At 43.8% G+C, this 137,120-nt stretch overlaps 4 protein-coding genes across 9 annotated transcripts in view; 2 read left to right on the top strand and 2 right to left on the bottom strand.

Annotated features, from left to right (window-relative positions):
* The window catches only part of LOC115134953 (storkhead-box protein 1-like), an 80,371-nt gene extending 50,117 nt beyond the window's left edge, over positions 1-30,254 (top strand). For both annotated transcript variants that reach the window (XM_029669072.2, XM_029669071.2), the window contains exons 2-4: positions 22,726-22,878; positions 23,123-25,976; positions 26,905-30,254. In XM_029669072.2, coding sequence (XP_029524932.1) covers positions 22,746-22,878; positions 23,123-25,976; positions 26,905-27,058 — 3,141 coding nt within the window. In that variant the 5' untranslated portion in view covers positions 22,726-22,745 and the 3' untranslated portion in view covers positions 27,059-30,254. The remainder of the gene's footprint in view (positions 1-22,725; positions 22,879-23,122; positions 25,977-26,904) is intronic.
* LOC115134954 (zinc finger protein 883-like) lies at positions 28,605-34,476 on the bottom strand. Its single transcript, XM_029669074.2, has 2 exons — positions 34,339-34,476; positions 28,605-32,420 (listed from the first exon to the last, which is right to left on the bottom strand). The coding sequence occupies exon 2, from the start codon at positions 32,277-32,279 to the stop codon at positions 30,633-30,635; it is 1,647 nt and encodes a 548-aa protein (XP_029524934.1). The 5' UTR covers positions 32,280-32,420; positions 34,339-34,476; the 3' UTR covers positions 28,605-30,632.
* A 16,055-nt stretch (positions 34,477-50,531) lies between these two features.
* Positions 50,532-97,548, top strand: LOC115134952 (transmembrane protein 150A-like). Of its 4 annotated transcripts, none has more exons than XM_065023072.1 (8): positions 50,532-50,834; positions 51,101-51,368; positions 62,515-62,562; positions 63,534-63,620; positions 72,973-73,040; positions 85,195-85,322; positions 93,164-93,341; positions 93,907-97,548. In XM_065023072.1, the coding sequence occupies exons 2-8, from the start codon at positions 51,304-51,306 to the stop codon at positions 94,149-94,151; spliced, it is 819 nt and encodes a 272-aa protein (XP_064879144.1). In that variant the 5' UTR covers positions 50,532-50,834; positions 51,101-51,303; the 3' UTR covers positions 94,152-97,548. The 4 variants fall into 4 exon arrangements, with proteins under 4 accessions (XP_064879144.1, XP_064879146.1, XP_064879148.1 ...); XM_065023074.1 differs by having other exon boundaries at positions 50,532-50,857; XM_065023075.1 differs by lacking the exons at positions 50,532-50,834; positions 51,101-51,368 and adding an exon at positions 71,016-71,112.
* A 1,318-nt stretch (positions 97,549-98,866) lies between these two features.
* LOC115134949 (S-adenosylmethionine synthase-like) lies at positions 98,867-117,278 on the bottom strand. 2 transcript variants are annotated; one of them, XM_029669069.2, is made up of 9 exons: positions 117,038-117,278; positions 106,617-106,694; positions 105,878-106,000; positions 105,390-105,646; positions 103,688-103,813; positions 103,444-103,536; positions 103,095-103,277; positions 102,736-102,869; positions 98,867-102,394 (listed from the first exon to the last, which is right to left on the bottom strand). In XM_029669069.2, the coding sequence occupies exons 1-9, from the start codon at positions 117,105-117,107 to the stop codon at positions 102,292-102,294; spliced, it is 1,167 nt and encodes a 388-aa protein (XP_029524929.2). In that variant the 5' UTR covers positions 117,108-117,278; the 3' UTR covers positions 98,867-102,291. The 2 variants fall into 2 exon arrangements, with proteins under 2 accessions (XP_029524929.2, XP_064879143.1); XM_065023071.1 differs by lacking the exon at positions 98,867-102,394 and having other exon boundaries at positions 102,732-102,869.
* Between the last annotated feature and the right edge of the window lie 19,842 nt (positions 117,279-137,120).

Genomic DNA, 137,120 nt, shown 5'->3' with positions numbered 1-137,120 from the left:
ACATTCATAACTAAAGTGTCCCTATAGATGGAGCCCCATCTGTGCAAAATCCCACCATTCAATCCCATATGGAATCTGTTTTTCGTCAATATAGCCACGCAGCACAACATGCCGTTTCATGCTCGGGAATCGTGAGACAGAACAATATGTCATCGTGTATAGCATCCCCCGACATGTAAATCAATGCATGGTCATGTTGGCCCTCACAGCTAGCACAGCTAACATCCAGCATAAACTGGGGATTATTATTATTATTACTTTACCCCCTTTTCTCCCCAATTTCGCATGGTATCCGAAAGCCATGCGTCCTCCGAAACACAACCCAACCAAGCCGCACTGCTTCTTAACACAGCGCACATCCAACCCGAAAGCCAGCCGCACCAACGTGTCGGAGGAAACACCGTGCACCTGGCGACCTGGTTAGCGTGCACTGCGCCCGGCCCCCCACATGAGTCGCTTGTGCGCGATGAGACAAGGATATCCCTACCGGCCAAACTCTCCCTAACCCGGACGACGCTGGGCCAATGGTCGCGGCCGGCTGCGACAGATCCTGAGCTCGAACCCAGAGTCTCTGGTGGCACAGCTAGACCACTGCGCCACCCGGGAGGCCCAAGCTGGGGACTTGTTGAGTCGTTCAGTAAGAGCATAAATTCTTTGTTTAACATTGTTATCTGACAAAGGTATTGATGTGAATTTCTGTGCCTCTGCCTCCTCACACATTGTTTTCACCATATCTATTGCAGCTGGTAATGTCAAAGAGTCTGCAATAGTGTGTGGTTTCATAGAGTAGCAGGTTTAGCCATTCACCGTGGGAATGATTCAAGTGCAACGATCAAGTGCAGCCTTTTCCCATGGTCTAAGGGCGCTCTCTTGTTGAATATTAGATTTTAGATTTGAACAATTTTCATTCCATTTTTTTAAGGTTAACCACATTATAAGGATTTTGAGATACAAAGACAATATGTAGTGCCTTCGGAAAGTATTCAGACCCCTTGACTTTTCCACATTTAGTTACGTTACAGCCTTATTATCAAATTTATTAAATTCGTTTTTTCCCTCATCAATCTAGACACAATACCCCATAATGGCAAAGCAAAAACAGGTTTGTAGAAATATTTGCTAAGTAATTAAAAAGAAAAACTGAAATATAACATTTACAGAAGTATTCAGACCCTTTACTCAGTACTTTGTTGAAGGACCTTTGGCAGGGATTACAGCATTGAGTCTTCTTGGGTATGACTCTACAAACTTGGCACACTTGTATTTGGGTAGTTTCTCCAATTCTCCTCTGCAGATCCTCGCATAGCAAATGGTCTGAATACTTATGTAAATAAGGTATTTCTGTTTTTAATTTTTAATAAATGTGCAAAAATGTCTCAAAACCTGTTTTTGCTTTGTCATTGTGGGGTATTGTGTGTAGATCGCTGGGAAAAAATGTTATCAATATTAGAATGAGGCTGTAACGTAACAAAATGTGGAAGAAGTCAAGGGTTTTTTCAGGAATTTTCCCACAACCTCATTTTCATATCAGTCGACCCCACAAGGGGTTGCGACCCCAAGTTTGGGAACTGCTGGTCCATGTAGAGGACGATCAATGCCAAACCAGAGGGAACGGTGTCTGCAGAAGAGTCTCCTGCCTCAGTAGCTGGTGAGAATGTGGAATGAGGACCACATCGTTAGGATCTGGAGATTAGAATTGGGGGGGGGCAGAAAAGGACGACTGTGTGTGTGTGTGTGTGTGTGTGTGTGTGTGTGTGTGTGTGCGTGTGTGTGTGTGTGTGTGTGTGTGCATGCGTGTGCACGACTGCACATGTTTGTGTGTGCATATGTGTCTGTGTGTGTGTAAGAGAGAGTGAAATCAATAGAGCTTATGGAAGATAATGGTTCCAATGGTTTGAGTATGAAGCCCACACAGGCAACAGGGTTAGTCACTTTACCCCTACAGTACCTACATTTACATATTACCTCAATTTCCTCGACTAACCTGTACCCCGGCACATTGACTCGGTACCGGTACCCCTGTATATTATTTTTATTATTTATTTCGTTTTAAAAAATGTATTATTTTTTCTTACTTCATTGTTGGTTAAGGGCTTGTAAGGAAGCATTTCACTGTTGTATTCGGCGTATATGACAAATATAATTTGATTTGATTTGACTCCAGGCATCTTCATTTTGAATAGATGTCTCTAATCCAGTATACATTCCTTAGTGGTGTTGTTGTAGTGTAGTAATTACTACTGACTAGCCCCGTGTTATCTCTGATGTTGTATAGGCAGTCAGAAGGGGCCTGGCTGTAAGATATGTTTTTAGGCCTTTAGGCTGTAATGTAATCACGTCTAGTCTAGTGGGACTCATGTGACTGACCCGACGGACCTAAAGCAGCAGAAGCACAGCCATGTGAATAGAGTACATGTGGCATTTATCAACCTCATTCAGGCAGAAAAGAGATAGGAAATAACAGTGTTTCCCCTATATCCCCTTTGTGATAGCAAATTCATCAGGGACCCCCTCGTTACCAGAACACAACTCGAGTGAGATAGAAATAGCATACAAGGAGTTTTACTATGACTCCGGCAGTGTATGGCCGGACAAACCAAGTGAGATAGAAATAGCATACAAGGAGTTTTACTATGACTCCGGCAGTGTATGGCCGGACAAACCAAGTGAGATAGAAATAGCATACAAGGAGTTTTACTATGACTCCGGCAGTGTATGGCCAGACAAACCAAGTGAGATAGAAATAGCATACAAGGAGTTTTACTATGACTCCGGCAGTGTATGGCCGGACAAACCAAGTCTTGCGCCCTGGGAAGGAACATTTTAAAGGCCCACCTCTTGGCATCTGAGCTAATTTTGCAGCTTTAAAGGTAATATCCTGCAATTCTACACATTTTGCCATGAGACGGAAAGAACAGTTTGCAGTTTTAAAACTTAATGTACAGTGCATTTATAAAAAATGTAAATACAAACTTTTGGGGGAATACAAGGAGTATTACGAGCCTCCCAGGCCCATGTTGCCCAGGGTTAAGAACATACATTGTAGATGAATAATATTAGATTCTATTGTATTACACCCTCTAAATTAGAGATCGGCCGATTATGATTTTTCAACGCCGATACCGATTATTGGAGGACCAAAAAAGCCGTTACCGATTAATCGGCCAATTTTTTTATTTGTAATAATGACAATTACTACAATACTGAATGAACACTTATTTTAACTTAATATAATACATCAATAAAATCAATTTAGCCTCAAGTAAATAATGAAACATGTTCAATTTGGTTTAAATAATGCGAAAACAAAGTGTTGGAGAAGAAAGTAAAAGTGCAATATGTGCTATGTAAGAATGCTAACATTTAAGTTCCGTGCTCAGAACATGAGAACATATGAAAGCTGGTGGTTCCTTTTAACATGAGTCTTTAATATTCCCAGGTAAGAAGTTTTGGGTTGTAGTTATTATAGGAATTATAGGACTATTTCCATCTATACCATTTGTATTTCATTAACCTTTGACTATTGGATGTTCTTATAGGCACTTTAGTATTGCCAGTGTAAGAGTATAGCTTCTGTCCCTCTCCTCGCTCCTCCCTGGGCTCAAACCAGCAACACAACGACAACAGCCACCATCGAAGCAGCGTTACCCATGCAGAGCAAGGGGAACAACTAGTAGAAGGCTCAGAGCGAGTGATGTTTGAAACACTATTAGCCCGCGCTAACTACCTAGCCATTTCACTTTGGTTACACCAGCCTCATCTCGGGAGTTGATAGGCTTGAAGTCATAAACAGCGCAATGCTTGACGCACAAGGAAGAAATGCTGGCAAAACGCACGAAAGTGCTGTTTGAATGAATGTTTACGCGCCTGCTTCTACCTACCACCGCTCAGTAAGATACTTAGATACTTGTATGCTCAGTCAGATTATATGCAATGCAGGACACGCTAGATAGTATCTAGTAATATCATCAACCATGTGTAGATCATGATTGATTGTTTTTTATAAGATTTATAAGTTTAATGCTACATTTACATTTAAGTCATTTAGCAGACGCTCTTATCCTTACGTTGGCTTACTGAATTCTCGTAACAGGCAGTCAGTCTCCTTGTGGAGTGCAACGAGAGAGAGGTCGTTATTGCGTTGGACTAGTTAACTGTAAGGTTGCAAGATTGGATCCCCCAAGCTGACAAGGTGAAAATCTGTCGTTCTGCCCCTGAACGAGGCAGTTAACCCACCGTTTTTGTCATTGAAAATAAGAATGTTTTCTTAACTGACTTGCCTAGTTAAATAAAGGTATAAACATTTTTTTTATTTTAAAATAAATAAATCGGCAAATCGGCGCCCAAAAATACCGATTTCCGATTGTTATGAAAACTTGAACTCGGCCCTAATTAATCGGCCATTCCGATTAATCGGTCGACCTCTACTCTAAACTTATTCCACTGATCCCTTGGTCCAAATTCATTAAATCTGTAGGTTTTTATTTATTTATTTAATAATGATTTATTACAAAAAAACACAAGGAAGGGGTAACATTAAAGTATTAGAACATGAAGGACAAACAATACAGCATCAAGACACTATCAAACATGTATCAGTCTTTCCGCAACAGATCCAGATGTGTGCATGATACTGATAGTGATATAAAATATATGTCATAGTTTCCTTTTTCGTGATCACAAGCTTGTGAAACCCGAACCCTCCAAGATCCCCCCACAGTTAGCCAACAACCATTCGAGACCACTCCCACAGTCCCCCCTGGAAGACAAAAAAAAAAAAAATGCAATTAATTCCGTTCCCCACCCCCAGAACCCCCCAATGCACCAACAACCAAGACAATGAACTAAAGAGAAAAAAGGAAAAGACAGAAGAAAACAGTAAACAACAATGCAAAAAAATAAATAATAATAATAATTGAAATACATTTAAAACAAAGGACATCAAGGACAACTGAAATCATAACAGCAATGCCAACTTTATATGTTTGTGTGCATGTCTGGCACTATTACATGTATGTGTGTGTTCTTGCATGTGTTTATTTGAATGAGAGCATGTGTACAAGCACCTGCTCGGCATCAGCCTCGGGCAGACCGGCATTAGTTGTAAAAACACTGCCACTTAGTGTCACTCAAAAGTACTTTTATTAAATGAAATCTGTTGTTAGTAATATTAATTCAAAGAACATTAAATGTAAAATAAAATAAAACATCAGATCTGACCGTGGACCCCCTGCAGTCCCTCCTCACCAGGGATTCTCAGTACCTCCTCAGTACATCCTCAGACCCCATCAGATCTGACAGTGGACCCCCTGCAGTCCCTCCTCACCAGGGATTCTCAGTCCCTCCTCAGTACATCCTCAGACCCCATCAGATCTGACCGTGGACCCCCTGCAGTCCCTCCTCACCAGGGATTCTCAGTCCCTCCTCAGTACATCCTCAGACCCCATCAGATCTGACCGTGGACCCCCTGCAGTCCCTCCTCACCAGGGATTCTCAGTCCCTCCTCAGTACATCCTCAGACCCCATCAGATCTGACAGTGGACCCCCTGCAGTCCCTCCTCACCAGGGATTCTCAGTCCCTCCTCAGTACATCCTCAGACCCCATCAGATCTGACCGTGGACCCCCTACAGTCCCTCCTCACCAGGGATTCTCAGTCCCTCCTCAGTACATCCTCAGACCCCATCAGATCTGACCGTGGACCCCCTGCAGTCCCTCCTCACCAGGGATTCTCAGTCCCTCCTCAGTACATCCTCAGACCCCATCAGATCTGACCGTGGACCCCCTGCAGTCCCTCCTCACCAGGGATTCTCAGTCCCTCCTCAGTACATCCTCAGACCCCATCAGATCTGACCGTGGACCCCCTGCAGTCCCTCCTCACCAGGGATTCTCAGTCCCTCCTCAGTACATCCTCAGACCCCATCAGATCTGACCGTGGACCCCCTGCAGTCCCTCCTCACCAGGGATTCTCAGTCCCTCCTCAGTACATCCTCAGACCCCATCAGATCTGACCGTGGACCCCCTGCAGTCCCTCCTCACCAGGGATTCTCAGTCCCTCCTCAGTACATCCTCAGACCCCATCATATCTGACCGTGGACCCCCTGCAGTCCCTCCTCACCAGGGATTCTCAGTCCCTCCTCAGTACATCCTCAGACCCCATCAGATCTGACCGTGGACCCCCTGCAGTCCCTCCTCACCAGGGATTCTCAGTACCTCCTCAGTACATCCTCAGACCCCAGTTTAAGAACCCTTTGGCTAGAGTATCTGTCTGTCTGTCAATCTCTTTCAAAATCACAGGAGTACTGTATGATTTAAATAAACCTTATTTATAGCTTGTTATGTGTGAGATTAGATTTCTCTGTCCATGTTTACTCTATGAGAAACTATTTGATGTATGAGAAGAAATATATCCTAGATCAGAAGATTGTAGACATGGCTTGTTTTGATAAGTGATTCCGTACAGTACATTGCTTGTTTTGATAAGTGATTCCGTACAGTACATTGCTTGTTTTGATAAGAGATTTCATACAGTACATTGCTTGTTTTGATAAGTGATTCCGTACAGTACATTGCTTGTTTTGATAAGTGATTCCGTACAGTACATTGCTTGTTTTGTGTGATTTCGTACAGTAATTACATTAATACCATTACAAGTACACCTGACATAGGCCTTGTTCAAAACTAACATCAGTGAACATTCTAAGGTAGTCTAGAATGTTAATATTCCTGTTGCTTCCATCTCGTGTTCTACTCACTAGAATACTGTCTCCCCTCCTTGTGGCACGGGGTGCTGTTGCCATGGTACCCAGAGGGGTATTGATGTGGTGTTTGACAAAGGGTTTAATGTCCGTGTCCCGGTGTAATGTTCCAGGAACATAGAGTCCCTTCCTTTCCCCTGAAGAAAAGAGAGCTAGAGCACTGAGCTCTATTCGAGGGCTGGTCACACTTTCTAATGTTAGACTAAATAATAACAACCAGGTCCATCTGCCACTGTACTGTACAGGCAGCTTGGTGGTTTCACACCTGTTGGTGTTCCACAATACATGTACATGGAGAAATGCTGTGGAGAGAGGGACAAGCCAGAGAGAGAGAGGGACAAGCCAGAGAGAGAGAGGGACAAGCCAGAAGGAGAGAGAGATAATGGAAAAGGCATAGAGAAGAAGAGATAGTATGTTACTGTACTATAGACATGCAGGTCCAGTCTGATACTGTACTATAGACATCCTGGTCCAGTCTGATACTGTACTATAGACATCCTGGTCCAGTCTGATACTGTACGATAGACATCCTGGTCCAGTCTGATACTGTACTATAGACATCCTGGTCCAGTCTGATACTGTACTATAGACATCCTGGTCCAGTCTGATACTGTACTATAGACATCCTGGTCCAGTCTGATACCGTACTATAGACATGCAGGTCCAGTCTGATACTGTACTATAGACATCCTGGTCCAGTCTGATACTGTACTATAGACATGCAGGTCCAGTCTGATACTGTACTATAGACATCCTGGTCCAGTCTGATACTGTACTATAGACATCCTGGTCCAGTCTGATACTGTACGATAGACATCCTGGTCCAGTCTGATACTGTACTATAGACATCCTGGTCCAGTCTGATACTGTACTATAGACATCCTGGTCCAGTCTGATACTGTACTATAGACATCCTGGTCAGTCTGATACCGTACTATAGACATGCAGGTCCAGTCTGATACTGTACTATAGACATCCTGGTCCAGTCTGATACTGTACTATAGACATCCTGGTCCAGTCTGATACTGTACTATAGACATCCTGGTCCAGTCTGATACTGTACTATAGACATCCCGGTCCAGTCTGATACCGTACTATAGACATCCTGGTCCAGTCTGATACTGTACTATAGACATCCTGGTCCAGTCTGATACTGTACTATAGACATCCTGGTCCAGTCTGATACTGTACTATAGACATCCTGGTCCAGTCTGATACTGTACTATAGACATCCTGGTCCAGTCTGATACTGTACTATAGACATCCTGGTCCAGTCTGATACCGTACTATAGACATCCTGGTCCAGTCTGATACCGTACTATAGACATCCTGGTCCAGTCTGATACCGTACTATAGACATCCTGGTCCAGTCTGATACCGTACTATAGACATCCTGGTCCAGTCTGATACCGTACTATAGACATCCTGGTCCAGTCTGATACCGTACTATAGACATCCTGGTCCAGTCTGATACCGTACTATAGACATCCTGGTCCAGTCTGATACCGTACTATAGACATGCAGGTCCAGTCTGATACTGTACTATAGACATCCTGGTCCAGTCTGATACTGTACTATAGACATCCCGGTCCAGTCTGATACTGTACTATAGACATGCAGGTCCAGTCTGATACTGTACTATAGACATCCTGGTCCAGTCTGATACTGTACTATAGACATGCAGGTCCAGTCTGATACTGTACTATAGACATCCTGGTCCAGTCTGATACTGTACTATAGACATCCTGGTCCAGTCTGATACTGTACTATAGACATCCTGGTCCAGTCTGATACTGTACTATAGACATCCTGGTCCAGTCTGATACTGTACGATAGACATCCTGGTCCAGTCTGATACTGTACTATAGACATCCTGGTCCAGTCTGATACTGTACTATAGACATCCTGGTCCAGTCTGATACTGTACTATAGACATCCTGGTCCAGTCTGATACCGTACTATAGACATGCAGGTCCAGTCTGATACTGTACTATAGACATCCTGGTCCAGTCTGATACTGTACTATAGACATGCAGGTCCAGTCTGATACTGTACTATAGACATCCTGGTCCAGTCTGATACTGTACTATAGACATCCTGGTCCAGTCTGATACTGTACGATAGACATCCTGGTCCAGTCTGATACTGTACTATAGGCATCCTGGTCCAGTCTGATACTGTACTATAGACATCCTGGTCCAGTCTGATACTGTACTATAGACATCCTGGTCCAGTCTGATACCGTACTATAGACATGCAGGTCCAGTCTGATACTGTACTATAGACATGCAGGTCCAGTCTGATACTGTACTATAGACATGCAGGTCCAGTCTGATACTGTACTATAGACATCCTGGTCCAGTCTGATACTGTACTATAGACATCCTGGTCCAGTCTGATACTGTACTATAGACATCCTGGTCCAGTCTGATACTGTACTATAGACATCCTGGTCCAGTCTGATACTGTACTATAGACATCCTGGTCCAGTCTGATACCGTACTATAGACATCCTGGTCCAGTCTGATACCGTACTATAGACATCCTGGTCCAGTCTGATACCGTACTATAGACATCCTGGTCCAGTCTGATACCGTACTATAGACATCCTGGTCCAGTCTGATACCGTACTATAGACATCCTGGTCCAGTCTGATACCGTACTATAGACATCCTGGTCCAGTCTGATACCGTACTATAGACATGCAGGTCCAGTCTGATACTGTACTATAGACATCCTGGTCCAGTCTGATACTGTACTATAGACATCCTGGTCCAGTCTGATACTGTACTATAGACATCCCGGTCCAGTCTGATACTGTACTATAGACATGCAGGTCCAGTCTGATACTGTACTATAGACATCCTGGTCCAGTCTGATACTGTACTATAGACATGCAGGTCCAGTCTGATACTGTACTATAGACATCCTGGTCCAGTCTGATACTGTACTATAGACATCCTGGTCCAGTCTGATACTGTACTATAGACATCCTGGTCCAGTCTGATACTGTACGATAGACATCCTGGTCCAGTCTGATACTGTACTATAGACATCCTGGTCCAGTCTGATACTGTACTATAGACATCCTGGTCCAGTCTGATACTGTACTATAGACATCCTGGTCCAGTCTGATACCGTACTATAGACATGCAGGTCCAGTCTGATACTGTACTATAGACATCCTGGTCCAGTCTGATACTGTACTATAGACATCCTGGTCCAGTCTGATACTGTACTATAGACATCCTGGTCCAGTCTGATACTGTACTATAGACATCCCGGTCCAGTCTGATACCGTACTATAGACATCCCGGTCCAGTCTGATACCGTACTATAGACATCCTGGTCCAGTCTGATACCGTACTATAGACATCCTGATCCAGTCTGATACCGTACTATAGACATCCTGGTCCAGTCTGATACCGTACTATAGACATCCTGGTCCAGTCTGATACCGTACTATAGACATGCAGGTCCAGTCTGATACTGTACTATAGACATCCTGGTCCAGTCTGATACTGTACTATAGACATCCTGGTCCAGTCTGATACTGTACTATAGACATGCAGGTCCAGTCTGATACTGTACTATAGACATCCTGGTCCAGTCTGATACTGTACTATAGACATGCAGGTCCAGTCTGATACTGTACTATATACATCCTGGTCCAGTCTGATACTGTACTATAGACATCCTGGTCCAGTCTGATACTGTACTATAGACATGCAGGTCCAGTCTGATACTGTACTATAGACATCCTGGTCCAGTCTGATACTGTACTATAGACATCCTTTATTTTTCCAACGTGTTGATGTTCAACTCAGTAATATACTTTTTAGGTAGGGTGTGATCTTCTAGACAATAGTGTTTATAGGCCTCAAGACTGAGATGAGAAAGGAAATGGAGAGTGGGAGAAATGAATAGAAAGTGAGGGAGATAAAGGAGGAAGATATCCCTGAAGCATAAGGACACTCTTCTATTCATCCTTTGTCCTCTGCCTTAACCCCTGTTTACTCTCTCTGTCTCTCTTTGTCTCTATCTGTCTCTCGCTCTCTCTTTCTCTGTTTATCTCTCTCTCGCTGTCTCTCTCTTCTCTCTCCCTCTCCCCAGGGAAGGGATTGCGTTGCTAGGGGACCTCATTTCTGCAGCCTATGGCAATCCTTCCTTTTCTCTGTTGAAGTCTCTATAGAAGACCGACCATGAGACCGTCTCAGACAGGATATCCTAATCTATCAGGAACAGTGAGGCTAATGGAGGTTGACTTTCTAAGTAGGCTACATTACAACACCTGCCAGGAGGTCTGGACCTTTGTGGGGCAGAAGATAGTGCACCCAGCCCTGCTGAAGATGCCACCCTAACACCTTCCTCCTCATGAATGTTTCCTCCATCTCCCCCCACAAGACTGTGTCAGTCCCAGCCATTAGCTGATGCTATGCAGCCAGCCTGGCAGCCATTGCCGTAGGAAGTGAACACAATAGAGAGCTAAGACCTAAGGGAAGGAACACTCAGTGAAACATCAGCTCTGAGGATTAGACTGAGTTTTAGCAGTCTGTGGTCTGTGGTGATGGTGTAGGGGGGTTGGGATTAGACTGAGTTTTAGAAGTCTGTTGTCTGTGGTGATGGTGTAGGGGGGTTGGGATTAGACTGAGTTTTAGAAGTCTGTGGTCTGTGGTGATGGTGTAGGGGGGTTGGGATTAGACTGAGTTTTAGAAGTCTGTGGTCTGTGGTGATGGTGTAGGGGTTGGGATTAGACTGAGTTTTAGAAGTCTGTTGTCTGTGGTGATGGTGTAGGGGGTTGGGATTAGACTGAGTTTTAGAAGTCTGTGGTCTGTGGTGATGGTGTAGGGGTTGGGATTAGACTGAGTTTTAGAAGTCTGTTGTCTGTGGTGATGGTGTAGGGGTTGGGATTAGACTGAGTTTTAGAAGTCTGTTGTCTGTGGTGATGGTGTAGGGGGTTGGGATTAGACTGAGTTTTAGAAGTCTGTTGTCTGTGGTGATGGTGTAGGGGGTTGGGATTAGACTGAGTTTTAGAAGTCTGTGGTCTGTGGTGATGGTGTAGGGGTTGGGATTAGACTGAGTTTTAACGGTCTGTTGTCTGTGGTGATGGTGTAGGGGGTTGGGGTTAGACTGAGTTTTAGAAGTCTGTGGTCTGTGGTGATGGTGTAGGGGGGTTGGGATTAGACTGAGTTTTAACGGTCTGTTGTCTGTGGTGATGGTGTAGGGGTTGGGATTAGACTGAGTTTTAACGGTCTGTTGTCTGTGGTGATGGTGTAGGGGGTTGGGATTAGACTGAGTTTTAACGGTCTGTTGTCTGTGGTGATGGTGTAGGGGGTTGGGATTAGACTGAGTTTTAACGGTCTGTTGTCTGTGGTGATGGTGTAGGGGGTTGGGATTAGACTGAGTTTTAACGGTCTGTTGTCTGTGGTGATGGTGTAGGGGGTTGGGATTAGACTGAGTTTTAACGGTCTGTTGTCTGTGGTGATGGTGTAGGGGGGTTGGGGTTAGACTGAGTTTTAGAAGTCTGTGGTCTGTGGTGATGGTGTAGGGGGGTTGGGATTAGACTGAGTTTTAACGGTCTGTTGTCTGTGGTGATGGTGTAGGGGGGTTGGGGTTAGACTGAGTTTTAACGGTCTGTTGTCTGTGGTGATGGTGTAGGGGGGTTGGGATTAGACTGAGTTTTAACGGTCTGTTGTCTGTAGTGAGGCCAAAATAGCCTTGTTGTTGTCATTTAATAAATCTAGATAGCTTCTCAGACTGAGATTTTCTTGATATTTAAATCTTGGCTAAATTAATGGCATTTTTGCATGTGATGTCAGTGTGAAGAAGTCATTGTTTTCACATTTCACGTTGTGTTTCTTACAGGATGTATAGAATGCATTGTGTTTCTTACAGGATGTATAGAATGCATTGTGTTTCTTACAGGATGTATAGAATGCATTGTGTTTCTTACAGGATGTATAGAATGCATTGTGTTTCTTACAGGATGTATAGAATGCATTGTGTTTCTTACAGGATGTATAGAATGCATTGTGTTTCTTACAGGATGTGTAGAATGCATTGAGTTTCTTACAGGATGTATAGAATGCATTGTGTTTCTTACAGGATGTATAGAATGCATTGTGTTTCTTACAGGATGTATAGAATGCATTGTGTTTCTTACAGGATGTATAGAATGCATTGAGTTTCTTACAGGATGTATAGAATGCATTGTGTTTCTTACAGGATGTATATAATGCATTGAGTTTCTTACAGGATGTATAGAATGCATTGTGTTTCTTACAGGATGTATAGAATGCATTGTGTTTCTTACAGGATGTACATAATGCATTGAGTTTCTTACAGGATGTATAGAATGCATTGTGTTTCTTACAGGATGTATAGAATGCATTGTGTTTCTTACAGGATGTATAGAATGCATTGTGTTTCTTACAGGATGTATAGAATGCATTGTGTTTCTTACAGGATGTATAGAATGCATTGTGTTTCTTACAGGATGTACATAATGCATTGTGTTTCTTACAGGATGTATAGAATGCATTGTGTTTCTTACAGGATGTATAGAATGCATTGTGTTTCTTACAGGATGTATAGAATGCATTGTGTTTCTTACAGGATGTATAGAATGCATTGAGTGCACTTTATTTGCGGTTTAGCTCCTCTGCAGACTGCCTCGGGTGTGTGTGTCTCATCCAGCCATCTGATTAGTGGTTTATTTCGCCTGACATGAGTGGTTTCAGTGTGTGAGGGAGGTGAATGTTTACTCTGCAGTGAGAGATGTGTTTGCCAGACACTGTTTTCTGGCCTAAGGAGAGATGGGAGACTCACACAAACACACATGAAACAGCATGGTCTTATTGAGGTCACGGTCATGTCTGGTAGTGACTGGTTTTATGTCTGGGGTTGGATAGTAAAGAGAGTAGACTAGGCCTACCAGGCTTGTGGTTAGGCTAATCATTTAACAGCTTAGGGTGGGAGAGCACTAAAGTGGCCATCCAAGATTGTGAGTACTTAACCTATTATAATGTAACCTAGAGTTAAATATTAAGAACTGTGGTAGTTTCCACCAGGCAGTGTAGTGGGTACATAAAACCATTCAAGAGCAACAGAAAAAATAACTATTAACTGTGGACTTGAATCAAGGTGTACCTAAATCACCTCAAAGTCCAGTGATTATAAGCCCTGTTAAAGGAGGACCAGGTGGTTGTTAGGGTATGGTTACCCCCCCCCTCCTCCTCTCTCTAGCCTCTCTCTAGCCTCTCTCTTAGCTGAAGACACAGTAGAGATGATATGTGATAGCCTGACAGGCAGAACCTGTGGTCGCTTCTGTGGGACTAATGACATTCCGTGGTCACTCCCAGTATTAATGGAATGCTGTAGTCCATCCCAGACGACACCATTCTGTATACTTCTGGCCCTTCTTTGGACACTGTGTTAACAACCCTCCAGACGAGCTTCAATGCCATACAACTCTCCTTCTGTGGCCTCCAATTGCTCTTAAATACAAGTAATACTAAATGCATGCTCTTCAACCGATCGCTGCCTGCACCTGCCCGCCTGTCCAACATACTACTCTGGACGGTTCTGACTTAGAATATGTGGACAACTACAAATACCTAGGTGTCTGGTTACACTGTAAACTCTCCTTCCAGACTCACATCAAACATCTCCAATCCAAAGTTAAATCTAGAATTGGCTTCCTATTTTGCAACAAAGCATCCTTCACTCATGCTGCCAAACATACCCTTGTAAACCTGACCATCCTACCAATCCTTGACTTCGGCGATGTCATTTACAAAATAGCCTCCAATACCCTACTCCATAAATTGGATGCAGTCTATCACACTGCCATCCGTTTTGTCACCAAAGCCCCATATACTACCCACCACTGCGACCTGTACGCTCTCGTTGGCTGGCCCTCGCTTCATACTCGTCGCCAAACCCACTGGCTCCAGGTCATCTACAAGACCCTGCTAGGTAAAGTCCCCCCTCATCGAAAATCTATCGCCAGTTTTGTACGGCGCAGCGCGGCTCGGAACGGAACATACCGGACCGATTTTTCTCTCCATGTCCCTGGATTTCAACTGCTCTCTGGACATTCACTCCCGGATCTCACAGCTAGCTGGCTGCTATCCGTGTGTCTATCTGCTTTCGTCGATTCCGGAGCAAACATCAATTACTCCGGAGCTAGCCAGCTCCGTCAATCACTCCTGAGCTCCGTCAATCACTCCTGGGCTGCAGTCACCTATCCGGACCCGTTTTACTGCCTACGCGGAGCCCCACCGGGCCTTCACAACTGGACTGCCGACGTTATCTACCCGAAGGAGATCCGGCTGGCTCCTCCGTCGCGACGTTACCTGAATGCCCATCTGCGGCCTGCTAACCGTTAGCTGTCATACCGGCTGCTCTCAGAATAGACAATCGGACAATTTATTTATTTTTATTATTATTATGTTTCTTCTTGGGCCTCTATAACTATATCTATTGTTTTTATTTTTTTGTTGTTGTGTGATTTGGACTAATCCCCTCTACAACACGGAACTCCACTAATCTACTGACGGAATGCAAGAGGTGGCTAACAACAGACCTCCATCCTATGCTAGCTTGCTACCGATGTCCTGGCTAGCTGTCTAAATCACCGTGACCCCCAAACCAACCTCTCCACTCCCTGGACCCTTTTGATCACTCGACTAAGGATGCCTCTCCTTAATGTCAATATGTCTTGTACATTGCTGTTCTGGTTAGTGTTTATTGGCTTATTTCACTGTAGAGCCTCTAGTCCTGCTCACTATACCTTATCCAACTTATTAGTTCCACCACCCACACATGCAATGACATCTCCTGGTTTCAAGGATGTTTCTAGAGACAATATATCTCTCTTCATCACTCAATACCTAGGTTTACCTCCACTGTATTCACATCCTACCATACCTTTGTCTGTACATTATACCTTGATGCTATTTTATCGCCCCCAGAAACCTCCTTTTACTCTCTGTTCCAGACGTTCTAGACGACCAATTCTTATTGCTTTTAGCCGTACCCTTATTCTTCACCTCCTATGTTCCTCTGGCGATGTAGAGGTGAATCCAGGCCCTGCAGTGCCTAGCTCCACTCCTATTCCCCAGGCGCTCTCTTTTGATGACTTCTGTAACCGTAATAGCCTTGGTTTCATGCATGTTAACATTAGAAGCCTCCTCCCTAAGTTTGTTCTTTTCACTGCTTTAGCACACTCTGCCAACCCGGATGTTCTAGCTGTGTCTGAATCCTGGCTTAGGAAGACCACCAAAAATTCAGAAATTTTAATTCCAAACTACAACATTTTCAGACAAGATAGAACTGCCAAAGGGGGCGGTGTTGCAATCTACTGCAAAGATAGCCTGCAGAGTTCTGTCCTACTATCCAGGTCTGTACCCAAACAATTTGAACTTCTACTTTTAAAAATCCACCTCTCTAAAAACAAGTCTCTCACCGTTGCCGCCTGCTATAGACCACCCTCTGCCCCCAGCTGTGCTCTGGACACCATATGTGAACTGATTGCCCCCATCTATCTTCAGAGCTCGTGCTGCTAGGCGACCTAAACTGGAACATGCTTAACACCCCAGCCATCCTACAATCTAAACTTGATGCCCTCAATCTCACACAAATTATCAATGAACCTACCAGGTACCCCCAAAGCCTTAAACACGGGCACCCTCATAGATATCATCCTAACCAACTTCCCCTCTAAATACACCTCTGCTGTCTTCAACCAAGATCTCAGCGATCACTGCCTCATTGCCTGCATCCGTAATGGGTCAGCGGTCAAACGACCTCCACTCATCACTGTAAAACGCTCCCTGAAACACTTCAGCGAGCAGGCCTTTCTAATCGACCTGGCCGGGGTGTCCTGGAAGGATATTGATCTCATCCCGTCAGTAGAGGATGCCTGGATATTTTTTTAAATGCCTTCCTAACAATCTTAAATAAACATGCCCCATTCAAGAAAATTAGAACCAGGAACAGATATAGCCCTTGGTTCTCCCCAGACCTGACTGCCCTTAACCAACACAAAAACATCCTATGGCGTTCTGCATTAGCATCGAACAGCCCCGTGATATGCAGCTGTTCAGGGAAGCTAGAAACCGTTATACACAGGCAGTTAGAAAAGCCAAGGCTAGCTTTTTCAAGCAGAAATTTGCTTCCTGCAACACTAACTCAAAAAAGTTCTGGGACACTGTAAAGTCCATGGAGAATAAGAACACCTCCTCCCAGCTGCCCACTGCACTGAAGATAGGAAAAACTGTCACCACTGATAAATCCACCATAATTGAGAATTTCAATAAGCATTTTTCTACGGCTGGCCATGCTTTCCACCTGGCAACTCCTACCCCGGTCAACAGCACTGCACCCCCAACAGCAACTCGCCCAAGCCTTCCACATTTCTCCTTCTCCCAAATCCATTCAGCTGAAGTTCTGAAAGAGCTGAAAAATCTGGACCCCTACAAATCAGCCGGGCTAGACAATCTGGACGCTTTCTTTCTAAAATTATCTGCCGAAATTGTTGCCACCCCTATTACTAGCCTGTTCAACCTCTCTTTCGTGTCATCTGAGATTCCCAAAGATTGGAAAGCAGCTGCGGTCATCCCCCTCTTCAAAGGGGGGGACACTCTTGACCCAAACTGTTACAGACCTATATCTATCCTACCATGCCTTTCTAAGGTCTTGAAAGCCAAGTCAACAAACAGATTACCGACCATTTCGAATCTCACCATACCTTCTCTGCTATGCAATCTGGTTTCAGAGCTGGTCATGGGTGCACCTCAGCCACGCTCAAGGTCCTAAACGATATCTTAACCGCCATCGATAAGAAACATTACTGTGCAGCCGTATTCATTGATCTGGCCAAGGCTTTCGACTCTGTCAACCACCGCATCCTCATCGGCAGACTCGACAGCCTTGGTTTCTCAAATGATTGCCTCGCCTGGTTCACCAACTACTTCTCTGATAGAGTTCAGTGTGTCAAATCGGAGGGTCTGCTGTCCGGACCTCTGGCAGTCTCTATGGGGGTGCCACAGGGTTCAATTCTTGGACCGACTCTCTTCTCTGTATACATCAATGAGGTCGCTCTTGCTGCTGGTGAGTCTCTGATCCACCTCTCGCAGACGACACCATTCTGTATACTTCCGGCCCTTCTTTGGACACTGTGTTAACAACCCTCCAGGCAAGCTTCAATGCCATACAACTCTCCTTCCGTGGCCTCCAATTGCTCTTAAATACAAGTAAAACTAAATGCATGCTCTTCAACCGATCGCTACCTGCACCTACCCGCCTGTCCAACATCACTACTCTGGACGGCTCTGACTTAGAATACGTGGACAACTACAAATACTTAGGTGTCTGGTTAGACTGTAAACTCTCCTTCCAGACCCATATCAAACATCTCCAATCCAAAGTTAAATCTAGAATTGGCTTCCTATTTCGCAACAAAGCATCCTTCACTCATGCTGCCAAACATACCCTTGTAAAATTGACCATCCTACCAATCCTCGACTTTGGCGATGTCATTTACAAAATAGCCTCCAATACCCTACTCAACAAATTGGATGCAGTCTATCACAGTGCAATCCGTTTTGTCACCAAATCCCCATATACTACCCACCATTGCGACCTGTACGCTCTCGTTGGCTGGCCCTCGCTTCATACTCGTCGCCAAACCCACTGGCTCCATGTCATCTACAAGACCCTGCTAGGTAAAGTCCCCCTTATCTCAGCTCGCTGGTCACCATAGCATCTCCCACCTGTAGCACACGCTCCAGCAGGTATATCTCTCTAGTCACCCCCAAAACCAATTCTTTCTTTGGCCGCCTCTCCTTCCAGTTCTCTGCTGCCAATGACTGGAACGAACTACAAAAATCTCTTAAATTGGAAACACTTATCTCCCTCACTAGCTTTAAGCACCAACTGTCAGAGCATCTTACAGATTACTGCACCTGTACATAGCCCACCTATAATTTAGCCCAAACAACTACCTCTTTCCCAACTGTATTTAATTAATTTATTTATTTTGCTCCTTTGCACCCCATTATTTTTATTTCTACTTTGCACATTCTTCCATTGCAAAACTACCATTCCAGTGTTTTACTTGCTATATTGTATTTACTTTGCCACCATGGCCTTTTTTGCCTTTACCTCCCTTCTCACCTAATTTGCTCACATTGTATATAGACTTGTTTTTTTTTACTGTATTATTGACTGTATGTTTGTTTTACTCCATGTGTAACTCTGTGTCGTTGTATGTGTCGAACTGCTTTGCTTTATCTTGGCCAGGTCGCAATTGTAAATGAGAACTTGTTCTCAACTTGCTTACCTGGTTAAATAAAGGTGAAATGAAAATGAAAAAAAAATCTCAGCTTGCTGGTCACCATAGCAGCACCCACCTGGTCACCCCCAAAACGAATTCTTCCTTTGGCCGCCTCTCCTTCCAGTTCTCTGCTGCCAATGACTGAAAAGAACTACAAAAATCTCTGAAACTGGAAACACTTATCTCCCTCACTAGCTTTAAGCACCAGCTGTCAGAGCAGCTCACAGATTACTGCGCCTGTACATAGCCCATCTATAATTTCTCCCAAACAACTACCTCTCCCCTCCCCCTACTGTATTTATTTATTTAGCTCCTTTGCACCCCATTATTTCTATCTCTACCTTGCACATTCTTCCACTGCAAATCTACCATTCCAGTGTTTTACTTGCTATATTGTATTTACTTTGCCACCATGGCCTTTTTTTGCCTTTACCTCCCTTCTCACCTAATTTGCTCACATCGTATATAGACTTGTTTTTTTTTACTGTATTATTGACTGTATGTTTGTTTTACTCCATGTGTAACTCTGTGTTGTTGTATGTGTCGAACTGCTTTGCTTTATTTTGGCCAGGTCGCATTTGTAAATGAAAACTTGTTCTCAACTTGCCTACCTGGTTAAATAAAGGTGAAATAATAAAATAAAATAAATTAATGGAATGCTGTAGTCCATCCCAGTATTTTATTTTTTTAAATATATTTTTACTTATCCGTTATTTTACCAGGTAAGTTGACTGGGAACACGTTCTCATTTACAGCAACGACCTGGGGAATAGTTACAGGGGAGAGGAGGGGGATGAATGAGCCAATTGTAAACTATTAATGGAATACTGTAGACCATCCCAGTATTAATGGAATGCTGTAGTCCATCCCAGTATTAATGGAATACTGTAGTCAATCCCAGTTTTAATGGAATACTGTAGTACATCCCAGTATTAATGGAATGCTGTAGTCCATCCCAGAATTAATGGAATGCTGTAGTCCATCCCAGTATTAATGGAATGTTGTAGTCCATCCCAGTATTAATGGAATACTGTAGTCCATCCCAGTATTAATGGAATGCTGTAGTCCATCCCAGTATTAATGGAATGCTGTAGTCCATCCCAGTATTAATGGAATGCTGTAGTCCATCCCAGTATTAATGGAATGCTGTAGTCCATCCCAGTTTTAATGGAATGCTGTAGTCCATCCCAGTATTAATGGAATACTGTATTCCATCCCAGTATTAATGGAATGCTGTAGTCCATCCCAGTATTAATGGAATGCTGTAGTCCATCCCAGTATTAATGGAATGCTGTAGTCCATCCCAGTTTTAATGGAATGCTGTAGTCCATCCCAGTATTAATGGGATACTGTAGTCCATCCCACTATTAATGGAATGCTGTAGTCCATCCCAGTTTTAATGGAATGCTGTAGTCCATCCCAGTATTAATGGGATACTGTAGTCCATCCCATTATTAATGGAATGCTGTAGTCCATCCCAGTATTAATGGAATACTGTAGTCCATCCCAGTTTTAATGGAATGCTGTAGTCCATCCCAGCAGTAATGGAATGCTGTAGTCCATCCCAGTATTAATTGAATGCTGTAGTCCATCCCAGTTTTAATTGAATGCTGTAGTCCATCCCAGTATTAATGGGATACTGTAGTCCATCCCAGTATTAATGGAATGCTGTAGTCCATCCCAGTATTAATGGAATGCTGTAGTCCATCCCAGTATTAATGGAATGCTGTAGTCCATCCCAGTATTAATGGAATGCTGTAGTCCATCCCAGTATTAATGGAATGCTGTAGTCCATCCCAGCATTAATGGAATGCTGTAGTCCACCCCAGTATTAATGGAATGCTGTAGTCCATCCCAGTTTTAATGGAATGCTGTAGTCCATCCCAGTATTAATGGGATACTGTAGTCCATCCCATTATTAATGGAATGCTGTAGTCCATCCCAGCATTAATGGAATGCTGTAGTCCATCCCAGTTTTAATGGAATGCTGTAGTCCATCCCAGTATTAATGGAATACTGTAGTCCATCCCAGCATTAATGGAATGCTGTAGTCCACCCCAGTATTAATGGAATGCTGTAGTCCATCCCAGTTTTAATGGAATGCTGTAGTCCATCCCAGTATTAATGGGATACTGTAGTCCATCCCATTATTAATGGAATGCTGTAGTCCATCCCAGTTTTAATGGAATGCTGTAGTCCATCCCAGTATTAATGGAATACTGTAGTCCATCCCAGTATTAATGGAATGCTGTAGTCCATCCCAGCATTAATGGAATGCTGTAGTCCACCCCAGTATTAATGGAATGCTGTAGTCCATCCCAGTTTTAATGGAATGCTGTAGTCCATCCCAGTATTAATGGGATACTGTAGTCCATCCCATTATTAATGGAATGCTGTAGTCCATCCCAGTTTTAATGGAATACTGTAGTCCATCCCAGTATTAATGGAATGCTGTAGTCCATCCCAGTATTAATGGAATGCTGTAGTACATCCCAGTATTAATGGAATGCTGTAGTCCATCCCAGTATTAATGGAATACTGTAGTCCATCCCAGTATTAATGGAATACTGTAGTCCATCCCAGTATTAATGGAATACTGTAGTCCATCCCAGTATTAATGGAATACTGTAGTCCATCCCAGTATTAATGGAATGCTGTAGTCCATCCCAGTATTAATGGAATGCTGTAGTACATCCCAGTATTAATGGAATGCTGTAGTACATCCCAGTATTAATGGAATGCTGTAGTCCATCCCAGTATTAATGGAATACTGTAGTCCATCCCAGTATTAATGGAATACTGTAGTCCATCCCAGTATTAATGGAATGCTGTAGTCCATCCCAGTATTAATGGAATGCTGTAGTCCATCCCAGTATTAATGGAATACTGTAGTCCATCCCAGTATTAATGGAATGCTGTAGTCCATCCCAGTATTAATGGAATACTGTAGTCCATCCCAGTATTAATGGAATGCTGTAGTCCATCCCAGTTTTAATGGAATGGAATACTGTAGTCCATCCCAGTATTAATGGAATGCTGTAGTCCATCCCAGTATTAATGGAATGCTGTAGTCCATCCCAGTATTAATGGAATACTGTAGTCCATCCCAGTATTAATGGAATGCTGTAGTCCATCCCAGTATTAATGGAATGCTGTAGTCCATCCCAGTATTAATGGAATGCTGTAGTCCATCCCAGTATTAATGGAATACTTTAGTCCATCCCAGTATTAATGGAAAACTGTAGTCCATCCCAGTATTAATGGAATGCTGTAGTCCATCCCAGTATTAATGGAATGCTGTAGTCCATCCCAGTATTAATGGAATGCTGTAGTCCATCCCAGTATTAATGGAATTCAAATGGAAGTCAGGTCTACAATATTCACTGGAACACTCGCATTATCAACTAATTCATCTTGGTCCTGACATTGATATTTTTACTGGAAAAAGGATATAGACCACAAAGTAACAGATGTTGGTGTAACCAAGTGTGTGTTACAACAGTCTATCCAAGGTGTATGTTGCTGGTGATCTGCCTAATTAAGGTGTGTGTTTTACACCAGTCTAACAATGTATATGTGTGTGCGTGTGCGTGCGTGTGCGCGTGTGCGTGCGTGTGCGCGTGTGCCAGGTGACCTGTCCCCAGTGCAGATGTCTCCAGTGGCCCAGTCTCAGTTCCTCCCTCTAGCCGAGGTCCTCTGCTGTGTCATCTCTGACATGAACTCCTCCAATATCACCGTCAACCAGGAAGCCCTCATCAGTCACATGACCAAGGCTCACCCAGGTAATGTATAGGGCGAGCTTCATATCCCTACATACATTCAACCACAGGTGCTCCTGCAATAGAGTAATTGTAGGTGTCAAAAAGGGGAGAATTATATCTAGTGTACTAATGCTTAACGTGCAGTTTTAAGTCTGACTGTAAACTAGTCGAGTCCATCTGCCGATATGCAGTAACTTCTATGAGATTTATAGGAGATAAACTGTATTAACTAATGAGGCTGATCTTCTCTCTCTCTTCCTGCCAGGTATGACCATCCCTACTCAGGACATCCTGTACAACGCTCTGGGCTCGTTGATCAAAGAGAGGAAGATCTACCACACAGGAGAGGGCTATTTCATTGTCACTCCTCAGACCTACTTTATCACCAACAGCCTGGTGAGAGAGAAGAGCTGGTGGACCTCAGGGTCTGGAGACAATGAGCTGCCATCCCCTCCCCCCATCACCTACCTGCTCAGTAATGACACCCTGGAGAGCCACTCACAGCCCCCTCTGGTGGCCCACTGCAAGTCCTGCAGCTGCTTTGCCCCTGCCCAGAACGTGACCAATCCTGCTACTACGGCCACTACAGCCACCACGGTTCCTCCATCCCTCCCAGACCAGCACTCGGTTTCTGTTTCTATTAGCGAGTGCACAGGGAAGAGTCTAAAGTGGTCCCGGGACCACAAGCCTCAAGTCCAGCACCAGTCGACCTCGACGGCCGCAGACTACCAGGCTAGCGAGGTCAGCAAGACCACTACGGCTACCGCCGCCAGCAGCAAGGGCAAATCGGGGAGGAGGTTTGGCCTCAGCCTCTTCAGGAGGAACGGAGGGAAGAAGGAGAAAGTGAAGAAAGAATATGCCTCGTTCTCGGGTCAGTTCCCTCCGGAGGAGTGGCCGGTGAGGGACGAGGAGGATCTGAACAATCTGCCCAGAGACTTGGAGCACGCCATCATCAGACGCATCAACCCTGAGCTCACTGTGGACAACCTGACACGCCACACTGTACTAATGAAGAAACTGGGGGAGAGAGGAGGGGAGAAAGGGACGGAAACAGAAAGACGAGGGGAAAGAGGGGTGGAAAGGGATAAAGGTTTGGACAAGGGGGACAGGGTAGACAGAGGGGACAAGGTGGTGGACAAGGGCATGTCCACTGAGATCCTGACCAGCTCCAAGCCCAGACAACAACACTCCTCCCGGCCCGTACTCGGAGCAGGGGCTGGGGGCAGGAGATCTACTTCCAAGACCTCTCGCAGCAAGAGAACGCATTCCTCCGGGGAGAAACAGAAAGACAGGTTGAAGACTAAGGCCCCAGTGTGTGTGGATGTGGACCCAGACAGGGAGGAGCTGGTCCCCTCTCGCCTCAGACCTGAGGTCCCTGTCCATGAACCAGACCATAGAGAGGAGCCAGGAGCGGTGGAGGGGAAAAGCCTCTATAAGAAACGCATTGACAACCCCTTTGAGGGTCAACCACCTGGGAAAGATACAGCCACAACCCAGACTGTGGCCCCTAGCATGACCCACAAAGAACAGAGGAGGAGAGAGGGAAAGGAAGCGAAGGAGGGGAAAGAGAGGAAGACATCAGGAGGAGGCAGGAGAGAACGAGTGGGACACCGCTCCAAATCCTGGGACCCGCACAAAGCCAAAGTGACTGCTGATGACACAGAGCATGCTGGAAAGTCTCGTACAACCGAGGACAGGTCATGTGACCGTCTCCACGAGAGGGGGTTTACCACCGACCCCCTCCTCCTGCACCCCTCTGATACCAAACCCCCCAGAGAATTACCGTCAGACTACAGCTCGGCATACCCCCAGAGCAGCACCCTAAGGATAGACGACAAGGTTAGATATCAGAGGGAGAGAAAGAACAGAGGGAGGGACAGCAGGCAGGGAGGGAAGGAGAAGGAGGGAAAGCATAGAACGACACAGCAAGCAGAATATGGCAGTACAACGGACCATAGACACCCAGCAGTAACAAGCCAAACCCTAGACTCTGATGCCAACCTCCCTAGTACCCACCTCTATGACCCAGTCCCTGCCCATCCGTGCGACCCGGCCGTGCCCTGGCCAAAGCCTGCTGTGCATCGCAGGCACTCCTTCAAACACACAGACACACAGGGAGACCTAACCCACAGGCCTGACCTGCTCTCCTCTCACCAACAGGCTTTCAGTACCACCCCCAACCAGCATGGTCTGGTACACAGCAGTGGTGGCAGTAGAAAGCACAGGAGTCCAGGTCATGAGCATGGGGACATTGATGGGTTAATGGTGGAGAGTAATGGCTTTATGATAGAGAGTGATGAGTTTATAGAAGATGACCACAGGCTTTACCAGAGAGCAGAGGAAGAAGATGAGGATGCCTGTAGTTCTCTTTATCTGAGTGAGGAGGGAGTCATTGACAACAGAGAGATCTATCAAACACAAATGTCTCACTATCATGACTCTCAGTCCCTCTACCATGATCCTCAGACCATATACCAAGACACTCACTTCGACCACCAAGACCCTACTCACTACCACGACCAACCTCACTCCTCTTACCATGAGCCCCAACCCCACTTCCCCGACCCCCAATCTCTCCAAGGAGACTGGGATAGCACTTATGCGGAGGAGCACTCTTCTACCATCAACCAATACCCCTCTCTGTCCCCTCACAGCCCCCACGGACAGGGGAAGGAGAGGTGCGTCAGAGTGAGCCGCTCTACCCTTAGCCACCTCAGCCAGACGTCACCAGGGACTCACAGTGATCCCAGCCCCAGGCGAGGAGCCCCGATCCTTGGGGAGCGACGGCAGGACGCCAGCCTCTCCCTGGAGGGTTTGGAGCATGCTGGGGTGGCAGAGAGCAGCATATTTGACTACTGCCAGACCAGCGAGGTGGAGTCTGACGCTGAGACCCTCCATAAGTCAGCAGACGAGGGGGACGGGGAGTCTGCTCACTGGGGTTGCAGAGTAGAGGAAGACGGGGACGAAAAGGGGGGCTGTGAGACCCTGAGGGAGAGAGGAGGCCTTCAGAGCTCAAGTATCAGTCTGGGCATGTCCAGTGGACCCAGAGGGGGAAAGATGATGGGGGAGGCAGGGGAGAGTCAGAGCAACACGGGAGACAGCGGGATAGACTCGCCCTGGTGAGTTTCTTTCTATTAATCATCATCGAACATTGATGGATTACAGTTATAACACTTTTAACAAAAGGTATCATTATATTTTGTGAAGTGATTGTGACAATTTGCACTAGCTAGGTATTGTTAAATTACCATGCTATTCACCAGCATTAGTATTTTTTACGAAAGACAAAATACTCTTATATCTTCTCTTCTCCCTTAATGTATATGCCCCAGGAATGGGACTGTTCCAGGCAGCAGGACCTCTTCCTATACTCTCCTCTCCTGTCCTAAGGTCCCAGTCTGCCAGAAACACATAGAGGCATTTGGCCCTTAAATCCCCTGTTTATTTGTCTTCTCACCTGTGACCTAGACCCCTTTCTCCAGCTGTAAACCTAGCCTCTCTCTGGCCGAGGTAGAGGCAACAGGGCCTACAGAGCCAGCTGCCTATAGCGCTGGCCCAGGGAGGGTGGAAGAATGTGGAGCTGCAGTGAAAATCAGCTGAGGCTGGAGGTAGTTAGATGACACATGGCCCTGGTCGGCGGTGTGCCTTCCCTTTCTTCCCTTTTCATGTAAATGGATATAAAGCTGAACAAACACCCCGTAGCCAATTAGACCAGGCAGTATTTATACAGAGGGGGATGATTACTGTGAATAATGGATGGATAAACCCTCACATTTAACATTGAAGAGGGGAAAAGTTTTGCATGAACTTTATAAGAACTTGGCATTTTCCCTTTTGTGGTGAAGAGTAGTTTTTTTTCACCCTGAATTTCACAGTATAGTTAGTACCTGACTAGGTATTCCCTTCCCCTTTCCCTGAATGTAAGTGTGTGTCTATCAGTGTATTCCATATTGTATTTCTGTCCTACTGATATGGTTCATCTCCCACAGGAGCTTTTTGTGTGCATTTTATCATTTATACCCGGTTCTTCTATGTTTCTCCCTACAGCACCCATGTGACTCTGGCAACCAACAACACAGTGATTCTGGAGGGTCTAAAGAGGAGAGGTTTCCTACAGAACCTGGAGAAACTGCACTCCAAGAGCTCCGCCATGAGACCACAGAGCTCTTTGCTACAGCTCACACCAGTCATGAACGTATAGAAACCATAGGCCCCCAGATGCATCTCAGAGGGAGGGACAATGAGCTCCCTGACGCAGCTCCGTGTGAGGGCCCATGAGCTTCCTGACGCAGCTCTGTGTGAGATTCCCATGAGTCCCCTGATGCAGCTCCGTCATCAGAAAGCGTTGGAAGTAAGAATGTGCAATCAGATATGGACTTCCAGCATGTTTGTTTCACTGCTGTAATAAACTTACTGTGAACACCTAGCTTTTCCTCATTGTCTATGCTGGTTAGCTATCCACTCCTCCCGGGATAGTGTATAAGAGCAACTTATGGATGCTCAACCCAGACCTACCCCAGTGGATGTCCTTGTATATTTTATTCTTCCCCTTTCTGTATATAACATTTAACAGGAATATCCTGAGACATATTTGGCTAGTGAATCTGCTGCAATGAATGCATGATCAATCAATAGGTGGTGTGGATGTAGGAGGTAGTACTGTGAGTTTGCATGGTCCTTCCACTAGGCCTGAAATTGAATTTTCATACCTTTCCTTGTAGCCATGTGTAACACAAATAAATATTTATGTACCACACAAGCCACCACCTCACTGAAAGTTGTTGACACTTAATAAGTAGTACCTTTCGCTTCTCCATGGAACCAGTCACTCTTCCACCACCAGCACCCAGGACTTAGCTTTTCAGCTCCATCTGCCAGGCTCCTTTGTATTGAATAGTAGTGCCTATCTACCCTTTACCCTGCAATGACTTTGCCTTTCATAGGATTTCCACTTGTAAGTAAACAAGTTCATTGAAGTCGCTCAGTAACAGCCGATACAAACCAGAACCTGGCAGACAGAGGTGATAAGCTAAGTCCTGGGTGTACATGGAGAGAAATCCCAGCCACATCAACAATGGCTCTGGGAGAGCTCGGGTTAGGAATTGAGGTGGTTTAGTGTTGGGTGATAGCGAGATGACGTGTGTTTAACTTGTATTTATTTTTATAAAAAATTAGGTAATTACTAAACAGTGGGACTTTTACAATGAGGTAAGCAAACCTTAGACAAGGCTGCCCCCAATTGGACACAGTAACAAAAGAAACGGAAGCATGTTTGAAAACTCAAATGAGCCAATGGGCTGATGGTTACAGTAGTCTGTGGGGGAGGCAAACGCATCGTCACCGACATAAATTTGAGAATTTCCAAGTTAGGTGGAAAGAAGTTCTCAAGTAACATGGATGAATGAATATTTAACTGATCTGAAAGTCCTAGGAACTTGTCAAGCAACCCAACTTCAACAGCTCGTCTGTAAAGGGTTATTATAAGTTCAGGCTAGAACTTTTATTTCTCTCCTTTTGAAAAGGATATTTTGGTTGTGTCATCGTCCATCTGTATCGACTGCTCCACACAGAGACAAATTAAACTCTGCCCCTGACCACTACACTGTTTTTGAATGAATATTGAACTTCTACATTGGCCCTGCCCACTGTTGTATTTTTAGGGGAACTGAGTTAACATGTAACAAGAAGCATGTGGGTGTCATTACCAGACTTCAAAATAACAAATCAGACAAAAGAAACCATTGATGCAATGTTGACAGTCAACTTTTATTTATCCATATATGTAGCAGTCAGAAATGTGGGGAGAGGTGGAGCTGGGTGGGACCTCTACGGTTATCAGAGCCATATAGGGATCAAAAACATTCTCACTTCCGTAATTCAACCTTGAAGAAAATCTACATTGAATGCCAAAGACAGGAGAGAAAATTAAATGACAATGAAGATGTAACAGTGTGCAAACACAACGTACATAGAAGCCCAAAAATAATAAAGTAATGACATCAACTTAAAATGCTGGGTTTAAGTTAAGAATAAAGGAGTTGCCAAACCATACGTTTTTTTGTTTGTTTTATGACAGCTCAGCATACATTTCTACAGCATGCAGTAAGGCACCTATCTAACACAAGGAATAAGCCTATGCTACCGTTTGAAGCACAACTGTTATTCAAAAAGGGGTAAAAAAAGAATAAAGGCTGCTCAAAATAAAAATTCCGTCCCATATTTTTTAATTTATTTTTTAAACAGTATAATAGCTATTCTTCCCTTTCAAAATGACCCAAACAGTATTTAAAATAAAGAAAAGAAAAAGTTGTTTTATTTATACACAGAACAGTAAATAAAAAGCGTAATCCCATGGAATTTGGAAAACCTGGAAGTTCAAAGTCAAGTGGTGTCACTAAAAGCAACCTATAGTCGTCTAGATAGGTAGTAAACACAACCTATTAATACACTGTCCAATTTGGGCACTTCTACTCCCAAAACCATTCAGTGAAATCAACTATAATTCTATACACTGCTAATTGAATGAGTAAAGAAATAACTATTCAACATCAGAGTCCATCGTCTATCTAATAATGATGTTACATTTGGTGCTGAAAGAACTGGATCAGGAATCAATTAAAAACAGACGCAAGTCAACTTCAGATAATGCTACCAGATAGTTTATTTTTTTTGCTGTGATTTTGTCCATTTCTCCTTTTCATGACTGTTAATTGCATCCCAAAAATACAGAGGCTTGAGGCAGTATTGCTCTCCACACTTTAGCTGTACAGTACAGACCACATCACTGGGTACATACCCATCCACATGGATCTGCATCTCACTGGATGGAAACCCTAGATGGCAACCCAGATATGACAGTATGTACATACGAGAGCAGCAGCAACATTTCCTGGTAGCTCTGTAACAAAAACAATGAATGAAAAGGAATCTGGAGAAGGGAGGTGAGAGTATGTGGATGTTACTATAAAAAAAAACACATCTAATTTCTGGAACAAAACTGCACAGTAGTCACCTATACAGATATATAAAAAAGGATAAATCAACAATTATTTACATAGGATCTGTCTCCCCCCATGAGTTTACAGGTGGTGAGATGGGTTAAAAAAAAATGCACATTTGAAAAATTGCTAATTTATGCTATCAAGACAGTATGACTTGATCGCAAGTTGCATCAGTAGCCAAGAGTGGGAGATTGACCTCAACGGGGTTAGATCGGAAAAGCACTCCATATAGTAGGGGGAGAATTATGCACGAGTGAAATAACTACAAGTGTTTCTCTCCGTTAGTCAGGTAACATTTATCATCTAGATTATCAAATCATTTTTCTTTTCTTTAAAAGCAATCAAAAAGAGGGGGTTCTGGAGAGAAGAATCACAATCACAAAGGAGAAACACAGGCTCATTCAAAATGTCTATCACACAATTTATTCAAAACTAACTGATCTGAAAGTCCTAGGAACTTGTCAAGCAACCCAACTTCAACAGCTCGTCTGTAAAGGGTTATTATAAGTTCAGGCTAGAACTTTTATTTCTCTCCTTTTGAAAAGGATATTTTGGTTGTGTCATCGTCCATCTGTATCGACTGCTCCACACAGAGACAAATTAAACTCTGCCCCTGACCGCTACACTGTTACTGGGAGAGCTGGCCGGGTTTTATTGGCTGTAGTCCTTGTCGTCTGGAGCTCGGGACCGATTGGTAGAACAGAAACATCACAGGGGTGGGTGTCGGTCAGGGCTGTGTGTGAGTGAGAGACAGAGTAGGTGTGTGTAGGGATCTCACTGGTCGATGTGGATTCTATGATGCCTGGAGAGAGAAGATGAATGGTTGAAGCCTTTTCCACACTGGGAGCACCTGTATGGCTTCTCGCTGGCCAGGATACGCTGTTTGAGGATGGTGGTGTGGGGGAATCCCTTCGTCGAGGGAACGGCGCTGTACTGTTGCTGCACCACTACCTGTTGCTGCTGCTGTTGCTGCTTCTGCTCCTGGTGAACACGCTGGTGCCTGGACAGGGAAGAGGAGTGGTTGAACCTCTTCCCACAGTGGCCGCAGGTGTAGCTCTTCCCCTCCGAGTGGACTCTTTGGTGGCGGGACAGGGAGGAGGAATGATTGAAGCTCTTGTCGCAGTGGTTGCAGGTGTACGGTTTGTCTCCCGCGCCTCCCCCCTGGTGCATCCTTGACTGCTGCTTCATAGTGGACCCGTAGGAGAAGGCCTTGCCCTGGGGAGGAGAGGAGTAGATGCGTGCTTCCAGGTGGACCTTGTGGTGCCGGGAGAGCGAGGAGGAGTGGTTGAAGCTCTTGTCGCACTGGGCGCAGGAGTAGGGTTTCCCACCCGAGTGGACCAGTTGGTGCTTCTTAAGGTGGCGCTTGCGGACAAAGCTCTTCCTGCACTGGTTGCACTTGTAGGGCTTCTCCCCAGAGTGGATGCGCTGGTGCTCCCGCAGGGTTGCGGCTGCGGCAAAGCACTTCCCACACTGTGTGCAGCGGTGAGGCTTGTCCCCTGCGTGGGTTTTCTGGTGCTGCTTCAGGCTAGAGGCTGTGGTGAAGCCCTTTCCACACTGGGAACAGGTGAAGGGCTTCTCCCTGGCGTGGAGCTCCTGGTGCTTCTTGAGGTGGCGCCGGCGGATGAAGCTCTTCCTGCACTGGGTACACTTGTACGGCTTATCCTCCGAGTGCATCTTCATGTGCTCCCGCAGGGTGATGGCCGCCGCGAAGCTCTTGCCGCATTCCGAGCAACGGTGGGGCTTCTCCGGGCTGTGGATCATCTGGTGAGACTTTAGGTTGAAAGCATCGATCACCCCCTTTCCCACCATCTCCACACCTGTGGTGGCATACGCTTTCTCTTTCATGTGGATCTTCATGTGCTGCTTGAGGCTCGACTCCACAGCGAAGCTATCGCCACAGTGCACGCAGATGTAAGGGTTGGTGGCCTTGTGGATCTCAAAGTGCTGGTGCAGGTCGGCCATGCTGCCGAAGATCTCTCCGCACTCGTTGCACTGCAGGCCGTGGGCCTCGTGGATAACCACACCATTCTCGGACTCCACCGTCAGCTCGCCGCCCACGTGGTCCGACTCCACTTTAACCACATGTTCAGTCTCTGTTTTTAGCAGCACCTCTCCCAGCAGCGCCTCCCCTTTGCCCTCGCCCCCCATGGTGAAGCACTGGATCTCCCCGTGGTGGTCCGGCTTGGTCACGTAGTCGTGGTCAGTCTCTGTGACGATGGCGTCCACACAGGCCACGGCAGTGAGCCCTTGGATCTTGGCCAGGTCTGACCCGTGGATCTCCAGCTCCAGGCCACGTTTCTCCTCTGTCATGATCTCAGTCTCGGCCGCATAATGCAGGTCAACCTGGCTGTGGGCAATGACACACTCCGACCCCAGCGTGTCAAGGCCGGGTGTGTCACACTCAGTCTCTGAATCAGCCATGAGAACACACTCCAGCCCGACGACCTCCGTTTTAGAGCCGGACGGGAAGCTTAGAGGGACTTGGGGTAGGAAGAGATCCACTTAGTATGGCTAGCACAACAGGGTTGGTAGTAGTGCTTAGATTCTCAGTCAGTCAGAGACCTGTCAGGTGGAAGCAATATAAGATACAGATTAAGTGATGTGACATTGAGCTCAACTAAGTGTTTCAATGCCAATGAAGTGAACAGTAGTACTGTAGAACAGTTTCAATGCTGATACTAAAGCACAGAGCTGCTAGTGTGGTGTAATAGATTATAGGTATTTATCCTGGCAGAAAAAGGGGTGAAAAAAGTAGGTAGAACGCTGTTCAGTTTGTGCATTACAAATTAAAGAAACCACCTGAAACTTTATACGGAGCCATAGCTTCTGCACTGACACACTTGTTATTAGCCAGATAACTAGCCAGCCAAGACCCCCAGCTAGCAATAATTTAAGGCTAACTAGCTAAGTAAAAGGAGTACCAGTGTCAACAATACACAGTACAAAATACTTGTATTAATTCTGCAGAGACAAATGGTGTTTCCCGTAATCTAACAAAGGGCAAACATCGCACGAATTTAGAAATGATTTGAAACAGTTGAAATACATATTAATACTTCGTTAGCGGGCTATAAATTGCTATCTAGCGGGCTAAATGTTATTTAGCACCAAAGTTATGCGCAAGAGCTGAGGCTACCTGGCTATCTAGGCAGATGCATAATGGGTAACATGCAATTACTGACTAACCGATATAAAAGATGGACGAGGGTTTCACAGAAGCCTTAAGTTGACTAAACATTTGAAATGGCATGAAAATAGTCTAAACACACTATTTAACCAGGTAGACCAACATAACATTAACCACCGCGGCCAACATAACATTAACCACCTTGGCTACATAGCCAACATTAGCCCGCTAGTTAGCTGGCTAGGGGAGGTGAAAATAACTTGACGATACAGCATTGTTAGCGGCTAATGTTTGTCGAGTTAGCGCGCTAACTAGCTTTGTAGCTGATAACTAGCTGGCTAGTTAGTTAGCCGCATGGCTGATCAACAAATCAAGCGTTTCCCCCTCATATGTGCAACAAACCTTACATTCACCAAAGTATTTTTTCCGTGGTTACGTTGTACAATAACGAATGCGGAAACTCTGACACAACTTGTGCGCAGTTTTAACAGGCCATCTTGTCTATGCCACACCACCACTTTCCAGCTAGCCAGGAAACATAAGATGGCTGCCGCTACGCTAGCTTCCGCCCTTCAAAGCGCATTTCAGAACTACGAGGGGGTTTCCAAAAGTATTACAAAATCTATTTTTAAGTAACGGTAGGAAGAGCCACAAAAAAAGTCTGAAAATACATTTGTATGCAACCCAAATATATAACACCGAGGTGCAGATTGGGTCATTTTTCGCCATAATCCGATAAATCGGCCTGAAACAAAGATGGCTAACATTATCCGGGCGAGGAGTATTCGCCTCGCTAAAAAGCCCGGGAAAGGCGACCCCATCTTATATAACAAATGCATAACAAAGCACGGCTCAAATGCCTTCGAAATCATAAAATACACACGAGACGAATGCTTTATAATCTCAGTTAATTCAATTTACCAATGTATTGCAAGGTTGAGAACGTTCGAGCACCAAGCTACCCAAATATCCTCGACATGCGACAGCATTCCACTCAATATGGCCTAGCCTCGCGAGCTACTGCGCTAGCGTACTTTGCTAGCAGGCTACCTAGCCTAGATATCAAGCTAACTAGCTGGCTATATTCCTAGCCAGCAAGCACATACGGGGCCCGAGGTCCATTTTCTTGGGACCGTCACTGGGTGAAAATGAGTCACAGAAGTAAAATAACATTTGACAGTGGAATATTTTCAATTTGTGCAGAATTTAGGAATATATAACTAGATATCGGAATAAAAAATAAACGTGTACACAATTATCAACTGATCCTACAGCCTGTTTATTGGCAACCTAAACAGTCAAAATAGACAGCTGTTTGGGATATTAATTAGTATAGGTCCGCAGGGTACCCACCTCTTTGTCTTCGGGGTATGATGAAACAAAAAGTTTAAGGGCTCTGCACAACCGATTTCTCCTGGATGCTTGCTTGCGACTGTCTGCAATGTCTTCCTCTCTCGCTTTCTGTAGAGCTTTGCGCCACTGATCTTCTGGCGCCAACAACGCATTGTAGCTTGTCACTGGCACATGCAATCAAGACTGCCCTCTATAGCCCCGGAGTAATACATCGATTCAGGCCACCGAGGTTTAGGCCGACTGTTCAAAGTCGCCACTACCCTCCTCTCTTCTATCCCCCCTATTATCTCTCTCTCTCTCTATCTCTGTCAAAGCAAGTGAAAGTCTCTCTCTGAATGTTTACATTGCCAAAGCAAGTGAAATACATAATAAACAAAAGTTAAATAAACAATCAGTGAACATTACACTCACAAAAGTTTCAAAAGAATATAGAAATTTCACATGTCATATTATGGCTATGTACATTTACATTTACATTTAAGTCATTTACAGTGTTGTAGTGATGTGCAAATATACTGAACAAAAATATAAATGCAACATGCAAACATTTGAAAGGGTTTACTGAGTTACAGTTCATATAAGGAAATCAGTCAATTGAAATACATTCATTTTGCCCTAATCTATGGATTTCACATGACTGGGTGGCGCTACAAAGTATTAACTTAAGGGGGCTGAATAATTTTGCACGCCCAATTTTTCAGTTTTTGATTTGTTAAAAAAGTTTGAAATATCCAATAAATGTCGTTCCACTTCATGATTGTGTCCCACTTGTTGTTGATTCTTCACAAAAAAAATACAGTTTTATATCTTCATGTTTGAAGCCTGAAATGTGGCAAAAGGTCGCAAAGTTCAAGAGGGCCGAATACTTTCGCAAGGCACTGTATACCTGCTGGAGCGCGTGCTACGGGTGGGTGCTGCTATGTTGACCAGTGAGCTGAGATAAGGTGGGGCTTTACCTAGCAGAGACCTGTAGATGACCTGGAGCCAGTGGGTTTGGCGACGAGTATGAAGCGAGGGCCAGCCAACGAGAGCATACAGGTCGCAGTGGTGGGTAGTATATGAGGCTTTGGTGACAAAACGGATGGCAGTGTGATAGACTGCATCCAATTTGTTTAGTAGAGTGGTGGAGGCTATTTTGTAAATGACATCGCCAAGGTCAAGGATCGGTAGGATGGTCAGTTTTTCGAGGGTATGTTTGGCAGCATGAGTGAAGGAGGCTTTGTTGCGAAATAGGAAGACAATTCTAGATTTAATTTTGGATTGGAGATGCTTAGTGTGAGTCTGGAAGGAGAGTTTACAGTCTAACCAGACACCTAGGTATTTGTAGTTGTCCACATAATCTAAGTCAGAACCATCCAGAGTAGTGATGTTGGACTGGCGGGCAGGTGCGGGCAGCGATCGGTTGAAGAGCATGCATTTACTTTTACTTGCATTTAAGAAAACTTGGAGGCCACAGAAGGTGAGTTGTATGGCATTGAATCTCATCTGGAGGTTAGTTAACACAGTGTCCAATGAAGGGCCAGAGGTATACAGAATGGTGTCGTCTGCATAGAGGTGGATCAAAGAATCACCAGCAAGCGAGAGCAGCATCATTAATGTATACAGAGAAGAGAGTTGGCCCGAGAATTGAACCTTGTGGCACCCCGATAGAGACTTCAAGAGGTGTGGATAACAGGCCCTTCTGATTTGACATACTGAACTCTATCTGAGAAGTAGTTGGTGAACCAGGCTTTGCAGTCATTTGAGAAACCATGGATATTGAGTCTGCTGATAAGAATGTTGTGATTGACAGAGTTGAAACCCTTAGGCAGGTTGATGAATACGGCTGCACAGTAATGTCTCTTATCGATGGCGGTTATGATATCGTTTAGGACCTTGAGCGTGGCTGAGGTGCACCCATGACCAGCTCTGAAACCAGATTGCATAGCAGAGAAGGTACGGTGAGATTCGAAATGGTCGGTAATCTGTTTGTTACCTTGGCTTTCAAAGACCTTAGAAAGGCAGGGTAGAATAGATATAGGTCTGTAGCAGTTTGGGTCTAGAGTGTCTCCCCCTTTGAAGAGGGGGATGACTGCAGCAGCTTTCCAATCCATGGGAATCTCAGATGATACGAAAGAGAGGTTGAACAGGCTAGTAATAGGGATTGCAACAATTTTGGCAGATCATTTTAGAAAGAGAGGGTCCAGATTGTCTAGCCCGGCTGATTTGTAGGGGTCCAGATTTTGCAGCTCCTTCAGAACATCAGCTATCTGGATTTGGGTGAAGGAGAAGTGGGGGAGGTTTGGGCGAGTTGCTGTGGGGGCGCAGGGCTGTTGACCGGGGTAGGGGTAGCCAGGTGGAAAGCATGGCCAGCTGTAGAAAAATTATTATTGAAATTCTCAATTATTGTGGATTTATCAGTAGTGACAGTGTTTCCTATCCTCAATGCAGTTGGCAGCTGGGAGGAGGTGCTCTTATTCTCCATAGACTTTACAGTGTCACAGAACTTTGAGTTTGTACCACAGGATGCAGATTTCCGTTTGAAAAAGCTAGCCTTAGCTTTCCTAACTGACTGTGTATATTGGTCCCTAACTTCCCTGTAAAGTTGTATATCACAGGGGCTATTCGATGCTAATGCAGAACACCACAGGATGTTTTTGTGCTGGTCAAGGGCAGACAGGTCTGGAGTGAACCAAGGGCTATATCTATTCCTCATTCAAAAAAATTTAAATGGAGCATGCTTATTTAAGGTGGTGAGGAAGGCACTTTTACAGAATAACCAGGCATCCTCTACTGACGGGGTGAGGTCAATGTCATTTCAGGATACCCCGGCCAGGTTGATTAGAAAGGCCTGTTCGCTGAAGTGTTTTAGGGAGTGTTTGACTGTGATGAGGGGTGGTCGTTTGACCATAGACCCGTTACGGATGCAGGCAATGAGGCAGTGATCACTGAGATCTTGGTTGAAAACAGCAGAGGTGTATTTGGAGGGCGAGTTAGTTAGGATGATAGGGCGCCCGTGTTTACGGATTTGGGGTTGAACCTGGTTCATAAATCATTTGTGTGAGATTGAGGGCATCAAGCTTAGATTGTAGGAAGGCCGGGGTGTTAAGCATGTCCCAGTTTAGGTCACCTAGCAGCATGAGCTCTGAAGATAGATGGGGGGCAATCAATTCACATATGGTGTCCAGGGCACAGCTGGGGGCAGAGGGTTGTCTATAGCAAGCCGCAATGGTGAGAGACTTGTTTCTGGAAAGGTGAATTTTTAGAAGTAGAAGCTCGAATTGTTTTGGTACAGACCTGTATAGTAAGATAGAACTCTGCAGGCTATCTCTGCAGTAGATTGCAACACCGCCCCCTTTGGCAGTTCTATCTTGGCGGAAAATGTTATAGTTAGGGATGGAAATTTCAGGGTTTTTGGTGGTTTTCCTAAGCCAGGATTCAGACACGGCTAAGACATCCGGGTTGGCAGAATGTGCTAAAGCAGTGAATAAAGCAAACTTAGGTAGTAGGCTTCTAATGTTAACATGCATGAACCCAAGGCTTCTACGGTTACAGAAGTCAACAAATGAGAGCACATGGGGAGTAGGAGTGGAGCTAGGCACTGCAGGTCCTGGATTAACCTCTACATCACCAAAGGAACAGAGGAAAAGTAGGATAAGGGTATGGCTAAAGGCTATAAGAACTGGCTATAAGAACTGGCCGTCTAGCACGTTCGGAACAGAGAGTAAAGGGAGCAGGTTTCTGGGCATATATAGCATAGATTCAAGCCATAATGTACAGACAAAGGTATGGTAGGAAGAGAGTACATTGGAGGTAAACCTAGGTATTTGGAGGTAAACCTAGATATTGAGTAATGAGGAGAGAAATATAGTCTCTAGAGACGTTTAAACCAGGTGATGTCATCGCATATGTGGGAGGTGGAACAACATGGTTGGTTAAGGCATATTGAGCAGGGATGGAGCTCTACAGTGAAATAAGAAAGTAATCACTAGCCAGGACAGTAATGGACAAGGCCTATTGATATTAGGGAGAGGCATGCGTAGCCAAGTGATCGTTTGGGTCAAGTGAGTGGTTGGGAAGGCTGGGGACACGGCGATTCAGACAGTTAGCAGGCCGGGGCTAGCAAGATAGCAGTTAGCAGACCGGGGCTAGCAAGCTAGCATAAGGGCTTTAGAGGGACGTCGCGGTGGGGGAAAGTCTGTTTTTGCCTCCTCGTGCGGTGACGTTGATAGACCAGTCATGGAATTAGTAGGGTTCCAAGTAGCAAAATGGGTATAGTGGTCCAAGAAACTGGCTGATGGATCAGTTAACAGTCCAATATGCTCTAGATAGCTAGCAGCCCGCGGTTAGCAGAATGGGCCTTCAGGGGATGACGCACCTGAGGGTCCTGTTGGGATCCTCGGGCAGATTATGTCGGTATTCCAGTCGTGAAGGATCGGCGGGTTTCCGTGCCCCGTACCGGCAGTAGAAGGGGTCCGGATATTGTAGCCAAGGAGTGGGCTTCAGGAGTAGCCAAGGAGCCCTAGCCAGGAGATGGGTCTAACATGGGCTAGCTCCAGGCTAGTTGGTGCTAGCTCCGGGACGGAAACGTTAGCCAGGAGTAGTCAACCAGGGTTAGCTAGCTGCGATGATCCAGATGAAAAGGTTCAGAGTTTGCGGTATGAATCCGTGGATATGGAGAGAAAAATAGGTCCGGTATGCTCTGGTTGAAACACATTGTACGAACTGGCGAGAGCTTTCCAAGCTAAAGGTTAGCTGATGACCGCTAGCAGTTGTTAGCTGACTGATAGCTGGTAGCTAGTAAGCTAGCTAGTTTCAGTTGAGGTATTCCAGTTCGGAGGTATAGAAATACTTTTGGAAAAAAAACAGATCCACACCACATTGGGTGAGGCGGGTTGCAGGAGAGTATTTTGAAGTTGAGGTTTAGGAAAAATATTAAAAAGAAAGTGAAGAATAATATATTAAAAGATATATACATGGGACGAGACAAGACAAAGACATCTGACTGCTACGCCATCTTGGCATTGTGTTGTGGAACTTTTGTTGTCCCCATGCCACACCTGTCAGCAATGTTCCCTCAAATTTTGTGGGGCACTGAGCAAATTTCAGGTCTGCTGAGCGCAAACTTGAACATAGTTCAAATTCTGTGCGACTTCCAGCACGTGTTTACTGTGAACACCGACGCTGTAACCGCTGTAAGTTACAGGTTTAACAGTGGCCATGTAGGCTACTGTGGCTATTTGATTGTAATATAGGCCTACCAGAGTGGCCTACCATCAAAGACAAGAAAATGCATCCCATTATATTTTAACATGGAAGTAGCTGTTCTATCTTTCAGCATACAATAGCAGCCAAAACATGCAGGGCTTGACATTGACCTGTTTATTAATTTGTCCTTCAGACAAGGAGGTGACTGAAAATGTTGTATTGTTTGATGCAAGAAAGCACTTTACAAAATAAAATGCATTATTATTCCCATACCATTATTACAGAGAATCAGTGAACCTCTGTGCATTGTCCTTGCTGCATTGTCCTTGCTGCATGCAAGAACAGAAAAACTGTCCAAAATGGGAATCACCCACATCATTTTGTATCTGTGAATATTACAAAACAGACACATTCATTCAGCTCTGGCACTGGTCCTACCACATAGATGCCCCGTTCTCATGCATCAGGGGATGTGGTGACAATGTGGAGACAGGGGAACACAAACTTAAATAGCTTTGTCCTTTTAGAAAATGAGAAACAGCATGGGGTGGCAAGGTAGCCTAGTGAATAGAGCGTTGGACTAGCTACCGGAAGGTTGCAAGTTCAAACCCCCGAGCTGACAAGGTACAAATCTGTCGTTCTGCCCCTGAACAGGCAGTTAATTTGTTCTTAACTGACTTGCCTAGTTAAATAACGGTAAAAAATGAAAATGAACAATGGCCATTTAGGTCATAATCATCCATAGATGAACAATGGCCATTTAGGTCATAATCATCCATAGATGAACAATGGCCATTTAGGTCATAATCATCCATAGATGAACAATGGCCATTTAGGTCATAATCATCCATAGATGAACAATACATGTGAGATGCAGAGCCACTTCTCAAATAGATAGTGATGGTGTAGTATCTAGTACTAGCCTATCAACTAACATGTTATTATCAATTACTAAGTGTTGAATGCTTTAGTAAACGACATGGTTTCTGCTCTCCTGTGGATTTTGTTTCTACTGTGTGCTGTGGAGGGAGACATTTGCACAGAGTTAAAGTATAATTGAAGATAGGTTATTGTTGAATGGTTGATCATTAAAATGTAATATTAGACAACATTGAAAAAGATGGTGATGTTCAACGTTGATGGTGCGACCGGTCAAGTCAACAGATTATGATACATTTAATTAATTACCTATTCCCAGTTTCCCACATGGAAAATATTTAATTTGATAGCTGTATTCATATTTTTGTCCCTGGAATTTTATTAGTTTACAAATTACAATATAAATAGTTCAAAATCCTAAAGGTTATTGATACTGTTAAACCACTGCATTATACTGTATTTATGACTATGTGTCTTAACATGTCATTTTTATCAGGTGATCCGAAACAGGCACTACTCATGTGAAGGGAGAAACCACAGCTACATACCAGCCCTTCCTCCCTTCACAGAAACTCTGGATATCAGTTTGAACTACCTGACATCTTTACAGCACAGTATTTTCCCTCTATTATTGGATTTGCAAGTCCTTGATCTCACAAGGTATTTGGAATTATATTTTTGTCAACTATTGGACAAATCATATCGGTTTTATATGTTAGTGCGTACATAGTGTATACAGTGCATTTGGAAAGTATTCAGACCCCTTGACTTTTTCAAAATGTTGTTACATTACAGCCTAATTTAAAAATGGATTAAATAATTGTTTTCCCCTCATCAATCTACTGTAAAGGGGTGCGTAATTGGTGGCTGTCACGATCGTCGTAGTGAGGAGACCAAAGCGCAGCGTGGTGTAAATACATACTTTTAATGAATGACGAAAAAACACGAAGTACACTAAACAAACAAACAAACAAAATAACAAAACGAACGTGACCGCTATCGAAACTGAGTGTTAACATGCAACATCACATAGACAATAACCCACGAAAATACCCAAAGCAGATGGCTGCCTAAATATGGTTCCCAATTAGAGACAACGATAAACAGCTGCCTCTAATTGAGAACCAATCTAGGCAACCATAGACATACATAAACACCTAGATGGTAAACAACCCCATAAACCTACAAAACCCCTAGACAGTACAAAAACACATACATCACCCATGTCACACCCTGACCTAACCAAAATATATAAAGAAAACAAAGAATACTCAGGTCAGGGCATGACAGTGGCAGGGAAGTCAGACGCAGGAGAGCAGAGCTAGGTAGTAGCCGGAGCAGTTTAATCCAAAACCCAACGGCATACAAATACAACAGAACATGGGTACAAAAACCTGACGCGCACAAATAAACATGTGCACAAGCACTTACAACAAACAATTCCACACAAAGACATGGGGGAGCAGAGGGTTAAATACACAACAATTAATGAGGGAAATGGAAACCAGGTGTGTAGGAAAACAAGACAAAACAAATGGAAAATGAAAAGTGGATCGATGATGGCTAGAAGATCGGTGACACCGACTGCCGAATACCACCTGAACAAGGAGAGGAAATGACTTCGGTGGAGGTCATGACAGTACCCTCCCCTTGACGCGCAGCGACACCGGCCTCGGAGACGACCCAGAGGGCGAGGTGCAAGGTGATCCGGACGGAGACGGTGGAACTCCTGCAGCATTGAAGGGTCCAACACATAGTCCACCGGAACCCAGCATCTCTCCTCTCAGACCTTACCCCTCCCAGTCCACGAGGTACTGAAGGCCCCTTGCCCAACGCCTCAAATCCAGTATGGATCGAGCGGAGTACGCAGGGGGCCCCTCGATGTCCAGAGGGGGCGGAGGAGCGGACCAGCCACCACCGGCCTGAGGAGAGACATATGGAACGAGGGGTTAATACGGTAATCGGGGGGAAGCTGTAACCTGTAACTCACCTCGTTCAGTCTCCTCAGGACTTTAAATGGTCCCACAAACCGAGGACCCAGCTTCCGGCAGGGCAGGTTTCGGGACGAGAGCCAGACCAGGTCCCCCAGTGCGAACACCGGGGCCTCACTACGGTGACGGTCTGCCGCAAAAGTGAAGAAGTGGACAGACCTTTGCCAGGCTGTGGAGTCAGTCAAGGTTGGTTCTTAAAAATCCAAGACAAAAAAAAGACAAGACTTCCAGAAATATCAGTCATTTTAACCCGTTTTTTATTCAAATAACAGTGTCCATTTACATTTGTGCCCTGTCTCCTGTGACAGCAAACACTCATTTGGAGGAAATAATGCTCCCATTATTGGCAGGATGGATGAAATTGGCATTGAAACCAGTGTGTCAGATATATTCTGTGTATCTGCAGAACAGGTTAGGTGAATACCATCCAATAGTTCAATCGAGCACAGGCTTAATTGAATGAACAACAAAGACGGAATGCAATATGACATTTTATTAAACCTGGGGAATGACCTCGTCTGATGATGCCCAGATGTGGTGGCAGGTAGCCCTGCTGGCATCAAAACCCCCACATTGTTGGTTTCATTCAGTAGTTTTTACCTGATAAAGTAGAATCCTGTAGTATAATTATTTTAAAAGTACCATTCATATTCCTAAAACATACATTGAAAATGATAACGTTACTGTTGCTGCTTCCTGTTGTCGTAGCTTTTATGGTCGAGTGTCAAAAGACTGGTTTTATATGCACAAATTAATCATCAATATGCTCAAATAAATTACGATATTTTGAAGACCAATAAATAAAAGATACTCCCTACACACACGTCACACTTGTGTTCAGATAATTTGTATTTAGCTAAATTAGTACCTTCTAAACTGGACATGCACTAATATTTACAAAGCAGTCACTGTTCTACTGTAATCAATAGAATCACAATTGAATCAGTCACATCAATATTGTATTGAAATCAATGGAAGTGGGACAATAACCGCGGCGACATGTACCGTTTGCGCTCTTCTAACAGACAACATACCTCCATGTCTGTTGATATATGATCACCTGTCGTTGCCATTTATCAATTTATATATCTGTGAGAACGTGATTTCGGTAGATGGCCAATACAGAAAAGGAAACAAAACACATGTTGACTGGATAATTTAAACGAATCACCAGCTCACATCGATTTGTAACTATCGACAGGGGTTGGCTTTCATTTTAATTATAGTTTAAACCTCAAATATATGAATTCATGTGAAGCCAGATACTTTTATGGGCGGAGCATCCGAATTTATTCAACCCACTGTGTTTTCAACATGATAGTTACGTTTTTATTCCCACTACCGACTGGCGCGTATGACAAAAACACTTGTACTAAACGAAAGATAATGATCTGTTTTAAACTATAGATTTTGGGAGATCGTGATGACTATAAACGTTAATGCTAAAATCACCAATCTGAGGTAAAAACGATGTGTATTTTCTGTAATTCACGTGTGGTGAAAACGTTAATCTGTGTAATGTAGTAAACACGTTCTGTCCACGATAGGGAAATTATCGTAATATAACGTAGTAAATCAATATTTTCTATATGATAATAAATGTAACACACACACACACATTTTCACAACAATGACATATATTTATTCCTATTTAAACCATGGAGAGGCATTTTAAATGCCCCTAAACACAATTTAACCAGGATTTACATTAGATCCCGTGTGGCTCAGTTGGTAGAGCATGGCGCGTGCGGTGCCAGATTTGTGGCTTCGATTTCCACCCGGGGGCAGTATGTAAAAAAAAAAAAAAGGTACAAAGACGTATGCACTCACTATAAATCGCGTCTGCTAAAAGTCTAACATGTCGAGCGTCCATTGGATCTGTGAAACAGGCAAAAAGTTCGACTTCCCTATGTATAGGGTAAATAAGTGAATGGCATTCTGCATATGGCTAATAAGAGGATAATACGTTTGTATTCATTCCCACTATGTCTGTAGAATAGGAATCAAAGTGAATTATGTTATGCTTACTGGATGAATTTAAACAAGCTTTCCTGATTGAATTTTCGTAAACGACATTACTCGATAATCTGCCTCTGAAGCTAATCAGGGTTGTCCCTGGATGGGAGACCAGATGCTGCTGGAAGTGGTGTTGGAGGGCCAGTAAGAGGCACTTTTTCCTCAGGTCTGAAAAAATATCCCAATGCTCCATTGGGGACATTGGCCTGTGTAGGGTGCCGTCTTTCGGATGGGACTTTAAACAGGGGGACTGAATCTCTGTGGTCACTAAAGATCCCATGGCACTTATCGTAAGAGTAGGGGTGTTAACCCTGATGTCCTGGCTAAATTCCCAATCGGACCCTCTTAGCATCATGGCCACCTGATCCTCCACAGCTTTCAATTGGCTCATTCATCCTCCCTCCTCTTCCCTGTAACTATTCCCCAGGTCGTTGCTGTAAATGATAATGTGTTCTCAGGCAATTTACCAGGTAAAATAAAAAAAATATGAACACATGAAGGTGTTGCTCCTCCCAGTGGTGGAAAAACACAGAACATTTATGATTAAACGAACATTGACAACTAATCATGTGTCAAAATAAGAGGAAACTGCAACTGGAACTTGTGTTACAGTCATTATTCCTATAGGCAACTATAAGGAAACAACAGCATAATTACACTGCATATTACACTGGCAGTTCCTCTGATGTAGGGCCTTGTTTGGTCTATCTGGTTGAAACCTCCTGGCGTAAAGGTTAAGTGTTGGATTGACAGTCTCAGGGTCCTGTGTTCATGTCCTGTTTGGGGCTACTTCCCCCTGAATATGCAACATGTGACGACCCTCCCACTCTGTCTGCCGAATTCTTTCTCTCTGCTCTTGTTTTCCTGGGCTCGGTTGCATGAATAGATGGTGATAATGAAGGGTGTTGAATGGTGCCAAAGCAAACAAACAAGCCACATAATGCCACAGCCAAAATCCAACAGTGTGTCTGCGTGGAGTCTCCTCAATATGGGGGAAATGTGTAATTATCCCCAGGACACACCTGGACACGGGTGTGCCCCGGGGATAAATACATCTTTCCTCCATACATCGAGGAGACTCTCCACACAGACACACTTGAATTTTGGCTGTGGCATTTTGTGGTTTGTTTGTTTGCTTTGGCACCTATATGTGCAGAGCTGACCTTGACCAAACTACTCTGAAGGCTCAGGTGTGATGACGTCACATGCCAGACTAGGAAAGGACAGGTGTTTCAGATAATATTTTTCAAAGCACTCATAGTGCTTTATCAAATCAAATCAAATGTATTTATATAGCCCTTCGTACATCAGCTGATATCTCAAAGTGCTGTACAGAAACCCAGCCTAAAACCCCAAACAGCAAGCAATGCAGGTGTAGAAGCACGGTGGCTCGGAAAAACTCCCCAGAAAGGCCAAAACCTAGGAAGAAACCTAGAGAGGAACCAGGCTATGTGGGGTGGCCAGTCCTCTTCTGGCTGTGCCGGGTGGAGATTATAACAGAACATGGCCAAGATGTTCAAATGTTCATAAATGACCAGCATGGTCAAATAATAATAATCACAGGCAGAACAGTTGAAACTGGAGCAGCAGCAGGGCCAGGTGGACTGGGGACAGCAAGGAGTCATAACACCAGGTAGTCCTGAGGCATGGTCCTAGGGCTCAGGTCCTCTGAGAGAAAGAAAGAAAGAGAGAAAGAGAGAATTAGAGAGAGCATACTTAAATTCACACAGGACACCGGATAGGACAGGAGAAGTACTCCAGATATAACAAACTGACCTTTGCCCCCCGACACATAAACTACTGCAGCATAAATACTGGAGGCTGAGACAGGAGGGGACAGGAGACACTGTGGCCCCATCCGATGATACCCCCGGACAGGGCCAAACAGGAAGGATATAACCCCACCCACTTTGCCAAAGCACAGCCCCCACACCACTAGAGGGATATCTTCAACCATTATGATGTATGGTGGTTGGATTGGTGGATGGTCAGACTCAATTCAACTAACGCAACTAATTAAATTCTCTTCAATCCCAGCCAGTGTGAGGAGGGTGTGTCAAGGAGTCACTGCTACTGGGAGGTGGACTGGAGAGAAACAGATACAGACATCGCCATCACCTACCAAAGCATCAACCGCAAGAGCAACAGCATGCAGCAGCCTGGGGTGGAATGACAAGTCCTGGAGCCTGTACTGCTCTGAGGACAAATACTCCTTCGTGCACAAGAACCAAAGCACAGATGTAGCCAAGCCCAGGACGTCAAGGGGAGGAGTGTATGTGGACCAGAAAAATGGGGCTCTGGCATTTTACAGTGTATCTGATAGCTTGAACCTCCCTCACAAAGTACAGACCACTTTCATAGAGCATCTCTACCCTGCCTTCAGTCAGTAGTGTAAATATAATTTAAAGTACTACTTAAGTAGTTTTTGGGGGTATCTGTACTTTACTATTTATATTTTTGACAACTTTTATTTCACTACATTCCTAAATAAATAATGTACTTTTTACTCCATACATTTCCCTGACACGCAAAAGTACTTGTTACATTTTGAATGCTTAGGACAGGAAAATGGTCAAATTCACACACGTATCAAAAGAATATCCCTGGTCATCTCTACTGCCTCAGATCTGGCATTTGTAAATGATGTCTGAATGTTGGAGTGTGACCCTGCCTATCTGTAAATAAAAAATCACGAAAATTGTGCCGTCTGGTTTGCTTAATATAAGGAATTTGAAATTATTTCCTTTTGATACCCAAGTATATTTTAGCAATTACATTTACTTTTGATACTTAACTATATTTAAAACCAAATACTTTGCTTTTTCTCAAGTAGTATTTTACTGGGTAACTTTCACTTTTACTTGAGTCATTTTCTATTAAGGTATCTTTAAGTGGATACTTTTTCCACCTCTGCCTTCAGTGTGTGGGGCTTTGGTTCCAGTGTGGAACCAGTGCAGCAATTAGTGGGAACAGCTGAAGGGAGGTCTTGAACCAGTGATCCTACGGTTTCAGAGAAATCTCACGAAATCTGTGCCATAAAGGTCCAAACTTCTTGTAGTTGTATGCTTACATACAGGGAGGTTATACAAGCATATTGTATGAAATGTAAAAGTATCAATGCTCATTATTATTTATTGCCTTACCTCCTCACGCCATTTGCAAACACTGTAAATATACTTTTTCTATTGTGTTATTGACTGTACGTTTGATTATTCCATGTGTAACTCTCTGTTGTTGTTTGTGTTGCACTGCTTTGCTTTATCTTGGCCAGGTCACAGTTGTAAATGAGAACTTGTTATCAACTGGCCTCTCTGTTTAAATAAAGGTGAAATTATTTTTTAAATAAAGTGTGGATATTTGGTTAATGCTGTCACTACAATAGATGAATTACATTGTAATACGTATGTAATTACAGAGAGATACATTTTGTTTTATTATGAAAAAACATGTTTTTGCTAAAGCTAAAGCTTTGAGATGAGTGATGGGTCGGAATGTACTCTGACTGTTTTGTGACACAATTACAAATTAGGGTTGCAATGGAGTTGCCATGACAATGTTCTCTAACTGTCCGTTCTTGTAAATGTATCACAAATAAAATGAAATAGCTTTTGAATCTAAGAAAGAACTGTATTGACGTTATACTAAAAACACACTTATTGCAAGATTCAATTTACAGCCAGTTTTTCATTAATCATTTAGGAGGTTTCGAAGCACTAGGTGGCAGTAAAAATGCATTCAATCTTGCCCTGCTGACACCAATGCATTTACAATGCGTTGGAGTCATCGGATCTTCATTTTGATTAACTGAAGGGAATTGATCGTTGATTGCGATACCGTTTTGGAAAACTTGAATCGAGTGAATGGAAGCATATCAAACACAAGTGTTGATGAGTTCGATATCACTCAAAGCATGCGCGGACCAACTGTCAAGTGTCTTCACTGACATTTTCAACCTCTCCCTGACCGAGTCTGTAATACCTAGATGTTTCAAGCAGACCACCATAGTCCCTGTGCCCAAGGAAGTGAAGGTAATCTGCCTAAATGATTACCGCCCCGTGGCACTCACGTCGGTAGCCATGAAGTGCTTTGAAAGGCTGGTCATGGCTCACATCAACAGCATCTTCCTGGACACCCTAGACCCACTCCAATTTGCATACCGCCCCAACAGATCCACAGATGACACAATCTCAATCTCACTCCACACCACCCTTTCTCACCTGGACAAAAGGAACACCTATGTGAGAATGCTGTTCATTGACTACAGCTCAGTGTTCAACACCATAGTGCCCACAAAGCTCATCACTAAGCTAAGGACTCTGGGACTAAACACTTCCCTCTGCAACTGGATCATGGACTTCCTGACGAGCCACCCCCAGGTGGTAAGAGTAGGCAACAATACGTTTGCCACGCTGATCCTTAACACTGGGGCCCCTCAGGGGTGTGTACTTAGTCCCCTCCTGTATTCCCTGTTCACCCACAACTGCGTGGCGAAACACGACTCCAACACCATCATTAAGTTTGCTGACGGAGGAGGTCAGAGAATTGTGGTGCCAGGACAACAACCTCTCCCTCAATGTGAGCAAGACAAAGGTGCTGATCGTGGACTACAGGAAATGGCGGGCCGAACAGGCTCCCATTAACATCAACGGAGCTGTAGTGGAGCGGGTCGAGAGTTTCAAGTTCCTTGGTGTCCACATCACCAACGAACTATCATGGTCCAAACATACCATGACAGTCGTGAAGAGGACACGACAAAACCTTTTCCCCCTCAGGAGACTGAAAATATTTGTCATGGGACCCCAGATCCTCATAAGGTTCTACAGCTGCACCATCGAGAGCATCCTGACTGGTTGCATCACCGCCTGGTATGGCAACTGCTCGACATCTGACCGTAAGGCGAGGGTAGTGCGAACGGCCCAGTATATCACTGGGGACAAGCTTCCTGCCATCCAGGACCAATATAATAGGCGGTGTCAGAGGAAAGCCCGTAAAATTGTCAGACTCCAGTCACCCAATTTATAGACTGTTTTTCTTTTCTACCGCACAGCAAGCGGTACCGGAGCACCAAGTCTAGGACCAAAAGGCTCCTCAACAGCTTCTACCCCAAAGCCATTAGACTGCTGAACAATTCATAAAAATCGCCACCAGACAATTTACATTGAACCCCCCTTGTACACTGCTGCTACTCACTGTTTGTATGTTACCTATGCATAAGTCACTTTGCCCCCACCTACATATACAGATTACCTAAACTAGCCTGTACCCCTGCACACTGACTCGGTGCCAGTGCTCCTTGTATATAGCCTCATTATTGTTATTCTTGTGTTACTTTTTATTATTACTTTTTACTTTAGCCTACTTGGTAAATATTTTCTTCTTCTTGAACTGCACTGTTGGTTAAGGGCTTGTAAAGTAAACGTTTCACGGTAATGTGTACACTTCTTGTATTCGGCTCATGTGACAAATAAAGTTTGATTTGATTGAATCTGTTCCAGCCATTACTATGAATCTGCCCTCCCCAATGAAGGTGCCACCAACCTCCTGTGGTTTGAAATAGTCATGAAGATGGATGAGTGCTGAAATTGTTTCTCTACGGATTTAGATGTAATGTACATGACGCAATCGTGTACCTTCTACTGAGCTATGCTTATTTCATGCCACCTATTTGGTTTGACAGGCAGACTATTGAGATGCACCATGGTGTCAAAAATATACCACAAGACATGCGTGCCGAAAACGGTTATTGGGATGTGGGCCTAGTTAATACACTGAGTAACAGACTGTTGTCAACAGTGTGACCTAAATTCACAGAATAATGAAGATAACCATAATTTTTCTTAAAACAGGAACAAACGAACAAACAAAGCTTTAGACAAACAAACAAATCAGAGCTAAACTGCAGGCTCGAACATCGATGCATGTTGGGGCGCGAGAAAACTAATAGGTTCGCTTGATTTAGTTCACCAGACCGTCGGTGAGCGGAGTTCGTCATTTTTGGCCATTTGGATATTCAGTCGTTTTCTGCACCTCTCGTCCAACCGGGCTAGATAAATTGAACGTACCCAGTCTCCCCCAATGGGGGAGGAGTTGCGCTCAACAGCTGGCAAGCCTGCTTTGATGATTTTTGACAAAGCTACCTCCCTCCCCACGGAGATACACTAAACACCATCGGTTCCCTCAGAAAAGACACACACTAATTGTCCAATTCAAAGAAGAAAAGCGAACAAGGGGGACTTAAAACTGTCAAAATATTTAAAACGAATATATACTGACTCGTTGGTATTTTTCGTGAGAAACACAGGAGAGATTTGCCTCGTGAAAAGGTTCCTTTTTGACAGAGCTGTTGCAGCTATAGGTGCTCGAGACGAGAGTGAGGTGAAACGAAAGTTGGGAGCAAACACGAATCTTTCCAAAAGGGAAGCGGTGAGATACTGAGAATCTACCTTGTAATTATTTCCTGTAACAATTGGCTAGAGTTGATAGGCAATTTAGCATGAAACCGCTAACTGAATAATGAATATATTGCTGCGAAAGTGTCGGAAAAAGTGAATATGATCTTGCATGTTTACACTGTAAACCAGTTGACTATAGTCACCCATACCTAACTCAGCTGTCCAGATTTCATAGTAGCCAATAGTGACAACACGATGATGGCGATGTTGAGTAACCTATCTTCTTCCTCTTTCCAGACTGGACACTTCGCCTCTCCACTCACTCCATTTCCTCGCCTTCAAGTCACAAACACGTCGGCTGAGATGCGGCTGCCAGTTACCTGGAGTTAAATGCTAACGTTAGTCCATGAGAGGAGAGTGCGAGTTTGGCCAAGGACTAGGAGAAAGAAGAGGGTTATTTCCTGAAACGGAGGGACCGAGGGACAGAGCAGGGAGAGGACATGTCTCTTTGGGTCATACTACCTGTTAGTCTGCCTTCATTGACCATCACTGGAATATGGGTTGTGTGAGTGTTTTTGCTTTTTGTTGATCTTTTAAGCCAACTCAAATAGTCCATTGTTGTTTGGTCCTTTGGCCAAAGGCACAACATGTCTGGCACAGAATCTCAAACAGTCAGTCAGTGGCCAAATGTCATGCAACCTCAAAATACCATGATAAAGCAATCCACAGCCATAGTTTTATATATATATTTTTATACCTGACATTTAATGGTAGGATTGGACAGTATCTAGTCATGCAAACCAACTGTGCCAACCACCACCACTGCTCTGGTCATAGAACCTGGCTGCATAGCTGCTGTGCATTCCAGGGCTCCATGGTGATATGAGTGGATTAGTTCTCTCCCCAGGCCTGCATGTGGCCTTAGAGCACTACTGTCTATTATAGCTTAGGCTGTGATTCATCTCTCTCTCTCGCTCAAAATAGCAGGTTCAGGTATCCTGTAGGCCTATTGCTATAGGCCTTCATATTCAGTCCTTTATTAGGTATAGGTCTATGTGAAGTCACTTAGGGTTGGTGGCTTGGGGTTGACTCCTTAGATGAGTGTCTAGGGGTGACATTTGTCCTGCTCGAGTAGGGCTTGGAGGGGATGAAGTTTCAAGTTTTGTCACGTGCACAAGTACAGTGAAATGCCTTTCTTGCAAGCTCTTTCCTGTAATCAATATCAGTAGTGCTATAAAGTAAAGTAGAACAAAAACATATGAGAAATAGAAATAAAAACATAAGAAAAGTAAGCTATATACAGGGTCTGTTCCATCGTCAGTAGCTATATACAGGGTCTGCTCCAGAGTCAGTAGCTGGAGTGTTAGGGGTAGATATGTATAGTGGTAAGAAGACTAGGCATCAGGATATGTGATAAACAACAGAGTAGACACATTAGAAAAAGAAAAGATGTAATGAGGGTGGATGGAGAGAGAAAAATAGTGAGGGAGGAGGGGGTGTTGACTGCTGTGTTGCCGCCAGATTCCTCTCACCTATTTCCTTCCTGTCCAGTGGGACTCACAAGGGCACCCTGTCTCACAGAGCAGTCAAGGGTCCCTCTCCTTGGGCAGCGGAATGTGAAAGGGCACGCTTTGTTGCGTAACCCCCCCCCACCCCGAGTGGGGGTAGGATAAATACTGGGGGTAGTGCTTATTCAGGGATTTCACACTGCAACCCACACCCACATACAAACACTGTACTCTGTTCTGCGCCATGAAATAGCTACTGAGAACTAGACAATAACTTTATAGTACAGTCCACTCAAAGCTAGCCGGCTTCTTACATAGATTTTTCCATTGACCTTTCTGTTTGCAAATGGTTTTTTTTCTATTGAAAAAGCTGCATGTTGAATGGCAATTCAGTACAGAGGCCCTTTTCCATGCTCTTCTCAATGAGGAAAACAGGGAAAATGAAATATTAAATTGACCTTTTAGGTGTAGCCTGAGGTAACCTGCACAGATAGTCAGCCATTAAGCTCCTCTGTTTTCTTTCCGTGGATGACATTTTGGCATGCTGATTTGATTACAGAACAACAAATGATCGCAGCACTTTCTCCGATGACATTTCATCTTCATTTAATTTATCATGGGGCAATAAGAGTTTTTAGATTCAACAGTCTATCTACATTTCTGTTTAGTGTGTAGTTAGTTGTCCATGGTGAAACTGTTAGAAATTATTATTATTATTATTTTGTGGTGGTCCAGAATGTACAGATTCTAGAAGTTAACGTGGTAATTGAATATAATGACACCGGAGGGAATGTCGGCTGTTTTATGGGCTCCAGACCAATTGTGCTCTTTTGTTTATCTTTTTGCGCTGATCTTAACTTTTTCCTACATAATGTTTCTGCCATTGTTTCATATGACCGAAAAGAGCTGCTGGACATCAGAACAGCTATCACTAACCTCGATTTGGATGACGACTTCTACTTCAATGAGTCAGAGGTCAAAAGACACATTGATTATCGTGGACCAGGCCCAAATCCCCTGACACTCCAAATAAAGAGGAGGAGGAGGTGGTGCTATAGAGGCTGGCGTGCGGGATACCTGGCGAGACTATGTCGGAGATTGGATAAATTGCCTCTACCCTCCGTTCTATTGGCGAACGTGCAATCACTGGAGAATAAACTGGATGAGCTCTGTCAAGACTATCCTATCAACGTGATCTGAACTGTAATATCTTTTTGTGAGTCGTGGCTGAACAAGGACATGGTTAATATAAATCTAGCTGTTATTTCTATACGTCGGCAGAACAGAGCGGTTGTGTCTGGGAAGCTCAGAGAAGTGTGTGTGCGTCTCTAATATTAAGGAAGTCTCGAAGTTCTGCTCGCCTGAGTTATAATACCTCACGATAAGCTGTAAACCACACCATTTACCAAGAGACTTTTCATCTATGTTTTTCATAGCTGTCTGTTTACCACCACAAACCGATGCGGGCACTAAGACCACACTCAACAAGCTGTATTGGGCCATAAGCAAACACAAAAACGCTTACCCAGATGCGGCTCTTAGTGGTCGGTGACTAATGCAGGAAAACTGAAATCTGTTTGTACCAAATTTCTACCCGTATGTGACACCACTTAGATCACCTATACTCCACACACAGAAACATATACAAAGCTCTCCCTTGCCCTCCATTTGGCAAATCTGACCATAACTCCTGATTCCTGCTTACAAGCAAAAACTCAAACGGGAAGTACCAGTGACGCACTCAATACGGGAGTGGTCCGATGAAGCGGATGCTAAGCTACATCACTGTTTCGCTAGCACAGACTGGAATATGTTGAGGAGTTTACCACATCAGTCACCAGCCATATTAAAAAGTGCATCGAAGACGTTGACCCACAGTGACCGTATGTACATATCCCAACCAGAAGCCATGATTTACAGGCAACATTCGCACTGAGCTATGGCTATCCCGCTGCTTTCAAGGATCGGGACACTAATCCAGAATCTTAGAATCCCGCAACACCCTCCGACAAACCGTCAAACAGGCAACACATTAATACAAGAGCAAGATCGAATCCTACTTCACCGGCTCTGACGTTAGTCGATGTGGCGGGGCTTGCAAACTATCACGGATTACAATGGAAAACCCAGCCGCAAACTGTCCAGTGACACAAGCCTACCATACAAGGTAAAAACCTTACATTTACATTTAAGTCATTTAGCAGACGCTCTTATCCAGAGCGACTTACAAATTACCTTCTATGCAAACTTCGAGGCTAGCAACACTGAACTAAGCATGAGAGTTGATGTAAGACCTTTTAAACAGGTTAACTTTCACAAGGCCTTGGGCCTCCGGAGTGGCGCAGCAGTCTAAGGTATCGCAGAGCTAGCGGTAGATTTGGATAGAAAACATTCTACATTTTCTAAAACTGTTAAAAGTATGTCTGTGAGTATAACAGAACTGATATGGCAGGTGAAATCCCGAGGACAAACCATCCCAAAAAAAGAATTTCAGGCTATTTTTAATGGCTATCACTTTTATTATAAGGCCAAGTCCTCCCAGATTGCAGTTCCTAGGGCCACTAGATGTCAACAGTCTATTAGAAAGAGTTCCAGGCAGGTTTTTAAAAATGAGCCAGGAATTGTAGTTTTTTTAGGTGGCTCCCATTTTGGCTGTAGTGTTTCCAAGCATGTGGAAGAGTGCGCTTTCTTTGGTATTTGTCTCCGGTAAGGACACTAACGTTGGTATTTGTCTCCGGTAAGGACACTAACGATTCTCCGTCTTATATTTGATCGTTTATTTAATTATTAGGGTATCTAAGGTTTGATTGTAAATGTTGTTTGAATTGTTTGGAAAAGTTTATTAGTAACGTTTGGGATTCATTTTGTATGCATTTTGATGGCGGGAAACTGGGTGGATTTTTGACCGAAGCGCGCCAGCTAAACAGAGTTTTATGGATATAAATAAGGACATTATCGAACAAAATGACCCTTTGATGTAACTGGGACCTTTTGGAGTGCCAACAGAAGATCATCATCAAAGGTAAGGAATTCTTTATATCGCTGTTTCTTATTTTCTTGTCGAACCTGCCTGGTTGAAATATGTTTTTCATGTGTTTGTTTGCGGGGCGCTGTCCTCAGATAATCGCATGGTGTGCTTTCGCTGCAAAGCCTTTTTGAAATCTGACACAGCGGCTGGATTAACAAGAAGTTAAGCTTTATTTTGATGTATTACACTTGTGATTTTATCAAAGTTAAATATTTATAATACTGTAATTTGAATTTCGCGCTCTGCAATTTCACCGGATGTTGGCCAGGTGGGATGCTACCGTCCCACCTACCCATAAGAAGTTAAACAGTTCAACATTCACCGCAGGGCAAGATGGATTACCAGGACGTGTACTCAGAGCATGCGTTGACCAGCTGGCAAGTATCTTCACTGACATTTTCAACCTCCCCCTGACCCAGTCTGTAATACCTACATGTTTCAAGCAGACCACCATAGTCCCTGTGCCCAAGAACGCCAAGGTAACCTGTCTAAATGATTATTGCCCCGTAGCACTCATATCTGTAGCCATGAAATGCTTTGAAAGGCTTGTCATGGCTCACATCAACACCATCACTCCAATTCTCATAACCCCCCAACAGATCCACAGATGACGGAATCTCTATCGCACTCCACACTGCCCTTTTCCACCTGGAGAAAAGGAACACTTAAGTGAGTATGCTGTTCCTTGACTACAGCTCAGCGTTCAGCAACATTGTGCCCTCCTAGCTCATCACTAAGCGAAGGACCCCTCCAACTGGATCCTGGACTTCCTGACGGGCCGTTCCCAGGTGGTGGGGGTAGGCAACAACACATCCACCACACTGACCCTCAACACAGGGCCCCCTCAGGGTTGCGTGCTTAGTCCCCTACTGTATTCCCTGTTCACCCACGACTGCGTAGCCACACATAACTCTAACACCATCAATAAGTTTGCAGACGACACAACGGTGGTTGACCTGATCACCGACGATGATGAGACAGCCTACAAGGAGGAGGGCAGTGACCTGTCAGTGTGGTGTCAGGACAACAACCTTTCCCTCAACGTCAGCAAGACAAAGAGCTGATCGTGGACTACAGGAAACGGAGGGCCGCTCGGCAACGACAGTGCTCTTGTGGAGCAGGTCGAGAACTTCAAGTTTGTCAGGGATTTCGAGAAATTGCCCTTAGGCTCTAACCAAACCACACTTGGTGTTATTTTAATTTCAAGATATCCATGAGTTCACAAAACAGAGTTTGAGGAAAGTGGAAAACTGGTTGAAAACAGTTAGTCAGCCCAGCTCAGCGAGACGGGACTGTTCAGGTTGAGTGAATGTGATGATTGTGTTTCCCATTTCTAACTGTCCTCTTTGTTTTATAAACCCTTCTGCTACAGTGTCATGCGAAAGTATTCACCCTCCTTGGCATTTTTCCTATTTTGTTGCCTTACAATCTGAATTTACAATAGATTTGTGGGGGGTTTGTATCATTTGATTTACACAACGTGCCTACCACTTTGAAGATACAAAATATTTTTGGTGAAACAAACAAGAAATAAGACAATAAAACTGAACTTCAGCATGCATAACTATTCACCCCACCGAAGCCGATACTTTGTAGAGCCACCTTTGGCAGCAATTACAGCTGCAAGTCTCTTGGGTTATGTCTCTATTAGCTTGGCACATCTAGCCACTGGGAGTTTGTCCATTCTTTAAGGAAAAACTGCTCCAGCTCATTCAAGCTTGGATAGGTTCCGCTGGTGTACAGCAATCTTAAAGTCAGACTGCAGATTGCCTATTGGATTGAGGTCTGGGCTTTGACTAGGCCATTCCAAGACATTTAAATGTTTCCCCTTTAAACCACCCAAGTGTTGCTTTAGCAGTATGCTTAGGGTCATTGTCCTGCTGGAAGGTGAACCTCTTTCCCAGTCTCTAATCTCTGGAAGACTGAAACAGGTTTCCCTCAATATCTCTGTATTTTGCGCCATCCATCATTCCTTCCCCGCATCATGATGATTCTGCCACCACCATGCTTCACTGTGAGGATGGTGTTCTCAGGGTGAGGAGAGGTGTTGGGTTTGTGCCAGACAGTGTATTTCTTGATGGCCAAAAAGCTCCATTTTAGTTTAATCTGACCAGAGTACTTTCTTCCATATGTTTGGGGAGTGTCCCACATTCCTTTTGGCTAACACCAAACGTATTTGCTTATTTTATTCTTTAAGCAATGGCTTTTTTTCCGGACAGTCTTCCATAAAGCCCAGCTCTGTGGAGTGTACGGCTTAAAGTGGTCCTTTGGACATATAATCCAATCTCCGCTGTAGAGCTTTGCAGCTCCTTCAGGGTAATCTTTGGTCTTTTTGTTGCCTCTGATTAATGCCCTCCTTGCCTGGTCTGTGAGTTTTGGTGGGCAGTCCTCTCTTGGCAGGTTTGTTGTGGTGCCATATTATTTCAATTTTTTAATAATGGATTTAATGGTGCTCTGTGGGATGTTCAAAGTTTCTGATATTTTTTGTTAACTCAACACTGATCTGTACTTCTCCACAACTTTGTCCCTGACCTGTTTGGATAGCTCCTTGGTCTTCATGGTGCCGTTTGTGTGGTGTTGCCCCTTGCTTAGTGGTGTTGCAGACTCTGGGGCCTTTCAGAACAGGTGTGTGTGTATTGCACACAGGTGGACTTAAATAATGTGACTTCTGAAGGTAATTAGTTGCACCAGCTCTTATTTAGGGGCTTCATAGCAAAGGAAGTGAATACATATGCACCCACCATTTTTTCAGTTTTTTAAATAAGTATATTTTTTTCACTTCACCAATTTTGAGTATTTTGTCTATGTCCATTACATGAAATCCCCCAAAAAATGTATTTAAATTACAGGTTGTAATGCAACAAAATAGGAAAAACGCCAAGGCACTGTACCTGAGAGGCCCATGCAGGTGGAGGACACTCAGGAATCTTTTACTACCTGTGTGTGTGGAAGAGAGCTGTGGTATCCTGGGTCTGTGTGTGTGCCTCCCATGTTTTGTCTGCCATTCACTCCTACCTGTCCAAGTTCAACTTGGTGTGTGTGAATGGCAGTGTAGCATACAGAAGCTGACTCTTGTATTGTGGAGAAGTCACTGTTACTGGGATTGTGCTTTGATGCTCTTCCCCTCGCTCTCTTTCTCCCCCTCGCTCTCTTTCTCTCTCTCTCCATATTTCCTTATCTGTTGTCTCTCTCTCTCTGGCCTAGTGATGATGGTTATTCATGGTTGCCATGACTTCAGAGGCAGATGGCAGAGTTAGTGTTTACCAAATGTAATTTATCTTTGGGTTCAGGTGGTGTGTGTGCAAATGTTATGTCATGATGCCCCCTGTAGGGATAAATCACTATTTTCTCCTTTTTGACCGTATTTGATGTTTTTTTAATAATGAAGTTCTAAATCTGACCCCTGAGGGTTAGGGTTACACCGTCTCCTTCCTGAGCGGTATGATGGCTGCGTGGTCCCATGGTGTTTATACTTGCGTACTATTGTCTGTACAGATTAATATGGTACCTTCAGGCGTTTGGAAATTGCTCCCAAGGATGAAACATGCTTGTGGGGGTCTACAAATTTTTTTCTTCTGAGAACTTGGCTGGTGTCTTTAGATTTTCCCATGATGTCAAGCAAAGAGGCAGTGAGTTTGAAGGTAGGCCTTGAAATACATCCACAGGTACACCTCCAATTGACTAAAATTATGTCAATTTACCTATCAGAAGCTTGTAAAGCCATGACATTTTCTGGAATTTCCCAAGCTGTTTAAAGGCACAGTCAACTTAGTGTATGTAAACGTCTGACCCACTGGAATTGTGATAGTGAAATAATCAGTCTGTAAACAATTGTTGGAACATTTACTTGTGTCATGCACAAAGTAGATGTCCTAACCGACTTGCCAAACTATAGTTTGTTGACATGAAATTTGTGGGGTGGTTGAAAAATGGATTTTAATGACTCCAACCTAAGTGTATTACGTCTTCAACTGTAGGTAACAGTAGTAGCTAGCCAGTTAACGCTAGCCCTATTGACTTACAATGGGCTTGCGGTCTACGTACACTACAGTGGGTATTGTAGGCAGGTAAACATGCAACATTTTTCAATCAGATGTTTTCTTGCCTAACATCATTATTTGGAAACGGTATATTGATGATATTTTTGTTCTATGGAGGGGTGATGCAAAACAGCTCCAGGCGTTCCATGCTTTTCCTAACTCCTGTTCTGCGCATCTGAGATTTACTATGCAATCTGAAACACGTCAAATCAATTTTCTTGATCTTCTAATTAGAGGTCGACCGATTATGATTTTTCAATGCCGATACTGATTATTGGAGGGCCAAAGAAATGCGATACGGATTAATCGGACATTTTTATTTATATATATATATTTATTTGTAATAATGACAATTACAACAATACTGAATTAACAATGAACACTTTTATTATAACTTAATATAATACATCAATAAAATCAATTTAAATAATGAAACATGTTCAATCTAGTTTAAATAATGCAAAAACTGGGTTGGAGAAGAAAGTAAAAGTGCAATGTGTCATGTAAAAAAAGCTAATGTTTAAGTTCTTTGCTCAGAACATGAGAACATATGAAAGCTGGTGGTTTCTTTTAGACATGAGTCTTCAATATTCCCAGGTAAGAAGTTTTAGGTTCAATTCAACTAAATTGAACATAGGACTATTTCTCTATACCATTTGTATTTCATATACCTTTGACTATTGGATGTTCTAATAGGTACTTTAGTATTGCCAGCTAATCTCGGGAGATAATAAGCTTGAAGTTATAAACAGCGCGATGCTTGAAGCATTGCGAGGAGCTGCTGGCAAACGCAGGAAAGTGCTGTTTTAATGAATGTTTACGAGCCTGCTGCTGCTTACCACCGCTCAGTCAGACTGCTCTATCAAATCGTAGACTTAATTATAATATAACGCACAGAAATATGAGCCTTAGTTTCCGGATTTGACCATATTAATGACCTATCATTTCGAAAACAAAACTTTAATTCTTTCAGTGAAATACGGAGCCGTTCCGTATTTTATCTAATGGGTGGCATCCATTAGTCTAAATATTGCTGTTAGATTGCACAACCTTCAATGTAATGTCATAATCATGTATAATTATTGCATATTAGTTTGCAACGAGCCAGGCGGCCCTAACTTTTGCAAATAACATTACCCTGACTCTGCACAGAACGCAAGAGAATTGACACAATTTCCCTAGTTAAAATACATTCATGTTAGCAGGCAATATTAACTAAATATGCAGGTTTAAAAATATATACTTGTGTATTGATTTTAAGAAAGGCGTTCATGTTTATGGTTAGGTACACATTGGTGCACCGCAGTGCTTTTTTTTGCGAATGCGCTTTTTAAATCACCCGTTTGGCGAAGTAGGCTGTGATTCAATGATGAAATTAACAGGCACCGCATAGATTAAATGCAGCGCAGGACAAGCTAGATAAACTAGTAATATCATCAACCATCTGTAGTTAGCTAGTTATTGTTAAGCTTGATTGTTTTTTATAAGATACATTTAATGCTAGCTAGCACCTTACCTTGGCTCCTTGCTGCACTCACATAACAGGTAGTCAGCCTGCCACGCAGTCTCCTCGTGGAGTGCAATGTAATTGGCCATTATCGGTGTCCAAAAACGCAGATTACCGATTTGTTATTGAAACTTGAAATCGGCCCTAATTAATCGGTCGACCACTACTTTTGATCCTGTGTGAAGATAATGTTCTATACACTGATCTTTACAGGAAACCTACTGATCGTAACAGTTTATTGAGGGCTGATAGTTGTCACTCACTTCCCTTGAAAAACAGTTTGCCCTACAGCCAATTCTGTTGAATCAAAAGAATTAGCAAAAAACAGTGACAGAAATATGGCTGAGAAAGAAAATTCAAGGAGAGGTCAGATTAATACTGCTATTGAGAAAATTCAAAAACAAAACGAGACATGACACTAAGGTCAGTTTCGCAAAAAGAAGCGTTCTTGCGTTCTAACTACCCGCTATTCAAAGTGCTCTGAAGAAATTAAGGGAATCGTTCACAAACATTGGCACATTCTAAGATCCGATGATGGTATCGGTAATGTGTTTTTTTTTTAACCTTCCCTTGGGCGAATTCTCGCGGGGCAGAAATCTGATCTATTGGTAAACTCTGATTTGACCACCCCAAGATACAACGTCTATTTCTGGCCCTACTGGATGGAAACTACAAGTTTAATGCCTGTGCTCAATGCAATGGCACTTATAAATGTAGATCCTTCAAACACCCCCAAACAGGGAAACAGATCCCAATCAAAGGTTTTATTACGTGTTCCACTAAGGCAGTTATTTTATAACTTGTCCTTGTGGTAAAAAATTGTGGCTAAAACAAAACGCAAATTAAAAGTACTAATCTCGGAGCGTCGTAGCACCATTGGGTGCAAAAACTCGATTTACCCAGTTGCGGACCACTTTTTGGAAGAAAACCACTCGATTTTGTCTCTACGTTATATTGGCATCGAACTTGTCACCCTCCCTAGGAGAGGGGGTGACCTCTACAATTTATTGTTAAAACGAGAGGCTGCCTGGATCTTTAATTTAAAGACTCTTGCTCCCTTCAGTCTCAATGTAGACTTTGATCTGAAGCCATTCTTGTGATTATTGTGATTGTGCCATTGTAAATGTTTGTAGGCTTATGTAGCCAAATTGTATCTGTGATGGTAAATAACCTACATTTTTACCTCTCTTCTATTGTGTGAAACTTTGCCCTGTGGTTGGAAACCTTAGTCTTTCACCCCGTTCTCCCTGGTTCAACCACAAGACGGTTATTGTTCCTGTTCCCTCTATTTGTTCAATGACTCACTGGTTCCGACTGTATTTATCTTTTTACTGTTTCTAAGAATAGAGGCCACTGGGAAAACAAGTATTAAACATGTTAGATGATGGTCTATTCCCTGAATCACTTTTTCCATTCCAAGCCATATGAATGGCTGTGAGTTCATAAGCCTCGTGATTCAAGTAGTTAAATGTTCAAGTTGCAGTTGTGTGGTCCAGATTGAAGACCATGGTAAGTTGATGAGGTGTGTTGCTTCCTCCTGTCTGTGTAGTATCCTAACCATTACTCCTTTATCTGATCAATGTTGTCTATATTATGCATAGGCTGACCCTTTTCTTTACCTGTCACAGGTACGTCATGGCCCTGTACAACCAGCACGTCTGCCCTGTGGATAACTGGTACGTAGCTAAATCATTCATGTTAATAGCTGTTTATTTAAAAAAAAAAAAAGGTTTAACTAGTCAAGTCAGTTAACAAATTCTTATTTACAATGACGGCCTAGGAACAGTGGTTAACTGCCTTGTTCAGGAGCAGAATGACAGATTTTTACCTTATCAGCTCGGGGATTTGATCTAGTAATCTTTCGGTTACTAGCCCAACGCTCTAACCACTAGGCTAACTGTGTAGTTTATTCATGTTAATAACTAGTTATCAACCAGTTGTATCACTGCTACATAGCCTGAAACCTATACATGGTATAATACTTGCCTGCATATGTCAAACCACTCTCACAACAAGGAGTCTCTTGGCTCTCCTCTAACTCACTCATCTCTATATAAGCTGCCTGCCTAATCATGCTACAGTTTTTGTAAGAAAACACAAAAATCACCAGGAATTTGTTTAATTTAGGAAACATGTTTCTGAGCATTCCCAAGAGAAAAAAAAATGTCATCAGGTCTCAATTTAATCAAGGTATTCAAACTCTTTTTGGAGTTAGTTGTGGTCAATCTGCAATGCACAAATGATTATAGTTATGTTCCGGCCCCCCGACTATCTGCAATGCACAAATGATTATAGTTATGTTCCGGCCCCCCGACTATCTGCAATGCACAAATGATTATAGTTATGTTCCGGCCCCCCGACTATCTGCTCCGACCAGAATCGGCCCGCAGCTCAATTTACTTGCCTTGCTGAGTGTGTGTGGGGTTGTCAAAACACTTTTCCATGTAATGCCACTTAGACTAGTATTTCCATAATAGCGATGTTGCAATAGTGAAACGTAGTCTTCTATTATGCACTACTAGACTGTTTACGAGGGCTGCTTGACATGACTTTTAAAACCTTGTCCTCATCAAAACATCCCTTTCCTCCCTGTGTGTGTGTGTGTGTGTGTGTGTGTGTGTGTGTGTGTGTACGCACGCGCGCACAGGTTATATAACCAGTCGTGTGACAAGGAGCTGTACCTACAGAGTGGACCAACGTTGTGCTGTACTCTAGACAATGTTCCACTCATCAGGTCAGTCTGATCTTTCTCTCTCTCTCTACCAATTTCAATATAAGGGGCTTTATTGGCATGGGGAACATATGTTTACCTTGCCAAAGCAAGTGAAATAGAATATAAACAAAAGTGATATAACAAAGAAATTAACAGTAAACATTACACTTCCAAAAGTTCCAAAAGAATAAAGACATTTCAAATGTCATATGTCTATATACAGTGTTGTATGGTGTACAAATGGGTAAAAATAATAAACATAAATATAGGTTGTATTTACAATGGTGTTCTTCGCTGGTTTCCCTTTTCTTGTGGCAACAGGTCACATCTTGCTGCTGTGATGGCACACTGTGGTATTTCACCCAATAGATATGGGAGTTTATTAAAATTGGATTTGGTCTGCGTAATTTGAGGGAAATGTGTGTCCCTAATATGGTCATACGTTTGGTGAGAGGTCAGGAAGTGCAGCTCAGTTTCCCCCTCATTTTGTGGGCAGTGTGCATATAGCCTGGCTTCTCTTGCGAGACAGGTCTGCCTTCTGCATCCTTTCTCAATAGCAAGGCTATGCTCACTGAGTCTGTGCATAGTCAAAGATTTCCTTAATTTTGGGTCAGTCACAGTGGTCAGGTATTCTGCCACTGTGTACTCTCTGTTTTGGCCCAAATAGCATTCTAGTTTGCTCTTTTTTTAGTTAATTCTTTCCCATGTGTAAAGTAATTCTTTTTGTTTTCTTATTTTTTTACATTTATTTCACTTTTATTTAACCAGGTAGGCTAGTTTAGAACAAGTTCTCATTTACAATGCGACCTGGCCAAGATAAAGCAAAGCACTGCGACACAAACAACACAAGAGTTACACATGGAATTAACAAGCGTAAAGTCAATAACACAAGAAGGAAAAAAAGGAAGTGTATATACAGTGTGTGAAAATGGTGTGAGGAGGTAAGGCAATAAATAGGCCTTAGTAGCGAAGTAATTACAATTTAGCTAATTAACACTGGAGTGATAGATGAGGATGTGCAAGTAGAAATAGCAGTGTGCAAAAGAGCAGCAAAGTAAATAAAAAACTAAATGGGGATGAGGTAGGTAGATTGGATGTGCTATTTACAGATGGGCTATGTACAGCTGCAGCGATCGGTTAGCTGCTCTGATAGCTGATGTTTAAAGTTAGTGAGGGAAATATAAGGCTTCAGCGATTTTTGCAATTCGTTCCAGTCATTGGCAGCACAGAACTGGAAGGAAAGGCAGCCAAAGGAGTTGTTTGCTTTGGAGATGACCAGTGAGATATACCTTCTGGAGCGCGTGCTACGGGTGGGTGGTGTTATCGTGACCAATAAGCTAAGGCGGAGCTTTACCTAGCATAGACTTATAGATGACCTGGAGCCAGTGGGTCTTGCAATGAATATGTAGTGAGGGCCAGCCGACTAGAGCATACAGGTTGCAATATTAACCAGGTGAAATTGTCATTTATTTTGCGTTCATTGATGTCAGGTTATATGCAATTGTTTGGGCCGCCTGGCTCGTTGCAAACTAATTTGCCCGAATTTTACGTAATTACGTAATTATGACTTTACATTGAAGGTTGTACAATGTGTCGTGTCTTTGGCTATGCCGGATTAAGTGATATGACATGCTGTTCTATAAAATAATTTATCCGTAATTAATATTACCTGATTGAGCTAATCATGTAAATGTAATTAACTAGAGTCGGGCACCACAAAATAATATTTATAGAGCTGTTATCTTCCAAATAAACTCTTAAAGACCTAGTATATTTTACATCAATAGCAGTCAATATTAATTGTCATCTTAATTCAATCTCATCTGAAAGTTGTAAATTCTTGGTTATCTGCACGGACCCTGGCTAACAAGTTGAACCAGCAATACAAAATTGGGTTTAATTTTTTTACTAAATACCTAACTAATTACACATACACATAATTTAATCATAACTTGATTACAAATTACGTCATAAAGGAAAACGTCCCTAGCGGGCGGAACCGATATGACAGCTGGTTACACAAAAGAAAAGGGGCTGGGTTTGAGTGAAAGAGTGGGAAGACTGAGGAACAAAAGGGCGAAGCTGTGCTATCGTAAACACAGTATCTTATGCATTCTAAATTACCACCCATTTGGAAAAGGAAAATGCAATAAATATTTACTCTGAGCTGTGCTTCGGTAGGTTGGTGGTAGATGGAAGGCCGTGTTGCCCAACTGAGTCCTTTGAAGAATGTCCTCTGGTTGTCAATTGGATATGTTGTAGTAAAGTCGTTGGGTGATAGACGGGATACTCTGTCTGTTCCTTCCTAACCCTTGTTTGCATCTGCTGTTGCTAACTCAACGGCTAGGAGGTATCACTTCTGTAGTGAATAAGAGTTCAAAGTTCATACCATTCGCAACCAAAGCTCACGCTGATGTTGGCTTTGTTCTGTTATTATCTGAACCATTCTGACATAGGACCGTCGTCCTCGGAACAGGAGGTTATATTGTCGTCAAGGGCTTATATAGGAAGGTAGAGGAGGGCGTGTTTGAAAAGTTTTATAGCCCATGTCCCTTCACAGGGGCGGGCCACTGATTGAGCAGAGCCCTACCTTATGAAAACCCAAATCTCACATTTTAGAAGCTAAAATCACATTTCATCCCATCACGAATAATTTCATATTCAAACATTTAAATTGAACAACAATTCCATGTGAATCCGATAACTCTGATGTGTAGACTTTCCACTGTAGTGTTTATGTCACCTTATCATTGATGAGAATGTCTCAGATGACAACCGAACTGACATCATATTCATTAAGTTCCACTGCATATGTTCAATTGTTCGGATTAGCAGAATATAGTCCATTTCCCCCCACCTTCTGATGTTCCCAGAATCTCTCTGTTAACCTGTTGCCTCTACTTGGGACGCTTGCGTCCCAACTAGAGCTCTGGAAATGCAAATGCGCTACGCTAAATGCTAAAAGTATTAGTTAAAACTCAAAAGTTCATTAAAATACACATGCAGGGTATCAAATTAAAGCTACACTCGTTGTGAATCCAGGCAACAAGTCCGATTTTTAAAATGCTTTTCGGCGACAGCATGAGAAGCTATTATCTGATAGCATGCACCAATACACTACAACAGAAAAGCACAGCAGGGGACGTAAACAAAATAATTAGCATTTCGGCGTTACACAAACCGCACAATAAAATAGAAAACAGTCATTACCTTTAACCATCTTCTTTGTTGGCACTCCTAGATGTCCCATAAACACTATTGGGTCTTTATTTCGATTAAATCGGGCCATATAAAGCCAAGATATCGTTATATGTAGACTGTGTGATAAACGAAAAAACAGCGATTTCACAACGTAACGTCATTTTTTAAAATTCAAAAAGTAGACGATAAACTTTCACAAAACACTTCGAAATACGTTTGTAATGCTACTTTAGGTATTAGTAAACGTTAATAAGCGATAAAAATCATCCGTAGGCGATGTAAATATCATTAGCTGTCGTCTTGGAAAAAATTTCAGGAGAGAGCTCTTCCGGAATGATCTGGGCGGAGACCGGAGGTAAGCGGTGCCCCTCTTTCGGTTCAACCAAGAATCAAAGATGATTAAATTCACAAGATACTCGACAACATGGGGATGCTGTGGGAGTTGAATGCTCGGTCTTATCTAATTCGGCTCACTGTTAACAATTGCTGGAAGTGGCGCAAGGATATTTATTTCCATTTTCTGTGATCAGGTTTTCCTGCGCTTTCCGATGTAACGCACGTTATGTAATAGCCACAGTCGTGATTTAACCAGTTTTAAAAACGTCCGAGGGTTTCCTATCCACACATTCTAACCATATGAACGTACTATATTCCTGGCATGAGTAGCAGGGCGCTGAAATGTTGCGCGATTTTTAACAAAATGTTCAAAAAAGTAGAGGGTCGACTGAAGAGGTTAACCAAGGGTTTTGCAAATGTAACCTCAGTAGGGTAGAGCGAGGAAAAAGGGGGTAAGAGGTATTTATGACTGTCATAAACCTACCACCTAGGCCAATGTCATGACAAATGTAATAGCAATATTTAGTCTTAGGGATGCCACCCGTTAGATAAAATACGGAACGGTTCCGTATTTCACTGAAACGTTTTGTTTTCAAATGATAGTTTCCGGATTCGACCATATTAATGACCAAAGGCTCGTATTTCTGTGTGTTATTATGTTATAATTAAGTCTATGATTTGATATTTGATAGTCAAACAGCACATTCGTGCGTTTTGCCAGCAGCTCTTCGCTGTGTTTCAGGCATTGAGCTGTTTATGACTTCAAGTCTATCAACTCCCGAGATTAGGCTGGTGTAACCGATGTGAAATGGCTAGCTAGTTAGCGGGGTGCTCACTAATAGCGTTTCAAACGTCACTCTCTCTGAGACTTGGAGTAGTTATTCCCCTTGCAGAGGCTTTTGTGGAGCGATGGGTAACGATGCTTCGAGGGTGGCTGTTGTATGTGTTCCTGGTTCGAGCCCAGGTAGGGGCGAGGAGAAGGACGGAAGCTATACTGTTATACTGGCAATACTATAGTGCCAATAAGAACATCCAATAGTCAAAGGTATATGAAATACAAATGGTATAGAGCGAAATAGTCCTATAAATTACTATGTTAACTACAACCTAAAACCTCTTACCTTGGAATATTGAAGTCTCATGTTAAAAGGAACCACCAACTTCCATATGTTCTCATGTTCTGAGCAAGGAACTTAAACGTTAGCTTTTTTTATATGGCACATATTGCAAATTTTTGCATTATTTAAACCAAATTGAACATGTTTCATTATTAATTTGAGGCTAAATGGATTTTTATTGATGTATTATATTAAGTTAAAATAAGTGTTCATTCAGTATTGTTGTAATTGTCATTATTACAAATAAATTAAACAATTGTCCGATTGATCGGTATCGGCTTTTTTTTTTGGTCCTCCAATAATCGGCATCGGCTTTGAAAAATCATAATCGGTCGACCTCTAGTTTGTATACGTGGATTGTATGTAGTGTGTTTTTCCTCCAACACCAGTTTCCATCAATTTGTACAGCAGGCCCTCGTGCCAAATTGAGTCGAAGCTTGTTTGTTTGGTAATTCGTGTGCAGGGTGAATACGTGGTCTGTTGTACGGTAATTTGGTAAAAAGCCAATTTGGCATTTTCTCAGTACATTGTTTTCACTGAGGAAATGTACAAGTCTGCTGTTAATGAACATGCAGAGAATTTTCCCAATGTTGCTGTTGACGCATATCCCACGGTAGTTATTGGGGTCAAATTTGTCTCTACTTTTGTGGATTGGGGTGATCAGTCCCTGGTTCCAAATATTGGGGAATATCCCAGAGCTGAGGATGAGGTTAGAGTATAGCCAATTTGAATTTGTGGTCTGTATATTTTATCATTTTAATTTAGGATACCATCAACTCCACAGGCCTTTTTGAGTTGAAGTGTTGTATTTTGTCCTGTAGTTCATTCAATATCATTGGAGAATCCAGTGGGTTTTAGTAGTATTTAATAGTTGATTCTAAGATTTTGTATTTGATCATGTAAACTAGCACTCAAAAGTTTTGGGTCACTTTGAAATGTCCTTGTTTTTGAAAGAAAAGCACTTTTTAATATTATTATTATTATATTTTTTTAAATAACATCAAATTGATCATAAATACATAGACATTGTTAATGTTGTAAATGACTATTGTAGCTGGAAACGGCAAATTTTTTAAATGTACATTTTTTATAGAATCTCAACATAGGCGTGCAGAGGCCCATTATCAGCAACCATCAGTCCTGCGTTCCAATGGTACGTTGTTAGCAAATCCAAGTTTATAATTTTAAAAGGCTAATTGATAATTAGAAAACACTTTTGCAATTATGTTAGCACAGCTGAAAACTGTTGTGCTGATTTAAAAAAAAAAGCATAAAACTGGGCTTCTTTAGACTAGTTGAGAATCTGGATCATCAGCATTTATGGGTTTGATTAGACTTAAAATGGCCAGAAACAATGAACTTTCTTCTGAAACTAGTCAGTCTATTCTTGTTCTGAGAAATTAAGGCTATTCCATGCGAGAAATTGCCAAGAAACGGAAGATCTCGTACAACGCTGTGTAGTACTCAATTCACAGAACAGCGCAAACTGGCTCTAACCAGAATCATCGAAAGAGTGGGAGGCCCCGGTGCACAACTGAGTAAGAGGACAAGTACATTAGTGTCTAGTTTGAGAAACGGACCCCTCACAAGTCCTCAACTGGCAGCTTCATTAACTAGTACTTGCAAAACGCCAGTCTCAATGTCAACAGTGAAGAGGCAACTCCGGGATGCTGGCCTTCTAGGCAGTTGCAAAGAAAAAGCCATCTCTCAGACTGGCCAATAAAAAATAACTCTGAGATGGCTTTTTCTTTGCAACTCTGCCTCGAAGGCCAGCATCCTCTTTCTTCACTGTTGACGTAGAGACTGGTGTTTTGAAGGCCAGTTTTATTGCTTCTTTAATCAGAAGAACAACAGTTTTTAGCTGTGCTAACATAATTGCAAAAGGGTTTTCTAATGATCAGTTAGCCTTTTTTTAAATGTTAAACTTGGATTAGCTAACAACGTGCCATTGGAACACAGGAGTGATGGCTGCTGATAATGGGCCTCTCTACTCATATGTATATATTCCATAAAAAAATCTGCCATTTCCAGCTACAATAGTCATTTACAACATTAACAATGTCTACACTGTATTTCTGATCAATTTTATGTTAATGGACAAAAAATGTACCTTTCAAAAATAAGGACATTTCTAAGTGACTCCAAACCATTGAATGGTAGTGTATGTTTTTGCTGTTTTCTTCTTTGTTATATAGCTCTCTACCCCTCTTTCTCGCTTTCATGTCACCACCCCTTTCTCTTTCCTTTCCTCATTCTTTCTCCCTCTGTCTCCTCCTTTCCTTTCTGTATCACTGTCACTATCTTCCTCTGTCGCTCTCTCTGTTTCTCTCGGTTCCGGTGTGTGTCTGCGTATGCGTGTGTGATTCCTGTTTCTTAAAATAACTGACGGCTCAGATTTGTGTGCGCGTGGAACACATACACACACACACACACACACACACACACACACACACTAAAAAGCACACACACAGGAATTCCCCAGAAAAGAGGAGTCAGTTTTCCGATGGGGGTTGAGATGATTAAGAGACGTGTGCTTTGTTTAGCCTCTCCCATCCCCAGAGCCTTCAACTTCAGAGAACCGTTAAGGAATGTAAATATATGGTTTCTATAGAAATTGTGACCAAATATATTATATGGTATTGAAAAAGCTTACAGGATAACTGGCTCCTACCTCTAGAAGTTGCAATTACTGTTTCATGGTTCTATAATCGACCTGTGAATGAGAGAAAGGGTCGGGTGTGTGCGCTTGCTTGCTTTTTAGTGTGTGTCTCTGAGACAGTGGCGAGGTCCAGTCAGCTGAGAGGGCTTGGTCTTAACAGGAGACGGGACCAGGCAGACAGGTGGAAGCTCGCAGGCAGGTATTATGACTGATTGCCTCACCCCGACAAGAGCTGGTTTCCCTCTTCACCTTTCTAGGAAGGGTCGGAGAGTAGGTGAAAGGTCAAATGCTATGTTATAGCAGAGAAGGAAACTCTGACCTTTTCCCAATTGGAGCTGCCTGATTCCTCCCATCCTTTCCTCCATCCTCTCCTTTCCTCTTTTGGAAAAAGGTCAAAGGTAATTGAGAAGACGAGGCGAGGAAACAAACAAATTACTCTCCTTGTTTCATCAAGTGTTTACATATGGTGCCTTTGTAAAGTATTCAGACGCCTTGACCTTTTCCACATTTTGTTACGTCACAACCTTATTCTAAAATGTATTAAATAAAACATTTTCCTCAGAAATCTACACACAATACCCCATAATGACAAAGCAAAAAAAATCTTAAATGAAAAAAACTCTTCCTAGAGTTGGCCGCCCACCCGAAATAAGCAAATGAGAGAGAAGGGCTTTGGTCAGGGAGGTGACCAAGAACTGATGGTCACTCTGACAGAGCTCCAGAGTTCCTCTGTGGAGATAGTTGTCCTTCTGGAAGGTTCTCCCATCTCTACAGCACTCCACCAATCAGGCATTTATGGTAGAGTGGTCAGATGGAAGCCACTCCGCAGTTTGCCAAAAGGCACCTAAAGACTCTCCAGAACATGAGAAACAAGATTCTCAAGTCTGATGAAACCAAGATTGAACACTTAGGCCTGAATGCCAAGTGTCACGTCTGGATGAAACCTGGCACTATCCCTAATGCATGGTGGTGGGAGAATCAGGCTGTGGGGATGTTTTTCAGAGCCAGGGACTGGGAGACTAGTCCGGATCGAGGGAAAGATGAATGGAGCAAAGTACAGAGAGATCCTTGATGAAAACCTTCTCCAGAGCGCTCAGGGCCACAGACGGGTGAAGGTTCACCTTCCAACAAGACAACGCCCTTAAGCACACAGCCAAGACAACGCAGAAGTGGCTTCAGGACAAGTCTCTGAATGTCCTTGATTGGCCCAGCCAGAGCCTGGACGTGAACCCGATTTTGAACATCTTTGGAGAGACCTGAAAATAGCTGTGCAGCAACACTCCCCATCCAACCTGACAGAGCTTGAGTGGATCTGCAAAGAAGAATGGGAGAAACTCCCCAAATACAGGTGTGCCAAGCTTGTAGCGTCATACCCAAGAAGACTTGAAGAATTGCTGCCAAGGTGCAGCAACAAAGTACTAAGTAAAGGGTCTGAATACTTTTCAGTTTTTAAAATAAATTTGCAAATATGTCTAAATGTTTTTGCTTTGTCATTATGGGGTGTTGTGTGTAGATTGAGGGAAAAGTCAAGGGGTCTGATTTTTATATTTTCATCTTTATTTAACTAAGCAAGTCAGTTAAGAACTAATTCTTATTTACAATGACGGCCAACACCGGCGAAACCCGGACGACACTGGGCCAATTGTGCGCCGCCCCATGGGACTCCCAATCACAGCCGGTTGTGATACAGCCTGGATTCGAACCAGGGTGTCTGTAGTGACGCCTCTAACACTGAGTTGCAGTGCCGCTGCACCACTCGGAAGACCTGTCTGAGGCACTGTAGATGGAATTGAAAAATGCATCAAATGTTGTATAAGGCAATTGAGGAGATGAGCGAACTCCTTTGTTCACCTGTTAACAAATTGACACTCCAACATATATCAAACACTTATCTGTTTTCGTGTCACAGATGAGAGGAGGACGGAGGAGTTGAGGAGAGGACAGACTTTTACCCAATTGAGAAAAGGCTGACACACACAGAGAGACACTGTCTGATTTTTTTTTGCCCGTAATCTAATTGGTCTTTTGAACTGCGTTGTTGTCCTGTTTCCTTCTACAGTAAATGTGGGACTCTTCCTCCAGAAAGCTGCTTCTTCAGCCTCATCTGCAGCGCTGGATCCTTCATGGGTGAGTCTGTCTACACACATTAACTGATCTGGGTTGTCGGAGTTAATCAATTAACTCAAGTTAACTTTTTGTAATATACATTCTTTTTGTTTCAAAAAAACATTCAAAATACACTGAACGTCAAATACATATCTACTGTATACAATCTATACAGATAAAAACGATGCAATGTCACAACAAGTTGACTTTGAGGTATAAAAAAAGTGTGCTTTGTCAATGTACCTGTTTTTGCTGACTTTCTTTGGACAAAATCAAGATGTCAATATTCTTGTAATGTTTTTTGTATAATCTTAAATTACAGGTCAATTTGAGCTAATTCTGAATTTGCGATTGATCATGATTAGTCAAATCCTGCGATAAACTTGATAAAATGTTGGAATTGTTTAACAGCCCTAGAACTCATACATCATGTGCACGTGTCGTGCCTTGTGTGTGTCGGCAGTTTGAGTCTAACGGCTCCAGTCAATGATTCCCAGCTGTGGCTGAGCCCACTCCATTGACGCACAGCCCTGGGCATGCATGTGTCTGTGTTATCCACTGTGGGCCAGGGCGGCCGGACGTAATGCCAAGCATCAGAGAGCCACCCCAGCTCTGCTTTGTGTCTGTGTATGACTGTGTGTTCATAGTTGTGTGTTTCCGTGTCCCTACCCTACTCAGGGGAGAGGAGGCTTGATGACCGCTGCTATTTAAGGTCGTCTGGCTGGCTGTAGCAGCTTTTAAAGCCAGACTCGGTAAGTCCCAAATAAAATTACACATTTTTTTTCTGGTTTAATATACAGTGCCAGTCAACAGTTTGGACACACCTACCTATACCAGAGTTTTAGTTTTTTGTACTATTTTCTACATTGTAGAATAGTGAAGATAATCGCATCTCTGCATGTCTGGCAGACATATCAGTGTGGATGACTGATCACCACCTCAAGCTGAACCTCGGCAAGACGGAGCTGCTCTTCCTCCCGGGGAAGGACTGCCCGTTCCATGATCTCGCCATCACGGTTGACAACTCCATTGTGTCCTCCTCCCAGAGCGCTAAGAACCTTGGCGTGATCCTGGACAACACCCTGTCGTTCTCAACTAACATCAAGGCGGTGGCCCGTTCTTGTAGGTTCATGCTCTACAACATCCGCAGAGTACGACCCTGCCTCACACAGGAAGCAGCGCAGGTCCTAATCCAGGCACTTGTCATCTCCCGTCTGGATTACTGCAACTCGCTGTTGGCTGGGCTCCCTGCCTGTGCCATTAAACCCCTACAACTCATCCAGAACGCAGCAGCCCGTCTGGTGTTCAACCTTCCCAAGTTCTCTCACGTCACCCCGCTCCTCCGCTCTCTCCACTGGCTTCCAGTTGAAGCTCGCATCCGCTACAAGACCATGGTGCTTGCCTACGGAGCTGTGAGGGGAACGGCACCTCAGTACCTCCAGGCTCTGATCAGGCCCTACACCCAAACAAGGGCACTGCGTTCATCCACCTCTGGCCTGCTCGCCTCCCTACCACTGAGGAAGTACAGTTCCCGCGCAGCCCAGTCAAAACTGTTCGCTGCTCTGGCCCCCCAATGGTGGAACAAACTCCCTCACGACGCCAGGACAGCGGAGTCAATCACCACCTTCCGGAGACACCTGAAACCCCACCTCTTTCAGGAATACCTAGGATAGGATAAAGTAATCCTTCTCACCCCCCTTAAAAGATTTAGATGCACTATTGTAAAGTGGCTGTTCCACTGGATGTCTTAAGGTGAACGCACCAATTTGTAAGTCGCTCTGGATAAGAGCGTCTGCTAAATGACTTAAATGTAATGTAAATGAAGACCAAAAAATATGAAATAACACATGGAATCATGTAGTAACCACTTTTTTAAAAACATCTAAATATATTTGAGATTCTTCAAAGTAGCCACCCTTTGCCTTGACAGCTTTGCATACTCTTGGCATTCTCTCAATCAGCTTCATGAGGTAGTCACCTGGAATGCATTTCAATTAACAGGTGTACCTTGTAAAAGTTTATTTGTGGAATGTCTTTCCTTAATGCGTTTGAGCCAATCAGTTGTGTTGTGACAAGGTAGGGTTAGCATACAGAAGATATCCCTATTTGGTAAAAGACCAAGTCCATATTATGGCAAGAACAGCTCAGATAAGCAAAGAGAAACGACAGTCCCATCATTACTTTAAGATATGAAGGTCAGTCAATCCAGAAAATTTCAGTAACATTGAAAGTTTCTTCAAGTGCAGTCGCAAAAACCTTCAAGCGCTATGATGAAACTGGCCCTCATGAGGACCGCCACAGCAAAGGAAGACTCAGAATCACCTCTGCTGCAGAGGACAAGTTCATTAGAGTTACCAGCCTCAGACATCGTCAGGGTTCCATTTTAGCTGCTATGGTGTTCTAAATTTGTATGAATGATTTGGGAAATGGGATGCAACCAGCAAAGTTGCATCTATATGCAGATGATAGTCATATATTCATGTGCTCCTTCTCTGGTTCAGGCTGTTGAAGAGCTCCTGACTGCTTTTCAGTTACTGCAGGCCCTCCCTTTATGGTCTCAAACGGGTCTTGGATCTACAAAAAAACCCACATTTCATGAACTTTACCAGAGCTCGCACTCAGACAGAGAAGGTTCGCATTGTCATATCTGGTAGCTTATCCATTGAACAAGTGTCATCCTAAAAATACCTTTGTATATGGTTGGATGACAAGTTGTCCTTTAAAGTTCATATGGATAATCTTGTGAGAAAGATTCAATTTAAATTGTGTTTTTATTTTCGTAATAAGGCTTGCTTCCCAGTTATGGCTAGAAAGAACATTGTTCAGGCCACTTTTCTCTCTATAATTGATTATGGTGACTTGTTGTATATGCATGCAGCCTCTGTCTTACACTCTGTGTATCATGCATCCATGCTCTTTTATTACAAATACCAAGTCACTCACCCACCATTGCACCTTGTACCAAATGGTAGGTTACACCTCACTTTATATGCGCAGAAAGCTACATTTGTATGTGTTTATCTACAAAACCCTTTTTGGTAAACTCCCTCTTTACCTCTGTAGTCTGGTCTCTTTCACCACCAGCAGGTATCATACCCGGTCTGCTAGGTGGTTGCTACTTAAAGCCGCCAGAACATTCACAGTTTTAGACTGCCTTCTCATCTTGTGCACCAGAGGCATGGAGTAGTCTACAATCCATGCTTCATCTAGATATGTTAGTGCCACTGAATTCATTTCAAATTTTGATGGGAGACTCTGTTATGGAGGAGTGTAAATGCTTTTTTTAGGCTGGATCATGTTGTATTGTTGTATGTTTTATTTCTGTAATGTATTGAGTGTTGCTGCCTTGCCCAGGTCTCCCTTGAAAAAGAGACTCTGGATCTCAATAGGCTTTTCCTGCTTAAATGAACTCCAACTCAGATTGCAGCCCAAATAAATGCTTCAGAGTTCAAGTAACAGATACATTTCAACATCAACTGTTCAGAGGAGACTGTGATTCAGGCCTTCATGGTCGATTTGCTGCAAAGAAACCACTACTAAAGGACGCCAATAATAAGAAGAGACTTGCTTGGGCCAAGAAAAATGATCAATGGACATTAGACTGGTGGAAATCTGTCCTTTTGGTCTGATGAGTCCAAATTTGAGATTTTCCATAGGTGAACGGATGATCTCCACGTGTGGTTCCCACCGTGAAGAATGGAGGAAGTTGTGTGATGGTATTTAGAATTCAAGGCACACCTAACCAGCATGGCTACCACAGCATTCTGTAGCTATACGCCATCCCATCTGGTGTGCGCTTAGTCCCACCCCACGATCATTTGTTTTTCAACAGGACAATAACAAACACACCTCCAGGCTGTCTAAGGGCTATTTGACCAAGAAGGAGAGATGGAGTTCTGCATCAGATAACCTGGCCTCCACAATCACCAGACCTCAACCCAATTGAAATGATTTGGGATGAGTTGGACCGCAGAGTGAAGGAAAAGCAGTCAACAAGTGCTCAGCAAATGTGGGAACTTCTTCAAGACTGTTGGAAAAGCATTCCAGATGACTACCTCATGAAGCTGTTTGAGAGAGTGCAAAGCTGTCATCAAGGCAAAGGGTGGCTACTTTGAAGAATCTCAAATATATTTTGATTTGGTTACTACATGATTCCATATGTGTTATTTCATATTTTTATGTCATCACTATTATCCTACAGTGATTAAAAATAACTTTTTTTTAACAACAAATTATAAGTAGAGCAGCTTTGTTTACAAATTGCAGGTGACATTTCTCCAGATAATTATAATGCATAGAACGTGATATGATAGGTCTATCTGATTCATCCACTACTTCAGCAAACTCGGCAAAAAAAGAAACGTCCTCTGTCAACTGCGTTTATTTTCAGCAAACTTAACGTGTAAATTAGAGGTCGACCGATTTTATGATTTTTCAATGCCGATACAGGAAAAAAAAATAATAATACAAAAATAACATGTATATATTAGTTATTTATTTGTAATAATGACAATTACAACAATACTGAATTATTTCACTTATTTTAACTTAATATAATACATAAATAAAAATCAATTTAGCCTCAAATAAATAATGTAACATGTTCAATTTGGTTTAAATAATGTAAAAACAAATTGTTGGAGAAGTAAAAGTGCAATATGTGCCATGTAAAAAAAGCTAACGTTGGAGTTCCTTGCTCAGAACATGAGAACAAAAAATTGAAAATTGGTGGTTCCTTTTAACATGAGACTTCAATATTCCAAGGTAAGAGGTTTTAGATTGTAGTTAATATAGTATTTATAGGACTATTTCTCTCTACCATTTTGTATTTCATATACCTTTGACTATTGGATGTTCTTGTATTGCCAGTGTAACAGTATAGCTTCCGTCCCTCTCCTCGCCCCTACCTGGGCTCAAACCAGGAACACATTGACAACAGCCACACTCGAAGCAGCGGGGAATAGGGGAATAACTACTCCAAGTCTCAGAGCTAGTGACGTTTGAAACGCTATTAGCGCACACCCAGCTAACTAGCTAGCCATTTCACATCGGTTACACCAGCCATTAGGCTGATAGGCCTGAAGTCATAAACAACGCTGTGCTTGCGAAGAGCTGCTGGCAAAACGCACGAAAGTGCTGTTTGAATTAATGCTTACGAGCCTGCTGCTGCCTACCATCGCTCGGTCAAACTGCTATATCAAATAATAGACTTAATTATAACATAACACACAGAAATACGAGCCTTTGGTCATTAATATGGTCGAATCCGGAAACTATCATTTTGAAAACAAAACGTTTATTTCAGTGAAATACGGAACCGTTCGGTATTTTATCGAACGGGTGGCATCCCAAAGTCTAAATATTCTTGTTACATTGCACAACCTTCAATGTTATGTCATAATTACGTAAAAGTCTGGCAAATTAGTTCGCAATGAGCCAGGCAACACAAACTGTTGCACTGACTGCGTGCAATGAACACAGAGAAATTACACAATTTCACCTGGTTAATATTGCCTGCTAACCTGGATTTCTTTTAGCTAAATATGCAGGTTTAAAAATATATACTTCTGTGTATTGATTTTAAGAAAGGCATTGGCGTTTATGGTTAGGTACAGGTCGTCCAACGATGGTGCTTTTTTCGCAAATGCGCTTTTGTTAAATCATCCCCCAGCGTTGCATCGATTATATGCAACGCAGGACACGCTAGATAAACGAGTAATATCAACCATGTGTAGTTAACTCGTGATTATGATTGATTGTTTTTTATAAGAAGTTTTATGCTAGTTAGCAACCTACCTTGGCTTCTACTGCATTCGTGTAACAGGCAGGCTCCTTGTGGAGTGCAATGAGGCAGGTGGTTAGAGAGTTGGACCAGTTAACTGTAGGGTTGCAAGATTGGATCCCCCGAGCTGACAAGGTGATAATCTGTCGTTCTGCCACTGAACAAGGAAGTTAACCCACCGTTCCTAGGCCGTCATTGAAAATAAGAATGTGTTCTTAACTGACTTGCCTAGTTTAAAGGTATTTAAACTTTTAAATAAATCGGCGCCCAAAAATACCATTCCGATTAATCGGTCGATTTAAGATTCAACAACTGAGACATAAACTGAACAAGTTCCACAGAGATGTGACTAACAGAAATTGAATAATTTGTCCCTGAACAAAGGGGGGGTCAAAATCAAAAGTAACAGTCAGTATCTGGTGTGTGTATCTCCTCCTTATGGACTGCACCAGATTTGCCAGTTCTTGCTGTGAGATGTTACCCCACTCTTCCACCAAGGCACCTGCAAGTTCCAGGACATTTCTGGGGGGAATGGCCTTAGCTCTCACCCTCTGATCTCTGATCTAACAGGTCCCAGACGTGCTCAATGGGATTGCGATCTGGGCTCTTTGCTGGCCATGGCAGAACACTGACATTCCTGTCTTGCAGGAAATCACGCACAGAACAAGCAGTATGGCTGGTGGCTTTGTCATGTCAGGATGAGCCTGCAGGAAGGGTACCACATGAGGGAGGAGGAGGTCTTCCCTGTAACGGACAGCTTTGAGATTGCCTGCAATTATTACCAAGATGGCATAGCAGTCAGACGTCCTTTGTCCTCGTCGTGTCCCGTGTGTGTGATTTATTTATATATAATATATAATTTTCTTTTCCAAAAACTTAACTTCAAAACACTCTCCTGCAACCCGCCTCACCAATTTAAAAAGAAAAAGTATTATTTACCTCAAATCTAAAATCCACAATAGAAGCTAACCAAGTCACTGGCTAACGTTAGTATTCAGCTAACCACGGTTTTTGGTCATCAGCTATCCTTTAGCTTTTGTACAACGCGACTCAGACCAGAACATACCGGACCTATTTTTCTCTCCATATCCCCGGATTTCAACCGCAAGCTCTGGACATTTACACCTGGACCTTGCAGTTAGCTAGCTGCTCGCCGTGTGACTATTGGCTTACGTCGATCCCGGAGCAAACATAAATTATTCCGGAGTTAGCCAGCTGAAGAGTTCCATCAGCCACTCCTGGGCTACATTCACCTATCCGAACCCGTTTTACTGCCGATGCGGAGTCCCACCGGGCCTTCACAACTGGACAACCGACGTTATCTGCCCGAGGGAGTTATCCAACTGGCCCATCTGTTGCGACGTTACCTGAATGCCGATCTGCGTTCATGAAGACTTATTTTTCTACTGTATTATTGACTGTATGTTTTGTTTTACTCCATGTGTAACTCTGTTGTTGTATGTGTCAAACTGCTTTGCTTTATCTTGGCCAGGTCGCAATTGTAAATTAAAACTTGTTCTCAACTTGCCTACCTGGTTAAATAAAGGTAATAATATTAAAAAATAACAACATGCTCAGTCTGATGATGCTGTGACACACTGCCCCAGACCTTGATGGACCCTCCACCTCCAAATCGATCCCGCTTTAGAGTACAGGCCTCGGTGTAACGCTCATTCCTTCAACGATAAACGCGAATCCGACCATCACCCCTGGTGAGACAAAACTGCGACTCGTCCGTGAAGAGCACTTTTTGCCAGTCCTGTCTGGTCCAGCGACGGTAGGTTTGTGTCCATAGGCGATGTTGCCTTTACAACAGGCCTACAAGCCCTCAGGCCAGCCCCTCTCAGACAATTGTGGACAGTCGGAGTACCGATGGAGGGATTGTGTGTTCCTGGTGTAACTCTGGCAGTTGTTGTTGCCATCCTTTACTTGTTCCGCAGGTGTGATGTTCCGATCCTGTGCAGGTTTTGTTACACGTGGTCTGCCACTGTGGGGATGATCAGCTGTCCATCCTGTCTCCCTGTAGCGCTGTCTTAGGTGCCTCACAGTACGGATATTGCAATGTATTGCCCTTGCCACATCTGCAGTCCTCATGCCTCCTTGCAGCATGCCTAAGGCACGTTCACACAGATGAGCAGGGACCCTAGGCAACTTTCTTTTGGTGATTTTCAGAGTCAGTAGAAAGGCCTCTTAGGACACTAAGTTTTCATAACTGTGACCTTAATTGCCTACTGTTAGTGTCTTAATGAAAGTTCCACAGGTGCATGTTCATTAATTGTGAAAAGACAGTGTCCTGAAAAAGATGTATCTAGTAATATCCCCCTCATTATAAACCAGATTTATTATAAATGAGAGTTGGGTGATACAGAATAAAAGCGTAATTTAGCTGACAAATGCATGTGGTAACGGTTAATAATAAAGCATATAATATATTGGGAAACATCGATCCACACACATTGCTTGTAAATGTGCATAGCCTACTTACTTGCTAACCTTGCTGGACTTGCTAGCTAGCTAGCTAATTATTTTCCTCTTGGATGTTGAGTTAACTATTGGAAACTTTCGACGGCAAATTTGTGTTATAATTCAACCCTATAGATGCCGAGGGTTGACTTTTCCGGGCAAGTGTTTGCACTGCACAAGATCAAGCAGTTAACGTCTTTACCGTTGAACCCCAGTAGGAGGCCTATATTGTTGAACTTGACTGTGTAAAATAGAATTCCATTTTAGTGCTCTAACATTCATAGCTTACTCCACTTGTACATTTGAATTGTTATGATGTAGTAGAGTAGCCTACATGCTTGAGAACAACAGCTGTCTGATACTGACTGGAAGGGTGGCTGGCCCAGCTGACTGATACTGACTGATGAAGGGTGGCTGGCCCAGCTGACTGATACTGACTGATGAAGGGTGGCTGGCCCAGCTGACTGATACTGACTGATGAAGGGTGGCTGGCCCAGCTGACTGATACTGACTGATGAAGGGTGGCTGGCCCAGCTGACTGATACTGACTGATGGAAGGCTGGCTGGCCCAGCTGACTGATACTGACTGATGGAAGGCTGGCTGGCCCAGCTGACTGATACTGACTGATGGAAGGCTGGCTGGCCCAGCTGACTGATACTGACTGATGGAAGGGTGGCTGGCCTAGCTGACTGATACTGACTGATGGAAGGGTTGCTGGCCCAGCGTCCACTTGAACTCTCAGAGCACATTATGACGTCTGGCCTGGGTTTGATTACATTGTCTTGCCTGAGTTTGTCTCCCCGACAGTGTGGTATTTCACCATCACAAATAAAGTTTAAAGTGGTAGTTCACCCAAAAGGGTTTAGTTTCTCTGGCACATGCTAATGTTTTAGCATTTGTTGCACAAATCCAATTCAAGTCATGGGACCCATATTGGCATTTTTCACGAATGTTCAACGATTAGTGACTCTGTGGAGCTTCTGAATCAATTTGAGATACTTATGGATGATTTTAACAAATGCTAATATTGGTCATGTGGAATCAGTGCCAGGGAAACTAAACCAAAGCATGAATTGCTGTCATACCCTGTCCATGGTCTGCTTATAGGGTCAGGAAGCCAAGTCATTTTGTAATTTGGGTGAACTATCCCTTGAACATGACATATTTTAGTTCAGGACTGCGAACCAAATGACACACTATTCCCTACAGTGCACGACTCAGAGTGGACAACTTTTGACCAGGGCCCCATGTAGGAAATAGGGTGCCATTTGGGACGTAGCCCAGGACATTTGTCCCTCCCGGAGCCTTGATAAAGCGCTTTCCCTCACTTAACTTAGCTCTGACTTGACCCCACAGAGAACCGAGATTGCTTAACTTAGCTCTGACGTGAGAACACATAGCCAATCACTCCATATTGGGTAGAAAACGGGGAGAGGGAGCTATAGAGGGTCTTAATGAATAGGAGAAACATTGCTTTAGTTTAGATCAAAGCTTTTTTAGGGTGTGTAGCAGCTGAGTTTTTAGAGAATGTGTCATTTCATTTGTACTTTTTCACTGCAACCCTTTTTGATTTAAACATAACGTTCCATACATATTTGCCCATGGAAGAAGTGGTCAGAAAGTGACTGGATCTGAATGGCGAAACATTCAGAAGATAGAAGTGCCCAAAGTTGACCCATTTTTGCATACCACACCATGAGACGTCCATGTCTTCATCACTGGAAAATATCAACTGTGGAGTTTAATATCATTTAAAAGCGTACAGAAGGGTTTTCAAACTATTTGATAATCTAATGGAATTATGCAATCTTACATCATCTGAGGGGTTTGTTGTGCCCGCCATCGGTTGAGGTGCAGCATACTCTCGAATACAGGGTGGGTCTGGCTCAAAGCCATGGCTCAGGTTCCCCCTCCTTCCTGAGTTCAGAGAGAACCAGAGCAACCCGTTGAGTAGTGGGGACAGCGGGCTAGGGGGAGGAACGCAAACAGGCACATGATGATCTGTGGTTGGGGCACGTTTAATTTGGTATTGGCTATGGACATTTACAACAGCTATGTTCTTCAATGCAATGCCAGGGTCATTCATTAGGACACTCATTTCAAACATAACAAAGTTTTGCAATGCAAAATGAAAACAAGCTTTTATTTTCTTACAGAGTCCCTCCCTGTTTCAGTCCAGTTTTCTTCTAGCTGGTGAACCTTGTTCAGAAGTGCTACAGTAGGTCCTTCCATGGTAACATGGTGGTCACTGCAGGTGCTTACTCATCAATTGCTTTAGTTACTACACATTCTGTGTCTACCTTTTGAATCTATTATGGGATGACCGGTATTCTCAGAGAAGGATACTGTTGCGATCGTCAATGACACTGAATGTACTGCCAGAGATGTTCAGATGTTTTCAGGGGGAAATGTATATTTGATTATCAAACTTAAACATGTTGAAGGCTTCAATACGAAAACTGTTGTTTTTAAATAAATACAGAGCTGGACCTTATTGACGAAGACTGCTAGCTAGGCAACTAGCCAGTGCACAGACCAGACACTGTAATTGAATGCAGTAAACGCCAATTAGCTTTCTTTCTCCTCAGTGTTTTCTGTTGAATAGAAACCAGAACACAGAGAGAGAAATAAGGCACCATTTCCTTTTCCTACTAGCCCGGAGACCAGGCTGTTTGTTTTTCCATGCTTGTAACTTACCTCACTTCGTTGAAATGACTTGGGTGCACTGAACACACATGCGCGTAGGCAACACACACAAACACACACACAATGAAACCCCAGCTTAATGCCCTGCGGCAGGGGAACTCTAGCTAGCTGCTTTTGTTGGTCTGTTCTTTCATAACATCACTCTGCCCCAAGGTGTATGTTTACTGGCAGAATTCCTTCTGTCCCATAATGTATGTTTAAGTTAATGTCAGAACTGTGGTTCTCGATCTTTGTCCAAACAGTGTGTGTGTCCTGTACTGACGCCAGGCAGGGTTTGCACAGCAACACCCATACCAACACCTGTCTGGGTTTAGCAACAATGGTATTTCGACCCACCATTAAGGAAACCCTAACCTACCTTAAGGAGCCTGTGGTGGAGGCCCTACTTCAACAGTACTAGTCCCTCCTGCCTTGGAACGGGCCCCTGTTCATTGGGATTTAACAGATAAAAAAGACTGAAACAGAGAGGCATTATGTAGGCTTGTGCAATTAGAATAAAAACATTTGTTTTCTGTTGCAAAATATATATATTTTTCAATTCTGTTGCGTGCCCTCATGAACATGACCCGGGCATCTCAGCTTGAGGTCACGATGCAAGGGGCTCCTAGTTCTATACCCACCTCACCCTCTCCTTCCCACTCTCCCCTTCCTCTTTCCCACTCTCTTGTTGTCCCTCCCTCTCACTCTCTCCCCTTCCTCCCACTCTCTCTCCACTCTTCCTTCCCTCACAGCTATCTTCAATTAGACAGGTACAATGAAGCCCAAACAGAGACCAGTGTAGCATGTCTGCATTAGTGACAGTACAACCAGTCCAAACCCATTAGCAATGACCCCTCGGTCTGTACCCCTTTCCTTTTCTTTCTCTCCTATTTCACTTGTTTAACTCACCTGGTCCCCCTCTCTCCTATTTCACTAGTGTAACTCACCTGGTCCCCCCCCTCCCTCTCTCTCCTATTTCACTAGTGTAACTCTACTGGTCTCTCTCCCCCTCTCTCTCCTATTTCACTAGTGTAACTCTACTGGTCTCTCTCCCCCTCTCTCTCCTATTTCACTAGTGTAACTCTACTGGTCTCTCTCCCCCTCTCTCTCCTATTTCACTAGTGTAACTCACCTGGTCTCTCCCTTCACCCCTTCTTCCCTATTCTTCCCCATCCCTTCCCTAGTATTGTCACCTGGCAAATTTCCTGGAAACCATTGGAAAATCTCTCTCTCTCTCTCTACAGTGATGGTGATAGTATTCCTACGTTATGCCCATGTGATAGAGAAGTATCAGAACTGTGTGTTGAACACAGCAGGCCTATCCACCGGCTGGATCTGTGCTGCAGGACTCATCATGATTGGCAACTTCCAGGTACGTGCGTTCAGCAACACAACTGTTTCACACTCTTTATCTGTCCCTACCTCTCCTCTGCTGCCCTAACCCTTTTCTATTCTCTCCACCTCTCCTCTCTCTCCACCTCTCCTCTCTCGCCGTCCTCTCTCGCCGTCCTCTCTCGCCGTCCTCTCTCGCCGTCCTCGCTCTCCTCCTCACCTCTCCTCACCTCCACCTCTGTCCACTCTCTCCACCTCTCCTCTCATCACCTCTCCTACTCTCCTCCTCTCTGTCCTCTCTGTCCTCTCCACCTCTCTCCACCTGTCCTCTCACCCCTCACCTCTCCTACTATCCACCTCTCCTCACCTCTCCTACTATCCACCTCTCTCCTCCTGTCCTCTCTCTCCTCCTGTCCTCACCTCTCCTACTCTCCACCTCCACCCCTCTCTCCTCTCTGTCCCCTCCTCTCTGTCCTCTCTCTCCCCTCACCTCTCCTCTACTCTCCTCCTGTCTCCTCCTGTCCTCTCTCCTCCTCTCTCCTCCTGTCCTCTCTCTCCTCCTCTCTCCTCCTGTCCTCTCTCTCCTCCTCTCATCACCTCTCCTACTCTCCTCCTCTCTGTCCTCTCCACCTCTCTCCACCTGTCCTCTCACCCCTCACCTCTCCTACTATCCACCTCTCCTCACCTCTCCTACTATCCACCTCTCCTCACCTCTCCTACTATCCACCTCTCTCCTCCTGTCCTCTCTCTCCTCCTGTCCTCACCTCTCCTACTCTCCACCTCCACCCCTCTCTCCTCTCTGTCCCCTCCTCTCTGTCCTCTCTCTCCCCTCACCTCTCCTCTACTCTCCTCCTGTCTCCTCCTGTCCTCTCTCTCCTCCTCTCTCCTCCTGTCCTCTCTCTCCTCCTCTCTCCTCCTGTCCTCTCTCTCCTCCTCTCTCCTCCTGTCCTCTCCTCTCCTCTCTCTCTCCTCCTGTCCTCTCTCTCCTCCTCTCTCCTCCTGTCCTCTCTCTCCTCTCCTCCTCCTGTCCTCTCTCTCCTCCTCTCTCCTCCTGTCCTCCTCTCTCCTCCTGTCCTCTCTCTCCTCCTGTCCTCTCTCTCCTCTTGTCCTCTCTCTGTCCCCTGTCCTCTCTTTGTCCTCTCTTTGTCCTCTCTTTGTCCTCTCTTTGTCCTCTCTCTGTCCTCTCTCTGTCCTCTGCCCTCTCCTACTCTCCACCTCTCCTAACCTCTCCTACTCTCCACCTCTCCTAACCTCTCCTACTCTCCACCTCCACCCCTCTCTCCTCTGTCCCCTCCTCTACTTTCCTCCTGTCTCCTCCTCTCTCCTCCTGTCCTTTCTCTCCTCCTGTCCTCTCTCTCCTCCTGTCCTCTCTCTCCTCCTGTCCCCTCTCTCCTCCTGTCCTCTCTCTCCTCCTGTCCTTCCTCTGCTGGTGCTTCTGCATTCCAGAACTGCTTCATGTTGTAGTTATGGACCGCTCACGTATGGGGGTACACACACACACACACACACACTATTAGGGTAGTGAGGCATCCCACCTTAATTCCTGCCCTGTGGTTGTTTAGTTGTTCAGGACATAGTTTCTGCAAGTTTAAATATTTGGAACTTTGATGCCAAGTCGCTCGCACGGTGCCAATTTGGGGTACTATAGGAGGGTTGCCTTAGAGACAAGTGGAGGAAGGGGGGGCGGGTTCCTTAACATTCAGTACATTAGGCCTTTGCCTGCAATTAGTTATGTCTGGAATGACTTCCTCCCTCTTTCCCCCTCTCCATTTATCCTAATATATCTCTGTCCGTCCCTACTCTCTACTAGGCTTGCAAACATTCATATAATTCCCAGGTATTTCAGAGAACGATAATTCGTAGACCGAGGATTACCTACTCGCTTTTTCCCTCCTGATTTCAGGAATCCTCCACCAGGATATAAAAAAAAAAGTTGCAACTCTACTGCTTACTCTCTGGGCGTTCAGGGCTCTGGGCGTTCAAGGCTCTGGGCGGTGGGTTTGTGGAAGGAAGTGGTGTGTGTGTGTGTGTGTACAGGATGTTTCTACCCTGAATGCCAGACATGGACTCTTCATAACAAAACTTTAGAGGAGAGGTGTAAAGCTGACACCTTCACTACTCCCCTGATTCTCCTTTAAGGCGTCTGCATACTACGTTCGGTTTGCTCCTTGCAGAACTCAACTAGGCGACGTGAAAGTCTGTTACTCGCATACTCTCTTAAAAGACCTTTGCTTGAAAAATGAGAAAAAAAGCAGCAATTGTACTGTTTGTCCCACTTGAGACACAGTAGCCAATATACCCCGACCCCAAAATAGTCCGAATGAATCTAAGGTAACTCAAGAAATCTGTTCATCATTTAATGTTTTTGCAGAGGTCTTCTGTGGTCTTCCCTCTACCAACTCTGGTGACTCGGCAAAAATAGAGGAAGTTGTTACTTCCATGGGTATTTACTGTACGTCTCTGAGCTTTCTGTCCTTCCTTGAAATGAACACCCACTAAATACACTGAGGGATATTACAGATGGTGCTGAGTTTTTTTTAGATAATTAATAATAACCTTATGTGTAGTGCTTTTTAGTACAAGTGTTTCACACAATAAAATAATTAAATGAAAGCACTTACAAAGGAACAACGACAGGAGGAATACATGTTTTATTTAACCTTTATTTAACTAGGCAAGTCAGTTAAGAACAAATTCTTATTTACATTGACGGCCTACACCGGCCAAACCCTGACGATGCTGGGCCAATTGTACGCCGCCCTATGGGACTCCCATTCTCGGCCGGATATGTGATACAGCCTGGATTTGAACCAGGGACTTTAGTGACGTCTCTTGCACTGAGATGCAGTGCCTTAGACCTTTGCGCCACTCGGGGGCCGGGAGGAAGGAGAATTAATGAGAAGCATCCCAAATATCAAACAAACTGAAGCATTCATCTTATCAAAGAAGAACCTTCAAATCCCTAACTAATAATAAGTCATCATGCCATGTGTTGATATGACTCAGGGTGTTAATATGAGAGCTTCCTGACAGGGGGAGGTTGTAAGACATGGTTGTGTTGAAGATGGATGTGAAACAATAAAGTATTAGGGCCCCTAACATTACCCTTCTACTCTGCTGAAGCTTTTGATAGGGCCTCTCACTCAGCCTCACACCTCTAACCCCACCAGAGGAGGCTGGTGTGAGGAGCTATAGGAGGACAGGCTCATTAGTTGGTCCGGTATGAAACGCATCTAACATATGGAAACCACATGTTTGACTCTGTTCCATTTCTTCCATTCCAGTCATTACTTACATTAGGCTGTCCTCCTATAGCTTCTCCCACCAGCCTCATCTGAACCACACCTCTTAGAGGCCAGTTTAACAGTTAAATCCCTTGGTCACAAAGTAAGCCTGTCCGGTGGCTCATACACCGTGCCAACTGTGGGTAAGTGTGGGCTATGACAGAGATGAGTTAAAGGCGTCAGCATGCTTCAGTTCGGCTGGCGCAAACCAAACTAGTGTGCCCGCATACTCCCTTGGAAGATCTTTGCTTGAAAAACAAGAAAATAGTGGCAATAGTACTGTTTGTCCATTTTGAGACGCCATAGCCAGTTTACACTAACTCAAAATAGTCCGAATTAATCTTGAGTTGTCATTCATTTTTACGTTTTTTGTAGAGATCTTGGTCGAACAATTTTAAATCTAAGATATTTGGTGCAGTTTTTCTAATTAAAACAATGTGCATGAAAACGAGTTGTCTCTTGTTGAATGACAACAAACACACTTCATTAAAGAATCCCTACTGTTGACCAATCACCAAAGAAAGGGCATAGACTTCGGAGACTGAAGTTCGGCTTGCTTCAGGAAGATTTTTTTGTGTGCGTAAACTGCCGAAAAAACCTTTGCAGAAGACCGAAACGATAATATCACTGTTTCAGATGGGAAGCATGCCTTTAGTGTGTGTGTGTGTCAAAGCGAAAGTAAGAGCAAAGATTTTTATCACTAAGGCAAGAAACACCTCAGCCTGTCGTTTCCTATGGGAACAGATGTCATAGTGGGCAGAGCCAAGCATGAGCTAGCAAGATCCTATTGGCCTGTTCTAGCGTATATCTGTATATTTCCATCAGGGAACGCCTACTCTGTGACATGGCCGTGTGCAATAACTCAATTGGACTTCGCACTCCTAAACAATGCAATTTTTTAAAAACATTGGCAATGGCTAAAGTCTACACAACGTAGTCTACTCTGTTCATAACAGATTCTAGTTTTGGGAACAGAGAACTCTATTGAGATCAAATGTTTCATCGATGAGAAGATTTGCAGAATGGAGGCCAAAATCCATCTAGTTCCATCTTCTCTCACTGCCTGCCAGTGGGCTTCCTCTCACTACCATATTTGTTAATGAGTGAAAATGCCAAGCGGATGCTTCATATTTCTACATCCAGTGAAATATCGGTCTCATTTTTCTATCTGTGGTAAGAACAGGGAGTATCATCAGTGACTCACTTCCCTCCCTTCCCTTTCTCCCTCCTATCCTCTGGGGCCTGTCTGCCAGCAGAGCGTTGTGAAAAACTGGAGGGAGATTTTACGGGGAGGGGGGGTTTAAGTGAGTCATCACGGCACGCATGTGTGTTTGTTACAGCCAGGAGCAGACTGTGTGCACACGTGTCACAGATCCCATCTGTACCCAATCAGAGCCAGTCTCTGGAACTTTCTGTATTCAATCACCAATCAGAGCCAGTCCCCGCTGCAGTAGTGTTGGATGACATAAAACTTAATTAATTGTAAAAAAATTGCTACACAAAGCAATGCAAATACAGATCTATATTATACATGTATAGCTACATAAATACATAGACATAGCATATTTAACACTCACATTAGTAGACCAATTTGAAGCAGTGAAAATGAAATAGGCTGTGTTTGCAGCTGGAACAGTAGCACAAACAGTACTAAGATGAAAGCCTCACCGAGCATCAGAAACAACACAATCACTAAAAGTACTAGGCTATATAATAACACTTTTAGGACATCATGTTGTGTTATGCAGGGCAGGGCTCTTTGACTCAGACCCTTTTAGACAGGAGGACCTGAAATAGATGGCCACACACACACACCCACACACACCAGGGGTGAATGGGAATAGTACACTTCTTTGGGTGTTCCCTCTGTGGGCGCTGACCGGGAGAGAGAACACAGGAGAGGAGAGATGAGGAGATGAGACAGGCAGGCGGGGGGAGGGAGGTGTGAAAGGCATGACTGGAAGTCAGTCTGCTTCTCTCTCCTAGAGACAACTGAAGGTTCTCTGGGCCACAGACATCTCTCTTTACACCTATTTCACCATTCCAATTCTCCCTGTTCTGAATTATCCTTCCTACCTTCTTTCTAAGCCTATTTTTTGCTCTCGCTATTAAAACCCTCTCTTTTCTACGCTCTGCATCATCCTGGTACTCTATTCCATCCCTTACATGACCTCTGACCTGCTTGTCCCTTTCACCTGAAGCAACATTAGCAACATAATAAATACAGGATATTACCAGTAAACACTTTCAAGAGTTACTTTTGTACTTTGTCCTCGCTTGGGCATGTGTGTGGCCGGCAGGTAGCCTAGCGGTTAAGGGCAGGTAGCCTAGCGGTTAAGAGCGTTGGGCCAGTAACCGAAAGGTCGCTGGTTCGAATCCCTGAACCGACTAGGTGAAGAATCTGTCGGTGCTCTTGAGGAACCCTAATTGCTCCTGTAAGTCACTCTGGATAAGAGCGTCTGCTAAATGACTTAAAAGTCAGTGTGTTACACAGCCTCTTCACCCAGCCTACAACGGGTAGATAGATGACATCCTAGCATTTACTGCCTGCCAAAGTCAACTGCAGACGTTGGCTGGGCGGGCAGCATTAGAACATATGGCTAGCTGAAGGGGTTTACATTGGAAAGACTTGCAGAAAGACTGTACTTTCCTTTCCTCAACTCTACTGGTGTCTGTGTGTGACAGCTAAATAGGAAAGTGTTGGACCAGAAGCAATAGGATTTACCTAATGGACACAGCTAACGAGGAGAGGGATGAGAGGTGTTACTGCACTGCAAGCTGTCTTTATCTGTAACATTGATATGTGTTATGTCAACAGTAATTATATACTGTAGCTGGCTGTTTTGTCTTTGATTTTATAGGAAGAGCCATAGAGAGAAATTTAATTAATTTGGTCTCTAAGGAAGAGCCTAGAAAACCTACTGTCATTTCATACTGAGTTAGTGAGGGCAACGGAAAGCTGTTACTGTAGCCGAAGCCTTTGGTCTGATAAATTAGTCCCTCGTCTTAGTTAATAATAGCTAGCCTAACTATTGTCATTTTCATATGGATTGTAGTAGTTCTGGGAGAACTACCAATTGATAAAGGTGATTTGACACACATTTATTCTGTCGGTCCCCTTGGTCTGGTCAGTACCCTGCATTGTTTAAAGCTGCTTTGAGTGTATGCTGTTCTGTTATCAGGTTCCATCGGACTGTCTGGTGCCACTGAGGCCTGTGTGTGTGTGTGTGTGTGTGTGTGTGTGTGTGGTCACATGCTCCTTTGTGTATTGTGTGTTTCAGCCTGGCAACGTGATCAAATTCAGGAGGGACAAGGAGGTGTTATACTCTACTGTACCACTGGCCTCTTTCTCACCTCTCTCTCTTTCTCACTGACCTATCGCTCCCTGCTCCCTCCCTGCTCCCTCCCTGCTCCCTCCCTGCTCCCTCCCTGCTCGGCTCCCTGCTCGGCTCCCTGCTCGGCTCCCTGCTCGCTCCCTGCTCGGCTCCCTGCTCGGCTCCCTGCTCGCTCCCTGCTCGCTCCCTGCTCGCTCCCTGCTCGCTCCCTGCTCGGCTCCCTGCTCGCTCCTGCTCGGCTCCTCCTGCTCCTCCCTGCTCCTCCTGCTCGCTCCTGCTGCTCTGCTCCCTGCTCCCTCCTGCTCCTCCCTGCTCCTCCCTGCTCCTCCCTGCTCGCTCCCTCCCTCCTCGCTCCCTCCCTGCTCGCTCCCTGCTCGCTCCCTGCTCCCTCCCTGCTCGCTCCCTCCCTGCTCGCTCCCTGCTCCCTCCCTGCTCCCTCCCTGCTCGCTCCCTCCCTGCTCCCTGCTCGCTCCCTCCCTGCTCCCTGCTCCCTCCCTGCTCCCTCCCTGCTCCCTCCCTCCCTGCTCCCTGCTCGCTCCCTCCCTGCTCCCTCCTGCTCCCTGCTCGCTCCCTCCCTGCTCCCTGCTCCCTCCTCCCTGCTCCCTGCTCGCTCCCTGCTCCCCTGCTCCCTCCCTGCTCCTGGGCTCCCTGCTCCCTGGGCTCCCTCCCTGCTCGCTCCCTCCTGCCCCTGCCCTGCTCGCTCCTCCCTCCCTGCCTGCTCCTCCCTGCTCGCTCCCTGCTCCCTCCCTGCCCCTGCTCCTGGGCTCGCTCGCTCCTGCTCTCCCCTCCCTGCCTGCCCTGCTCGCTCGCTCCCTCCCTGCCTGCCCTGCTCGCTCGCTCGCTCGCTCCCTCCCTGCCTGCCCTGCTCGCTCGCTCGCTCCCTCCCTGCCTGCCCTGCTCGCTCGCACCCCCCCTCGCTCGCACCCCCTCTTTCCCAGTTTCTATTTCTGTCTAAAGAAAGAATAAAAGTAACAGGTGGCTCCATTGACAACACAGCAGGGTCACTGAGTTACCTGACTCAGTAGTATCAATGACTGACTGCTGCTGCCCCCTTCTGGCCAAATTGAGCCACAGCAGCACTAGAGGTTGGAACAGAGAGGGGGCTTTTGTCTAGCATCATATGCCATCATGTGTGTCAATGTGACGTCTTCAGTGTATTCAGTATGTGCCTTGTTCAATGCCATTGAGACAATGAAAATCAAGCCTATGCTAATCAATGCATCTCTCTCTTTCTATCTTCCCTCTCGCTTGCTCCCTCCCAGGTGGACAATGCTAAGATTCTCCACTATGTGGGGGCAGGGGTAGCGTTCCCCACCAGTATGCTGTTTGTGTGTCTTCAGTCGGCTCTAACCTACAGGCTGGCCAAGACTCAGGGAGAATACAGCGTGGCTCACCTACGACTGGGCATGACACTACTGGCCTTCATCACCCTGGTGCTTAGTATCCTTTACTGCAAAAGACTCGATAAGATCTGTGTTATCTTCACAACCAAGGCCCTGCGATAGACTAGCGTCCTATCCGGGGGGGGGTACTGGTACATCATACTGCTTCACGCTACAGAAACAGGAGAGGATGTTATGAGGCGATAAGTCAAGGCTCATACGACTTATCACAACCAGAGAGAACAGAGGGAAGATGGAGGGGGGGTGTTGGAATGTGGGAGAGAAGCGAAGGATGTGGGGTGGAGGAGCTGGAGAGTGGGGGGGTGGAGGAGCTAGAGAGTGGGGGGATAGAGGGGGGTGGCAGGGGAGTGAGGGTATGAAATAGGGAGTTGATGGTGGATATGAATGTTGCTGCTGCAGTCCAATATAGGATAATCTACTCCCTACAGCTCTCCACTAGTGCATAGGGCCCAGGCTAGGGTTTGTTTTGGGACTTGGACATCCTCTTCTCATTTCAGTCGGTCTGTCCGTCTGTTAGTTGTGCTCCTTGACCTCCCTGCCTCTAGGTGGGTCTGTCTGTCTGTAACTCTGTTAGAGCTGCTCCTTGACCTTCTTGCCTCTAGCTGGCGTGTTCTTTATCCAGGAGAGCTTCGTCCTGCAGCATGCATCGGCCATCTTTGAGTGGGTATTCTGCATCATCATCATGCTCTTCTACGGAACCTTTGCCTTCGAGTTCACCGGTGTCACAGGAGATACTGTGATGGTGCTAGCCAGAGGGGGATCCCTGGGGCCCAACAGGAGAGGCCACAAAGTGGAGTCCTTAGGAGGTCCCATTCCACCCCCCCCTGAGACCATGTCAATGCTGTAGTCCCTGGGAGAGAAGCCAGAGAGCTGGCCTGTACCATTATCAATCTGGGGGAGGTGGAGGGACTTTTGAGTATCCATTGCCAAAACACCACCATTGCAGGGTGAAGTGGACTATGCCAATGCCACATAAGCCCAGGGGAGAGGAGTAGACACTGGATGAGATGGGGGTTTGTACTGTTCCCCTGTCCCAGCCTCCAAAGACCATGCTTGTGTTTGCACGTCACTGAAGGAACCAAATCCTCTTTTCCTTTTCTTTCATCCCCCCTTTTTCCAGCCAAAGGAGGAGTGGTGCTTTACAGGAAGTGTTCCCTGCTGCTGTCTGACATCACTGTCGTCTGGACACAGGTTAAGAGAGGAGGGCAGGCCACCAGACGGCCAGAGAGCGTGAGAGGCTGTATCATGAGAAAGAGAGGCTGATAGAAAACTAGAGGAATGCATTTGAGAAAAGAGATACTGCCTGTGTGGGAGAGCTAGGCCTGTGTAATGTTAAATTTGCACATGAAATCTCTTTATTTTCAGAGACCATTTAGTGAGCAGACATGACTGTTTCTCCCAGTGCTAGAGTCCAAACAAGGCAAAAAGCCTCCTTCATTTGTTCTTTAAAACGCACAATAACAATACCATGACACCCGGGTCTCACATAGGTCCCAATATGCCAAATGGAATATTCTGAATATTTAAAATGGTTCAGTTGACTCTCCTCAAATGTAGTGAAAGACTAGCTAAAACGAATGTGTTCATGACATGGATGCTTCTCTGATTAACAGTATCTTGGTCATTGAAACCCGGGTTTAAACCTGGGAATATCTGGCTGCCAGAATTACTTTATTTTTTCTACTGAAGCTATGTAAACATGCCTTATAAAGCTGGACATTGTAATGCAGACTGTACAAATCTGTTTTTTTCCCTCATGATTATTAGATGAACTTGAGTATATGGAAAGCCAAACCTCCAATAGTATTTTATAAATGTTGACTGTAAAGTTCAACCTAAACTTATGGGTGTTGGGAGTGGAGAAGAGGACTGGAAGAATCCAACTGTAAACCAGCTAATACAAGCCAGAGCTGTGCCTGGGCTGATCGAGTTAAATCACAGAAATATGAAAAAGTCTGAAAAATGGAGAATCTATTTATAATCAAAGAAACAATAAGTGGACACACCTTCTCTATTTCAGAGCTCCCCTTTTTCTATTTGTCAGCCTGACAACGTGTTACTGTCCCTGATGGCTTGTTACCATCTCAGTCAACTTGTCAGTTGTTTTGCAAGGGTACACTGTATTGTTGAACGCTGAAACTACAGAACATTCCTACACCCGGGTTATCTTCTTAGCTTTCTGTTCCTTTAGCGTATCCTGGCATAGGGCCAAAAGGGAATGGGATGGAGCTTCTACTTGCTGCTGTTCTTCCATAGAATGTAGAGAGACAAACCATCCGTATCCATAGAATGTAGAGAGACAAACCATCCGTATCCATAGAATGTAGAGAGACAAACCATCCGTATCCATAGAATGTAGAGAGACAAACTATACGTATCCATAGAATGTAGAGAGACAAACCATACATATCCATTCTCCTGCCTGGAACTACACTGCCAAACTATCCTCCTGCCTTTCAGAGCTTGTGCTAAGAGATCTTATTATGCAAATCGGTCTCCACTGTTTTAATGCTGCCACATTAGCAATGATAATGAATAATAAATTGGTGCTTATATTTGTCCTATTTGAATTAGATTTTTTTTGTTTGTTGCATATCTCAACTCCGGCTGAGAGACCTGTGGAGAGTGGGGTCACAGACAGGTTCAGCCATTATCAACAGCGAAGCAATTAGGGTTAAGTGCCTTGCTCAAAGGCAAATCATAAGATTTTTTCACCATGTTGTCTCGGGATTTGAACTAGCAACCTTTCGGTTAATGGCCCAATGCTCTAAGCGCAGGCTAGCAGAACGATATGTAGAGTCTATAGTTTTACATTCATCACAACAGCTTGAAAGTGATTCTGAGAGAGTTTGTCACTTACTGATGAAGTTAATCTAATAGTAAACGTTTGGAGAGGGGAAAAAGTGGTCCATTAGCCCCTTTTTAGTGTAGACAGATTACTGCTCAGAGCTCTTTTGCATTTACGTCATTTAGAAGACGCTCTTATCCAGAGCGACTTACAGTAGTGTGTGCATACATTTTCATTTGTACTGGTACCCCGTGGGAATCGAACCAACAACCCTGGCGTTGCAAGTACCATGCTCTACCAACTGAGCCACACGGGACCACCATGCTCTTCTATTGCTATCAACTGGTTCAATGTGGCCTTATCAACTGTTGGATGAGTATAAGGCCTGTGTATTCTGACTGAATGCTGTGCCAACCAATCCTCAACATGAAGTTCATCATCCATCTGTATTAGTGCCAGAAAATGAATTGAATTCTGATTAATTGAATCTCAGTTTAAGTGGCCTTTAAATGCTATTTTCTTGAAACTGTCTTAATAAATCTCACTGACCCAGTATTGACTCACTCTGCCAAATGTTATCAAATCATATGAGAGAGCTTCAAGAAGTAGGAGGACGTTTTCACCTAGATACTTATCCAGGATCAGTTTAGCATATTTCCTCATTAATGGTTAGGATTGGGCCAGGTTTAATGTCTACGCTGAGCATCGTGGTCATTAGTCACCAAATGAAAATAAACTGGCTGAAACAGGGAGGAACTAACTGGACTACCTGTCAAATGAAAAATTCTAATTTCCACGGTCAATTTCGGAACATTATATAACATTTTCTGTTACATGTCTTAAGGAATATGACCCTTGTCAATGTTCTGTTTCTCTGTTTACTGATCTACCTTCAAACTTTTACCTCTCAGGAATCTGTTACATCACCAGCTGGCTGCAATCAGTGATTCTAAACAAAACTTCACTTTTTCAAGTATATTGTGTTTTTTTGTATATTCGATTGTGTTTTAGGGAACTTGTTTTGACCAGTGGGTTGATTTTACAGTTTAGTTTGGTTGCGTTTTATTTGTACATCCAAAGGGTCTCTCGAAGGCTCTAAGTTTGCACACGTGTACTCTCACAGAGTAGAGAACATTCCTCTATCTAGCTGTTGTCCTCATTGGTATGTTCATTGTCTTACCTACCTACAGATATCCAAATCAAAATAGTGCCATATTCTACTGAAATGTAGAGAACATTCCTCTATCTAGCTGTTGTCCTCATTGGTATGTTCATTGTCTTACCTACCTACAGATATCCAAATCAAAATAGTGCCATATTCTACTGAAATGTAGAGAACATGTATGTGCCTTTTTATTTTGACGAAACCAAAGAAAGATGTTCCAGGTTAAGTGTTTATGAGAGAAGGAAGATGTATATTTGCCTTAAATGGTTCTACAATAAAACTGTAAAAGTACCTAACCTGTATTTCATCATTCAGTGTTCTTGTCCCCCCTGTCTCTTACACATTTCCCCTTCTGTGGATCAATAAAGTAATATCTTATTAACATCTTTAGTTTATTTTACTCACCCTCTCATCCCCTTTCTACGAACAATTCATTGCTAGGGAAAGGAGTAAACCTAGTCAGTTGTACAACTGAATGCCTTCAACTGAAATGTGTCTTTGGCATTTAACCCAACCCCTCTGAATCAGAGAGGTGCGGGGGGCTGCCATAATCAACATCCACGTCTTTGGCTCCCGAGGAACAGTAGGTTAACTGCCTTGCTCGGGCAGGACAACAGATTTTTACCTTGTCAGCTACTTAATTATGTCAATGGAATAAAATACATGTCTTGGAAATTATACAAATAAGTTATCAAAGTTCAACATATAATATATTAACTTGGAACAGTATGTAGACACCTTGCATACCAAGTTCATGAGGGATGTGATAAAACCAATAACACCATGCATAACAACCCAAACACATGCTCTATACACAGCTTTCTGTTTTTAAATATTTTTTATTGTGAACAATTATTTACATTTTCAGGATTCTACGCCAACTGTTAGGACTGTGAGTTTGAGGGTGGGGGGAGAACAGCATACAGTAACTTCTAGGTAAAGAGGGGCGGGAGGGGGAAAACTTCCTTAGGACAACAAGGTTGGGACACAGGAAGAGGTGATAGCTAGATCAGTACAGCTGAATACATCACAAGGCTACAATGACTCAGGTGCAGAGGGTGAAGGGAAGAAACACCTGCATTTATGTAGATAAAAATGAAACCCCTCAGGATGGTTTATAACAATGTGCAGGTAAAGCATCTGTGGTATTTCAAGTCCTTTACTTATGGTTTCACTAACTCAGCACTCTGAAATATTTTGGAAGATTGTTTTATAGACTATTCCTCTACTAGGTCCTTAACGGTCCAATGCAGCACTTTTTATATATATAAAACACTGGGAAATCAAGTTTTTGACTGCATTGGGGCCTTTAAAAAAAATACTGGGCCCAGTGACTCAGAGTAAGCCTTATAATGTAAACAGACGAGTCTATACAAAATACGTCTATACAGAGAGAGAGAGCTTATCACTGCTTTTCAAATAAGACTCAAGTGAATGTCTCAAATGGTTTGAGAAAATGGATGAAAGGGAAATTCTGTCAACATAAAATACTTCTGTCATGTTTGTTTGGGAAGATCAATGTTATTATCCTCAGAAAGCACCATCTCAGGCATATACAATTGTACAAATGTAGAAACTTTAAGATGTCCACAAAATAATATACCTACTGTTGGCTGCATGCACTTTGGCAATTTATTCATAGACTATTTATGCCTATAGCAAAATAATCACAACAATTAACTCACAATCAAGTCAGAATACTAAATACATCAAACCTTATCAGCCATCAGAGATGAGAACAGTTCATTGGTTCAAGGCAGCTAATATTGTTTACAGCTAGATCCCAGCAGCAGCTCTACAGTAGCTCTAGACTACAGATGAAGATACAAAAAGCATTGTCAAACAGGACTGAGCAGGGGTTCATAGACACATCATAAAGCATTATAAGGTCTTATGGACAGTTATTAAGCATCCTTATGATGCCTTATAAGTGGTTATAAAGCCTTATTATTCAAAACTATGTCTACTGCTAGATTTGGTCAACTGTAACACACTGGTAAGAGGTACCGTATACAGCCCAAGATCTCCCTGGGATAAGAGACCTGTGTCGTCCTACATACCTGTTGTTGGTGTTGTGTAGTAGTGCATTGTAAAAACTGCCCTTCAGTATCGATGATATAATTACAAAATTAAGACATTTGTGAATTTGATCTTTACAAAGCTACATATAATATAAACCAGTTTGATACAGAGCAAAGATAAGAGTTGTAACTGAATCCGAAAACCAAGTTAGAGGGTGATCTCCCTTCTAATATTTGGTTGATTGAAGGATGTGGTTTGAACCTGCAGATACATATTCCGCTTTGATTAAGGATGACTACCAATACAGGATTTATAGCACCATCTTTAGGTGATATGGACAGAGTGGAGGGGCTAATATCGTTTTTTATATTTTTTTATACATTTTTTGTAATCGTTTTTTTATTTTATTTATATTATATTATTATTATTATATTATATATATATTTATATATTTTTTATTTTATTTTTTTACATTTTTTTTTATATAACATTACAAATTACAATACAATACAAACACAAGACATCACTACATGTATATTTTTTCTAAATAAACATAAAATAGCATTGAAAAGTAGTGACGAGCGTCACAATTAACCCTCAGCTAAGCCCCGCCCCAAAATGTTGGGCAACCAATCGCAGCGCTCCAATGGGAGTAACTGTCGTCGAGTCTGACAGCCAAAGTTTAAGGTTCTGACCTCCAACGTTTAAGGTTCTTACATTATTTCTGGCTATCTACTCTGGTTTCAGAGCTCTGGTGTACCAGAGCGCAGAATAACTGATGAATTTACAAACGCTCAACACCCGTTGAATGTGGCCGGTGTCAGTAAACGTCGGCATAAAATGCGTAATTAAATTGTAGCCCGCAGCAGTTAGTCACCAATGCTCTGGATAACATGAAAATAGCCTAACCAGCTCTGCTAGGTTCGAGTGAAATGGTCAGAGTGATTTGTTCTCTCGTTTGTGGCTGGAAGTAGCTAGCAAGCTAGGACAGAACACTCGATCAACCCTACTCCTCGTCCCCAGTGTCCGCTCTGAACGCAGCGAGAGCGAAACGCTCTGAATTTACGAACTCCCTGAGGGCACTCTGAGCGCACTCTGGCACTCCTGATTGAATTTACAAACGCACCCCAAATCACATGAAAGCCAGTGAGGGCCACGGCACAAACAGAGTTTCCTTCAAAAAAGTCACGTTTAAATGGCTAATTAATTGAATAGTGCACCAGGAGTATTTGCTACTGTGATTCCTGAAATGCAGAGCCCATTGATGGAGTATTTTTAAAATCCGAAATTATACTTGTTACATTGTTTGCTAGCTCAGCTGGTTACCTAGCTCTCAGTCTCATTGACCACCAAACGTTGCTAGCTAGCCAGTTAATATAACTTGTTTTCTCAAAATGTATGTTAGCTAGCTAAATTAGCAATGTTATGAATAAAACTCCCATCTTGCTGTCCACATTTTTCATGATGTTTTTGCATGTACATTAATTGATGATTGATTCATTAATCTTATGCTACTCATAAATAACAAACATTTTTCGAAACTAATAAATCTGTTACTTGGACTTCTTGCACCTTTTACTGGAATGGTATTCCAGTTTAGATCAATTCAAATGGTTTTTATCACATGCGCCGAAAAAAACAGGTTTGTGAAACGCTTTAGGAGTCTGATATTTTAGTCTTCCCGAACCCGGCCAATTCCAAATGTTCCAAACTCCGACATTGTCCTTTTTTGCCTCAGTGGATCGACAAAACTTTTTCTGTCCAAATTCCCAAAATAATTTGAGAATTTGCATGTATTGGGCACAGTACAGTTAGGTGCTCAGGCTACGCACTAACGCCAGATAAAAATAGCCCATAGGTATGAATTGCACAAGAATTATACATTTATGAATTTGAATGCACTGTTTTGTCTTTATTCAACCTGCCCGCCACTCACCCGCCCTTCATCCACACAACACTGTTGTGTCTTTATTCAACCTGCCCGCCACTCACCCGCCCTTCATCCACACAACACTGTTGTGTCTTTATTCAACCTGCCCGCCACTCACCCGCCCTTCATCCACACAACACTGTTGTGTCTTTATTCAACCTGCCCGCCACTCACCCGCCCTTCATCCACACAACACTGTTGTGTCTTTATTCAACCTGCCCGCCACTCACCCGCCCTTCATCCACACAACACTGTTGTGTCTTTATTCAACCTGCCCGCCACTCACCCGCCCTTCATCCACACAACACTGTTTTGTCTTTATTCAACCTGCCCGCCACTCACCCGCCCTTCATCCACACAATACTGTATTTCATGCCCCTAAACCCGACTGCTGGTTATGAGTCCAACCACACATCACGAATTCACAGTTTTGAGGCTAAATGCTCTGCTTTATATATATATATATATATATATATATATATTCAATATTTAACTTTATTTGTTTCTTTGTTTCTTTGTTTAATAGCAGAAGTGACAATGGAATCACTATTTGTCCAGAGTGAGTGTGAATAAATACTTCTGCACATGTAATACTTCTAACATGTCATTGTTTTGATACTAAGGCACAAGTGAGACACTATACAAAGGACACCTTTTATCTGAATTAACATGTGTGGATTGTCTGATTAAAATCACAGTGAGTTCATCCTCTCTCTTGACTGAAATGTTTGATGTGATAGAAAAAGAGATGGAGGAGAGAGAGAGGGAGGGAGGGAGAATAGAGATTCCCCTCTATAAGTTGCATCCCTCTTATTCAAGATAAGAAGCATTAACAAACAAACCCCTCTATGGGCTACAATCACATAAATTACTGTTTAGCACTAACCTTCACCCTAATCCTAAACCTTAACCTCAATACTAGCCAATGAAAAAGCAGAACCATTTGTGGTTGTAGCCTGTAGAGGGGGCCTGTTTTCTATCTCTGGGAGGGATCGTTATATGTTGTTTAAGAGCTTGTTATATATTTGGCCACGGGGGTGTTTAAGAGTTTGTTATTATACTTGACCACCAGGGGGAGATGTTTAGTAGTTGAGCTCCTTGGGGACTTCCCAGGTAAACTCACTCCGGCCAAAGTGGCCGTAGCACGCTGTCTTCTGGTAGATTGGCCTCTTCAGGTTCAGTTCCCTGTGGCGAGAGAGATAAAACACATATCAGAGGTGGGAAAGACACCTGTAACATCAGTTGCTGCACAAATGTACACTACCATTGCTTGTGTAACTTAAAAGTCCACACAAATCTGTCAATGACATGATAAGCATGACCAACTTGAACTGAGTGAACTAAAACATTAGAGGTGTTTGCAGCTCTCAAGATGGGTTCTGTAATTGAGCTAATAATATGACCTTCAAGCTGATATAGACCTCTATGGTTAATAGTGATGTGTACGATGATCTACAACTACATGTTACAAAAAACAGTTTTCCTTTGATGACAAGCTGCAGTGACTGCAGAGGTAAGGTGTTTACCGGACAATGACACCAGGTCGTAGGTCAAAGTTCTTGTTTACGATCTGCAGCAGCTCTCTCTCTGACTTTTGTGACGAGCCGTAGGTGAACACGGAGATGGACAGAGGGTGAGCCACTCCGATAGCGTAGGATACCTACAGTCACACACACCGAATGCTCTCAATGCTAACGTCAACATTTGAGACTTAACACAAGCCACTGATAAAATCTACAGCGCTAGTGACAATAATGACAATATAAAGTAAAAAGGAATTAGCTGATGTCAGTTCTGTCAGGAGAACTAATGTATTTGGTTGGTATTATATTGAGGAGGAGAACCCATAAAGTGAAGAACCTAGAGAACTGTGATGAGACCTCACCTGAACCAGCACCCTCCTGCACAGTTTGGCCTTGACCAGGGACTTGGCCACCCAGCGGGCAGCATAGGCAGCCGAGCGATCCACCTTGGAGAAGTCTTTACCAGAGAAAGCTCCCCCACCATGGGCCCCCCAGCCTCCGTACGTATCAACGATGATCTTCCTACCCGTCACTCCAGCATCACCCTGGCAGAGGAGGAAGAGGGGGTTGATATTATGGTTGCTTTAAGATCTGATCTTGAATAATACCCTTTGGTCTTTAAAGAATGAGAGATGTGTGTGTGAAGGTGATGTGAGTAAACTTGTGTTTGTTCACATGTGTGATTACACCCGTTTAGGTTCTGAAATTCACCTGGGGTCCTCCGATGACGAAGCGTCCACTGGGCTGAAGATGGTAGATGGTCTTATCATCCAGGTACTTAGCCGGAACCACTACCTTGATCACCTGGTGGGAGGGGCATAATAGATTGTGTTTGTATGAAGCCTTTCACTCAGCATCAAAGTGCTTTACATTGCGTTTACCACCAGAGCCACACATACAGATACGTTGGCCGAGTACTGAAATCATCTTCCTAGCAGTAGCATCTACCACATACCTTTTCCTTGAGCACCTCCTTCTGTTCCTCCAGGCCTATGAAGTCATCGTGTTGAACAGAGATGACCACGGTGTGGACCCTTATAGGGATCACTGCTCCGTGCTCCTGCTCATAGTGTACTGTCACCTGAGGGAGGAGAGGAGAGAGGGATGAGGGATGTTCTGCTGTGGGTTTGTTTTTGTGTTTCTCAGTCCTGAAGGCAAGATACTGTCAATGCTTTTGGATATCAATAAAGTTTTCTGAGGGCCTTGGTGAACTGAACTTCAGTTGTGGATGGATTTTATATATATATTTAAATAGCTTTATCAACCAATCAATTGGAGCTCACCCAAGAGGAAATTGATAACCTCAAAAATGACAATTTACGACATTTGGAGTTCAACTCAGACCCCCCACCCCCAAATACCTGAGTGTAACCCCTCTCACAAGGTCCTATTTTGGGCCAGTCCTCTTCCAGCCCCCCTCCAAAATACCCCTTAAACTGGAGACCCTTCCCTCTTCACTTCCCGCTCATAGGAATCTCAGGAACTCGAGAATTGCCCATTAGGTTACAGCTGCCTGAGGAAGGAATCCATTGGATGTTGGTCTGTTCCATTTCAGCTCCTTGCCCCTTCTCCCAACTTGAACATAAGACATGTAGTGTAGGGCAAACTCAGTGGAGCTTCCACCACATTACTGACACCTATCCAGTCCTTTCAGATCTGTGAATGTTGAAGGCAATAGGTGCTAGGAGAAGAGGTAGTAACTAGAAGAAAAGGTAGGAACTAGGAGAAGAAGTAGGAACTAGGAGAAGAGGTAGGAACTAGGAGGAGAGGTAGGAACGAGGAGGAGAGGTAGGAACTAGGAGGAGAGGTAGGAACTAGGAGGAGAGGTAGGAACTAGGAGGAGAGTTAGGAATGAGGAGGAGAGTTAGGAATGAGGAGGAGAGTTAGGAACTAGGAGGAGAGGTAGGAACTAGGAGGAGCGTTAGGAATGAGGAGGAGAGTTAGGAATGAGGAGGAGAGGTAGGAACGAGGAGGAGAGGTAGGAACTAGGAGGAGAGGTAGGAACTAGGAGGAGAGGTAGGAACTAGGAGGAGAGTTAGGAATGAGGAGGAGAGTTAGGAATGAGGAGGAGAGTTAGGAACTAGGAGGAGAGGTAGGAACTAGGAGGAGAGTTAGGAATGAGGAGGAGAGTTAGGAATGAGGAGGAGAGTTAGGAATGAGGAGGAGAGGTAGGAACGAGGAGGAGAGGTAGGAACGAGGAGGAGAGGTAGGAACGAGGAGGAGAGGTAGGAATGAGGAGGAGAGGTAGGAACGAGGAGGAGAGGTAGGAACGAGGAGGAGAGGTAGGAATGAGGAGGAGAGGTAGGAACTAGGGGGTTAGAGATCATAACGACCCTTTGCTGTGATTTACGAGAGCACAGCCGGTCTCTTCTACTCCAGACTAGTCTTACTACATGGGGTTAAGGGTCAACTCATTCCCACTCAGCGGTATAAACAGACTAGACAAATGGTCTCATGGTAACAACTTCCTAGTGGCAACCTCTCACTTTTCTTTCTCTCTCTTCCTTTACTTCCCTCCCCTTTTCTCTTTTCCCTTTCTCTCTTTCTCTGCTATGAGAAGCCTGTATACAACCCTATACCACTTCTCTCCTCACATATCCCCCTCAGAGAGAGAATGAGGGAGAGAGAGAGTTCATTGGTCATTTTCTTAGTCTCACTTGTGTTTTAGAGTCGGGGCGGAGCCAGGGGATGGTTCCGTTGCGTCTGAGTTCGGCCATCTTGGAATTGAGTTTGTGAGCCAGGACGATGGTGAGAGGCATGCACTCCTCTGTCTCGTCAGTAGCGTAGCCAAACATCAGACCCTGGTCTCCAGCTCCCATGTCTTCCTCTTTCCTGTCGATGTGGACACCCTGAGCGATGTCTGGACTCTGCTGCTCCAGAGCCACCAACACATTACACGTCTTATAGTCAAAACCTGGGGAGAGCGAGAGGAGGGAGAAAGGAAGAGTGAGAGAGAGAGAGCGAGAGAGAGAGAGAGGGGGGAGAGAGAGGAAGTGAAAGAGCGAGAGAAAGAGAGAGTCATTATTATTACCCCTCTAAGTTCCTGATTCCCTGGATTGTGCTTCCTACACTACAGTATGGATATAGACCAATCAGTTCCAGTAGAAAACATACCTGTTTGATACAACAGAATCCTGTTTCTCACCTTTGTCTGAGTTGTCGTAACCGATGTGTTGTATGGTGTCTCTGACAACCTTCTGGTAGTCTACATTGGCCCGGGACGTGATCTCTCCACACAGCAGCACCATGCCAGTCTTACAAACCGTCTCTACCCAGGGTGAAGATAAGCATTACCACTTTAGAACTGTGTTATAACAACCTAGGACACGTTATATCTTCAGATCAGTGGTATTCTATGTAAGTGTGTCACAAGTTGTGTGTCATTGATTCGTAAGGCATTTCAAAATTTAGCTAGGGATCAATAACAACCATTTATTTTTTTGAGTTCATAGTGTAGAATGTACACTTGTGTCATTAGGTCAATATCCCAATATGGGGTCAGTGGGTTTCTTATGTGTTGTGTCCCAACTGTTGTAATAGTTTATTTCTTGGAAGTTAATAAGTTATGTTAGAGAATATGAAAGGGTTTGAGTTGAAACAAAGTAGAAAGAAGTGCTTCAGACAGAACTCAGTAGGAATAAAAGGTGAAATGCTTTTGGAACATTGCTATTGTTTGTTGCTCTGTGTGTTTCACTTAAATGTGTCCCCTTCCCTCTAATTTACCACAAGCAACCTTGTATTCTGTGTTTAATTTAAATATATCTCCCAACCAACCCAAGCAACATTGTATTCTGTATGTTACATTCAAATGTGTGCGGCCCTCACTCACGAAACATCTTGTTATTCTGTGTTTCATTTAAATGTGTCCCTCCACCCTCACTCACCACAGGCGACCTTGGCATTTGGGTCCTGCTTCAGGTGAGCATCCAGGACAGCATCACTGATCTGATCACAGATCTTGTCTGGAGAAGAACAAAGGATAGAAAGAGGACAAGAGTAAATGAATGAGAGAGGCCCACCACCCAGCACATGGCTTGAATCATAAGCACACTGAAACAAAGTGTATTTGAGCATGATGCGAATTAATAATTTCCTCATGAACAGGATTGTACCCATTGAACTTGTGAAACTTTTAAAAAGTGACACATTCCTTTTGCTGGGATAATCCCAGAGTACAAAAGAGCAGCAATTTTCACAACCAATGTTTTCCCCACCACACACAGTCCAACAGCTCTGTCTGAATGCAGGCTTATACAGTGTGCTGCATGAAGGATTGAGTCAAATTGTAACTGGCTAAATGTATTATGTACCATTGATTTACAGTACGTTATTCGTTCAAGGTGAAGTCCAGTTTGCACTGTACAGATTTGACCTTGCCTCTCACAGCAGAAAAATAATCCTGCAGCAACAGGAAACGTGAATAATTATAATTCATGAACATTTTAGTATGGGTTGATATATTTTTCATCAGGGCAAATCAAGTCTGACATTTTAAAGTGGAAATTACAAACTATAGAAGCCTTTTTAAATCTTGCAATACACTACAATTTGCATTTCCTTCTGCTCGGGAAAATGATCTGCGACAACAGAGTGATCAAATTAATATTAAAGATCTAGTGGGGAAAGTGTTGGGAATGTTTGGGATCTCATTCCAGTTCCCAGTGGGTTTTCAAACTGTCACAGTGTCACTGCACAGCAGCGGGTAGGACAATGCCACAGTCCCCTGCATTCATCTTCTCTCCCTCTCTGTCTGACCACTCTGAAGCAACGCGTAGCATGGCTTACATCAACACCAACATTCCATTTTTGATGGTACATACGATGTTGATTATCAGTGGAACAGTTGGACATTGGAACAATAGCTTGGAAAGACATATGGGTGTCAGTTGTGTCTGCTTCGGCCAACAAGCAACCATGTACCCAGTGGACAAATATTGTAGCTCCGCTATCTCTTCCACTGTGTGAGGAAGGAGGCCTAACCAGTTTCCACTATGTGTGGGAAAAGCCCAGCCTGTCTGCAAGGTCAAGCCAACGATACACTGTAGCAGAGAACCTGGTGGATTTCCGAGAGAGAGAGAGAGAGAGAGAGAGAGAGAGAGAGAGAGACAGAGAGAGACAGAGAGAGAGAGAGAGAGAGAGAGAGAGAGAGAGAGACAGAGAGAGAGAGACAGAGAGAGAGAGAGAGAGAGAGAGAGAGAGAGAGAGAGAGAGAGAGAGAGAGAGAGAGAGAGAGAGACAGAGAGAGAGAGAGAGAGAGAGAGAGAGAGAGAGAGAGACAGACAGAGACAGACAGAGAGAGAGAGAGAGAGAGAGAGAGACAGAGACAGACAGAGAGAGACAGAGAGACAGAGAGACAGAGAGAGAGAGAGGACTGAGCATCAATTATATAAATATTTAAGTTTTAACCATTTTTGAGACTGTACAATGTTTGTTATTTACAAAGCTCACGAGGCATTTATACGTTATATTCTTCAAGAATCAATTTAAGTCCAAAATGGATATAGCAACTAAGGATTCTAGCTTTAAGAAATTAAACAGGCTTTCGAGAACACAGAGATATACAAATGAAGTATAGGCCTATAATTTGTTGTTGTGGCAACATCCCTAACAATTTCATTTGTATTTATTTACTTATCCGTTATTTTACCAGGTAAGTTGACTGAGAACACATTCTCATTTACAGCAACGACCTGGGGAATAGTTACAGGGCAGAGGAGGGGGATGAATGAGCCAATTGTAAACTGGGGATTATTAGGTGACCGTGATGGTTTGAGGGCCAGATTGGGAATTTAGCCAGGACACCGGGGTTAACACCCCTACTCTTACGATAAGTGCCATGGTATCTTTAATGACCTCAGAGGGTCAGGACACCTGTTTAACGTCCCATCCGAAAGACGGATTTGTCTTTTGTATTTGTCCTCCACTTGGCCTGGTGTTTTCTTATCTCATGGTTTGTCTTCAGTGATGTGGCATTGTTCTCCTGATGTGACTGAAGTGGTGGAAAAAGTGTTCAATTGTCATACTTGAGTAAAAGTAAAGATACCTTAATAGAAAATGACTCAAGTAAAAGTCAGTCACCCAGTAAAATACTACTTGAGTAAAAGTCTAAAAGTATTTGGTTTAAAATATACTTAATTATCGAAAGTAAATGGAATCGCTAAAATATACTCAAGTATCAAAAGTAAAAGTATAAATCATTTCAAATTCCTTATATTAAGCAAACCAGACGGCACGATTTAAAATATATATATATATTTACGGAAAGCCAGGGGCATGCTCCAACACTCAGACATAATTTACAAACAAAGCATTTGTGTTTAATGAGTCTGCCTGAGCAGAGGCAGTAGGGATGACCAGGGATGTTCTTTTGATAAAAGTGTGTAAATTGGACCAATTTCCTGTCAAAATGTAACAAGTACTTTTGGGTGTCAGAGAAAATGTATGGAGTAAAAAGTACATTATTTTCCCTAGGAATGTAGTGAAGTAAAAGTAACATTTGGCAAAAATATAAATAATATAGTAAAGTATTTTTACTTAAGTACTTTACACCAATGGATGACTGTGCATTGTGTGTTGGGCATCACATCACCATGTGTGTGTGAGGAGAGATGTCAAGACAAATAATGTGGCTCATTTCTAGGAAGGGACAAAGAGAACAACTGAAGGTGCCCAGTCTAAAAACATTAAAACATCTAAAACATTAAACAAGTGGAAAACATTTGGAAACGCCTTTTTTGTGTCTCTGAGAGATTTCCCATTATTCTTTTATTTATATTAAATCCTTATTTGACCAAGTTGACTAAGTACATGTTGGAAACTGACACACTGTACTGTTAACTCTATTGCTCAATCTCAACAGTAAATAACTTCTCATACATTTCACAATCACTATCTCTGTATGACAGTTTGTGTTTCTGTGAGGGTATGTATACGTATGTATACGTCTGTGTATATGTGTGTGACTGTGTATGTTTCTGGAGGTATTCTCACACAGGGTCAGCAGAGGGTCAACACAGGTTCTGACCAGTTTGGTTAATCTAGCCCAAAGAGGGCAGAATAGGTTTTAACACTTCTGATTGGATGTGAATTTAACCTGGTTGGAGGGGACGGGTTGTATGAGACATCAGACCGGTTGGTTGCTGTATCAGAATGCACACGTTACAATATCAAACAGTAACATTGCACACACACACATACACACACACGTCACTCTCTCTCCCCCGCTCTCTCAGCCATACAACTCTACATCAGACCACTACTCAACATCCCACTCAGAGAGAAAGAGAGAGACAGATAGAGAGGGGGGGGGCAGAGAGAGAGGGGGGTGGGGGGTGGAGAAACTGAGACCGAGAGAGAGAGAGAGAGAGAGAGAGAGAGAAAGAGACTGAGACAGAGAGAGAGAGACAGAGAGAGAGACAGAGAGAGAGAGAGAGAGAGAGAGAGAGAGAGAGAGAAAGAAAGAGTGAGACAGAGTGAGAAAGAGAGAGGGGCGAGGTGGAGAGAGTGGTAATGATGAGAGCCTGTCACATGTCAATGGGGTAGTCTATCAATGGAATACCATCCATATGCTCCCATAGTAAATGTGTTAGTGTTTGTTCAAGGTACACTGACAGATTAACAGCTGTAACTTCCTACTTGCCAATATATCCTCCAGACACTGGCTTCCAGGGCATTATCACTTTTATACAACGGGTTACCAACATATTGAAATAATGATTGACATATTTTCATTAAAAAAATATATTTTGATTAATTTATTCATACTATTTTATTCTTCCACAAGATATAGTCCCGACACAAATCTGGGGTTGCTACCCAAGCCGGCTGGTCGTTCACTCTATTGGTTCGGTTGCTAGAAACGCGACCCAGTTGTTCAGTCATTTTGATCTGTATCTATGGACGTGACCCAGTCATTCAGTCTTTTTGTTCTGTATCTATAGACGCAACCCAGTCATTCAGTCTTTTTGTTCAGTATCTATGGACGCGACCCAGTCGTTCAGTCTTTTTGTTCAGTATCTATGGACGCGACCCAGTCGTTCAGTCTTTTTGTTCAGTATCTATGGACGTGACCCAGTCATTCAGTCTTTTTGTTCTGTATCTATGGACGTGACCCAGTCCTTCAGTCTTTTTGTTCAGTATCTATGGACGCGACCCAGTCGTTCAGTCTTTTTGTTCAGTATCTATGGACGTGACCCAGTCATTCAGTCTTTTTGTTCTGTATCTATGGACGCGACCCAGTCGTTCAGTCTTTTTGTTCTGTGTCTACAGACGTGACCCAGTCGTTCAGTCTTTTTGTTCAGTATCTATGGACGCGACCCAGTCATTCAGTCTTTTTGTTCTGTATCTAGAGACGTGACCCAGTCGTTCAGTCTTTTTGTTCAGTATCTATGGACGTGACCCAGTCGTTCAGTCTTTTTGTTCAGTATCTATGGACGTGACCCAGTCATTCAGTCTTTTTGTTCTGTATCTATGGACGTGACCCAGTCATTCAGTCTTTTTGTTCAGTATCTATGGACGTGACCCAGTCGTTCAGTCTTTTTGTTCTGTATCTATGGACGTGACCCAGTCGTTCAGTCTTTTTGTTCAGTATCTATGGACGTGACCCAGTCGTTCAGTCTTTTTGTTCTGGTTCTACAGACGTGACCCAGTCGTTAAGTCTTTTTGTTCAGTATCTATGGACGTGACCCAGTCGTTCAGTCTTTTTGTTCTGTATCTATGGACGTGACCCAGTCATTCAGTCTTTTTGTTCAGTATCTATGGACGTGACCCAGTCGTTCAGTCTTTTTGTTCTGTATCTATGGACGTGACCCAGTCGTTCAGTCTTTTTGTTCTGTATCTATGGACGTGACCCAGTCGTTCAGTCTTTTTGTTCTGGTTCTACAGACGTGACCCAGTCGTTAAGTCTTTTTGTTCAGTATCTATGGACGTGACCCAGTCGTTCAGTCTTTTTGTTCAGTATCTATGGACGTGACCCAGTCATTCAGTCTTTTTGTTCTGTATCTATGGACGTGACCCAGTCATTCAGTCTTTTTGTTCTGTATCTATGGACGTGACCCAGTCGTTCAGTCTTTTTGTTCAGTATCTATGGACGTGACCCAGTCGTTCAGTCATTTTGATCTGTATCTATGGACGTGACCCAGTCATTCAGTCTTTTTGTCCAGTATCTATGGACGTGACCCAGTCGTTCAGTCTTTTTGTTCAGTATCTATGGACGTGACCCAGTCGTTCAGTCTTTTTGTTCAGTATCTATGGACGCGACCCAGTCGTTCAGTCTTTTTGTTCAGTATCTATGGACGTGACCCAGTCATTCAGTCTTTTTGTTCTGTATCTATGGACGTGACCCAGTCCTTCAGTCTTTTTGTTCAGTATCTATGGACGCGACCCAGTCGTTCAGTCTTTTTGTTCAGTATCTATGGACGTGACCCAGTCATTCAGTCTTTTTGTTCTGTATCTATGGACGCGACCCAGTCGTTCAGTCTTTTTGTTCTGTGTCTACAGACGTGACCCAGTCGTTCAGTCTTTTTGTTCAGTATCTATGGACGCGACCCAGTCATTCAGTCTTTTTGTTCTGTATCTAGAGACGTGACCCAGTCGTTCAGTCTTTTTGTTCAGTATCTATGGACGTGACCCAGTCGTTCAGTCTTTTTGTTCAGTATCTATGGACGTGACCCAGTCATTCAGTCTTTTTGTTCTGTATCTATGGACGTGACCCAGTCATTCAGTCTTTTTGTTCAGTATCTATGGACGTGACCCAGTCGTTCAGTCTTTTTTGTTCTGTATCTATGGACGTTTCAGTCTTTTTGTTCAGTATCTATGGACGTGACCCAGTCGTTCAGTCTTTTTGTTCTGGTTCTACAGACGTGACCCAGTCGTTAAGTCTTTTTGTTCAGTATCTATGGACGTGACCCAGTCGTTCAGTCTTTTTGTTCTGTATCTATGGACGTGACCCAGTCGTTCAGTCTTTTTGTTCAGTATCTATGGACGTGACCCAGTCGTTCAGTCTTTTTGTTCTGGTTCTACAGACGTGACCCAGTCGTTAAGTCTTTTTGTTCAGTATCTATGGACGTGACCCAGTCGTTCAGTCTTTTTGTTCTGTATCTATGGACGTGACCCAGTCATTCAGTCTTTTTGTTCTGTATCTATAGACTCGACCCAGTCATTCAGTCTTTTTGTTCTGTATCTAGAGACGTGACCCAGTCGTTCAGTCTTTTTGTTCAGTATCTATGGACGTGACCCAGTCGTTCAGTCTTTTTGTTCAGTATCTATGGACGTGACCCAGTCATTCAGTCTTTTTGTTCTGTATCTATGGACGTGACCCAGTCATTCAGTCTTTTTGTTCAGTATCTATGGACGTGACCCAGTCGTTCAGTCTTTTTGTTCTGTATCTATGGACGTGACCCAGTCGTTCAGTCTTTTTGTTCTGTATCTATGGACGTGACCCAGTCGTTCAGTCTTTTTGTTCTGGTTCTACAGACGTGACCCAGTCGTTAAGTCTTTTTGTTCAGTATCTATGGACGTGACCCAGTCGTTCAGTCTTTTTGTTCAGTATCTATGGACGTGACCCAGTCATTCAGTCTTTTTGTTCTGTATCTATGGACGTGACCCAGTCATTCAGTCTTTTTGTTCTGTATCTATGGACGTGACCCAGTCGTTCAGTCTTTTTGTTCAGTATCTATGGACGTGACCCAGTCGTTCAGTCATTTTGATCTGTATCTATGGACGTGACCCAGTCATTCAGTCTTTTTGTTCTGTATCTATGGACGTGACCCAGTCATTCAGTCTTTTTGTTCTGTATCTATAGACGCGACCCAGTCGTTCAGTCTTTTTGTTCTGTATCTATAGACGCGACCCAGTCCTTCAGTCTTTTTGTTCAGTATCTATAGACTCGACCCAGTCGTTCAGTCTTTTTGTTCTGTATCTATAGACGCGACCCAGTCGTTCAGTCTTTTTGTTCAGTATCTATGGACGCGACCCAGTCGTTCAGTCTTTTTGTTCAGTATCTATGGACGTGACCCAGTCGTTCAGTCTTTTTGTTCAGTATCTATGGACGTGACCCAGTCGTTCAGTCTTTTTGTTCAGTATCTATGGACGTGACCCAGTCGTTCAGTCATTTTGATCTGTATCTATGGACGTGACCCAGTCGTTCAGTCTTTTTGTTCTGTATCTATGGACGTGACCCAGTCGTTCAGTCTTTTTGTTCAGTATCTATGGACGTGACCCAGTCGTTCAGTCATTTTGATCTGTATCTATGGACGTGACCCAGTCGTTCAGTCTTTTTGTTCTGTATCTATGGACGTGACCCAGTCGTTCAGTCTTTTTGTTCAGTATCTATGGACGTGACCCAGTCATTCAGTCTTTTTGTTCAGTATCTATGGACGTGACCCAGTCGTTCAGTCTTTTTGTTCAGTATCTATGGACGTGACCCAGTCGTTCAGTCTTTTTGTTCAGTATCTATGGACATGACCCAGTCGTTCAGTCTTTTTGTTCAGTATCTATGGACGTGACCCAGTCATTCAGTCTTTTTGTTCAGTATCTATGGACGCGACCCAGTCGTTCAGTCTTTTTGTTCAGTATCTATGGACGTGACCCAGTCGTTCTTTCTAAATGTTCCATTGGCATACTGGCAACGTTCTTATCCCTTGCTTGCTAGCTAGCCAACTACGGCTAACTTAGTCACATCAAAAAGTGAAGCCAGAATAACAACAAAGTAGCTGCATTTGCATTTGTTTAAGCTGTTTTCTAGTGACATTTCTTTGGATACATCCATAACAATGAGCTAATGAGGCGTGATTTCACCTGGAATAGAACATGTGCTCAGTCTTCAGGACACACTGTCGTTCAGAGGAGCCAACAACACATCTCACACAATCACTTCAAACGGAAGCTGGAAAGACTGCAAATTAGCAGAGTTTAATTTGACCTTTTTTCAGTTAGACCTTTTTATATATCTCCAAAAAATGATGCCGGCTGAATCCTGATTTTGACCAGCTGAGAGACATTGCCTGCCTGTCTGTCTTGTCCCGACTCACGTTCATTACTATGGGACAGCAGGAGATCGAAACATTGTTGCAAATGTTGCAAGGTTTATACAAATCTCCACTGTTAAAAACTAAACACTGTCTAAAAGAAATGTGAGATAATGTCTAGATGCTTTTTATAGTGGAGATCAAGTGTATAAATACCTGGCTGGGCTGATGAGACAGTGGATTGTGCAGTCAGATGGAACAGCGTAAATAGGCATTTTAACATCATCGATTTAGCCGTTGGTAACGGTTTTAACCGTTAGCCAGCTGGAATGCGGTTTTAACAAATCAGCATTCAGGATTAGATCCACCTGTTGTATAGCATACTATATACCAGGGTATTCAGATGCTACCCTACGAGGCCCGGACTAATGCTGTTTTTTTGTCCTACCTGATAATAAATTGCACCCATCTGATTTGATTGATTGACCTGGTGCTATATACACTTGAACCATGATTGTGTCAAACTGTGGCCATGCATCAAATGTATAATGTGCATCATCAACATTGAGTCACTATTCACACTACATATGATAGGTACAGGCTATTGCTGTGGCCCACAGCTAAAGAGTGGGAGTACTGTTAAAGAGCAGGTAGGTAGAGAGCAGGTAGGTAGAGATCAGGTAGAGAGCAGGTAGAGAGAGAGCAGGTAGGTAGAGATCAGGTAGAGAGCAGGTAGAGAGAGAGCAGGTAGATAGAGAGCAGGTAGGTAGAGATCAGGTAGAGAGCAGGTAGAGAGAGAGCAGGTAGGTAGAGATCAGGTAGAGAGCAGGTAGAGAGAGAGCAGGTAGATAGAGAGCAGGTAGGTAGAGATCAGGTAGAGAGCAGGTAGAGAGAGAGCAGGTAGATAGAGAGCAGGTAGAGAGAGAACAGGTAGAGAGAGCAATTAGATAGAGAGCAGGTAGGTAGATTGCAGGTAGGTTGAGATTAGATAGACAGAGCAGGTAGAGAGAGAGCAGGTAGGTAGAGATCAGGTAGAGAGCAGGTAGAGAGAGAGCAGGTAGATAGAGAGCAGGTAGGTAGAGATCAGGTAGAGAGCAGGTAGAGAGAGAGCAGGTAGATAGAGAGCAGGTAGGTAGAGATCAGGTAGAGAGCAGGTAGAGAGAGAGCAGGTAGGTAGAGATCAGGTAGAGAGCAGGTAGAGAGAGAGCAGGTAGATAGAGAGCAGGTAGAGAGAGAGCAGGTAGAGAGAGATCAGGTAGAGAGAGATCAGGTAGAGAGCAGGTAGGTAGATTGCAGGTAGGTTGAGATTAGATAGACAGAGCAGGTAGGTAGAGAGCAGGTAGATAGAGAGCAGGTAGAGAGAGCAATTAGATAGAGTGCAGGTAGGTAGAGAGCAGGTAGATAGAGAGCAGGTAGAGAAAACAGGTAGAGCGAGAACAGGTAGGTAGAGAACAGGTAGATATAGAACATGTAGGTAGAGATCAGGTAGAGAACAGGTAGGTAGAGAGCAGATAGATAGAGAACAGGTAGGTAGATAGCAGATAGATAGAGAACAGGTAGAGAGAGAGCAGGTAGATAGAGAGCAGGTAGATAGAGAACAGGTAGAGAGAGAGCAGGTAGGTAGAGAGCAGGTAGATAGAGAACAGGTAGAGAGAGAGCAGGTATGTAGAGAGCAGGTAGATAGAGAACAGGTAGAGAGAGAACAGGTAGAGAGAGCAATTAGGTAGAGAGCAGGTAGAGAAAGAGCAGGTAGAAAGAGAGCAGGTAGAGAGAGAACAGGTAGAGAGAGCAATTAGGTAGAGAGCAGGTAGAGAAAGAGCAGGTAGAGAAAGAGCAGGTAGAAAGAGAGCAGGTAGAGAGAGAGCAGGTAGAGAAAGAGCAGGTAGAGAGAGGGCAGGTAGGTAGAGAGCAGGTAGAGAGAGAGCAGGTAGATAGAAAGCAGGTAGAGAGAGAGCAGGTAGGTAGAGATCAGGTAGAGAGCAGGTAGCAGGTAGAGAGAGAGCAGGTAGGTGGGAAGCAGGTAGAGAGAGCAGGTAGAGAGCAGGTAGAGAGAGAGTAGGTAGAGAAAGAGCAGGTAGAGATAGCAGGTAGAGAGAGGGCAGGTAGGTAGAGAGCAGGTAGAGAGAGAGCAGGTAGAGAGAGAGCAGGTAGATAGAAAGCAGGTGGAGAGAGAGCAGGTAGAGAGAGAGCAGGTAGGTAGAGATCAGGTAGAGAGCAGGTAGAGAGAGAGGTAGAGAGAGATCAGGTAGATAGAGAGCAGGTAGGTAGAAAGCCAGTTGAGAGAGAGAAGATATTGAGCAGGTAAAGAGCAGGTAGAATACAGCCAGGTGAACACTCACCTGGATGTCCCTCTCCAACAGACTCCGAAGTGAACATGAAGGACCCATCATCCAGCAGAGTGTCACTCATTTTGACACAGGCAGGTGCTCAGAACCACTAAAAAAACAGAGAGAAATTTTCCAGTGAGAGCTTTATATCCCGCTCGTTCTCTTGAGAGAGAGAAGGTACAGGGAGAGAGAAAAAGAGAGCGAGAGGGTTGCTGCCAATTGACTGTCTATCCAACAGAACTCCTGGACTATCTACACATGGTCCTATATATTGCTAAGAAAAACACACACACACGCACACACACGTCATGTGAACCCCTGGGTGAGACCATTCCAGGGGGAGTTGTTGATGGGAGGGGATTTCAACTTTTCAGAAAGACCCAGTTAACCCTTAGTTCTCTCCACACTCCTGAATGGTGGAAGGAATCTACCACTTCTGTCTTCCACAGGGGTGCTGATGGAGTCTAGTAACCTTTGTTGTGCTGTAGAAAGCAAAGATTTATCATGAAAATATCCCTCCTCCCTATTCTATGGGTGGTTTAGGTTAGCTCTCCACTAGGTTGGAGCTGGGGCTGTGTAAAGGTATGGAGAGAGAGAGTGGGGGGCTTTAACATATGATGCAATATATCGTGTTTACTACATTTCTTCAGCTACATTGGTTTGGCATTATTACTGGATGTAAAACATTTGTTTTATTGGTAGGGAAATAGGTTAAATATTTGTGTAGTCTATGTATCACACTATTTCTGTGTGTTGTAACTGAAAGAGGGAGTGTTGCAAGTATTCTACGTACAACAGTATGTAATGGTTTAGAAAGCATGCCAGGTTTCAACTGTTTGGGCTACATTGTGCAATAAATGTGTACTTTTTCAAATTTCCTAGTAGTGGCAAGGTACAAACCATTCGGACACAACATACTTTTTTATGAGAAAAACAATTTTTGGGATGTCTCATGGTCTGACAAACACCTCTCTGGCTCTGCCACCTTTCACCCCAGATGTCTCATGGTCTGACAAACACCTCTCTGGCTCTGCCACCTTTCACCCCAGATGTCTCATGGTCTGACAAACACCTCTCTGGCTCTGCCACCTTTCACCCCAGATGTCTCATGGTCTGACAAACACCTCTCTGGCTCTGCCACCTTTCACCCCAGATGTCTCATGGTCTGACAAACACCTCTCTGGCTCTGCCACCTTTCACCCCAGATGTCTCATGGTCTGACAAACACCTCTCTGGCTCTACCATCTTTCACCCCAGATGTCTTATGGTCTGACAAACACCTCTCTGGCTCTGCCATCTTTCACCCCAGATGTCTTATGGTCTGACAAACACCTCTCTGGCTCTGCCACCTTTCACCCCAGATGTCTCATGGTCTGACAAACACCTCTCTAGCTCTGCCACCTTTCACCACAGATGTCTCATGGTCTGACAAACACCTCTCTAGTTCTGCCACCTTTCACCACAGATGTCTCATGGTCTGACAAACACCTCTCTGGCTCTGCCATCTTTCACCCCAGATGTCTTATGGTCTGACAAACACCTCTCTAGTTCTGCCACCTTTCACCACAGATGTCTCATGGTCTGACAAACACCTCTCTAGTTCTGCCACCTTTCACCCCAGATGTCTCATGGTCTGACAAACACCTCTCTAGTTCTGCCACCTTTCACCACAGATGTCTCATGGTCTGACAAACACCGCTCTGGCTCTGCCACCTTTCACCACAGATGTCTCATGGTCTGACAAACACCTCTCTAGCTCTGCCACCTTTCACTGCAAATGCTGAAGTGCGACACCAGCAGATGTAGTGGAATGAAATGCATCCAACACAAAACATGCAGATATCTATGTCCTAAACTGATGGATTTTGATGGGGATTGTTTTGTTATGTAACTTAGATTGACGCATCGGTGCATCAATCAACTCTAGGGGGTTAAGAAAAAAATGATCTACCATAAGCCGCCTCCAACGTCGTTTAAGAGAATTTGGCAGTACATCCAACTGGCCTCACAACCGCAGACCATGTGTAACCAAGTCAAACCAGGACCTCCTATATCCAGCTTCTTCACCTGCGGGATCGTCTGAGACCAGCCACCAGATGAAAATGAGGAGTAAAACTGTTTGTCATAAAGTGCTTTTGTGGGACACACAGAAAGTGAGAATTTGTCACACAGAAAGTGTTTTAAGTGGAAATTAGGCTGGTCTGATGTGTAAAAATATAGGACATTTTTGCTTTCTTCACCCATTTTGAATTTTTGCTTACAAAAGTAGTGTGTAGTTCCAGTAGTTAGCTACACCACTACATAGCAAAAAAATGATTAACTACTGAAAACACTACCAATATTTGAATTTAGTTCAACTACTATCAAGCTACTGCAAAATGTAATTAAATTACTAGTTAAATGCAGTTCACTGCTCCCCAAAACTGTACGAGAATATACAGTGCATTCGGAAAGTCAAAGGGTCTGAAAACTTTCCGAATGCACTGTATACAATTATACAAATCATATATGAATAACTGTATGGTGCAGAGGTGTATATATACACACAAAGTCACACACACATCTGGATCTGGTAATAGTTCATGTTGACTCAGCTCCAAGAAATGAGAGGAGAATTTTAACAAGAATTCAGCAGTGCTCAGTTTAGTAGTCTCTTTCCTGTCAGGATACGAGAAGCAGATTGTTTAAAAGCAATATTCACTATATTCCCTTTTTCAATGACAGTCACCATAGTGGCCCAGTATCTCAAACTGACAGACAGTCACCATAGTGTCCCAGTATCTCAAACTGACAGACAGTCACCATAGTGTCCCAGTATCTCAAACTGACAGACAGTCACCATAGTGTCCCAGTATCTCAAACTGACAGACAGTCACCATAGTGTCCCAGTATCTCAAACTGACAGACAGTCACCATAGTGGCCCAGTATCTCAAACTGACAGACAGTCACCATAGTGGCCCAGTATCTCAAACTGACAGACAGTCATCATAGTGTCCCAGTATCTCAAACTGACAGACAGTCACCATAGTGTCCCAGTATCTCAAACTGACCGACAGTCACCATAGTGGCCCAGTATCTCAAACTGACAGACAGTCACCATAGTGTCCCAGTATCTCAAACTGACAGACAGTCACCATAGTGTCCCAGTATCTCAAACTGAGACAGTCACCATAGTGTCCCAGTATCTCAAACTGACAGACAGTCACCATAGTGGCCCAGTATTTCAAACTGACAGACAGTCACCATAGTGTCACAGTATCTCAAACTGACAGACAGTCACCATAGTGTCCCAGTATCTCAAACTGACAGACAGTCACCATAGTGTCCCAGAATCTCAAACTGACAGACAGTCACCATAGTGTCCCAGTATCTCAAACTAACAGACAGTCACCATAGTGTCCCAGTATCTCAAACTGACAGACAGTCACCATAGTGGCCCAGTATCTCAAACTGACAGACAGTCACCATAGTGTCCCAGTATCTCAAACTGACAGACAGTCACCATAGTGTCCCAGTATCTCAAACTGACAGACAGTCACCATAGTGGCCCAGTATCTCAAACTGACAGACAGTCACCATAGTGTCCCAGTATCTCAAACTGACAGACAGTCACCATAGTGTCCCAGTATCTCAAACTGACAGACAGTCACCATAGTGGCCCAGTATCTCAAACTGACAGACAGTCACCATAGTGTCCCAGTATCTCAAACTGACAGACAGTCACCATAGTGTCCCAGTATCTCAAACTGACAGACAGTCACCATAGTGTCCCAGTATCTCAAACTGACAGACAGTCACCATAGTGGCCCAGTATCTCAAACTGACAGACAGTCACCATAGTGGCCTAGTATTTCAAACTGACAGACAGTCACCATAGTGTCCCAGTATCTCAAACTGACAGACAGTCACCATAGTGTCCCAGTATCTCAAACTGACAGACAGTCACCATAGTGTCCCAGTATCTCAAACTGGAAATACGTGGTGTTTAATCTCTTTGTCCAAACATAACCATTAAGGGGATGAAAACATATCTGGACCCGGGTAAGGGGTTTAGGCAACTAGCTACTCTTGATGGGTCAACGTGGTCACACACACACACACACACACACACACACACACACACACACACACACACACACAGACCCCAGAACCAGACCTGGTCCAGTTCAATGTCACACAGTGCCCTGTCCAACCACTGAACTGGTCCTTGTTTTGTTTTGTCACACACATGTCTGTGGGTTCATTGACATTTACAGCATAGTACATTAACATTTACAGTATAGTACATTGACATTTACAGTATAGTACATTGACATTTACAGTATAGTACATTGACATTTACAGTATAGTACATTGACATTTACAGCATAGTACATTGACATTTAAAGTATAGTACATTGACATTTACAGTATAGTACATTGACATGTACAGTATAGTACATTGACATTTAAAGTATAGTACATTGACATTTAAAGTATAGTACATTGACATTTACAGCATAGTACATTAACATTTACAGTATAGTACATTGACATTTACAGTATAGTACATTGCAAACTCCGTTCCACAGAAATCAGAGAATCACTGGTTTTCATGTGTGTGTGTATCTGAATGCCTGTTTATGTTTGTGTGTGAGAGACAGCAACCAGACAGTGGTTAATTGAGTGATGTGGTGTAGCAGCAGACTATACAGCCAAGGTTAATGACTGACTGACACCACAGGGGAAATTTTACACCGCGACAACATCATTCTGTTTGAGTAGATAGATAGTGGCTATCTATCGCTGGAGTGACCACGTGTCATATAACATGTTAAAGAAGGTCACGGCACGAGCACTGTACTTGATAATAGATTGATCAATTATAATCCGAGCAGTTGCCAAAGCAGAATTGAATTTCAGGTAGAAGCATACTATATGGGTTCAGGATGTTTCCATTATGATAAGGATGGTGAGTTTACAGTGGGAATAGGACCTTAATAGGAATGTTAGGAATGAAAAAACAAAGTCATCACAATCACTCAAATATTGTTTGTGTTATATAGGAGGTGAGGTCATCAACCACAACAACACAACAAACCCAGACAGTATACGAGGTAACTCCTATCAACATGTAGTGCTATTATGAACCCTTTCCTCCCAGGTCTGAGGGGTTACTTAGTGTGGGAGGGTGGGTTTGCCTTTATCTAACCAGGTAAGTCATTGAGATTACATAACGATCCTGACTTAGTATGTGTAGGGGGATTCCCTGGACTGTGTAATGTATGTTGGTGACACGGCGGTGTGTTCTCGTTTTCTTTCTTTCACAATCCCAAATTGACCCCTAGGCCTGCCTGACTCATAGCTGTATGGTACAAGTTCCACCTACCGGACTGCACGAGGAGCTAGTGCCATTTGCTTATTGCTTATAGCGCCATATTGCTTCACGAGACTAACCTCTATCCAATCCTCTGGAGTGTCTAGGGGTAGAAGCGAGGGGTCGATTTTGGATTGGCTGAACGTCAGTCAGACCTTAAACTTGACAGAACAGGTTGAGATAAGTCAGTTAGAGTTGGGCTGCCTGTGATGTGAAGCCTGTCAGAAAGTTGTTAACAGCTGTTTGTCTTTCTGCAGGTTCAAGGTCGTGCTGCCTGGGTAGCCTCGCTCACAGCCCTCAGCCCCAGCCCTCAGCCCCAGCCCTCAGCCCCAACCCTAGCCCTCAGCCCCAACCCTGAACATAATTCAACATTTTTGTTCGTTTGAGTCAAAGTTTCCGCATAGTTTTAATTTTTCAAACAGGCTTGTTCATTATTTAATTTAATTTTACGAAATAGCCCTCAGCCCCAACCCTCAGCCCCAACCCCAGCCCTCAGCCCCAACCTTCAGCCCCAACCCCTACCCCAGCCCTCAGCCCCAACCCCAGCCCTCAGCCCTAACCCTCAGCCCCAACCCCAGCCCTCAGCCCCAACCCTCAGCCCCAACCCCAGCCCCAGCCCTCAGCCCCAACCCTCAACCCCAGCCCTCAGCCCCAACCCCAGCCCTTAGTCCCAACCCCAGCCCCCAATCCCAGCCCTCAGCCCCAGCCCTCAGCCCCAGCCCTCAGCCCCAACCCCAGCCCTCAGCCCCAACCCTCAGCCCCAACCCCAACCCCAGCCCTAACCCTCAGCCCCAACCCCAGCCCCCAACCCCAACCCCAGCCCTCAGCCCCCAACCCTCAGCCCCAGCCCTCAGCCCCAGCCCTCAGCCCCAACCCTCAGCCCCAACCCCAACCCCAGCCCTCAGCCCCAACCTCAACCCCAGCCCTCAGCCCCAGCCCTTAGTCCCAACCCCAGCCCCCAACCCCAGCCCTCAGCCCCAACCCTCAGCCCCAACCCTCAGCCCCAACCCTCAGCCCCAACCCCCAACCCCAACCCCAGCCCTCAGCCCCCAACCCTCATCCCCAGCCCTCAGCCCCAACCCTCAGCCCCAGCCCTCAGCCCCAGCCCTCAGCCCCAACCCTCAGCCCCAGCCCCAACCCTCAGCCCCAGCCCTCAGCCCCAACCTCAGCCCCAGCCCTCAGCCCCAACCCCACCCCAGCCCTCAGCCCCAACCCTCAGCCCCAGCCCAGCCCAGCCCCAACCCTCAGCCCCAGCCCTCAGCCCCAACCCTCAGCCCCAGCCCTCAGCCCCAACCCTCAGCCCCAGCCCTCAGCCCCCAACCCTCAGCCCCAACCCTCAGCCCCAGCCCTCAGCCCCAGCCCTCAGCCCCCAACCTCGACCCCAGCCCTCAGCCCCAACCCTCAGCCCCAGCCCTCAGACCCAACCCTCAGCCCCAGCCCTCAGCCCCAGCCCTCAGCCCCAACCCTGAACATAATTCAACATTTTTGTTCGTTTGAGTCAAAGTTTCCACATAGTTTGAATTTTTCAAACAGGCTTGTTCATTATTTTATTTTATTTTACGAAATACTTTTTTAATGATTAGTTTTAGTTTCAGTTTACTATAATAACCTTGGTGCAGTATACAATTAAAGATACAGTCTCTATCATCTTCACCTGTGATATAAGAAGTGACCCTACTAATGATTAGTCCTAATCATTTGTTTACACTGCTGTTTTATTACATAAGCTATAAATGTTATTTGACTGTTTTAAGGCTGATGTGTGTATGTGGGACTTTTGTTTACAACTGAGCTCTGTTGGTGTATAAAGGTCAGCCTTCAATGTTAACTGTAGGTTAACTCTAAATTTGGTTACATTTATCAAATGATAATAAAAAATACTGTACATTATCTTTGAACAGGGTCTATTTGAGCCATTTAAACCAGCCTGAGCAGCACTTGTGGTGTTCACAACTTGGCAATTGTCCCACTTACATTCTCCCTCTTCCCACCAGGTCCTCTGATTAGCTAGATTCACCAGAGAGGAGTGTGGAATGTGGACCAATGGCTGCTCAGGACCAGACGTAACAGTAGGTGGGGTACGGTTCTTAACCTGTGATTGGTCAGAGGTCCCAAAAATGTCCCTAAAGTCACATTGGCTTACAATAGTGGTTCAGGGGTGGAGAGGGTTGTGTGTGTACAGTACGTCAGCATGTGTTTGTGTCTGTTGGTGTGTGCGTGTATGTGTGTGTGCGTGCATGTGTCTCATACTAAGGTGGTGGTCCTCTGTAGCTCAGTTGGTAGAGTATAGTGTTAGTAAAGCCAGGATAGTGGGCTCAATTCCCAGGACCACACTTACCTTAAAAAAATAAATATATATATATATATATATATATATTTGTCACATACACATAGTTAGCAGATGTTAATGCGAGTGTAGCGAAATGCTTGTGCTTCTAGTTCCGACCATGCAGTAATATCTAACAAGTAATCTAACCTAACAATTTCACAACAACTACCTTATACACACAAGTGTAAAGGAATGAATGAGAATATGTACATAAAAATATATGAATGAGTGATGGCCGAAAGGCATAGGCAAGATGCAGTAGATGGTATAGAGTACAGTATATACATATGAGATGAGTAATGTAGGGTATTGTAAACATTATATAAAGTGGCATTGTTTAAAGTGGCTAGTGATACATTTATTACATACATTTTAAATTATTAAACTGGCTAGAGTTGAGTCAGTATGTTGGCAGCAGCCACTCAATGTTAGTGATGGCTGTCAAACAGTCTGATGGCCTTGAGATAGAAGCTGTTTTTCAGTCTCTCGGTCCCAGCTTTGATGCACCTGTACTGACCTCACCTTCTGGATGATAGCGGGGTGAACAGGCAGTGGCTCGGGTGGTTGTTGTCCTTGATAATCTTTTTGGCCTTCCTGTGACATCGGGTGGTGTACGTGTCCTGGAGGGCAGGTAGTTTGCCCCTGGTGATGCGTTGTGCAGACCTCACTACCCTCTGGAGAGCCTTACGGTTGTGGGCAGAGCAGTTGCTGTACTAGGCGGTGATACAGCCGGACAGGATGCTCTCGATTGTGCATCTGTAAAAGTTTGTGAGTGTTTTTATGCACACGAGGCTGTAAATCGCTTAGCCTACTGATACTGCCCTAACAGAAAATACTTGTTTTCACATGTGGAAAATCACGGAAAATCATGTTAAAACGTGTTTTTGTTATCACATGTTGCTTTACATATTGCCACATTTTATCACATTAACTTCACATAAGATCACATGATCACATGAAAACATGTTTTTGGAACAATTCACGTGATCGCGTGAAATTCGTGTGGTTTTTCCATAAGGGTGTATATACTGCATTACATGTTGACAATGCTGATAATAAGGCCATTATCAATGCAATTTATTTTACTACTGATATCATTACTGCAAAACATTTATATAGGAACACCCAATGATGCTTCCAGCTATAAACTAGGGGTGAGGGAAGGGTTGCATATTTTTCTCAGAACTTCAAGGGTGAGACGATGCACATGACACAGTGAGAGAGAGAGAAAGCACTTGAGAGAGAATGCAAGACAGAGAGTGCGAGAGAGAGAGTGCAATAGAGAGACAGAGGGCATAGACAGCCGTTAGGAATGCAGCAGCTGTCTAGTGGGATGGGTGTAGCTGTGACACTCAGCACATTCCTCTAGTCTATGAGCCCACCACTGATGAACAAACGTAACCACACCACAGTGCTGCATTTCAATAGTTTGAAGCTGTCTCCTTGCCCTGTTTCCTCTCCTTCATCGCACTGATCTGAAAGCACAGGATAGGGCAAAGGAATACAGCAAATGCATAGAGTTGTTGTTGCCTGCCCTGTCTTTTCGGACAAGTGAAGGAAAGGAGTTAAGGAGACAGGAGAGGAAGCCACATTAGACTATTGAGATGCAGCCCAGAGTCTCTTCTTTCATTACCCAGTTCCCCCCTGACCCTGAAAATAACCCACTACCACCCCTTGTGTTTATCAATGCATACTGTTACACAACTGATGGCACTGTTGAGTGTGTAGTGCTACAATGGCTTAATTTGCAGCCATTTTTATTTCAATATCATATCCTTTCTGGGTAACAATTATGTACCTTACTGCGATTGTTAATTTTTGACCATTTTAATTGAAAACAAAGTCAGCTTTTTAGCTAAGAGCAATTTCTCAAGCAATAATTTTTATAGGACTGTCTAGGAGTTCGTGGGGGAAATGGGAAACTAGCTACTATTGGTAGAAAGCTTTGGAACTTTCTTTCTTATTCGTCTATTAACTTATTTACCACCTTTGGGTGTCATCAGGCAGACCAAAACTCCATCCCACCAACACAGGCTGTCTTTCCAAACAGCTCTTGCACTAAAAGGGCATTATAATAATTCTCTCAATTTCACAGGATCCGGTCCATTGTCCTGGGTGGTGGACCAAACAGAGGATCTGCTTCGGGAAAGTCGTATTCCTGGTTGTAATGTTGGTGAGTTGACGTTGCTCTTATATCCAATATTTCCTCCCGTCTGTATGTAATAAAACTTAAGATTTCCTGGGTAACGATGTAAGAAATAATACATAAAAAAACTAAATACCGCATAGTTTCCTAAGAAAGCGAAGCGAGGCGGCCATCTCTGTCGGCGCCGGAAGAGGCCCCAGCCTGGCGACCCAAAACAATGGCGCCGCAGAAGGGGCAGATGGAGCGGTCTTCTGGTCAGGCTCCTCCGTAGACGGGCACATCGCTTACTGCTCCCGAGTATACTACTCGCCAATGTCCAGTCTCTTGACAACAAGGTAGACGAAATCCGAGCAAGTGTTGCCTTCCAGAGAGACATCAGAGATTGTAACGTTCTTTGTTTCAAGGAAACATGGCTCACTTGGGATAAGTCATCAGAGTCGGTACAGCCACCTAGTTTCTTCATGCATCGCGCTGAAAGAAACAAACATCTCTCTGGTAAGAAGAAGGCCGGGGGTGTATGCCTTATGATTAACGAGACGTGGTGTGATCAAAACAACATACAGGATCTCAAGTCCTTTTGTTCACCTGACCTAGAATTCCTTACAATCAAATGCCGACCGCGTTATCTACCAAGAGAATTCTCTTCGATCATAATCACAGTCGTGTATATCCCCCCAAGCAGGCACATTGACCGCCCTGAAACTGCATTGGACTCTATGTAAACTGGAAACCAAGGCCATTCTGAAAACAAGGCTCCCTAAATTTTATCAGCATATTGAATGCGCGACCAGGCTGGCAAAACCCTGGATCATTGTTATTCTAACTTCCGCGATGCATACAAAGCCCTCCCCCGCCCTCCTTTCGGAAAATCTGACCACAACTCCATTTTGTTGCTCCCAGCCTATAGACAGAAACTAAAACAGAAAACGCCCGTGCTCAGGTCTGTTCAACACTGGTCTGACCAATCGGTTCCACGCTTCAAGATTGCTTCGATCACGTCGACTGTGATATGTTCCGCATAGCGTCGGACAATAACATTGATGAATACGCTGATTCGGTGAGCGAGTTTATTAGCAAGTGCATCAGTGATGTTGTACCCACGGCAACTATTAAAACCTTCCCCAACCAGAAACCGTGGATTGATAGCAGCATTCGCGCAAAACTGAAAGCGCGAGCCACTGCTTTTAATCAGGGCAAGGCGACCGGAAACATGACCGAATACAAACAGTGTAGCTATTCTCTTCGCAAGGCAATCAAACAAGCTAAGCTTCAGTATAGAGACAAAGTAGAATCGCAATTCAACGGCTCAGACACAAGAGGTATGTGGCAGGGTCTACAGTCAATCACGGACTACAAAAGGACAACCAGCCCCGTCACGGACCACGATGTCTTGCTCCCAGACAAACTAAACAACTTCTTTGCTCGCTTTGAAGACAATACAGTGCTACCGACACGGCCCTATACCTAAACCTGCAGGCTCTCCTTCACTGCAGCCAACCTGAGTAAAATATTTAAACGTGTTAACCCTCGCAAGGCTGCCGGCCCAGATGGAATCCCCAGCCGCGTCCTCAGAGCATGCGCAGTGTGTTGGTCATCATGAAGTGCTTTGAGAGACAGGAGCCTGAAGAAATGCGGCTTGTCACCAAAAACACTCACAAAATTTACAGATGCACAATCGAGAGCGTCCTGTCGGGCTGTATCACTGCCTGGTACGGTAACTGCTCCGTCCACAACGGTAAGGCTCTCCAGAGGGTAGTGAGGTCTGCACCTGTGTTTCATGTCCAGGACACCTACACCACCCGATGTCACAGGAAGGCCAAAAAGATCATCAAGGACAACAACCACCCGAGCCACTGCCTGTTCACCTCGCTATCACCCAGAAGGCGAGGTCAGTACAGGTGCATCAAAGCTGGGACCAAGAGACTGAAAAACAGCTTATATCTCAAGGCCATCAAACTGTTAAACAGCCATTAGTAACATTGAGTGGCTACTGCCAACATACTGACCTATCTCAAGCCACTTTAATAATTAAAAATTGGATGTAATAAATGTATCACTAGCCACTAAACAATGCCACTTTATATAGTGTTTACATACCCTACATGACTCATCTCATATGTACAGTTGAAGTCAGAAGTTTACATACACCTTAGATAAATACATTTCAACTCAGTTTTTCACAATTCCTGACATTTATTCCGAGTCAAAATTCCCTGTCTTAGGTCAGTTTGGATCACCACTTTATTTTAAGAATGTGAAATGTCAGAATAATAGTAAAGAGAATGATTTATTTCAGCTTTTATTTATTTCATCACATTCCCAGTGGGTTAGAAGTTTACATAAACTCAATTAGTATTTGTTAGCATTGCCTTTAAATTGTATAACTTGGGTCAAACGTTTCAGGTAGCCTTCCACAAGATTCCCACAATAAGTAATTTTGGCCCATTTCTCCTGACAGAGCTGGTGTAATTGAGTCAGGTTTGAAGGCCTCCTTGCTCGCACATGCTTTTTCAGTTTTCTATAGGATTGAGGTCAGGGCTTTGTGATGGCCACTCCAATACCTTGACTTTGTTGTCCTTAAGCCATTTTGCCACAACTTTGGAAGTATGCTTGGGGTCATTGTCCATTTGGAAGACCCATTTGCGACCATGCATCAACTTCCAGACTGATGTCTTGAGATGTTGCTTCAATATAGCCACATAATTTTCTATCCTCATGATACCATCTATTTTGTGAAGTGCACCAGTCACTCCTGCAGCAATGCACCCTCGCAACATGATGCTGCCAACCCTGTGCTTCAGGGTTGGGATGGTGTTCTTCAGCTTGCAAGCCTCCCCCTTTTTCCTCCAGACATAATGACGGTCATTATGGCCAAACAGTTCTATTATTTTTTTCATCAGACCAGAGGACAATTCTCCAAAAAGTACGATATTTGTCCCCATGTGCAGTTTCAAACCGTAGTCTGGCTTTTTTATGGCGGTTTTGGAGCAGTGGCTTCTTCCTTGCTGAGCAGCGTTTCAGGTTATGTCGATATAGGACTCGTTTTACTGTGGATATTGTTACTTTTGTACCGGTTTCCTCCAGCATCTTCACAAGGTCCTTTGCTGTTGTTCTGGGATTGATTTGCACTTTTTGCACTAACGTACGTTCATCTCTAGGAGAAAGAACGGGTCTCCTTCCTGAGCGGTATGACGGCTGTGTGGTCCCATGGTGTTTATACTTGCGTACTATTGTTTATACAGATGAACGTGGTACCTTCAGGCGTTTGGAAATTGCTCCCAAGGATGAACCAGACTTGTCTACAATTTTTTTCTTGAGGTCTTGGCTGATTTCTTTTGATTTTCCCATGATGTCAGGCAAAGAGGCACTGAGTTTGAAGGTAGGCCTTGAAATACAACCACAGGTACACCTCCAATTGACTCAAATTATGTCAATTAGCCTATCAGAAGCTTGTAAAGCCATGACATCATTTTCTGGAATTTTCCAAGCTATTTAAAGGCACAGTCAACTTTGTGTATGTAAACTTCTGACCCATTGGAATTGTGACACAGTGAATTATAAGTGTAATAATCTGTCTGTAAACAATTGTTGGAAAATTACTTGTGTCACGCACAAAGTAGATGTCCTAACCGACTTGCTAAAACTATAGTTTGTTGTCATCAAGGCAAAGGGTGGCTACTTTGAAGAATCTAAATTCTAAAATATATTTGGATTTGTTTAACACTTTTTTGGTTACTACATGATTCCATATGTGCTATTTCATCGTTTTGATGTCTTTGCTATTATTCTACAATGTCGAAAATAGTAAAAATAAAGAAAAACCCTTGAATGAGTAGGTGTGTCCAAAATTTTGACAGGTACTGCATATAAAACACAACAAATTACATTTTTGACTGCACTGGGCCTTTAATAAATTAATTGGTTGTGTTAACACTTCATCCTTTTGATGAGAGTTATGTCTAATTCTATGGGCCATGATCTAGTTCTCCAGAGGGTATATATACAAAAACACTGTTTGAAAACCAAAGGGCACTGGGCAGACAAAACACCTTAGAATCAACATGGGTAGTAGAAAAGTTAGTCTACACCAGAACCATAGACACACAATGTTCTAGAGAGGGACAATATTCCACTTGTTGCAACAAAGTCATATCGACTGAAGCTGATAGGAAAAGGCCTACCACAGCCGAGAGAGTGTTTGTTTTTAAACCAGCTCTAGAGCCAGAACGGTCTAGTTTGGTCATTGGGTTCAATGTTCACCTGAGGCGATGGGCTATGTGGTGAGGAAGGTTAGTAGGCTAAATTCTAGAAATGTCGAATTATCAAGCTTTCTACCAATAACAGATTTTTTTTTTTACATGTATTTTAAAACTATAGTGGACATTATGTTCCATGTCTCAAATATAATAAAAACGTACTATTTATTCACTGGCCACGTTTTAGGGCTTAGGATAATGGTGTAACATCGTTTCTATGGAGATGGATGACGAGGCCACATTCAGTCATTTTTGACAAATTATTTTGTAAACCCCATGCATGGATTCAGATTTTTTTTTAAATCCGTGGGAGGGAATGCTGTCGGTCGAGCAACCTGTTAACCTCACCGATTACTTAGCCCAACGGAGAAATTAACTCACGAGAAAAGTAGCACATTTTTTGCTAGCTAGATAAGTTAATAACGTCGTTAGCTGTTGTTGTTGTTAACGTTATTGACATGGGCTGTTATGGTTAGCAACACATTTTGTGATAGCTTGCCTATCAGTATAAGCAATTTTTCTCGTTTTACACAGTAATTATACGTTTGTAAAAGCTATGGCAGTGTATTTGTCTAACTAGGAGATTCCCAGATACAGACTAAGGAGAACGCTTTTTCATTCCTCTGGAGTCTTGAAAGCTGGAGATTTGAAAACGTCTTTTTAAACTGCAAAATTGTCGATTGCCTCTAGGAGTCCGTGTCTTCTTGCCAATAAATAGGGCTTTATGACTGATCAGTGGCCAAGCAAGCAGACCCCCCTCAAGACATTGAGCGGATTGAGGATTTTTGAATTTGCTGTATATTCTCTATAAATGGGATATGCTGCAATTAGTTTAGCTACATTAGCTACATCCTCAGGAGGAGTCAAAGGTGAGGTTAGAGTTGTGTGTGTACAGTTACAGTAACAACTATCACCATAATTAATTTGTTTAATATTTAGGGGGTGCCCATGTCAATACACAACATATAGGGGAACGGCACCTCAGTACCTCCAGGCTCTGATCAGGCCCTACACCCAAACAAGGGCACTGCGTTCATCCACCTCTGGCCTGCTCGCCTCCCTACCACTGAGGAAGTACAGTTCCCGCTCAGCCCAGTCAAAACTGTTCGCTGCTCTGGCCCCCCAATGGTGGAACAAACTCCCTCACGACGCCAGGACAGCGGAGTCAATCACCACCTTCCGGAGACACCTGAAACCCCACCTCTTTAAGGAATACCTAGGATAGGATAAAGTAATCCTTCTCACCCCCCCCCCCTTAAAAGATTTAGATGCACTATTGTAAAGTGGCTGTTCCACTGGATGTCATAAGGTGAATGCACCAATTTGTAAGTCGCTCTGGATAAGAGCGTCTGCTAAATGACTTAAATGTAATGTAAATGTAGCACATACAGGGGTGACCCAAATCTCTATAGGAATGCCCAGCTCCCTCTGAGAACTCCTGTGACTTGACCCCTGACCTCTGTCCTATTCGAAAAGCCTGCCGAGCCAGTCACAGCAGTTAAGACCCTGACATAAATGTTATTAATTTGCTTTTCAGGAAGAAGATTTCTGAATATTCCAAATAAAGGCAGTTCAATTGACAATATCTACACCCATGCAACACCACTATAATGTCAGTGTCTATCCAAAGGCAATAGAAAACAGCACATCCTAATGTAATGTCATTGAATAGAAGATAATTTCAGATCCTCACATAAAAACAGAGAGGAATTAGCCTGGGCCCTGATCTGTTGTCTTGGTGTGACAATGGCCATAGGAGTTGGCAAGACAGCACAAACTGGGACCAGGCTAGCGAGGAATGGGATGAGTCAACAACAATGCTGATTGGCATTTAGGCAACTGTGGGCGGTGAAGCATTGTAAGTGTCCAATATTTTAGTCTCTGGGTCGTACTCAGTTGTCATCAAACTGAAGAAACGGATTGAAATACCTGTAGGGAGGTACTATCTGAACTTGTCCTATAAGAAATGCTCAATTTCATTTTCTGTAGCACAACATATTGAAAAAGGTTGCTACAGTGTACCCTAATGAATACAACCCTGTAGTACCCCATAACAAGGGGTCAAATCAAATCACATGTTATGTGTCACATGCGCCGAAACAACAGGTGTCGTTAACCTTATCGTGAAATGCCTACTTACAAGCCCTTAACCAACAATGCAGTTAAGAAAAATAAGAGTTAAGAAAATATTTACTAGATGAAGTAAAGTTTTTTTTTAAAGTAACACAATAAAACACAATAAAATAACAATAACTAGGCTATATTCAGGGGGTACCGGTACTGAGTCAATGTGCGGGGGTGTCGGATCCTGATCTTTCACCTGTCTTGTGCTTGTCTCTACACCCCACCAGGTGTCTCCCATTTGTCCCAATTATCTCCTGGTTTGTTTATACCTGCGTTATCTGTTTGTCTTGTCCCACCGGCTTGGTTTTCTCATTTTCGAGTTTCTATAGTTGCTGTTTTCTAGTCCTCCCGGTTTTGACCATTTTGCATGACCTGACCCTGACTGCCGTTCTTTACCTTTCTGACACTGCCCTGGATTACTGACCTCTGCCTGCCATGACCCTGAGCCTGCCTGCCGTTCTTTACCTTACTGACACTGCCCTGGATTACTGACCTCTGCCTGCCCTTGACTTGTCGTTTTCTTTTCCCCTATTTTGTACATAGACATCTGGGATTCAAAATGTCTGCATCTGGGTCTTATCCTGAGTCCTGATAGCGGGTACAGGTTAGTCTAGGTAATTGAGGTAATATATACATGTAGGTAGGGGTAAAGTGACTATGCATATATAATAAACAGTGAGTATCAGTAGCTTAAAAAGGGGGGTCAATGCAAATAGTCCAGGTAGCCATTTGATTAACTGTTCAGTAGTCTTATGGCTTGGGGGTAGAAGCTGTTTAGAAGCCTCTTGGACCTAGACGTGGCGCTCCGGTACAGCTTGCCATGCGGTAGCAGAGAGTACAGTCTATGACTAGGGTGGCTGGAGTCTTTGACAATTTTTAGGGCCTTCCTCTGACACCGCCTGGTATAGAGGTCCTGGATGGCAGGAAGCTTGATCCCAGTGATGTACTGGGCCGTACGCACTACCATCTGTAGTGCCTTGCGGTCAGATGCCGAGCAGTTGTCATACCAGGCGGTGATGCAACCAGTCAGGATGCTCTCGATGGTGCAGCTGTAGAACTTTTTGAGGATCTGAGGACCCATGCCAAATCTTTTCAGTCTCCTGAGGGAGAATAGATGTTGTCGTGCCCTCTTCACGACTGTCTTGGTGTGTTTGGACCATGACAGTTTGTTGGTGATGTGGACAGCCCTGTTGATGTAAATGGAGGTGTGCTCTGCCCTCCTTTTCCTGTAGTAAACAATCAGCTCCTTTGTCTTGATCACATTGAGAGAGAGGTTGTTGTCCTGGCACCAGACTGCCAGATCTCTGACCTCCTCCATATAGGCTCTCATTGTTGTCCGTGATCAGGCCTACCACCGTTGTGTTGTCGGCAAACTTAATAATGATGTTGGAGTCGTGCTTGACCACGCAGTCGTGGGTAAACAGGAACTAGGTACGCACACCCGAGGGGCCCCCGTGTAGAGGATCAGCGTGTCACACGTGTTGTTCGCTATTCTTACCACCTGGGGGCAGCCCATCAGGAAGTCCAGGATCAAGTTGCAGAGGGAGGTGTTTAGTCCCAGGGTCCTTAGCTTAGTGATGAGCTTTGAGGGCACTATGGTGTTGAACGCTGAGCTGTAGTTAAGGGTGTGAAAGGAAGTCCCGGAAAATTGTTAAAGACTCCAGCCACCCAAACCATAGACTGTTCGCTCTGCTTCCGTACGACAAGCTGTACATGTGCATCAAGTCTGACATCAACAGGCTCCTGAACAGCTTCTATCCCCAAGTCACAAGACTGCTAAATAGCTAACAAAATGTCCACAGGGACTATCTGAGTTGACCCTTGAATTTTTATTTTTGCACTGTCTCTATTCACACTCACAGGGCCCTACTTCATCCCCATATTATTACTTACCCTTTTGTTCTTTTCACCCCAGTATCTCTACTTGCACATCATCATCTGCACATCTATCACTCCAGTATTAATGCTAAATTGTAATTATTAGGGCCTATTTATTGCCTACCTCCCCACTATTCTACATTTGCACACACTGTACATAGATGTTTCTATTTTTATTTTATTTTGTGTTATTGACTGTATGTTTGTTTATGTGTGACTCTATGTTGTTGTTTTTGTCGCACTGCTTTGCTTTATCTTGGCCAAGTCGCAGTTGTAAATGAGAACTTGTTCTCTCAACTGGCCTACCTGGTTAAATAAAGGTGAAATAAAAATAAATAAAACTCACAGGGCCCTACGCACACGGACACTCCAATACCAGAGTATGTGACCTGAGCGGCGCTGGAGCGGAGCTCGCCCAATTTGACTGGAGCTCTGAGCAAGATTCCCAAAGGCTGGAGTGTTGGCAAGTGTGGTGATGTAGTGTCCACAACTAAAGAATCATTGTGGAATCTGAAGACACATCCCGAAAGCATGATGGTGTACTTACTAGATGGAATTGCTAAAAGAAAGGAACAAGGTGGGTAGATAACTGTGTCATTGTAGCAAAGTATTTATAAACAAAAAATCTGATCTCTTAAAAAAGTTTTGTTCATTTTTGTTCTATTTATACAATAGGCCATAATTGATTTTGGCTCAATAGGCCTGGCATATTCCCACTTTCTATGAGCTTTCCATTTTGATTGGGTTATCTTGCCTAAAAACCTTTAGGCCTACCTATAATAATGGCCCTATGGTGCATGTAACTGGAAGTACACACATTCCCAAAAGTATGTGGACACCTGCTCATCGAACATCTCATTCCAAAATCATGGGCATTAATATGGAGTTGGTCCCTCCTTTGCTGCTATAACAACCTCCACTCTTCTGGGAAGGCTTTCCACTAGATGTTGGAACATTGCTGCGGGGACTTGCTTCCATTCAGCCACAAGAGCATTAGTGAGGTCGGCACCGATATTGAGCGATTAGACCTGGCTCGCAGTCTGAGTTCCAATTCATCCCAGTACATCACTGGGGCCAGTCAATCTCTCTTCTGAGCCTAATTATCTACTCCCATCACTAGAGTAGCTCATCAACACCAAAAATAACATTACAATGTAACCAAGCTCAGGTGTAGGCCACCTTGGTAGTAAGATTTGTTATCAGACTTATTGAGAAGTGTGTGTCTGTGTTAGGCTATGTGTGTGTATGGGCCATGTGGTGTGTATGCAGGGGGCACAGGGTTTGGTCTGTCACTCTAGGCCTAATCGGTTAGTCTACTGAAAACATAACTGTGATATATTGTTAGGGTTGCGTCAATTCGAATCTGGTATCAGGATAAATATGACATTGAGTCACCGATTGTATACTATGTATTTTTTATTAGCTAAGCAATACGAGGTAAATGCAATTTTCGTATATACGGGCTCTCTGTCCCACCTCGCAGGGCAAAACAGAGAACTAACTTGTTCCTGACAAAGATATTATAATATACTCTTGACAGAATTAGTTCCTGCTTCCGAGCCGGCCTGTCAGAGTAGAGACTGGGCGTGGTTTAGACTCACCCAGCCTATCGTTGATTATTGGCGCAGAGCTGGTCCCAGCCCCCGGGCGCTCCAGTGGTCAGTCGTTGTAGTTGTGTAGAATTTACAGTTATCAGGCACCTGGCTCCTGTTATCTAACAAAATACAATTTGTTCTCGCAACACTACGTTCTGAATGTGCCCCCCCAACTCATTGCACAGTTCCTTTCTTCATGTTATTCTATATTTTTCCATCATGAGAAAGGCCCATGGCCCTGAAACTATTAACAATGTCTCAAGTCAGCTATGTTGCATAACACAAACATCCACACAAGCCAACAGCAGATAATATTCAATCACATATATGGTAATGGCCTATAGTGCATAACACAGAATCCTCACAATATACAGCCAAACTGTTACTAATTGGTAAATAGTAACCCTGCT

This window comes from Oncorhynchus nerka, linkage group LG10 (assembly GCF_034236695.1).
Source record: "Oncorhynchus nerka isolate Pitt River linkage group LG10, Oner_Uvic_2.0, whole genome shotgun sequence".
In the NCBI taxonomy this organism is placed as follows: domain Eukaryota; kingdom Metazoa; phylum Chordata; class Actinopteri; order Salmoniformes; family Salmonidae; genus Oncorhynchus; species Oncorhynchus nerka.
The sequence above is the reverse complement of the archived record's forward strand: the minus strand, read 5'-3'. Positions and strand labels throughout refer to the sequence as shown.

What these genes read in the sequence shown, in the direction of transcription:
- LOC115134954 (XM_029669074.2), bottom strand. Translation starts at nt 32,279, where the DNA reads ATGGCTGATTCAGAGACTGAGTGTGACACACCCGGCCTTGACACGCTG.
- LOC115134949 (XM_029669069.2), bottom strand. Translation starts at nt 117,107, where the DNA reads ATGAGTGACACTCTGCTGGATGATGGGTCCTTCATGTTCACTTCGGAG. An exon ending in TCGTCATCGGAGGACCCCAG is followed by an intron (nt 103,278 to 103,443) that starts GTGAATTTCAGA and finishes CTCCTCTGCCAG; the next exon opens with GGTGATGCTGGAGTGACGGG. An exon ending in GCAGGAGGGTGCTGGTTCAG is followed by an intron (nt 102,870 to 103,094) that starts GTGAGGTCTCAT and finishes GTGTGACTGTAG; the next exon opens with GTATCCTACGCTATCGGAGT.
- LOC115134952 (XM_065023072.1), top strand. Translation starts at nt 51,304, where the DNA reads ATGTCTCTTTGGGTCATACTACCTGTTAGTCTGCCTTCATTGACCATC. An exon ending in GACAATGTTCCACTCATCAG is followed by an intron (nt 63,621 to 72,972) that starts GTCAGTCTGATC and finishes TTCCTTCTACAG; the next exon opens with TAAATGTGGGACTCTTCCTC. An exon ending in TCATGATTGGCAACTTCCAG is followed by an intron (nt 85,323 to 93,163) that starts GTACGTGCGTTC and finishes GCTCCCTCCCAG; the next exon opens with GTGGACAATGCTAAGATTCT.